This window comes from Electrophorus electricus, chromosome 15 (assembly GCF_041902795.1).
Source record: "Electrophorus electricus isolate QZ-2024a chromosome 15, ASM4190279v1, whole genome shotgun sequence".
Classification (NCBI taxonomy): domain Eukaryota; kingdom Metazoa; phylum Chordata; class Actinopteri; order Gymnotiformes; family Gymnotidae; genus Electrophorus; species Electrophorus electricus.
Window position 1 is genome coordinate 19,112,962 of NC_137511.1, and position 140,015 is coordinate 19,252,976.

Sequence of the window (140,015 nt, forward strand, 5' to 3'; positions counted from 1 at the left end):
CACAAAACAATGTGGGGTTTATAGATAAATGGACCACATTCAGGGGAAAGCCCGGCCTTTTAGGGCAGGATGGTATCCATCCTACTAGGGAGGGTGCTGCTCTCCTTTCCTGTAACATAAGCCATAGTCTTATGACAGACCTAGTTAACCTATGACAATCCAGAACAGAGGCCAGCAGACAAAGAGGCAGCAGACAAAGAGGCTAAACTAACTGTCTGCTGGTCGCTCAAGGTTCATCCTGTTGACACTGTGTCTGTTCCCTGGGCTAAGCAGAAATACAGAAAACAAAGAAAAATATGTCTTAATAACCTAATTAGTATTAAAGTAACTGATTCACAGGTCACTGCCTGCATCTTTTATCTAAAGATGTGTTTACTAGATCCCTAATATCTACAATGCTCATGATGAAATCCTAACAGATCATAGATTAATGTACTTTGTCTATTAGAAACCTGGATCAAGCCAAATAAGTATATAAATGAAGTGTGTCCTTCTGCCTACAGCTATGTACATCGTCCTCTTCTAACTGGCCGTGGAGGCGGCATTGCAGTTATTTAAACTGACACATTAGGCATAAACCAGAAAGCTGCTTATGATTTCACATCCTTTGAAATTATTTTTACTAGCATAAATGACATAGCCAGCGATAAGAAGGCCACCTAGCCTCTTCCTCTAATTGGCATCTACAGGCAACCAGGACCCTACTGTAACGATGAGCGTTAAAGAGGCGGACGCATTTGCGGAGAAGAGCAAGATTTATTAGGGTAGGGGCAAATCCAGATTCAGAGTCGTTAGGGTAGTCCAGGGTCATAGAGCCAACAAAGAAACAAAAGCACATGAAGGCAAATGGGGGAAGCAGCCTATAACAGAGATTAAGAAACACGTCTGTAACCATACAGACGAGGAGGCATGGAATACAAATGTACTGGTACGGGCTTTCAAACACATTCAGACAACCAAACAACGAACAGCCAAAACACAGGGCATCATACACGTCTTAAATACATGAACTTAACGAGGCTAGAAACGAGGAGGCTAGAAAATGAAAGTACGGAATGGAACCAAAGCACAAGACAGGGAAAACATGGAACATGGAAGATAGGAGGGACTAACTGTGATGCCTACTCAGAATTTATTAAGCAATTTGTAGATTTCCTCTCTAATCTAGTCGTTCTAGTAGAAAGAGCCATTATTGTTGGTGATTTCAATATTCACTTTGATAGTGCTCAAGTCCCTCTGAGATTGGCTTTTAGTTTTATATTAGAATCAACTGGTTTCACCCAATGTATAACAGAACCCATACACTCTGGTGGACATACGCTTGACTTAGTATTGACATATGGTGTAGACATAGAGAACATAGTTATACTATCCCAGTCAGATGCCATATCAGACCATTCCCTAATTTTATTTGAACTACGTATGAGCCACAATATAGTAACCTTGCCTCGTTATTATTCCGGATGAACGATGCACCTAGATTTATTGTGAATCTCCCAAAACTCATCATTTGTGACTAGGATACCCTCAAACCACATGGAACTTGATCAAATAACTAAATGCTTAGAATCAGTATTCCACTGCACACTCAATGATGTTGCTCCACTTAAGCATAAAAAACTTAGGAACAAAAAATTTGTACCTTGGTATAATGATCACAGTCACAATATAAAACAAAACACTTGAAAAATAGAATGGCACCACACTAAGTTTGTAGTCTTCCAGCTTGCACGGAAGGAGAGCCTTCTCAAGTATAGAAAAGCACATATTACCACTTAAACATCTTATTTCTCAACCCTAACAGAAAATAACAAAAATAATCCTAGAGTTATTTTTATTACAATTGCATATAATAAAATTGACACCAATGCTCATATTACAACATCAGACAGTAGTAATTAGTTCAGGAATTTCTTTCATGAGAAAATTAAGCACATTAGAGATAACATTAAGAGTACTAACATGAAATCGGGTAGCTACTTAGAGAGCAGAACAGCCTAGCCAAAAACAACTCTAGAATCCTTTACACCTATCCAAGAACCAGAATTTACATCTCTGATTTAGCAATCAAAATCCTCCACTTGCTTACTAGATTCACTGCCCACACACCTTTTAAGGAAATCCTACCTGAAGTAATTGAACCTTTACTACATTTAATAAACTCCTACTTGAACCTTGGCTATGTTCCTAAATCATTCAAATTGGCAGTATCAGACCACTTATCAAAAAATCTAACTTAATCCTGACAAAACAGGTGCTTTTATTAGGACCAGAGAAAGATAGGTCCTCACTCTCTAATTACTCAGTGAACCTCAATGGTTCATATAATCTAATAGTTAAAGATCTGGAAATTATTATGGATCCCTGTCTCTCATTCGAAGCTCATGTAAATAATATTTGTAGGACCACCTTTCTCCACCTTAGGAACATTTCAAAGATTAGGAACATGCTCTACTCACATGATGCAGAAAAGCTAGTCAATGCATTTATTACTTCAAGATTGGACTACTATAATGCCTTACTATCTGGCTGTACCATTAAGTGCCTAAACAAGCTCCAGCTAGTTCAAAATGCAACACAGACCTACAAAATTTGATCACATCATTCCTATCTTTACATTGGATCCCAGTAAAATTTTGTATTATAATTCAAATAACCTACAAAGCACTGAATGGTCTTGCCTCACAATACCTTACAGAACTATATCCATCACGTCTGCTTCGATCAAAAGGTGCAGTCTCTTTACTAGTACCAAGAATAAGAAAATCTACCATAGGGGGCAGAGCCTTTTCCTATAAAGCTCCCACACTATGGCATAACCCTTCTGTAAATATTCGAGACTCAGACACAGTCTCAATAATTAAGGCTAGGATGAAAACCTATCTGTACAGTCAGGCATTTTATTAACTACTTCCCATGTTAGGTAAAGGTCTAGATCTGGGGGTCTATGGGCATTGAGAGTTATGGTAAACTGGGATGTTATGATGCAGTCACTTCACCTCTCTTTTGTCACTCAAGTTTGTTGACTGAGAGCAGTGGAGTGCTGATGTTCCAGGGTGCCCTCATGCCTGTGTTTCCTTCTGACTCTTTCCTTTTAGCTGTGCTGCCATAGCTAGATCTGCTGGAGTCCATTTTTGCACATTATAGTTCCCTAATTTACACACCCTTGTATTGAGACATGGCCAATAATCTATTCTCTCTTTCTGCCGAGGTACACCTAACCCTGATGCCATGATGTTACTGAGCCTCCAACTATCTCAGCTGACATAATTACTCCCACCACCCCCTAATATTCCCTGCTGTAGCCCACCACACCTCCACCCCAGCCAGTACCTTCTCCGTTGTATTTAATGGATGTTCTCTTGCTGGATGGGTTTTGGACATGCGCACACCATCTGGACCAGACTAGGACCTCAAGAAAACCGGACTAGACATTATTTGCTTATTTTTTTCATTTTATAATTATTTACTGATTCTTCTCTTAAAATTGCTACTATTGTGGTGACTGTTGTTGGCCAAAGGAGGATGGGCCCCCTCTTTGAGTCTTTGTTCCTCTCAAGGTTTCTTCTTCATACTCTTGGGAGTTTTTCCTTGCCACTGTCACCTTGGCTTGCTCAGTCGGGGCTTGGACTTGGACATTTGTAAAGCTGTTTTGTGACAACATCTGTTGTAATAAGCGCCATATAAATACATTTGATTTGATTTGATTAGGTGTCTCGAAGTTGGTTAAGAGATCTCCAAGAAAAGCAATCATCAAAGTAAAGGGTGGCTACTTAGATATTTCTTTAAAAATTACAATATTTGTTTAACAGAACATTATATTTCATTGTTTTTAAATCTTTACTATTTTTGTAAAACTAAACAAAAAATAGGTGCATCCAAACTTTTAATTGGTACTGTAGGTTTATTTTCATATAATACATTGATGGAATTTGTTGGGGCCTCGGCCTGGCGCCGACACTTCCAACAGCAAAAGGCACTGACCACAGTAAGAGAACCATAACTCAGATAATGATAATGAGGCTAAAAAAAGACAGACAACATGAATCGGGAAACAAGAGTTGTAAATGCACGGGAAAAAGAACCAAAAACAAGACACAGCCGGACCTCATATAGAGGCACAGAACAGAAAGTAGAGGAGGTGACAGCCATGATGGGAGAAGAAAAGAGAGACAGAAACCAAGCAAAAACATATCACATGGTGAGATTTCCATGGAAACTAAGTAACACAGTTAGAATGGACCCGTGGGAACCTCAGGGTGGGGGTGGGGTGGGGGTGCATGACACACAATAAGCAGCTATTAAAGGTTTATTTTTCATAGTGATATTGCCAAAGTTCTGTCTCAGTTTACCTTTGTCATGCCTCTGTGATGTCTCTCTTATTGAAGGTAAAAGGAGAAAGAATCAGGGTAATATAATCGTAGATGTGCAAACAAAGCTAACTTAAACAAAAAAGGGCGTTCCATAGATTTTGAAAAATCACATGGACTTCACTGTAAAATAACTAGCCTAGCTCTGACTGACTGTGAGTTTTCACATACTGAATGCTACTATAGCTTGTTTTGGGTAAAGTTTACGTTACATAAGCTTTATGAAGCATTAGATTAGTGCCTCCCTCATTTACATTGGAAGGGGAGAAATTCTGGTGAAATAAAGTGGTTGTTAACTATACTTTGGAATAGAATTTACAGAATATATGTACACTCTGTTTCCAGTGTACTATATGTACACAGTATGTCCTAATTAAGCTAAATGGGGGGAAAAAAACTACCACAGTTCTACATTCCCTGGCACTTTACTAAAGTTATACATTTTCATAGTGGTTAATACATGTGTTTCACATGGACCTGGTTGCTAAGGGCAGAAAATGAGAAATGTGAAGATACAGCATTCTGAATTCACATCCAAACTACAGAGCACAGGGTCAGAATAAGCACTGCAGTAAGTTGTTTGGAGATGTCAAAAATGGAACGTTAAAGCCTTCAACCATTAAAGCCTCTCAACGTTAAAGCCTCTCAACCATTTCACTGTGAGTTATACTGTGTATGACTATGTATGCGACAGATAAACCAAACTTGAACTTGAAACTTGAACTTGAACTTCAATGCTAATGAAAGACCTTGCCACAAAAAACAAAACTCAGAACAGACCAACTACAGGGGACTATGAATAAATGAATGTCTTTACTTGTATTTTATATAAATGTAATTAATGTTGAAGAGGCAATAATAATGTTCATAGTTTATTCACCTGTCTGGTCTTACTTATTAGATATTAGTAGTCATAAAGTTTGGGTATCAGAGTATCGGGTTACAATTACTAATACTATGAACCCCATAGCCCTTCATCCCTATAGTTTTTCTAACAAGCTGTCCTCAGCTCTAGGGCAAGGAATGCTACAGAAGCTTCTACGTTTTATCACATTTTACTTAAACAAAAGTGGGCTGAAGTCAGATAATCCGTTCTCTGAAATAAGCAGTAAAGCCAACTGCACAACAGGGTTTGCCAAACATCTTAAATAAAGATGGGCAAACAGAGATATCTTTGAATCACAGGTTCATTGCAGTAATATGTGCATATTAGGCTTGTGACATTACAAGTTTCTTCTTCGTACTGTGGTATCATAAGGTTTGTTTTACAGGTTACCCACATGAGGGTGCACTATAAGAAAATCAGTGAGATGCAGGCATGACTCATTGTTACAACATGAAAGACCTGATTGGCCAATGGGACAATTAACATACCTGTGCCCCTTAAATACCTGTGTTGCTTATGTGATGGTGCCCCGCGGTGTCTTGGTCAGTAGTCCCCATGCCTGCCAGGGTAGACAATAACAATACATCATTGAAAACCCAGCAGAGAGTGTGTCTCTGTGTTTCTGTTTTATGTTGCATCCTTTTGGTCCTTAAACTGTAACATGTGCCTTCAACTGTAACATGCATGTCTATGACAAAACCAGCTGTCTGCCAGGTCTGTAGCAGCTGAACCTGCGATTCTATCTGAAGATTGATATAATAAAGAATTAGAAAGGAAAAGCTACACTGACCTACCAAGCCACATTATGTATATCTTTTCACTTGAACTGCAAACACTGACCCTGTGTTACATGTCAGTCCACAATCCTGAATGAACATAATTTCATTGCTTTATATGCTTGTGTATGGATGGGATGACAAAGATCTGGAGCTTGTTGCATTGTAAATATATATATAAAGATATATATCAAATCCCCCACTCAACCTTCAGGCGGTCTTTTTCCTACAGGCTCGGGTCCTCTACCAGAGACCTAGGAATCTTAGCTGTTCCCAGGACTGTAGTCTTCTGAACAGAGATCTCAGATGTTGTTCCTGGGATCTTTTGGAGCCATTCTCCCAGTTTGGGGCTTACATCACCTAGTGCTCAGATTACCACTCGAACCACTGTTGTCTTCACCCTCCACATCTTTACTAGCTTTTCCTTCAGCCCTTGGTATTTCTTGAGCTTCTCATGTTCCTTTTTCATGATATTCCTGATGTGTGTGTGTGTGTGTGTGTATACACAAAAAACAATGTCATTATGAACAAAGCCACTTATACAAAGTCCTTCATCTTCACAAAAGCTGCGAACATGACGTATTTGTTGTGATGGGTAACTAAGAGATTTACGAATTAATTTTAAATAGTACCACCACAATTACACCTTTGTCCAACATAAGCATAATTGTTTTCTCAGGTTTCCTGAAACACACCAAGGACAATGTTTTTAGCTACTACCACTTAGACTGTATGAGTCAGTCAGAGCCTGGGCCCTGGGAGGAATGCAACCACAAGTTCATTAAGGTAAACTGTAAGAATCTCAGTGGTCTGATACATCCACTGTTACTCATGACTTTATGCAGCATTAGTGCTGCTGGTAATTGTAATTGAGCTGCTCTTTAAACTCAGGGTCTTTCTCTAATGTGTCCTCAGTGGGATGGGGCTCCTGGTATGACCATGTGTCACTATGTTCATGGAGGAAAATCCCATGACAAGCTTCTGGATCTACTGGAAAATCAACCCTACAGACAACATGTATGTAGACCTACAAGTGAATTGCTTCTGCTGACAGAATACAAGTATTTGCAAGTATTTAATTCTTAAATAGTACCTACATCATAAGCAGGGAGAGTTGGAGGCAAACGTTTACAGCATAATCACAGATGAGGCCAACACCACACAAATGTTAGACGTGGACATTGCTTTTGACACGGGCAAAATGCACCAGTACTCATTCAAAGTCGTCAGATTGGCCTCTGCCAGTGAATTGCAGATGATACACTTTACAGGTTATTTGCCACTATTAGTTGGGGTTGAAACATAAATCAAATATTTATGAGTATTTTCCCAAGATGGTAAGGCTGTGAACATGACACCAGTGACACTTAGACCCCTCTACAAGTCTAGCATGGTAGTTGAATTGTAGTCTCATGCTGCTGCAAAATAGCTCTAAAAACCTTCATGGTGTGATTGACTAAAATCATCAAAAACAAACACATAGTGAAATGGGTCTGAATTTTCCCTCTCCATAAAGTCTTAGTCAAGAGAGTCACTCGGGGATGCTGAGAACAGGCTACAAGCCCATTAAAGTCAAGATTACAGTCAGAGAACAAAAAAAGAAGTGGTCCAAAAGTGATAAAACAACTAAAGAGAGAAACAGATGAGACAGTGGCTTAACTTGTGGGAAAGGGTAACATTTTGGCTAATGCTAACAGGGCTTGCACAAGTTTGCTTTAACTAAGAGTGAACTTCTTTAAAATGAGAAGACAGCAGAAAAAAAAGAAAAGACAAGCCAGGAGAGTGTACAAGTTTAACAAAAAATGTAACTTTAATACATTTATAATTAGCTTTAAGAATAAAATTATTTAGCAATCGAACACTAATTTGGAACCATTTATCTATATATTAATTTAATCGCGTTCCATAAACAGAGATGATGATGATGATGTTTTTTAACGTGTTTTCTTTCAGTCAGTTTTATAGATTTTTTTGGTGGTTTTTCTGATTTTCCTCCTCTTTGGATGATCTCATAAGAACTCCTCTGTGACTCAGTGTGATCCCACGCCTCTTCTCTCTCTCTTTTTTGCTCATCATTGTCTCTCCTTCTCTCACGTCTTTATCCATTGCCACTAGCTTTCACTGTTTACCTGAAAGGAGAGAAATAACAGCTTTCATTCTGTCTACAACAGCTGTTCATTCGTAATGTAAACGGACTACAGGATGATACCCAAAAAGCCTTAGATAGGTGAGCAGAGGTGGCTACAGTAGACTTTTTTACACAGTCATGTAAAATATTTCTACTTCAATAAAATAATGAACCATGAAGAGGCAGCCTACCAAAGAACAGCACGCGTAGGAATGGGGAAAAAAGTATCAGGTCAAAAAACTACTCAGGCACAAGTGGAATGTGATTACTTAGTATAGATAGCATCTATGAGCAGGAACGAAGTTATTGTGCTAGCTATTCTTATATTGTGGTGATAGTTTTGGTCTAAAATAAAATGCTAATCCACGTGTAATTGACTGAAGATGGAGTTGTCTGTGCAGCAAATGGCAAACAAAAACTTGAGTAGTTACACTGGACTATCAACATCTAACCACCACATTATCTCTCTCTCTCTCTCTCTCTCTCTCTCTCTCTCTCTCTCTCTCTCTCTCTCTCTATATATATATATATATATATATATATATATATATATATATATATATATATATATATATATATGAGACACATATTTACACACAGTGGTTGAATAAAATGGTTTTGGTGGGTACCTTGCTTTTGTTACTTGGTAACCATGGGAGGGAACTGGTTTAGGCTGGAAGTGAACAAAACAAGTTAGTGAAGGATGGAAGAAACATGTCAGTGGAATGAAGATGCTGAGTGAATGGGGTGTATAAGAAAGATAGATGGCCTTTAGACAATGAGCAAACAGAAAATGATTAGATAATATTAGTAAATTAATTTAAAAAATCCATTAGTTTAACAATCAACTTTCAGACAAAGGTTGTTTTTGTGTTTGTTTTTCCTGGACACACTGTTACAGCATTCTTGCTGGCCTTACCCTCCAAGTAGTTGCGGGCAACAAACTTCAGCACCTCGTCGAGGAGGATGACGGGGAAAGAGAGCTTCAGCACCATCAGCCACTGCTCCACGTTCAGGTGAGTTAGCTTGAAGACCATCTGCAGGGTGGAAGGTACATAGAGTATCACTGCATCGGAGGCTAAAGCTTTAGCAGTTGCAGGAGTAAGGAGCAAAGTAAGGAGGCGCGGCTTACAGGCAAGGGGTCCACATAGATGATCATGAAGTGCAGCGACATAGAGAGGGTCATGGCAGCCAGCAGCCAGCCGTTACTCCACGGGGGCATACGAATCAGAGACTGGTTCTCAGACAAACTGGAGAAGAGACCAACAAAGGCGTTCATTATGACAACGGTCAGCTCGGAGGAGCCACTGATGTTTCCTGATGTGAGGGCGCCTACTTCACCGAAATAACTTCGGTGGGATGCGCAGGGTAGTGCGAAACAGCAGCCAAATGGAATGGCTGGGCGGAAGAGCCGAGTGGCAGCCCGGAGGCCAGTGTGGGAGGGGTGCCTGACCTGTTGAGGGCATTGCACATCTCGATGGTGACCAGCACAGACAGGGCCATGGTCATAGGGGGTGCGGCCTCGAACACCTCACAGTCAACGCCAGCGAAGTCCTCGTTGTCGCCGTGGCACTGCATGAAGTGGGACTGTCGAGCGAGAAAGGAAAAGGCCGGTGAAGTGGGAAAACTCATGCCAGCTCCCAGTTGCTGGGATCGTTCACTGTGGCAGGGCGGCAGACAGGAGCACTCACCAGCTGGTAGTAGGTGACCCCGGGGCCTTCCTCGTCATACAGGAACCAGTAGGCGGCAGCACCCACAGTGGCGGCACCCACGTATCCTATCGGCAGAGCCAGAGGGAACAGCGAGGTTTCACAGGGGGAATACAAGCAGCCAAGTTTCTGCTGCATGCTGATGAACTTCTGTTTACCTGACCTAACAGAGACCACTCCAGCTGGCAGAAACTGAGAGAGAAACTGGGAGGGATCCTTCCCACTTATTATGGAGTTTATTCTGAGGGTTTAGTCTTGGGTTTATAATAGGGTTTCTAAGGACAGAACTCTGCACTTGGACCAGGCATGAGTACCTGAGTTAGCCACAGCCCTTCCTTGGTAGCAGCTGATTCATGCAACAAGTGACACTCACCACCAATGGCCAGGTATCTGAAGAAGAGCCAGCCGGAGATGAGGGGCTCCTTGGGGGAGCGGGGGGCCTTGCCCATGATGTCCAGGTCAGGGGGGTTAAAGCCCAGGGCTGTGGCGGGCAGGCCGTCTGTGACCAGGTTCACCCACAGCAGCTGCACTGGGATCAGAGCCTCAGGCAGACCAAGAGCGGCAGTCAGGAAGATACTGTAAGATCAGCCAAGAGAGGAAAGTGAAGCGACATGGGACACAGTGTTAGTCAACCGTGCATGTGAGAACTTTGCAGCCAACAGCGAGAAGCATGCGGGATTAAGGGTGTCGGTCCTCACCACACCACCTCGCCCACGTTGGAGGAGATGAGGTAGCGGATGAACTGCTTCATGTTGTTGTAGATGGCTCTGCCTTCCTCAACAGCTGCCACGATGGAGGAGAAGTTGTCGTCGGCCAGGACCATCTCCGAGGCTGACTTGGCAACAGCAGTGCCAGAGCCCATGGCGATGCCAATCTCCGCCTTCTTCAGGGCGGGGGCATCATTCACACCATCGCCAGTCTGATTGGAAGAGAGAGTAAGAGTGCTTAACATAAATATATAGTCTGTGTATGTGTGTGTATGTGTGTGTATGTGTGTGTATATATATATATATATATATATATATATATATATATATATATATATATATATATATACACACACAAACCTTCATTGAATGGCGCTATATAAATATAACTTCGTTCATTCATATATATCATAATAATATATAATTCTCTCTATATCTATATCTTCCATCACACTTGATTCAACCCATTAGCTAAATAACAAACTCTTTTTGAGTTTAAAATGTCAGAGCAGGACTTCTCTTGGACTGGGAATGACTGCTCTTTGTGTGTGTGCGAATGCGTATGTATGTACATGCATATGTATGTGTGCGCGCATGTGTGTGTACATAGGCTTGTGTGTGTCTCACCATGGCAGTGATCTCATCATAGCCCTGCAAATACTCCACAATCTTGGACTTGTGGGACGGCTCCACGCGAGCGTAGCAGCATGCCCGAGTCACGGCCTCGCTCTGCTCGGCGCGGGACAGATCGTCGAATTCGCGGCCAGTGAAGGCCCTGCCTGTCACATCCTCATCCTCGCCAAAGATGCCAATGCGGCGGCAGATAGCGACAGCAGTGCCCTTGTTGTCACCTGCGGTTGATAGGTTGAGGCTCTTAGTGGGTGGGGCTTATGATGCAGCTGAGGGTAATATCAGCGTTAGCAGCAGCACACAGAAGAGAGAGGAAGGGGAGGAATGTGTACCGGTGATCATGATCACACGGATGCCAGCTTCCTTGCAGAGCTGAATTGAGCCAGTGACCTCTTTACGAGGTGGGTCCAGCATACCCACACAGCCAACAAAGGTTAGGTCAGTCTGAGGCAGAAAAAAACATAATCTTTAAACGTATTAAACATATTTTTATAACCTGGAGAGGTGAACTGCACTAGTGCAACAGCGAACACTAGGGACTGGCTGCCAGACCTCATAGTCGGCAAACTTGGTAGAGTCATCAAGGTTCATCTCCTCCACTTTCAGTGGGGTGTCACGGGTGGCCAAGGCGAGGCAGCGGAGGGTGTCACGTCCGGTGCCCCACTCCTTAATGATGGCCATGATCTTCTCCTTAATGATACCACTCAGGGGCACACGAGTGGAGCCAACACGCACATAAGCGCACCTGTCAATCACACCCTCGGGGGCTCCCTATTGGTGAGAGCAGGGAAAGAGGCAGAGTCAGTTCAAGTGAGAAAAAAACAGTTTTGCAGATAAGTGCGGGTAAGCACTAAGACAGTAACTTTATGTGTGTCTCTGCTGGAGAATCATGACTTTATATGAGAAAATGAGGGAGAAAAGGGGAGAAGATGAGAGAAAAGAGTAGGTAAGTGGGAAAAAGAGAGAGAGAGAGAGAGAGAGAGAGAGAGAGCGAGAGAGATAGCTAGCTCACTTTCACAAACATCTTGCTGCCGCTGTCACCCTTGGTGGGGGTGCAGTACACAGACATGGACTTCCTGTCACGGGAGAACTCCAGGGTGAAGTTCTTCTTCATGAGCTGCTTCACCACCTGCGGGAGAAGAGCGGGGAGAGCAGCGTTCAGCAGCACCTCACCACCAGATCACCACCAGCTGCCACAGCCTGTCTAATTGTAGACACCCAAGAGTCTTTCTAAGCTAAAGGGAGGCAGGATGTTAAAGCAGAGGGCGGCGACTCACACTGCAGCAGGCGTTGGCTCTCTCAACGCAGCTTAGGTTCTTAACACTGGTCTTGAACACGTTCATCTTCTCAACCAGGCAGCACAGGGCAGTCTCAGTGGCCTCGCCCACCTTCTCATAGATTTTCTTAGACTGGGAGGTGCACAGGAGGAACAGGAAGGTCAAAAAATCATTAAAGTACTGTGTCGCTGGTGACCACATAGATTGTAGTGACAGTGGAAACTTTACTATAAAGTAAAGTTACTATAACAAAGGAAAATGTTTGTTTTACTATACTGGTATGGTAGAGTTCTCAAAAAACATTTTCTTTGAAAAGCTACTGGCAATAAACCAAAAATACCGATGGAGGTTGATGGATAAAGGATGACTTAAAAAGAAGATTGTGTGTATTGCCCTCACCTCATTGTAGTCCAGGGAAGAATCATTGCACAGGGCGCAAATAGTGGCCAGCTCAACCAGGCCGTCGTAATGGCTGCAGTCAACTTTAGCACCACCCCTCGTACTGAGAGAACAAAAAAACTTTCACTCTTGTGTAATTGTTGGTAAATGTGAGGTAAACCTCTTGGTTGGTCGGTCTGTGTGTTGGTTTGAGTATGAGCTGTCAGGTCTAGAATGTGTGTGTATCTTTATATGTGTATGTTTACATGTATGTGTGCATGCCTGTGTGTGCATGACTGTGTGTGCATGACTGTGTGTGTATGTGTGTGTGTGTGTGTATGTGTTTGTGTGTGTGTGTGTGTGTACATTTGTGGCATGCCTATGTGTGTGCGCAATTGCATGTGTAAGCACACGTTTGTATGCATGTGTGTGTGTGTGTGTGTGTGTGCGTGTGTGTGTGTGTGTATGTGTGTGTGTGTGTGTACGTACACTTCGCCCTCAGGGGTATACTTGGAGCCAGAGATATCAAAGCAGTCCAGGTGTACATTATCACCATCTACTTTGTCAATGATGAACATCTGTTGACATACCAAGAGTTAACCTAGTTACAGTTACATGCTTTACCATGACATAAACCACCAAAATTGAGTAGAATCACTGCAGTTTGCATACAATCACACTCATTTATAACAAGGAGCTATGCCTTTTTGATAAGTCGTTTTTGATCTATAGTTATTCTACCACTGTAAAATGTTAGCCTTTTCTAATCCTCTACCATTATTTATGCAAATATTAGTAAGTATTTTACTAATGGCATTTTATTAGTAGTATTATATTATTGCCATTTTATTAGTGGTATTTTATTAGTGGTATTGCATTAGTAGTACTGCATTAGTGGTATAGCATTAGTGGTGTTTTATTACTGGTATTTGTGGTATTTTATTACTGGTATTTCATTAGTGGTATTAGTGGTATTTTATTACTGGTATTTCATTAGTGATATTAGTGGTATTGTATTGTTGTCATTGTATTTGTGGTATTTTCTTAGTGGTATTGTATTAGTGGTATTTCATTATGGTATTAGTGGTATTGTATTGTTGGTATTTTCTTAGTGGTATTAGTGGCATTTTATTACTGGTATTTCGTTATGGCATTAGTGGTATTGTACTGTTATTTTATTAGTGGTATTAATGGTATTTCATTAGTGGTATTTGTCTTACTCACCTTGGTCACACACATCTGGTTGGTGGTGAGCGTGCCTGTCTTGTCAGAGCAGATGACGGAGGTGCAGCCCAGTGTCTCTACGGAGGGCAGAGAGCGCACGATGGCGTTCTTCTTGGCCATGCGGCGAGTACCGAGAGCCAGGCAGGTGGTGATGACAGCAGGGAGACCTGGGGGAAAAACACCACCCACCTGAGTCCACAGCGGGCATGGGCACTGCTATGCTACCCCTTATCCTGGCTAATTTCAGGACACTTTATTTCATAATAGGAAATGTACCTGATTTTCAAACAGTGCGCTAATTTTGTAAAACTACTTCTGATTTCTCAGTTTAGTTGTATGCAGATTGCAGTGTAGTGGTGAACTCCTCTTTTAAATAGGTCCGCCCAGACACCTCATCCAACATGGCATGAAGCTTAGTACTATGGTGTCTTACTCTAGTCCATACAGCACTTTCATCCTGCTCAGAAGAAGATAACAAGCATTTGTCATGTGACCATGCAGGTGCCCAATTGGCTACTGGTTGCTTAGGTGCTTATGGTTCCAATCGTAATCACAAACCACACCTGGAAGGGGAGTGGCTTAAAAAGTAGTCTTTCACAAATCAATTCCCATGCATTCTCACCCTCGGGGATGGCGGCCACAGCCAAAGCGACGGCGATCTTGAAGTAGTAGACGGCACCGCGGATCCAGGAGCCGCCGTGCACGGGGTCGTTGAAGTGGCCGATGTTGATCATCCACACGGCGACGCAGATGAGCGAGATGACCTTGGAGAGCTGCTCGCCGAACTCGTCCAGCTTCTGTTGCAGGGGCGTCTTCTCCTGCTCCGTCGCCACCATCTGGTCACGGATCTTGCCGATCTCCGTTGAGACGCCAGTGGCAATGCAAATGCCAACCGCCTTGCCGGCAGCAATGTTGGTACCCTAGACGCACAGAAGGAGGGAAGAGCTGGGATCAAGGAGTGCTAGGAAAACCCTGCGGGGATGCATGGAGTGGTCAGTAGAAAAACAGATGTGTGCATGGATGGATGGAAACTCACAGAGAATAGCATGTTTTTCTTGTCCTGGTTGACAGCTCTGGGGTCAGGGACAGGCTCAGTGTGCTTGATCACACTGACAGACTCACCTGCATGAGACCAAATGACAATCAGTTTCTGATTGAGAGTACACTGTGCGCAAAATTGGCTGCCGCTTCTCATCAGGTGTGTAAGTGTGTAAAAAAAAATGTATATATAAATAACTATATTTGTAAAGCGTCCTTGAGTTTGAGAAAGGCGCTATATAAACGCAACTAAGAAGAAGAAGAAGAAGAGGAAAACAAATCATTAATAATTATCAATCAACTCAAATGTTATAAATGATCAATAACTGATAATGGTTAAGAATAATCAATTGACTCATGCTAATTCAGTATTTTCTAAAGGTCATCAATCCGAATTCTCATCCAAATGTACATTTTAGCTATATGGTGGTCTCAAAAGTTGCTATGCATTATATATAAAGTTTGATAGTGTGTTTAAATTGATACCAACCAGTAAGGATAGACTGGTCAACACGCAGGGTGGTAGAACGGATACCAATAATCCTGATGTCAGCAGGAACCTTGTCACCAACTGGGGAGACACAACAAAAACAAAAGTATGACATTTTTTATTGTACAACATGAGAGTAAAGTTTATAATTACATATCCCACACTATATATGGAGTCATTGCACATAGCAACTCAATTTAAGAATCTGCCAGGTAATTGGGAGATAAAGTTAATGTTTTTAAGCAAATGGAAGTCTTATGGAGACAGCGGCAGAAGAACTAGGAAGCCCACATCAGAGGCGCACACAGTAGTAACAGGTGTCAGTGCTGCAGTCACACCCCGAATTTAGTTCCCCTTTTCTCAGCACGTTCTCACAACTCGCGTCGCCGCGCCTTTAAATAGCGAGACGGCACACGCTCTGTTAGCATGCTAACACGCTAACCTCATCACACGCTATGTTAGCATACTAACACGCTAGCCTCATCAAACGCTCTGTTAGCATGCTAACACGCTAGCCTCATCAAACGCTCTGTTAGCATGGTAACACGCTAGCCTCATCAAACGCTCTGTTAGCATGGTAACATGCTAGCCTCATCACACGCTGTTAGCATGCTAACACGATAGCCTCATCAAACGCTCTGTTAGCATGGTAACATGCTAGCCTTATCACACGCTGTTAGCATGCTAACACGCTAGCCTCATTACACGCTCTGTTAGCATGTTAACACGGTAGCCTCATAACACGCTCTGTTAGCATGCTAACACGGTAGCTTCAACAAACGCTCTGTTATCACGCTAGCTGCAGCAGAGCACAGATGTTTTTCAGAAACACTTTTTTTACTTTTCTGAGGAAAACATCTGCAATTTATATTTACATATGGTCATATACTAAAAGTAAATGTAATATACTTAATGGTCACCAAGTTAAGTGTTTGAAGTTTCCAGCGTGAATATTATGTTCTTATTTATTCTTCCAGGTGTTCTTGAAGGAATGGCCTTGCTAGCATGCAGGTCCTTAAAATTTAATAATGCTTTTTGGAAAAAAGGGTAATGATGTATTGAGTCAGTGGTATATTGTATCAATGGTAAACATTATGGTGAGGCAGGGAGAAAATGGATAAATAAGGAGCAGAGTAACAACACAAGGGGGCGGGGGGGGATGTGGAAGAGAAGGTGTCTCACCAGACACCTCCACGAGGTCTCCTGGCACGATCTCCCTGGCCTTGATCCTCTGCACGCTCTTTCTGTCAGATCGGTAGACTTTGCCCATCTCGGGTTCGTACTCCTTCAGAGCCTCGATGGCACTCTCAGCATTACGTTCCTGCAACCAAAATAGCGAGAGATGCTACACATAATACAAGCCCTGTTATGTGGGCCTTGGCATGCAGCGCATATACGGATGTGTGTCAAGCAAAACATGTCAGCTCGTGGATGTGATTTATCTACCATGAAGTGTCTCTCACCCCACTGATGTTAAATTGAGAGTTCATTTATTCAGGAGTGAAGAAAGATTTCCGTGTTTTGGAGTGGTAGAGATTGGTATGACCTGTGTGTCACTGGAGGGTGTACACAGCACACTACTGACCTGCCACACTCCTACAACAGCATTAGCGATGAGGATGAGGAGGATAACAAAGGGTTCAACAAAGGCAGTGACGGTTTCCTCGCCCTCCTCGAACCAGGCCAGCACCTGTGGAAAGAGATATCAGGGGTTATGGCCTAGGGAAATGTACACACTCACACTCCATTCCTTAAACCACTACTTATGAAAATGGTGTTTCTACATCAGTAAATGTGACTTCACTGGATTCAGTAAAGGTTATATCAATCATGATATCAATCAAGGTAAGTGAAGGTCAGTTTTGAGGCACTTTAAGATGCTTTAGAAGGTGAGAATGAATTTTGCTCAAACAGGAAGATGAGAATTATATTTACTAAGAAAAAAAGATACTTTTGTTACAGTGATCTCACTACTGGACAAAAGTTTACTAAATATTATCGAGAATCATTTATATCTATGACAAATACTTCATCATAAGAACTGTTGGTACCAGGAATTATATGAACACATTAGCCTAGACTATAGATTTTACTGGGTAGTCTTACTTTGAGCTCTAGCTTCATAACATTATTGCTTGCATGAATTATTAAAAGCTAGATGTATGAGGGTTCTAGAATGGTCCCAGTGGTAACAAGATTGTTGCCACACTACTATTGTGAAACAGACCTAAAGCAGGTGTAAATACACACTGAAAACATAATTTCACAACTTTGTTGCATAACACTGCTAGATTTTATGTCTCAGACAGCTTGTCCTCTACCCCTCGCTACCTCTCAGAAGCCACTCTATCCTGACTTCTCCCAATGCTGACCTTTGCTGGAAGATTAAGTTTCTCTGCAGCTTGAGTCTTTCTTAAAATAAAGCCCCCCCTCCCCTCTAGCCTCCTTGCCTCTAGCTCCTCAGTATTCTCCTTCTAAGGCCATTGCGGCAGTTGGCCAAAGCACAGGGAGTAGGGCAGAAGCAACGGATACCCCTTCATGTCTACCCCTAACCTCATAACCCCCAAGATCCCTCTACTCATATGTCCAACCAGAGCAGCCCTGTTCAAAACATTTTTTAAGAGTGGCACTAGAGGACTTGCAGGTCTCTGAAGATGACATCATAACAAGTTGACACTGAATAGCTCATAACGAAACTATTTCAGGTGCTGTCTGGTCATGGGGAGTACCTCTGCCATCTTGACTTTTGTACCGCATAGCACACAGCTGCACCTGTAGCTTCCTGCTTGTGTGGGCCAAGCTTATAGCAGCCATGCAATAGCAGCAGGCACACGACTCGCAATGCTCACTTGCCAAATTGGCAAGTGAAGCAAGCCCTCCGCGCCTTAGATGGTAACAACGTACATACAAGGTATGTTGGCATACATCCAAGGTATGTTGGCAACAGGAGCTCGGTAATCTACACCATGTCACCACAAACAAGTTATATGACACAAAGTTCAAAGGTTTGTTTCTAAAGAGCAACAAGGTTCAGCACCATGAGTCAAATGTATATTTTGACCATGATGCTTAATTAACACCACTAATCAAATGACCCTAATGATCCCACTTCACAAAGACTCGGTCATTTTCACTAATTGCTCTGCAGACCATGGACAGACTCTTCAATAAGAACAGGTGCAGGGTACTCTAGCCTCAGAAAAGGTATTCATTGAAAAGTTGTATGACTGACCATCTATGTGGAATTAAAACGTTTCTGAGCTGTAATTATTAAGGGATCCTGGAAAAAGAAGAAAGCTAATCAAGTGGTGAGAGAACTGCTGGGATTGTTTGGCTTGAGTTTTATGACTTTTACAACTTGCTTTTGCTATTTATAGTGTGTTTTTGAAAAGCTGCTTCACTTTAGTCAGATAAGCCACTGGTGATGTCATTGTTATGATTGTGAGGAGTAATTTGATCCATTTTGGGTGATCCTTAATTTCCAATGAACTGCAGGTTCTCTGGTTTGGGTTTTGATCTATACTGGCCAATCTCTCTGGCTTTTTGGTTTCAGTTTTGTGGATTCATGTTCTGCTGAACACCTCTTTTGTACTTTTCTGCACAGAACAGTTTGTTGTCATGTCTTATGTGGTTACTTACAAAACTGATGCAGGCAGCCAACAATAAGATCCTGACCAACAGGTCTTCAAACTGTTCAATAACAAGTTCCCAAAGGGACTTTCCTGGAAGAAATCACACAAGCCATCAGAGCCAATAAACAGACATGAGACATGTTCAATCTGTCATGAGGGATTGAACATTTGAACAGCATATGCCAAAACCACGTAATTTGGCCAGATCAACCAATGGACGAGATTTTAATGATTCAAATCAGACCTAAGAGATGTGAGGTTTTTTTCTTAGAAAAAACCCAAAACAATTCAGCAAGTCTTTACATTGGTTAAACTTTATAGTTAATTGCTAGTTCACAGAGGTGGACTGTTTAGTATGTAAAAATTATAATATGTAAACACGATCAGTCGGGCATACCTACCCTCTTCAGCTGGCAGCTCTGGGAGACATCATGAAGAAAACAGGGACAGAGATGAAGACAGACGAGGAGACAAAAGCAGGGTAGGTTAACAGGCATCATAATGTAGTGATGTATTTTCTTAGGTAAACAGCTCACTGATCAGTATGGTTCATTAGACCTGGATGAAGTTCTAGCTCATGTTCTGCAGGAAAAACCCTTCACAAGTACAGGTATCATGACGACTGCACCCCAGAAGTACAGGTGTAAAGAAAGTCTTAGGACAGTGTGACTAAAACACATAGTATGTATAAGTGTTTATAATTTGATTTCGTCACTGTACTGTTGGATGAATGAATGTTCATCTGAATGAACTGTACATACTTTGTTACAATTACAACAACTAGTATCATCCAACAAATCCATGGTACTGGAAAAAAAAAACTCTAACATGCTTTTAAACCAGGGGAACACATAATGCATTTTTCTGATTTTAAACCCATGAGCACTAATCACTGGACATCTTCTCCAGAGCCTTCTTCTTTGACTGCAGCGCAGTTTGCGATGCAATTTGCATTTCTGGCCATCCTATAAGAGACTCCTCCCCCTGGGCAGAATTGCCAGTCAGTCTCTCAGCCTTCTCAAATCACCACACAGGGCCCCTTCGCTCATACCAGCACCTGTCTCCCACTCCTTCTGCCCGGGAGCTATTTTAAAGAACTGCTTCTCAACTTCTGCCGCACAACCTGTTGATGTCATTTCAAGCTTCACCCGAGAAGTCGGGGCTCTAGGTCTTCGCGCCACATTAAGGTGTCACTGTGCACATCCTTCACATTCATCTAATCTAATTCAAATCACCATAAGATTACAAGAAGCTGCTGTCAGATTTCACAGCAGACAAGCCAAGGCAATGTGTCTTAACCCCATCTCCACCTCAACCTCGGTTTGTTTGCTAATGAGCTGTTTCTTGCACCTGTGACTTATCCATCCATCTCCATCCCATGGTGCACCCCTCTCCCGTTCACACCGTCATGCTCTGGGTCTCACCATTGTAGCCATACTTGGCCAGGCTCTTCTTGACCTGGTCAGGGGTAAGCCCGACGTTATCTTGGACCCCGAAGAAGGCTATGACTTCCTCGGAGGTCTTGGTGTGGGCGTCCTCCATCCTGTTAGGGCTGAAGGATCTTCAGGGCTGAAAAAGGTTTAGCGGAAGTTTCTATCCGTGTGTGTGTTTGGGTTCGATTGCTCTGGTCGCTCTCTGGGCCAAGAGGTCTGTCCCTCTTACTTGGACCCCCTCCTTTGTTGGAGTGCCGGACTGACAGAAAGAGCGAACAAACGCACACCGGGGCAGCGTTTTATACCACCGCAATCTGCCCTATTGGTCAGCCTGATGTAGGCACCACTCCCCAAGATTCCTGCATGTCGTGTATGGTTCTGAGGGGTGGGATCATGACAGGTTAGGTCAGGGGGTTGGGTCAGACTTGGACAGGAACCACAGTGGCTCTGGGTGGGGGGGTGGTGGTTTGCAGGGTGGGCCATGGCAGAAAGGCAGGGAAGAGCTGTTTTTGGAACATGCATGGTCAGTGGAATAAGGAGACAGGAGAAGGTGAGAGAGTGAGACAGAAGAAGGGTAAAGGGGGTGCATGAGTGATGGCTCAACAGGCTTCGGCCCAGGAGAACACGGGCCAGAGTGAGAATGCCCGAGCCTGTGCTAGAAAAGCTTCATTTAGCACACGTCTAGGACTAGGACAGCGTGGGGTCTGGGCGGAGAAGTGGGTGTCAACAGATTACACATTACACTGTGATATAACCCCTTATAATACGCTTTGGAAAGTGGAGCAGTGAAGCAGTGAGGTGGGACAAAGAAACAAAGTTGAGAAAATGAAGGGCAGGCAGCGGTGCATGGCTCTGCTGTTCTGGAACGACAGGACATGAGAATGAAGGGCTAAGTCCAGACATGGAGGGAGAAGGTGCTAAAATGAGAGAAAGACATGGTGACCGAGAGGTAATCTGCAACAGAGAGCAAGGGAGAGAAGGAAAAGCCAGTTAGCCAGGAATAAGACATGGCAATAGAGTGGAGAGAGAGAGAGAGAGAGAGAGAGAGAGAGAGAGAGAGCGAGCGAGAGCGAGAGAGAGAGACGGCACACACACACATTGAGCTGTCACTTGATATGGGTGCCTACATAAGGGAGAGTTGGATCAGGTTTTATTTCTTTTTCTCTTTTTTTTTTTTGTTGTAACCATGAGCAAGACCAGTGGAGTAAGAGATGACATGGTCAGGATTAGAGTTGAACCTAAAGCAGGAACTCACCGGCATGCACAGCCCTAGGGAGAGTGCTTACACATTCTCACACATATAGACATCTCCAAATGTAGCACTTCACAGACACAGACAGCGCTTCAATGCCGAGACACTCATTCTCCTTGAGTGATAAGGAGCTTGGTCAGTGCATACTGAATGATGAGTTACTGTACAAATGAATTCTTAATTCAACAAGATTCCAGTAATCTCATGCTATGGGACAAGTGAAAATATTAGTTTAATATCTGATACTTTGTTTCTTTTCTACATTCTTTTCTAAATGTTCAGATGTAGGTAGTGTACTGGGACAAATTTGGGGATGTGGAGGTGTGTGTTTAACATGAAAGGGATGTCTGGAGTTCTCTATCTACAAAAATCAACAATGTTTGAAACACTGTTCGTATAATTGTGATTGATTTACAGATATTCCAATGTGGATTTATAACAAAAATTCCATCAACATCCATTATAAATGATAATTCCCTCAAAATACATTGCACCTCACTATAGGATGCGTTAGAACTCTTTCTCTACAGCACATTTGACATGACAATTTCCCTTGATCAGTCAGTTAGGGCACACTCGTTAGATCAGTCAGTAAAGACGCACTCTTTAGATCAGTCAGTTAGGGCGCACTCGTTAGATCAGTCAGTAAAGACACACTCTTTAGATCGGTCAGTTAGGGCACATTGGTTAAATCAGTCAGTAAAGGCGCACTCATTAGATCAGTCACTTAGGGCACATTGGTTAAATCAGTCAGTAAAGGCGCACTCATTAGATCAGTCACTTAGGGCACATTTGTTAAATCAGTCAGAAAAGGCGCACTTATTAGATCAGTCGGTAAAGGCACACTCTTTAGATCAGTCAGTTAGGGCACACTAGTTAAATCAGTGAGAAAAGGCGCACTCATTAGATCAGTCGGTAAAGGCACACTCTTTAGATCAGTCAGTTAGGGCACACTAGTTAAATCAGTGAGAAAAGGCGCACTCATTAGATCAGTCGGTAAAGGCACACTCTTTAGATCAGTCAGTTGGTGTACTCTCCCTTTCAAACTGAGACACAGTGCAGTGGAATGTGGCAGCCCAAGAAGAAAAAAATGCAACAGCACATTTCAAATGCCTCTGAGAAAGCATGTGCCTACTCCACCCTCCCAGGCTGATGGTACTGTCAGAGGTTTTTACAGCGCAACCAGTTAAGGTACTGTAGCTTCAGTGCAGAGCTGAGCTCCACCAATGGGAATCCCAGTGAAAGTGCTTGCCAACTGTGGTCAGGCGCCAACAAGCACAATTCACCAAACCACACTCATGAAATGGAGAGTAATGTGTCAAATCACATAATATAGTGCCAAAAGAGTTTTGATTTTGGAAAAATATACAAAGAAATTAAAATCTTGGAAACTAGTTCAAATTAGAACTTTTGTAACTTTACACTGACAATCCTTGTACAAATATTTGGACAATTGGCGACATTTATTCAGTCATTCATTCATTCATTCAATGTTCAATGAATGCTCAATGTTCTCTGAAATGATTATATAGATGCAATAAACTGATTATTCAATATTCAGTGGTATCTTTATCCAGTTTGTGATAAGGCACAAATATTAGAATGATGAGAATTAACTGCACATTCTGCGATGACCTTTGCACCTTCCTCACACTGTCTCATTAGTTGTTGTCAAGATGACGCGCCATCTGTGATTTTGAGTCTGGAGGGGTCGGCCTGTCAGTGTTTCCCTCTGAGCACCCAAGTGACATTTAATTCAATATCCCAGAGGGATCAGGTATCCCTGATCCTCTTGCTGTGCACTTACTGCTCTGCTCAAGGCTTAAGTGTAACCCAGCTATCACTTTCTTCAGTTCCTAGGTATACATGCAACATGTGACCGTCCCCAAAATCAAAGAATTAACAATATTATCATTATAAAATGGCTGAGATTAATCTAGATAAAATGTATGATTAACTCTTTTATTAAATGTATAATAAACATAAAACATAAAATTTAAAAACGGAGTTCCACAAAGATCAGGCTTTGGTCTGATCTTTTTTTTCCCCCCTTATTATAAATTGTGTACTTGGACTTGGATCAAAGTGGGGATAGCAGGGGTATAAAATGACCAGTTGCAATGAAATTATTTTAATTAACATTAGCATATTAATTAAGTATTTCACTGAGTGAGATTGATATAGCAGCTCTATAGTTGATCTGCCATTCAGGCAGTGTATCGGTCTCACAGCTGATTAGTTTTATTGTTTTATTCTCCCTTATGCAACTCCATTCAGTTTCTTGTACTTGGCCTGCAGGTCTCAAGCACTGCGATAAGATTGGTACTCTTAATCATACTGTCCTAGCCACCCCCACACCCCAGGCTGCTGACCTGCACTGCAACCTAGCAGACCACTCAGAATGACACAGTTCACACAGCTGTTGCATAATAGCTATTTACTGATTCATTGACTGTTGAGAAAGGTAATAAACCTTTAAACCTGTTTGCTCTTCAAACATAAGTACAAACATTTAATGATTTACTGATTTTAACTTCCTTTAAAAAACAAACTGAATAAAGTCCGTTTTACCTCTGTTTAGCCCATTGTGTTTAACGAGCATATTTGCACACTGGCAGACAGGAGTATTATATATTTAATGGATGCTGTAGTATCACCAGAATAAGGATCAGGGAGTACCCTTCCAGACAGCCGCTGACAGTTGTGTCCGCAGCAAAGCTAAAAATATCCCAAGACATGCAGTGCAATGGAGAGTAGATTTCACACTTCCAATTCACACCACCTAATTATGGGAGACGTCCAAAATATGCTGCTCCAATACACAGTGTTCCAACATACCACTTCAAGACACTGCATTTGTTTGGCAGTCTCTCACTCGGGGACTTAATGACAGCAATTAAAAATGCGTAGTAAAAGAGACGATTTTCTGTTCTCTGTGTGGGTTTTACACTCTTCTAGTGGAATCACATTCTTTTTTAGTAAAGGTGTGCACATATGCACACATGCAATTCTCAGTTGGCCCAGTGTTCACCCCAGTTCTGCCTCTAAAGGCAGTGCTACAGGCTTAGGTTAAAGCCTTACAAGTTAAAGACCCAGCCAGGAGAAGCAGAGGTTATATGTGGGGACTGAGCAAACCTGATCACCTTATTAGCATATTGCAATATGTTTATCTTTTCAGTACATACAATAACAAATACATTGCCATGGTTTCAGCCCTAAGTATTATCTTATTCCAGTGGACAAATCGCATGATACCTTTAAATAAAAAGTAACTCAAAAAAGTCATTTGAATTCATTAGTATTACTTAATGGGACAGCAACAGCTGTGAGCGTTATAACAGACTAGAGTTTCTCTTATGCTTATGTCTTTAACTGTCAGGATGGTTATGAATGGATATCTTAAAAGCTCAGGATACTTGAGACATGGCCACCATTTTTCACACCATAAATCTTCACTTATAATCTTGAACAGCCCCAGATTAACAGGGGAGGGTATGTAAACAGTAAATAAATATCAACAGGAGAGGGTATGTGAACAGCTAATATGTGATGTATGAATAATTATTAATGGGAGGATATGTGAAGAGTGAAAAATTATTAACAGGGGAGTGTATGTGAACAGTGAATAATGTGTTGGATTTTCTTTTGCAAACAAACAAACTGGGTATTAACTACCCATGACGAGTTCAACGGGTTAATTTCACAAGAGTCTAAATTAAAACTGAAAACAAATTAAATCTGGCAAAAAATTATTCCTTGATGTCAAAGGCAACGCCTGCAAGGCAAGTTCCAGACCAGAGCACCTAGTTAAAGCATTACAGATAATAACCCTGGAATAAGCCTTTTATGAGCCTTTCATAAGCCAGGCACAGGGAAATGAGGTGCCCAACATCTAAGACAGCACAACTGAGACTCTTAATTCTTTTCTACAGCTATAACAGTCCAGTTAATAAGTGAAGCCTACAAGGACGCTTACGAGAACAAGGTGCTACGTGGACCAAAAAGGAAACCCTTAACACAGACCCTGCCACTCCTGCTGCCATGGCGCTCTGTAATGACATCTGGATGTTGGCAAATTGAAAAGAGTGACACGCCACTTGTGGAGCAAGCAGGTGGTCAATCCACACCCCCGCGCACTATGATCCTAGCTTTCTGATCGAGGCTGTGGATAATGATCCACGTGTCCAGGAATCGCCCAGGAATTCTGTGGTGAAGCACAGGCATCTTCGTTTCCTTTGCTTACTTTAGCCGGCATCCACACATGGATATGCCACCTTTTTAAAAAGGGGTTTTGATTGTCAAGAGTGAGTTTTAGAAGCAGGAATAGCAGTGTAATGACACACATCTCTTCACGACACTAGACTAATATGTTGCAACATTTAGCTCTTGGTTGTGATACTGATGGAGATGTTTTCCTCTGCATTATAAACGGTGGTGATTGGTGGTAGAAAACAACCATTCACCAGGTTCTGTATTCAGTGTATTCCAGCATGTGTAAGTTGCTTCAGCACATCATGACCATCTTCTTTATTTGGAATGAGTCCAAACACAATAAAAAAAAACACACCAGCATGTCTGATATTTCCTGCAAGACCAGCGTGGACGTGACTAGAGCCAGAAGTGGTTAGGCACTTCAACAGTTCCTGCAGGTGGCCAACAAAGACAGTAATTTATTGGTTGCTGACATGGACAACTGCATGTGAGTATGTTGATTATGCTCTGCGATGTCTCACACAGCAGAACAGAGCAGTACAGTGTTTTTCAACCCAGTCCTCCTGGCCCCAATCAGCTAGTTAAACATTCAAATAGAAAATAAAGATGCCGACTTCATAATTAGTTAAAGAGAATAGCTAGTCCCGTCCTTTATCGCAGGTTAATGTTAACGTGCATTATTGAGGCACGCTCCAGAGAATATCTAACAATCCCACAAAGAACCCACATTTTTATACATTTATCAGAAGTAATTCAGCCCACCTTTTATTGCATATTGGTGTTTGCATTCTCCACCATTATATCCAAACCATACATTAGTCAATATATGCAAACTGATATTCAATATCCACACCAGTTGGAACCCGGTTCCACTACATACCAAGAGAAGACTTCTCTTGACCTTATCGTAAAGACTGTTTTTCTATACAGTCCTGAGCCTGGTGGAGAGATGATATATCTACACTGATGTCTGCTGAAGCCTACCCACGACCCTTTGCAGAAGCCTGCAGAGGCCTCTGCCCTGTACACAAATCATTCTGAAAGGACAGAGTCTCTTTACTCCTTTATGTTTTGTTATTAATATGTCTAATTCAATGTTAACACTCTTTTTTATTACCTTAGCACCTATACAAGGTATTCCATGCTCTTCCATGGACAGAGCAAAACCACAAACACCAGGACAATGTTGCCCTGGTGTTCCGGCTATTTCCATCTTGGATGTGCTCGATCAGTCTAGCTTTCTAACTCACAGTACCCAATGTACTCTTGCAGTGCTGATTTGTGTCCAATTGGATTTAATTATTTGAGTGTGCATTCTGAAATATTTAACATCCTAACTATTTTACATGTCCATATGTGGTTCAGCTGCATCTTTCCCAGGCCCAGAATGAACCTGTCAACCCGTATCCCAATAAGAGCACAAAGATCATCCAACCTACATCCATGCCCATGCTCAGGGAAGTCTGTCTCCAGTATAGTGGCAGAATCTGTCTCCCGTGCTGGAGGGGCCAGAGCCCAACATAGTTTAGTGAGTTAAGCTTTAACATTTTTCCACAGCCAGCAGACCTCTGAGACAAGTAGATCATCTTCCAGCATTTCTCTATGTGTTCAATTGAACCAGCTCAGAGCCAAGTGATCATAACTCAGATCATAATGGCTAGTAATACAGAGGCACCAGTACTGTGGCAGAATCTGTCTCCCGTGCTGGAGGGGCCAGAGCCCAACATAGTTTGGTGAGTTAAGCTTTAACTTTCTTCCCCAGCCAGCAAACCTCTGAGACAAGTAGATCATCTTCCAGCATTTCTCTATGTGTATAGCATTTCTCAAAGCCTGGGTTCAGACAGCTGGTGTGCTGCTTGAGCACCTGCACACCTGAATACCCTCTGTTCAGTTCAGCTGCATGGAGAGCTAACCATGGCCATATCTCACCAGCCTCTCAGCTCAGGTTTCTCCATATAATATGCATAGCTGTGAGACAGGATGATCAATGAAACGTGTTCCCCAAACTCCATGCAGCTCCTGGTCTGGAAAATCCTCAGCCAGAAGAATACTAAAGTGTTTATCATTCTGTTAAACTCGTTCTTCCCTGATTATGTGAGTTTCAACTGCAGTTCAACAGTCCACTCACTATCTCCTTCCCTGCTACAACATGACACTAAGTAATCTCACATCAAGACCTACATAACCATATGGCCATGACGCATCAATCACTTTTACATCTTACAGTATTTCTACACTGCTGGCGTGTCTGACTAGGACAGCACGTGTCTGTGCTTGAAGACAGTGACAGATGACTTTGCCGTTGTCTCCTGGATGTTTTAGTACGAAACCTGAAAGGCAGTGATGACTCGACCTCCGAATTACTGGAGCAGAGCCTCATTGCTTTGTGCTAGGGCCAGAACATATACACACAGACTACAAGTACACAGGTGAGACAGGACCGTCAGATTTTGGTATACTGAAGCTGCATTGTAATTGTTATACGACAAAAGAAAGGACGACACACCTGCTTGTCTAGTTTAATACTATTCACTGCAATGGAAACACCATATATTTTTGAAACATCACAAATAGCCTCAAAATAACTAGCAATATTTTCATGGGAGAACACCTCTTGTATTTACATTTACAGCATTTAGCAGATGTTCTTGGCAAAAGCATCTTAAATATTTATAAGCGTGACAGTATGTGTGCTCCCTGGGAGTTAATCCCAGGGCCTTGGTGTTTACTAGCTCCATTCTTCCTGTTCTACCAGGTGAGTTTCAGGAGTAGTTTGGGAAATGTTTACTTCCATGGCTTTTTGGAATGGTATGGCTTTAAGCCAGCTCAGTGCAAAGCAATCATAACTCAGATCATGATGTCTGGTAACACAGAGGCACCAGTACAGTGGCAGAATCTCATTACACCTTTTTCTCTGTAAAACTCAAGACAGTGTTATAGTGCCATCTGCTGACCAAACGTTTCCTACAGTAAAAGTGAGCACATCAAAGAAATCACTGAAAACAGCCATTTCAATTGGGAAAAGAGTGGCTTGGTCATCTATGACCCTGCTTCCCAGAGAACCAAGCAGATGCCTTATCCAACTATAAAGAAACTGAAAGTACACAAGACATGTCAGTTTTGGATGGGAATTTTATTGGAGTTTCTGAAGGACTACCAAAAAAAAAAAGTTTCTTATTCAAGTAGTATGCTGTACAAACCTACCCCTCTGATGTCAAAGGAAAGAAAGATTTTCAACTATAGTTACACACTAAAGCCACTCACACCATCTGTGGGCAGGGAGGGGAGGATATTAAGATGAGAAAAACAACTGCAAGAACATTTGGTACTTTTGGACATGTGCTGGAGTGGCGGCAGCAACACACACACACACACACACACACACACACACACACACACACACGCGAGCACACACACGCACGCATCACACACGCGAAAGAAGGAAGTGGCTTAGGTAGGATAAATGCTAAGGCCTAAACTAGAGGAATGAGGACTGAAAACGCATTCACAGATACCCACCCATTAGACAGCGGCAGTGATAAAATAATTGTTTGACAGACATACAAACATGCACACACTCATCTACTCTGATTGCTTTAGGAGCTAAAGGTGTGTGCGTTCAGCTCTCCCCTGTCTGGGGAATAAACTCCTGGACCCTGAGGCTTGAGCTTGAAGAGAAATACTTCACTTAGGTCCAATAAAAAGATCCCTACTGTGGGATACACATGTATTAATCATACATCTATAACAAGGAAGTTAATCAGTTCAGTTATAGAAAGTGGTGATGGGATAATACAAAAAAAAAAAATCACCCCATGCCCTAAACCCAACAATTCACAATAAAGTGAGACTACACCAGTGTAGACACCCACAGACACACCGCTTCTGACTAGCACTCAATTGGTCAATTAAAACAAACAAAACCGAGGGGGGGGGGGGGGGGGGGTCACAGGCACTGCTAAGAGTTCCATGGTGAAGACAGGAGGACCAGAGGTAGCATGGTGAAGAGAAAGGGCGTGTGTGGTGGAGAGGCAGGGCTATTTCTTGGCTTTGGCCCCCTTGGCAGCATTCCGTGGTGGGGTGACAGGTCGCCCAGTTCCAAAACCCCCTGCACCCCCATACGTCATCAGCTTCTTATCAGCTGGTTTAAGGATCTGAGAAAAACACATACAATTAATAAACTGGTGAGCACAGAATAACAGCAAACGGGATTCATTCTCAGTGACAGGCAGAGGTGTTGGCATATAATGTCATCATAGTTAAGAATGGTAAGAGAGAAACAACAGAGAACAGAAAGCAACAGAGAAACATTAACTAAGGGAATAGCAGCTTTCTTTGGTGAATTTACTTTGCTGAAACCTGACTGCAAGAGGATTGAGGGGGCCTATGTGGACATTTCCCAAAGGTTTAATGTCCCCAAACTGTCTCTGCACGAACGCAATCAATGCAACCACCAGGAGACACCCCAAGATAGAGCAGGTGGGATGCGGCACCTGGAAGGAGCACATGAGCGTCTCGTCCACACTCATCATGGCCCCAGCGTTGTCAAACTCTCCGCAGTAGTTCGGCGCCGAGAACAGAGTGACAAGCTGACGTTTGGCAAAGAACTCGTAGCCGTCCTCCACCACCTGTGCGTGTGGACACACACACACACACACACACACACACACACACACACACAGTCAGAGAGGAAGCTGCTCTGTTTCAGTGCATTCACACCCCCCGCATGCACACACAAACAGGTTTTAGAACACAAATGCTGAATTTCTTGGCATTAATTAAATAATGCTTAACTGCACAGCTAAGACTAGCCTGTCATGCTAAGCTAATAGGCTGCCTTGATGGCTGAGCGCTGAGCACTGAACATCAGGTGATGGTGAGGGAGAAGGACGCCTAACAAAGATGAAAACACTTGTCCATGTTTTGACACGTGCCGTCTCTCCCTGTCATATAATTTACTGATAGGCAGTGCCATGCTAATATTTTCCAGATGCTGGAGCATTCCAAAATAACTGTTAAAAACAGGAATATTTTAAAGTTTAAATTTACATCCAAATTAGAAAGAAAATAGGACTTGTGCAGGTCATAAATGCAAAATGTTATATATACACACACCACATGATGATCCTGTTTAATGCATCTTAACTGCTATAGAACACACACAATTTATTGATTTTTCCAATTTTCCTGCATTCCATGAAAAAAGGCTGATGTGTTGGTCTGTGATGCAAGTTTCAGAGCTGTCAATTTGTTAGGATCTTAAAGGCTTAATGAAGCAAAATTTCAAACTGAGCAAGATTAAGAGGTTCTGCACACTTCACATACATGTTTGTAAAAATGTAGGTCACTGCAAATCACTAAATGTTTAAAAGCAGTTAAAGACAAGTGATTAAGGCTGGTCACATCTGAGAGGACATTTAAGAGAAAACTGAGGCAGACGTGTGAAGCAAATATTTGTCCGAGGTTACTGAGCACGGCTAAAATTTGGCTGCCTGATCTTACTTTGAATCATGGCTAAACTGTTTAAGTTCTCTCCACCTGGTGGGCCCTGCAGATGACTAAACGCTCACACAATGTATAAAACACACATATGTACACTTGTAGTGTGTGAAGAGCGCACACACCTGGTGTGCTCTACAGATGAGGTCCATGTCATGCTTGTGCAAGAACTTGGCCACCACATCTGAGCCGAAGGTGAAGGAGACGCCGCGGTCGTTTTCGCCCCAGCCCAGTACGTCCTTATCAGGGTCAGCCCACAGCAGGTCACACAGAAGGCCCTGGTCGGGTACGTCTGTGGGCCGCATCACACGACGCACCTGCTCCATGGACTGCAGGTCTGGAGAGAGGCCTGGGGAAACAGGCAACCATTTACAGAACACAAACACCACCACTACACTGACCATCCTAGAGGATTGCTACTACAGAAATAAATCCCCAAAGTGTAGAAACCAGTAGAGTGTCTCTCTCAATCATAGCACAGCCTAATACTCAGCTTCTATCAAAACTAGAGACATGGGCAGAAAGACATTAGCTGTAGCCCTTAAGATGAAGAGATGGTCATAAAATGGGTCAATGCTAAATAAAAGTGCTGGGTCAGACTCCTGATGCTTAAAGCGCCTAGTAAAGTGGGCTAGGCAACAGCGCAGGTCAAAAATATAAACTCAAGAAACTTTAAAAAACTGAGCATCATCTAACTAAAGAAAAAGCTTATTTAACTCACACAGCTTCTTATACTGCTGAGCCTTTCTACATACCCCCATGGCAACAGAAAATCTTCTCATCAACAATTGCTGCCACTGGTAAACAGTTGAAACAGTCTGTAAATGTTTTCCAGAGCTTGATGTTATACCGCCTCTTACCTGAAATCAGAAAGATGTTCAAATATAGCGGAGTTAAGACATTTAAGATGGTACAAAACCTGCATTTAACTAAACAGCTTAACATTACACTGACACCAAAGCTGAGCAAAAAGTGTACTTCTAATCAACCACAATGCTCCCAAGTGTTGCTCTAAGTGTTGTAATCAATTCAAATTACACACAAAAAACCTAGTTTTTTGTGAACATTTGTGAACATGCATTCTCTAGATACTTACACTCATCATAAAAACCATATATCCTGTTAATGGAGGCACACTCGTGGTTTCCTCTAAGAAGAAAAAAATTCTCTGGATATTTGATCTTGTAAGCCAAAAGAAGGCAAATAGTCTCTAAGGACTGCTTCCCCCTGTCCACATAGTCTCCCAAGAAAAGGTAGTTGCTTTCTGGTGGATAGCCTCCATACTCAAACAGCCTTAGCAGATCATAGTACTGACCATGCACGTCACCTAAAATAAAAAGGCAGAGGTGGTTTACTTTGTGGACAGGATAAAGTACGTTTTATACGCGTACCTCAATATTACAGCATCACCAAGTATTACTGCGTTAATGAAACTTACCACAAATCTTTAATGGAGCTTCCAGTTCAAGTAGAATTGGCTGACTAAGGAAAATCTCCCGGGATTTCAGGCAGAGGCCACGAATCTCATTCTCCGTTAGCTGAACATTTTTACCAGGTCTAGAGCCCTTGACTAAAAAATGACAGCTGGGTTATTTAAAACAACTAGCTAGCTAGCAATACCTGGCTACATAGTTACTATACATTCAGCTTTAACTGCTAATCATGATACATACTTTTACTCAAACACCTTGCTAAGTCTCTCTGAGTGAACCAATATACGATATTAGTAACAACCAAACTAGCCAGCTATTAAGCGACCTGCTATTTCTAAAACGATAGCACAATTATCAAGAACACATACAACACTTAAGAGAGAAGGGGGCGGTTATAGGAGAATCTAACATTAGATAACATAACTGAGCTATCTAGTTAATTATATACTATTTTGCAGCTTTATCTTGAATGGTGGCTTAGTTCCTACTCTTGCTAACTAGCTAGCAGGCCAGCAGGTCCGCGCGGAACATTAACTTTAACGGAGCCGGAGCGTGCCTGGCTAATCTAACTTCCTCATAGCTGTGGCAGATAGTTGGCTTGCTATTTAGCTAGCTAAACAGTTTACGACACCCGCTCCTTAGAAATAAACAAGTAAAGTTTTTTAATTAGCAAATGCCAATTAAAATGTTAATAAGGTAAGTATTAAAGGGCACGTTAAACGAATATATTTAAACACCAGGCTAGCCGACTATGGGCAGAGCAAGTTTAGCTAACGCTAGTCCTCATATATAGATAGCTAGCATGTTAGCTAACTAGCCAACATCCGCTAAACACAACTTACCTTCCAAAAGGCGCTGGATAATTGAATCAATGTTTAATCTGTCAGATTCCGTCATTTTAGTTAGCTTGTCGTCTTTGACGCGAGTAGATCCGTAACCCACCCACAAAGTGGTTTTATTGATACAAAAAAAACCCCCAAATGTATATTCAGTCACATTGCCCAGACTAATAGTCTGTTTCCCTGACAGTGCGCGCTCTGGGTCACGCGCGTACGCAAGCCAGTGCCGCGAGAGGAGAAAAGTCTGTAGGAGCTCGCGCTCAGTGTGGACGCCACATTCACTATTTAATTCCCAAAACCTTGCATGCTGTATCTGAATATATTGTCTTTGGACACGCCTGGAGGTCCGTCACGAAGCCGTAACTGGACACACGAGCGTCTGCTAACCCAGTGACATCACAGGTTTTTTTCGCACGGGAAACTAACCCTACGTTCAGACACAAATTAACTCTATATTCAGGACTCACGTAAACAAGCAAACACAAACAAACTAATCCTATATTCAGGACTCACGTAAACTAGCAAACACAAACAAACTAACAAACACAAACTAACCCTATATTCAGGACTCACGTAAACAAACAAACACAAACTAACCCTATATTCAGGACTCGTTTAAACAAACACAAACAAACACAGTTGTGCACAATAAAACCCGAGCTGCAGCTTTTTTTTTTGTTTGTTATCCTAAATGGCCTTCATGCTGTCCCTTTTGATTTATACGCATTTAACATTTTGTACTTAGCTCTTAAGTAATAGTGGCCCAAATTGAAAACTGCTGTCTTTTGTGTGTGTGCGCGGTTGTGTCTCACTGGGAGTACTCCATAGCCGTCAAGAATTACGAGAGAGAGAGAGAGAGAGAGAATATATATAATTATAAAAGTCAGAACCCAGGCAATGGTTTGACTTTTTATTTTTATTGGTTTATTTATTTTTATTAAAGTGTTCAAGGTGAAGTGAGCATTTTAAGACGAAGGTCGGGAAGACAGGGAGAGCCCACACACTACTTCTGATATACACCCACTGTCTGTAAAATCTATGGTTGAGAGGTGACGCACCTACTTCAAATTAGTCTACTAGTTAAATACCAGTTTTAGTAGGTGTGAGAGCAGGGAAATCCCAAAACTATGCGGCCATGTTAGTAGGACAGAGCCAGTTTGTTTGTTTTTTTATGTATGTGTGTAGTACGTCATAACTTTGCGTTCCTGACTAAAATTGTGACGTGATTTGCAGCATAATCGATTGAAACATAGATGAAACTGTCCTAAATCTTTCAACTGAGTAGCATGTAGGGTAATATAGGGTAAAACCTGCTTAAAACGCCTTCGTAACAGCTGTTTAATATCGGTATTAATTAATTGTTTCTAGACCAAGTAGCTCACTAGCTGTCAAGCTGAAATCAGGCATGAGAAATTTCGCCACCGCGAAAGTGTTTCTATAGTAACTTCGTTTAGCCAAATTCTCGCGTGTAACAAAATTCTCGCGAGAGTGGAGACCACAGGGTTATCGTTCAGCCATAACCCGATTCATTCTGGAGCGAGAGAATGACTGTTTGTCAACAAAAACGTTCGAGGAATAATAAATCAATGGATTAGTATACGCAGATATCACTGCATACGTTATTCTAGACTAATAGGTAAATTGGGTGACCATGAAGTTGCTTCATAAAGACATCGAAAAGGATAATGCCGGGTAAGCCTGAGCACATTGGCTAGCTTTGATAGCTATCTTAATGGCTCTGGCCACTGTCAACGTGGGCCAGTAATCCGAAACAGCTGGTCCGAAGCGCTGTCACCGCGATCTCCTGCTTTACGTTAACACAGGCGCTTTTAGTTTGTTTGTAACAGTAAGCTATAGCTACAGCGGCTGCAGGAGAGGGGCAAACTTATATAGGTCATTCCTTATTTTAATAGTTTAAAATTAGCCAGCGTGTGTGTAAGTATATTATTAGTTTCACGTCATAAAACTTTAGACGTATAGCGGGTGAAGGACCTCTGTCCGAAACGTCCTGCTTTTACGTAAACGTTTGTTAGATAATTTGGGGTCTGGATTAATGTGGATTCATTAGAAGATGCACAGAATACCCATAACACACACTCAACTGAAGTAATCGGGGATAGATCTGTGTGCTCAGAGTACATAATGAAAAATGAAATGAATAAACAAATGCCATTTGTAGTAGTGTTTGAGTGCTCATTTGCATATTTAATCATTCTAAAATATCAGTATTTTTAAGGCCTGTACTAACAGATATTAGTGTATGCTGCAATTCTAGTCAATCCATAACGACAGTTTGATATTCAGTCTATGACTGAGAATGTAGCTGAGCTGAGTGATCCGTGTTTTGCTCTTTTAGCCAGGTGACCCTGATACCCGAGGAGGCAGAGGATATGTGGCACACCTACAACTTGGTGCAGGTGGGCGACAGCCTTAGAGCCTCTACCATCAGGTAACTCACACCAGACATTCTGTCCCGCATGTTCCAGAGCAAATCTATTCTTTCCCATGTATTCCTAAACACCCCCTTCAAACAAATGAGAACTGTGATGACCTTACAAATGATTGTCAGACACGCCTAACAAACATTTTGAAGTAAAACAAAACAATTAATAATAATTAATAATTCTTCATTTTATAGTCACAGCTGTCTTCTGTAACATAATGTAGATGTGAGTGAGTAATGTCCTCATGTGGTCACCCATGTCGCTAACAGGAAGGTACAGACCGAGTCATCCACGGGCAGTGTGGGAAGCTCGCGTGTGCGCACCACGTTGACGGTGAGTGTCCAGGCCATTGACTTCGACTCTCAGGCCTGTCAGCTGAGAGTGAAGGGCACCAACATCGAGGAGAACCAATACGTTAAGGTATGTGCATGGCTGGACTTCTAAAGCATAGTGAGGAGGTGGGGAGTGAAGTTTATGTCTAGATTTTATGTCCAGATCTCAGAGTGTTGTGTTACTGAGTGGTTTCTGTATGAAATTGTGGCCGTTATTCGATGTAACTTGGTCTTAAAACTCGTTCAGCCAGCCACCAGCTGGAAGGTGGGATTGCTTGCTGTGTGTTGATGCTACAGCATCATTTCCTCTGTCAGATGGGGGCCTATCACACCATCGAGTTGGAGCTCAACAGGAAGTTCACTCTTGCCAAAAAAGTCTGGGATAGTGTGGTGCTGGACCGAATCGGTATGGACCATTCTGTAATAGTGACTTGAAAATTTCTTCATGTTGACTCTTGCCACAGTTTAGTTAATGGTTTTATTGGTTTCCTATAGTCAGATCGCTATATATTTACTTAATTGTTTAACATACATTATAATAATACCTTAATTGTTATTATTTTGAATGTAATTTTATGTATTTTTAATTTTTAATGTTTTTTAAAAAGCCACATTTCCAAATGCTAGTGAAGAACAACCATAACTTTGACCTCTAACCTGTCCTTGACCCACAGAGCAGGCGTGTGACCCCGGCCAGAAAGCAGACGTGGCTGCTGTGGTAATGCATGAGGGCCTCGCTAACTTAGTCCTGGTGACCCCTGCCATGACCTTGCTGCGAGCCAAAGTAGAGGTCACCATTCCACGCAAGAGGAGAGGCAGCTGTGCCCAGCACGAGAAGGTGACCTTTCCGACCGGGCATGACCTGTCACTGTACCCTATGACCTTTATCTGAAGGTCTTCGCAACTGCGGACTGGTGGAGAATCCTAGAGATTCAAGAATGAGCTGACCTAGAAATAGTTGTTGCATCTTCTAATCTTTGTAGTGAAGCCTACAGAAATGTTGGTTTCCCCATTTACTGTGAAAGATGGTGAGAGACAAAACCAGTGTGTACAGCCAAGATCAGAGTGGTTTCTCTCTCCATCAGGCGCTGGAGCGGTTCTACGAGGCCGTCATGCAGGGCATTCTACGACACTTTAATTTCGACGGTGAGAGTCTCCTCCTCGCACACCCGCCCCCTTTTCCTTTCAGTTGGTTAGCGAACAGGTGCCCACAATTGCGCTCTCTCTCTCTCTCTCTCTCTCTCTCTCTCTCTCTCTCTCTCTCTCTCTCTCTCTCTTCTTATCTCTCTCTCTCTCTCTCTCTGTCCGCGTGTCCCCCTCTCCCGCAGTGGTGAAGTGCATCCTGGTGGCTAGTCCGGGCTTTGTGAAGGACCAGTTCATCACGTACCTCTTTAAAGAGGCTGTGAGACAGGACTGCAAGGTGCTGCTGGAGAACAGGCCCAAATTCATGCTGGTTCACTCCTCTTCGGGGCACAAGTACTCGCTCAAAGGTGTAGTGGAGAAAGACCTCTCACCCTCTCATCCTCTTACCCTCTTGTTGTCGTACCCCCTCACCTCTCGTTGTCTCACCCCCTCACCCTCTCATTCTCTCGCCCTCTCGTTGTCTCACCCCCTCACCCTCTCATTCTCTCGCCCTCTCGTTGTCTCACCCCCTCACCCTCTCGTCCTCTCGCCCTCTCGTTGTCTCACCCCCTTGTCCTCTCGCCCTCTCGTTGTCTCACCCCCTCGTCCTCTCGCCCTCTCGTTGTCTCACCCCCTCGTCCTCTCGCCCTCTCGTTGTCTCACCCCCTCGTCCTCTCGCCCTCTCGTTGTCTCACCCCCTCGCCCTCTCGTTGTCTCACCCGCTCGTCCTCTCACCCTCTCGTTGTCTCACCCCCTCGCCCTCTCGTTGTCTCACCCGCTCGTCCTCTCGCCCTCTCGTTGTCTCACCCGCTCGTCCTCTCGCCCTCTCTCCCCATCTCTGTCTTCATCTCCCTTTCTTTTGTTTCATCAAAATGTTTTTTATCCTGTCATACCTAATGTAAAAAATGTAAAATTAATTAAAAGTAAAATTGAAATTAAATAAAAACGCTACTACACCTTACTGTGTATAGGGCCGTGATTCACGATCAACAAAACAACAAAGCCTGTTTTATTTCAATTTGAAGTTTTAAATGCTGGATATTGTCCCCACAGAGGTCCTGTCTGATCCAGCGGTTACCAATCGTCTGTCTGACACAAAGGTGACACAGCTGAACCTACACTACAAAATGTATCTTAATTAACACATTTACCTATTTGTGTGTGTGTGTGTGTGATCAGCACTCATAAACCCAGTACTGAGCTGTTTAGCATGTATCCATGTGACTACAGGCTGCAGGTGAGGTTAAGGCCTTAGAGGACTTTTATAAGATGCTACAGCATGAGCCTGACAAGGCCTTCTATGGGTGAGCCTGGAGTTTTATTATTTTATTATAACATTTCTTATTGTGGGTAAACGGGGACTTTAATTATTTGTGTCGTTTCCTTCCTTTGATCCTCCAGCTATAGGAGCTAGTTTGTCAGCCTCTGGGATTTTGGCTAGTTGTAAACTTTTATACTACCCATACAGTTATTGACGTGGTTAATGAACAGTGCCCCAAAACATGCAGAATGTTTGTGTTCCCCAGCTTGGCGCATGTGGAAAGAGCAAGCGAAGCTTTAGCCATCGACGTCCTCCTGATCAGTGACAAACTGTTCAGGTGAGTATTGGTTAAACTTAACTCTTAACCAATCAGCTTGGGTTGAACAAAATATATTTATGGAAAAAATTACTCTACCAAAACTGAATTACAAAAAAAAAAGATTCGTAGTGTTGTATGTGGCGATTGATTATTTTTTTTAAAAGTCCTTTACTGTTTTTTGTGTGTTAAGACATCAAGACATAGCGACCCGGAGCCGTTACGTCCGCTTGGTGGACAGCGTGCGGGACAACGGTGGGACTGTCAGGTGAGACCTCAGTCACTGTCACCTTTTTGCTTACAAAACTCAATGAAAGAAGGTGTGTGTGTGTGTGTGTGTGCGTGCGCATTCAGAGACTTTATATAGGAGTGTACTAGATAAAGTGTTAGCAGACTAGCAAACTCATTCTGTAGAGGCACTGAGCTGTTTATGAACACTGAATTGTTTTGTGTTTGTTTTCAAGGATATTCTCGAGCTTGCATGTGTCTGGAGAACGTAAGTATGCACAGAAGTAGACATTTTTCTTTTTTTCATGCTGTCCAGTTGACAGTGAGGCTCTGAACCTGCACAGTATAATTCTCTCCATTAATGCCCTTCACTCCTCCCTCCCACCCCCCAGAACTGACTCAGCTGAGCGGGGTGGCCGCCATCTTAAGATTCCCCATTGCTGACCCATCCGATGCAGAGGAAGAGGACAGTAGCTCTGATGAAGCCTGACCTTGGAATTCTGTTCAGCTGTGATCTTACCAACAGCATCATCTCACTGACAACAGCATGAAACGTCATCATCAGGACCCCACTACAGGGTTTATACACAACTATTTTCCAATTATGACTGAGTAACGTGCCTTTAATACCCACGGTGGTTAAAATATCAGCAAGGGTCTTAAACATCATTTCCCCGTATACCAGACATCGGTGTGATCCGTAGACAAGCGTCTGTAGCAGAGTCGCACTACTGCTGTCTGGTTCCACATATCATTAAGTCTTAAGTGGGGTGAATTTGACTCTGAATAACTGAACCACAGAAGAGCGGAATGTCCAAGTGTGGCTATTCACACCTGTGTCTTGTGACCCAGCCCACCATGTAGCTAAGAGCTATGGTGCCTTCAGCTGGGGGTAGTCTGTGGGGTGTAGCCATGGTTTGTGGGGAGGGGCTTTGCAACACACAAAATGAACAAGGAACAGCAACAGAAAAAAGCAACAAAGCTTTTCAGCATTTTTGTTTGACCAAGTTTCAGGTCCAGAGGGTGGGGTGAAATGTATTACTGTTTTCCATAACAGGTTAATCTCACCAACATATTTGGAACCTTAATAAACTTGTTAAAAAGAGGGTCGTCTGGTATCTGGGTGCCAAATATGGACTTTGCAAAAATGTAATTATATTCACCAAATTAATTTTTTTGTAGCACTTTTTCATTTTGAGTGTATATAAGCGTTACTTTGAATAAATTGGTTGCAGGTGATCTTGTTTTGACTGGTGTTTAAATATGTTGGTGTGTTATTTCTGTAATATTATTGTATAACATTGTGAGTTTGTATAGCGCTGTTTACCTAAGAACACAAAGAAAGAAACAATCCTTTCTTTATTGCCCAGTCAGTGAATTAAAAACAGCATGAATTTCAGACCAACCATGTTGTTAGGCTGATGCCACATGCGCTGGTGTTTTTCCAACCCATGTAAACATCCACCAGTCTGCATTTCTGAATTTCTGTTGCCATGTGAACATACACAAGTCTGCAGTTCTGAGTTCTTGTTGGCAGTACCGTAGTCAAGCTGAAGAAAACTTTTAATAACAGGAAGCAACCGTATTTCTGTCCAACATGCTGTAACCTGTTTAAACAATTAAAAAATTAAAAGATGTGTAGCCTTTCAATACTCGAAAAATTACACCAGAAAATAAAATCGTGACTGTAGCTTTAATAAAGATAAATGAACTATGACAACAGTATGTTCCAGACCTCTATATGCTGTATTGGTCTCTAAATTCTCGGCTCCACTAAGCACCATTGTATAAATAGCCACAAGTTTAAGCATTAGCAAGAGTGATGGCATTAATTTGGTCATTAACAACGGGTGTATTAAGTATTAAGAACGTGTGTTACCATTCGAATTGAGTATAGTATCACAAGACGGTTCAAATTCTTTCAGTGACTTCTCACACAGCTAAAATGTTCTGGGCATGTACAGACTGAGCAAGACAAACAGTTGGGCACCTTACTCCATTCATATGGCTGTTTTTACTGTCAACTAAAATTTGTATCACAGATACAAAAGGATACATTTTTAAAACAACTGTGCAGTCAATGCAGACAGTTTAATACATTCTTAGGTAATTATTCTGTTCTAAATTCTGCTAAATTTAGTAGTTTCAAACCTATTAGTCCTTGAAAACATCTTTTGTCATTGTTAATTCAGACAGTAATTTTTTTTCTTTAATACAAATACATAACACAGTAATTTGCCTTAAATACAAATACTTATACAAAGCCTGCAATGTGCACACTGAATGTGCGCTGTAAATTTGTGAATAGCATCAGTATTGACATGCTTCTATTGCAGCACCAAAAGCTATGAGATGCCCATCAGTGTTTGGGGCTCTAGTTCATTACTTAGATGCTGGGGGGAAAGACTGCACAGCACCAGAATAAGGCCAGAAGGCAATCGTTTCAGCTGCAACTCTTGTGGGTTGATGTTTACTCTAAAATACAAGCACAGCTTTGTAGACTGGCTCACTTGAGGCATAACATGGATGATAGAGTTGCTGTCGAGATCTTCAGCTGAAGCTGTAGAGAATAGCACCAAGTTAGTAAGGGTCATCTCACATGGAAGCTACTTTAGCAAAGCCATTTTTTTTTACTCTCTGGGACACTGGTAGACCCTCAACCAGGCCAAATCCTCCAGCATCCCCCAGTGCAGGTACAAAATGGACAGCGCCACAATCACATGCATTATCTGGTGGCTGTTGAGCCAGTAGTCAAAGCGACCGGGGCTGAACCGTTCTGGGACGCGGGAGATATTGACAAGTCCTCCCAGCAGCGCCAGCAAATCCATAGTCAGGTAGAGGTGCAGCGAGCCGGGACTTCCTGTCCCGCAGCCAATCCAACGCAGCAGGAAGAGGAAGGCACGGAAGAGGACCTGCCAGGTGAAGGAGCGCAGGCGGAGGCCACTGCTGCGGGCAGTCATGGCACTGTGTACGCCATGACAGGAGAACAGCAGGTAGGTGAGCATGGCAACCCGTCGCCGTGGCAGCGGCTGGCACAGCAGTGTGATGTGAACTATGGGCAGAGCACCTGCAGCAGGAGAAATTAACACAGAGCATCGCAAAGGAGTGTTATGAATGCACATGCAACCCCCTCCACTACTCTCAGCAATCAGAACTGCCTAATTGAAAAGTGTTGTACTGATGAAAGTATACAGCATGTTAGCAATAAGGGAAACCACACTGACTTCAATTTTCAAATGACAGTAAAAGATCATTTAAACATTTTTGAGATGTAGCGGGCCCCCCGGAAAAAAAAATCCACCTGAATCAGGAGAGGTTTTAATGCTAAACTGCTCTTTTTTTTAGTTGGAATTGTGCAGCTCTGATCTAGGATCAGTTCTGTGATCATTGGTATTGTAGTAGTAATTTTCAAGCAAGCAGTTTTCATATAAGCCATACCAAGTGTGTTGATGAGCCAGACACCTAACATGTCGCATGAGAGCAGGGCGTGGTAGACACGTGCACCCCCCTTATGGTTCATGAAGACGTGGTAGAGGACAGAACCAACGGTGGGCGAGAGACAGGCCAGGTAGTGCACCGTGCACATCCACCATGCATCCACTTCTGCCCAAGGAAGGTGCAGTGGTAGAAGCACCAGCAAGCACATGAACGTGATGCCTGGCAGAGAGGAGCAGTGACAATAAGCAAACGAGATAAAGCCAGGAAAACAGTGAGAACAGGGGGAGGAAGACTGACATGAAAGGAGTTGGCACAGGTAATAGGTGCATAGGTTAGAATGATGCATGAGAAGATATTTCATATGAGCACTTCTGGTTAAGCACAAAGAAGGGTAACGTCACCTCATAAGGACTCTAATCAGATTTAATCTTCTGTAAAACCAATGAGAGGAACAGGTGTGTGTGTGTGTGTGTGTGTGTGTGTGTGTGTGTGTGTGTATTACAAGCAACAGTCTAATTTATCTGCTGTACACACTGCGAGAACTGACCCAACTATCATTTTATATGATTGTCATATGGCACCTAGGTCATCTTGCATCCCGTTGTAGAACATGCGCAGCGCAGCGCATCGCGCTGAAGCTTAATGTCCTTAATCGCTATAATGTTCTTAAGGAAGACTAGAGCCCACGTATGTCCCCGTCACGCCAAGGCAGTCAGAGTGTAGATCTGGAGAATTCTAACGATTTATTCTTTAATGATCAAAGTTAAAGTTTGTAGGTAGTTTGTAGGTAGTTTAGCAACAGAAATCTTATTTGAATTTTCGTCTTTATTTTTTAATTCTTGTAAATTAAAAAGCGGACTGTATTAATGAATTATGAGTGGCGTCTTATTCAAATATGCATGCGTTCACCCTGCTTTGGAACAGTTTCATTATTATAGTACTTCCAGAATAAGGTTTCCTTACAGATTACCGCTAATCCAACCTAATACCATTTAAATACACTACACTAGCGGAATGTTTCCATGCGTTCCTTAGAGAAAGTAATTCTACACAACTCAAGAAAGTTAAAACTTTATTAGGCTTTCTCTCTATGAATTTACTGCCAGCTTCAAGTCCAAAGTAACCTCTTGGCTGATGCTTAAACTTGGACTTTCCCCAAACTCCAAGCCTCTGCAACAAATAGACAACATCGTGCCATGTACGTGCACAAACAAAAGTGTTAAGAAGAAAGGTTGTAGCTCACATAACATGTTCTCTCTTACCGTGCGTATAGATGTTCCCAAATTCGTTGTGCATGTAAAACAAACTTCGGAGACATTCCTTGCACGTGGATACCGGTCGGTATCCAGTCAAAACGTACTTGTTGAACTGAAGATGCGGCGGTGAACTTTTGAAATCTACAAGTTTAGTCTCGTTAAAAACAGTCATTATTCATCGAGTTATATCTGCAATACCGGCTTAACCTTGCAGAAGACGTAAAACATAGGACAATCACTTCAAACGTACTAACTGAGTAACGCAAAGAACATAAACCAACTTTGGACGACATATCTTGGCGTAACGTAAACTATAGTGTTGGCAACCATACTCCCATCGCACTGAGATTTCGTCCGGAACCATCCTACCTGTTGCCTTCTGAGTCGCAGGTGGCCCAAGTTACTGTACCTAACCTTCGTCCAATCAGCAAAAGATTAACGGCCTAAAATGGCGCGATTCTCAATACGTTTATTCATCCCAACATTTCGAGTGCCGTCCAAATCAAACGGTCACTTCAAAGTTAATGATCTATTTAACAGCCGGCCTAGTCATCAATGGACAAAAATTAGAAAAACGCAAAATAATCATAAATAGATGGAGATTTTAGTGTTACACTTTTTTTTATTACAAACTGAACAGTCTAAAAATTAAAAAGTTCCTTGCCACAGGAAGAAAAAAATCGAAATCAATTGCCCTAAATAAATTATTCTGCTCCGAGTTACAAAATAGTACACAAAAGTTAAACATGTAGACACAAACAGGAGAAAGTAAACAAACACGGTAATCTGAACAAACGTAACGAAAACAGAAGAAACGGAGATTCAGATGAAACGCCCAATATATTTAAAAAGCCTCGCGCTATTTATACCCTATGGTACATGCAATTATCTTGTTTCCGAATGAAAGTTAAATGGGCGGTTGTGAAAATGACTAAAGGGGATATTTTGCTTAAAAAAACAAAGAAACATTAAAAATGTGTCAACAGAATGATAAATACACAATAATTACTAAAAACATCAATAATGCACTATTAATGCACATCTTCCTCTTCAGCGTCATCCTGGGATAAAAAAAAAATGGAAGAAGGGAGTGATTTGGGAGTTTGAGAGATACAAATTAAGTTTAAAGATACAGTAGAATAAACTGAATAAATCAACACAGTATGACATCATCCCTACCTTGATATCCATTCCCAAAGAATCCCATCAGGTTATATTTACTCTCCTTTGAACCTAAAGAGCAAATATTTAATACATCAAAATGATAAAACAGTCACTAGCTACTACATGTAAAACACGCTCTGGTTTTTAGAGATTTTATTTAGTTCAACATCATGTTTCCTGTGTGTTTATTCTTATAGCCAATACCTTTCAAACTCATAAATGAGTGAAAGTACAAGATGAATGCAAGGTGAGAAATCAGACAACAGCAAATGCTGTGTGATGTCTGTTTCAAGCCCAGTGTGATTAGGTATGTCAGTGCTGGGAAATCATCACACTGTGCTGGACATGGACATGTCCAACTGCAGTGCACCACAGTCTTGCGTGCAGCCTGACATGTGTGGACATTTCAAGGAAATTGCAATGGCATGAGAAGCAAGCAAAAAGCCAGAACTGTATGAGGACTCATGAACTTAGTGTACAGTGTGAAGACACCTCCTGTCTCACTGCACTTCACCCAGACAGTTGGGCTTAATTAACAGTTAGAACCTGGTACCTGGTACCGATTACCCACTGTTGATTTTTTTATAAAAGCTCCCACTAACAATCCACTTTAACAGCTCTTGGTGATTACATAAAAGCTGTTAGTAAGGGAATTTTGGAAAAATAAGGAAAATATGGAAAAACTGATTTTTGAAAATGTAAGCTTAACTTTTAAGGACCCCTGTTCTCTCACCCTCATCCCTCCCTCCCCCTCCCCCTCTCGCATCCCTCCCTCTCCTCCTCCTTCTCTCCCTCCCCCTCCCGCATCCCTCCCTCTCCTCCTCCTCTCCCTCCCCCCTCCCCCTCTCGCATCCCTCCCTCTCCTCCTCCTCCTCTCCCTCCCCCCTCCCCCTCTCGCATCCCTCCCTCTCCTCCTCCTCTCCCTCCCCCCTCCCCCTCTCGCATCCCTCCCTCTCCTCCTCCTCCTCTCCCTCCCCCCTCCCCCTCTCGCATCCCTCCCTCTCCTCCTCCTCCTCCTCCTCTCCCTCTCGCATCCCTCCCTCTCCTCCTCCTTCTCTCCCTCCCCCCTCCCCCATCCCTCCCTCTCCTCCTCCTCCTCCTCTCCCTCCCCCCTCCCCCTCTCGCATCCCTCCCTCTCCTCCTCCTCTCCCTCCCCCCTCCCCCTCTCGCATCCCTCCCTCTCCTCCTCCTCCTCTCCCTCCCCCCTCCCCCTCTCGCATCCCTCCCTCTCCTCCTCCTCCTCCTCCTCTCCCTCTCGCATCCCTCCCTCTCCTCCTCCTTCTCTCCCTCCCCCCTCCCCCATCCCTCCCTCTCCTCCTCCTCCTCCTCTCCCTCCCCCCTCCCCCTCTCGCATCCCTTCCTCTCCTCCTCCTCCTCCTCTCCCTCCCCCCTCCCTCTCCCTCATCCCTCGGCTCTCATCTCTCTCCTGTGGTGGGGTACCTGTCCACGCTGTGCTCTGCGGGTGGGAGTGGACTTGGAAGGGCTGCAGTGTGTGGGTCTGCTCAGGGGCGGTGGGCTGAAACGTGACAGGAGGCGGCACTCCCGCCTGAGAAGGTGCCAGAGAGGAGGTCACCTCTGGGCCGGCCTCGGACGGGCCTGCCATGACCACAGGCACAGCAGTGGGCGGGAAGGAGAAGCCATCGAGAGAGAGGCCGTAGACAGCCGGAACCAATGAGGGAACAGCTGGGTCGATGGGAGCAGGGCCAGTGGGCGGAACAGCAGGAAAAGAGATGACTGAGGAGGAAAGGAAGGAAGGCACAGAAGGACAACAGTGAAAAGATAAAAAGAAGAGCGTGTGTGAAAGAAAGGGATTAATAGAGAAGTGAAGAGTGAGGTGTAGGAAAAGCATGAGAGAAAAGCAGAGAACAAACAGTATGGTTACAGATAATAAGCAAAGAAGCGTAAGCTCAGAAAAATGAGGCTGCTTAGCTGACAGAGGTGGAGTGTGCGCATGTGTGTATACCATTGCACTTTATGTATACATATTCCTGCATTCATAAGGTACATAATTGTTTATGTAAATATACACAATAAGAGAAATATGGTGTTTTTTTTGTTCATTTACCCTCTGCTTGTACTCCAATTGCTCCTGTTCCTGTAAGAAAGTACACAAGATTAGTTAACTACAGACACTGTTTAAAAATGCATTAACAATTGCTACATATTAGAACATTCAACCATGAAGAGAATTAAAGGTGCAATAATATTCTCATATGCACTTATAAAATGATTAAATTATTGCCTAGTTTACATGACTAATGACAGTACAGAAGCAGAAAGTAATGACACTCCAACCACCTTTAAACAGAAAGGGATTTTCCTTGCTAAAGGACTTAGATTTTTTAGATCAATTTGTTAATTACAAACATTTAAAAATATTTTCTATATAAATATAAGAGATATCTAAATGCCCTTTTCAATGGTAGATCTGCTTTAGACCAGAAGGGGCGCTCTATCACATAACATTCACTGTGCAGTACAAGTTAGTTCTCATAAAACTCTCCGGAAAATTGTGCTGGCCACACATTTAAGCAGGATACTGGTTATTTTCACAATAAGGAAGAGGCACAAGTCACAAATTGGTCATATCAGACAGCCATATCAGACATATCTAACAGCCAAATTAAACAGTCATGTCAGACACACTTTCACATGTTGAAAAATGGACTACAGGTACCAAGAGTGTGTAAGACCTTTTAAAATCAACAGAAAAAGCTTGAAAACAGTAGAAACAACTCTGATATTTCAAATAAAGAACTGTGACACAAACATTTGCACATCTGTGTACACTCACACACACAGTCCATACCGTATTTGTCCGTTTTGACATTCCGTTCTCCGAATCCATCTACAATTCCCATGTTATGCTGTGGAGGGATCTCCCGTTCTCCTGGATCACACACACACACACACACACACACACACACACACACACACACACACACACACACACACACACACACACCTCATGGTGTCTGATAGGAACTGCACAAAAATCATTACTGAATTCTCCCAACTGGTTCCACATGCAATGTCTACTTTAAAAGGTGCTATGTGCAACATGCAACAATTCAAATCCTATAAGAAGTTAATTAAATTATACATGTGTGATCTGGTCTAATATATTCAAAAGTGCCTTTATTCTCTCTTTTAGCTTTAAAAGTACAACAGTGAGGAATGCCTACTAACCGAACTGGTCTACAGATTTCACCCCGTCGATCTGAGGCCCAGGGGCCAGAGGTTCATATGGCAATGCTGCAAACACATCATGACATTAAAGTGAAGAATTATGGGACATCATGAACGCAGCCTTGATGAGGCTGAATAAACAATAGTGGGGAATAAGGAAACACACCAGGCTGATCAATGGACTTCCCATCCGTCACTGGACCAAGAGCATCAAAGGCCAGAGCCGGATTACCTGCCAAACAGAGGATTAAACAATGAGATGGCAAATTGTGGTCTCTGTTCATTTTAACAACCCACCAAAATTTCAGATCCAAATGTTTGATTTCCAAACATTGTGAAGGGATTTCAGTTGTAATGACTCTCATATCATTTTTATGACAAACTTGGGCATCTTCAAACGGGTTCTTACCATACTTCACACCTGATTTAGTATCACCACCAAGGCTCACAGACTCAGGACTATAAGGTACAGCAGGTGGGCCTATAATGTGAGAGAGGTACATCATACTGAGGTATATCATACTGAGGTATATCAGAAGCATGTCCCTTTGATGTTTAAAGGGTAACTGCATGCTATTTCCCAGTATTGCCAGAGTCTCACCATATTTCCCAGTATTCCCAGAGTCAGACCCTAGACTGGCACCATAGGGCAGTCCTCCTACTCCTGGACCACAGCCCAAGGAAGAGAGTTCACAGAGAGACCATTTTAGCACTCATGAACGAGACAAGAGAGTTGAAAAAAAGGCAGAATGACACAGGGAACATTGGTTTGGTCACCGTAAGTGCCAGAGGGTGTAGTATCACCACCATGGCCCCCATACTTTAATCCGCCAAGCCCTGAGGAGACACATACAGCGAACTTAAGAGAGTCAATTGTAAATTTCTTCTATTTTTATTTATTTACTGCATGGACATGTAATTTGAGTGAGACTCAAACAGAACTTGCTCATCAACATTATGTATACATTTATAAATGCTTATGTCAGTCACAGGCATAATACTACCTCCAATAATCTCTGCTGCCCACAAATTATGTACACGAGCATTCAGAAATGTCTAGATAATGACTGAAAAGCATATTATGCATGTGATATGAACATCTTGTGAAGTCCTCAAGTAGAAATTATGAAATCTCAATTTAAACTAAACCGTCGCTGTAATGTCTGGGTTAAGAATGTAACTGACATACCATATTTGCCAGCAGTTTGGGGAGGCAAGCTGAGCTCCTGAAGTTGTGACCCAAATGGGCCACCATAGCTTCCTGCTGGTTTAGACCCAAATGGGCTACCATAGTTTCCTGCTGGTTTTGACCCTAATGGGCCACCATAGTTTCCTCCTGGTTTAGATGCAAATGGATGAGCTCCATAGGGGTTGCCTGTGGTGAAATAAACAAGTATGACCACATATGACAGCCATAAAGCACACCCACCATACCACGGACACGCATGCAACATTGGTCTTCGTAAAAACACACAGATGGAAACGCAAGACAGAGGGTACCATATCTGCCGTATGGGTCAGGGCTGTATCCCACTGGAGAGCCAGCAAAAGGCAGACCACCGACGCCTGCTAAGAAACGAGAGAGACAGAAGTGTAACCCTGGGAGAACAACGCAGACCAATGCCTTTTACAGCAGGGTGTTCTGAGGGCAACCTTCTCACCATATTGGACCTGAGAACTCAATTCTGAGCCTATGCCATTTGGCTGAGCACCGTAAGGCACACCCATCAGAGTGGGAGACAGGTGTTCTGAATCAGCCAAGCAGCTATTAAAACACGGCCTTTTTTTTAATTTGCCCCATTATCGAACAAAGACAGCACAAGCCTCTCAGTAAAAAACAAAATGAGGGTGTGAATATTGGTAAACACAAACATTTAAAAATAATTCTCATAAAATATTTTAAAATATAATTGTAACATGCTGTGTGAACGTACCAAAAGCACCAACAGATTTTGCTCCAGGACCGAGTTCAGTGGTCTGGGGTTCGGTCTGACTGGTTCCTGTTTCAAAACAAGAGTCAGACTGTCATTCTGCAAAGAGCACACTAAGGCCCTTCACAAAGTGCTGCTACATGCAAACGTTACTGTCCAGGCTGGCAGCCATAACAAGTGCTCTGTTGTATGGTAGCAGACCTCTATGAAGATACACATGTAAGGCATCATATACCCCTCCAATATTAGGAAATCCAAAAAAAGCGTTTTCACAGAGATATGCCCAGGGGGAGATGATGGGATGAAGAATGAGAACCCAGCTGGACAGACAAGGTCATCAGCCCACACAAAGTTTTAAAGAACCTGAAAGTCCTAACAGCACGTCAGGCCAGGATGAAATGCATGAAGAAGGAGAGGTGCGTCATGCACAGGTTCCAAGCCTGGGAGGACACGGGTTCATCCTGGGCAGAAATCATCCCACAGAGTCCAGTCCCTCCATATACCACAACCTCCCAATGCCTGCATAATAGTCCAGTGCATAACATTGGCTCAAGTGGCCTCCAGCCAGCATCAAGGAAAAGTGGATGAAGTTTGATGATGTTTAGGACATCCATTGCTTATTACTTATTTTATTCTTTATTGTTTATATTGTTCCTGTTGTAGTGTCCGATGTCGACCAGAGGACGATGGGCCCCACCTTTGATTCTTAGTTCCTCTCAAGATGTCTTACTCTTGCTGTAAGGGAGCTTTTCCTTGCTACAGTTGCCTTATATAAATAAACCTGATTTTGACTTAAAAAGATGGACAAGACCAGGCTACCAGGGGGTTCGAGGTCTTAATATACACACACACTGCTTTTGTATGTGGTGCCCAAAAGAACAGCAGAATCTTTGGAAAATAAGGTCAGCAGCTATCTGCAGAGATGACTTGGTGTGCCCTGCAGTCTATTCAACTGTTGCCATACAAGGCAATGCAACAGCCTGCAGCTTCCACTCAGTTGCCTTGCTGAGGAGTTTATGGTGTTGCAAAATATGTATACTTCAGTATAGGGACTCCAGGGATGCCAACGAAGCATTAGCCAGGATTGAGGTGCAGACAGGCAGGAAACAGAGTTGAAGCACAAGCGGTGACTGAGCTTTCCTGGATTCAAGGTCAGCAATGAGCAAAGGGTAAATAGCCACTTGATCCAAGGTGAAGTGTGGGCAGGTGTGGAGGAGGTGCACACCAGAAGGATGGTAGAAATGGGACAGCAAGGAGCATATGGGCCAAATGGGAAAGTATACTGCATGAGAAGATTACCTGGGATAACACCTGGCAGGCAGACTTTCACCGCATCAGATTCTTCATCCAAGCTAAACAAATCCTGTAAAACGTCTTGTCTGAAGCAAGAGCAATACTTCCTCCTGCCCTCTATGTGCTGAAAGAGGATCCCTGGAACACTTTCTAAGGAGCCTTTGGAGATGGGAGTTTTGTTTTCACCAAAACCAGGTGCTCAAGGCAATTTCAAAGAGTGTAGCCACAACCATTAGCAGCAGTAAGAGTCAGCAACGGCAATAGACCAAATGTGTAAAAGCTGGTGAAAAGCCCAAGCCCAAAAGCCTCTGACTGGCAACTGAAGGTTGGTATCGACAATCAGTTAAAGTTCCCAGCACATACAGCAACACAGTTATGTCCTGATTTAATCCTCACCACAGAGTCTACTGAACAACTGGTCATTCTGGAACTGACTCTACCCTTGGAAGATGGAGATGGAGGAGGCCAATGAGAGGAAGCACATCAAGTATCAGGAGCTGGTGGAAGCGTGCAGAAGCTCACTTTTAGCCTGTGGAGGTGGGCTGTATAGGCTTTGCAAAGCTCTAATCCTACTTGGTTTCACCAGGAAGGCAAAGAGGAGGTCCACAAGATCCATGACTGAAGCTGCAGAAAGGGCCACTCGGTGACTTTGAAACAAGAGGGCAGATCCACGGGTGACTGAAGATGAGACAAGGCTGGATCAACTGAGTGAGGTTGTCTGATGTTGAAACACCCAAAACACCCAATGATCCTAGGTCACATCACTGATGATGCATCTCAGTGCACAAGAAAGATGAATTTAGCCCTGTAACTCAGAGACCTACCCACACCAGGCCAATATATATCCCCTATTTGGATAAAATACTCATTGAGTATTATTGTGTAACACACACACACACCTTTTTTAAACATTTGTGTCAATTAACACGTGTAGATATGCTTACCTTTGATCGCCTCTGCAACACCGGCTTGAACTAGAGGATTCAAAAACAATGGAAATTTAAGCAATTAAATATTGAAACCCATCGATGGATTGCTATTTACCATTTTAAAAATGTTAATACAAACCACACTGTCATAATGCCTTACCATTTCCATAGCCATAGCCAGTCCCTGGGAGAAGCCCTTCTCCATTAAAGCCTAAATACAAATATAGGACTGTTTATTGTAACAGTTCAGCTTGTAGCATACTTGGACCTAGCTGCAGTGTCTACCCTCACTACTCTTTCTTTACTGTAACTGACACTTCTGCTAAGTCATGACAGAAAACAGGAAAAATTATTTTACAGTGTTCCCTGCTAAAAGCTGACTCGGTTCTGTAGTACCCCACCCACCTTCAGAGTGACGAGGAGAAGAGCGGAGGGACAATTTTGAGACTGGGTCAAATTCTGTTTCTTTGTTATTTGTTTGTTAGCTCACGTGAGTATGGCTAGTACAATTAATAAAGAGTAATGTGAATGCCAGTTAGAAAAATAATTTACCCAGCTGTTTGGGTTTGGCTCCATATCCTCCAAAACCTGTTAAATGTGGACAATAGTAAATAAATGAAAACAACCATAGTATTACATTACACCCTGAGGTCCTATGACTGTACAGCATCCTCGTTAGAGGAACGTTCATTAGCATTAGAAGAATCCTCATCCAAACCATAGTAATGTGCCTAAACATACACAAATGCTAATGCTTCCAGGCAAGGTGACTTTTCATTCACCTAATTAGCATAGTTTAGCTTAGATAGCCTTGTGAAGATACTAAAATAGTAGAGGGTTGGTTGTCATCATGCAAATCTAACAGTAAATCCTACACTTTAGCCTACCTTGCCCTTTGTTCAGTGTTTTGCTATAAGAAGGATCTGCAAGGGGGCCAAACCCTGTGTAGAGACACATGTGACATCAGCCTCAGCAGAGTCTACCTCACCTTTGGCAATGCACAATCCTAGAAGTACATTTCTACAGCCTCTGAGACAAGAAAAGGTAATTAAGCATGTCATGTTGTGAGATGATACTTGGCTGTATATCAGGCCAGTGGTCATCAACCCTGTTCCTGGAGAGCTAGGATCTAGTTCTAGATTTCAAGATGGGGGTTGGACCCAAACTCTTCAGCATGGTAATTCTCCAGCAGCAGGTTTGGTGACCATGGTACTAGACCATTAGCCACTTTCTGTAGGTGTTGTGAATGACATGTCTAGGCTACTTTATGAAAAACACAGGATAGGCTACATATGGTCATACTTATAAATATACACATCTCACTCTGGATAAGAGCGCTTGCCAAATACTGTAAACGTAAAAGACTACCGAAGTAAAGCTGCCACAGTTTTCACATGCCACCGAACACCATAAAGCATCTCATTTACTGTATTTTGGCAGATGTTTATATCTGGAGCAACCCTGTAGGCCTTTATCTATGGTAGGTTCTGACCCTAACCCTTCATCAGCAGTAGGTTCCATCAGCATGGCAGCATTGTTGGCTGGATGTTTGGGGTGGTGAATAATTCACAGCCTAACAGTGACTGACACCAATACCCACTACCATGCTACTACCATGTCAGTATCGCTGACTGAGAAAGGTCCACCACCCAAGTAATATCCAGGCAACAGTTGTCATGTGGTGAGAAACTGACCAGTGAGAAACAGTGTAGAAAGACACTGCTGAACAGTGTCTGGAAAGGTCTTTACCTTCTCAATGACATGCATACATCATAGTGGGTGGGGTTTACCTGGTTTAGAGGCTTTGGCTCCTCCACTGTTTAGGTACCATGCTGCAGGACCATATCCTGTGAATCAAACACATAATTACTATTAAACACAGTTACTATTTAAAAAAAATAAAATAAAATAAAAAACAATGGAACATCAAAACAAGAAAATATAGCAAAAAAGTTTTGAAATTACAGCTACCAAAAGGCTCACACATAGAAACAATACAAATGACTAAACATTTCACTTCCCCTGTACCAAAATTATTTTTCACACAGTTTCACAAGTGAATAGTAACAAGTGATCCCTTAGTTAACATTCAAACCTTAACTGATAATTAGAAAATTTTGTACATCTTAAGGTTTCTGTACACTACTTCCTCAACTGGTTCCTCATGTGGAAATTTTGAAACACAAACTCAAGGAATCCATGCAAGTTCACTTAGTTTGCAATCATATAGTATCATTAAAAGAGGCAAACCCTTACACACAACACACATTTGCATGTTAATTCATCTTACCATGCCAAGTTAAAATGAACCATACACACAGGAACATGCTTTTTAAACGGAATTGTTATACTGAAACTCAGTTGTGGACAACAAAGATTAGAGGAATAAAACTTTTTTTTTACTTCTACTTTATGACCGTTACAAAAAGAGATGACCATAAAACGTCCATAGTAGACAGTAGAAGAAAACATAACAGTCAAAAAACAACATGCAAGTTTTAGTAGGGTTTACCAAGATAATGAGTAACGTGCAGCATTTACCAGCACTCGGAATCTTAGTCCATTGTCCAGACACTCCTCCAAGTGTACAATCTGCACAAAATTCATTTCGAGTCTTGTTACCAATGTGCATGCCTTTCTTTTCTGGCCATTTCTGTTTCTGTGTTAAAACTGGTTGCGAATTTGGTAGGTGAAATTTGGAATTACCAGTTTGTGCAGGCTTCGTGCCCTGCCTGTTAGGCTGCATTACACCTGCCAGCTCTGAAAAGGACAGAGAGAATAAATTATGATGAAACGACAATAAAAGTAAAGTCTATAGATGCAAAAACAGACGCGGCGACATGATCCTCAGTTTGCACCTATGAGACGTGAAGGTCAAACATGATCTATGAAGATCAGTCCAGCTAGCTGAGTAACAACGCTCCAAGTCACCACCCCCATATTAGCACATCATTCTTGTTTATCAGCAAAGAAGTTCATTCTAGGAGTTTGTCTGCAGTTGCATTAACTTTCAACATTTACCTGTCTCTTTGGATGATTCCGCATTTAGAAAGTCTTGTAATATATATTTTTTGTTTTGTTTTGTTTTATTTATTTAGAAAATGTCATATCATTACTTATTTTAGAAATAATCATTAGTATAAAGATGTATGAAGTGAAGGATTTATAAAATGTCAAAATTAAAAAAAATAATAATAATTTTAAATAAGATTTTTGCCAAAGTCCAACACAGAATGAAAACACAGCTTAGTCTATGCCCGTATTTAGGTCCTGATCTTTAAGGCAGAACACAAACAACTGAGGGAACCTGAAACTAGACAAGGATTAAACACATAAACCCACAGCATTCATTCACCCAACTAAAGAATGGATTTGGCCAACCACAGCAGAGATTACCCAACTCAAAATGGATCTGGCCAACCACAGCAGAGATCATCAAATTATTTCTTAACTGGTTCAGCAATTGGTAAGAAGCCTAAATAACTAGAATTACAAAGGAGCAAACATACCCCAAAAGGGAAGACAATGAGTGTAAAAAGTGTTAGCAAAATCTGACCCGCCCTGACTACCAAAATATACCAAAGCTGTCACTCCTTTATGCCTACAGCTAAAATTCTTTGTTATTGAACATATTGTATATTATGTTTCATTTAAAACACTGAATTCTGTCAAATACTAAATGAAGTATGTAATATTGAGTATACGTCTGTTGATTTTATACCCACAACCCCTTTTTAGTTAACACATTTCACTTGCGGAATTTTTTAACTGACATCTAAATAGTTACATTTACCAGGATTTGCCCCTTTCAGTCCATCCAGTTGAGCCATAGTCTGGGCTGGTCCCACTGGTACTAGAGGATACTGGGTCTGTGGTGGGACTGGTTCTGACACTATAGGCTTCAGGCCTTTGCTTGGTGCAGCTCCTGTGGACGGCATGGGCTCGGTGGGCCGGGGCAGCTCGGACTGGGGCAGCACTGCTGCTGGTGCAGGGGCGTATGGTTTTGGACCTTTTCCCTGCAGGAAAACTGGTGCCTGCTGGGCTTCGGCAGGTTGTAGGGGCTGGGAATTGGGCTTCTGTGCTTTCGCCTGGGGAACATATGGGAACGGAGCTGGTTGCACTGGCCTGGTGGGGATGAGGCCTGCAGTGTGGAATGGAACCTGTCCCTGTGAGATAGGCAGCACTGGAGCAACTGGTTTGGGAAGCTTGCTCTGGGGACGCACGCGTGCCAACCCTGGCACCGCCGGCCTGGCAGGCTTTTCCTGGGGGACACGCCCCGCAAGCTCTGGCACTTCACTGTGCAGAGTCAAAGGAGCCTCCCACGTCTGAGGCTTTGGACCCTTCTGATTGGTCAGGAGCGATGCGACTCCGGCAGTAGGCCAGGCGGTTAGAGGGACTCGGCCAGTAGGCTCAAGCTCAGCAGGTGCAGCAACTCCTTTGGTGTATGTGGTCACTGAGTGATGCCTCGGGGTTTCAGGGCCTAGACTCACTACTTTAGGTCCCTTGTTTCCAAAGCCTGAAAATCAATGGAGATGGCCAAAAATAAATTATTATTATTATTTTTTTTTTTTTAGCAGATACTGAAGTCCATAACACATTTGAAGAAATATATAAAGTACAAAGCATATGCAGAGAATACATATTGTTGCCATCCGTTTACATTTATTAAACTGAGTACTGGCAACTCAGACAATCGCAGTCTCAAAACTGCATTGCCCTTGACCTCTAACTGACACTCAGAAAACACTGGGATGGAGTGCTATGTTTGTTAGGATTGTTGATATATTACAGAGCTTGATCTGCCTGTGCGATGAGGATTTACCATTGGGCTTGATGCCTGCTCCTGTGTTTGCTCCAGTTCCAGCAGCAGCACTCATCCCTAGGCAGGAGATCACACATGAACCAATTCTTCTACACACAAGCTACGACGTTCATGCCATCTTCTCTGACAGACAGAGCTAGTGTGATCAGACTGAGCTGGTTTACCTGGTTTAAAGGCTTTAGTGCCTACACTGGGATAAGATCCATATCCTGTGAGACGCAGAGAAATACAGAATTAGATCCTGATCTTAGCTGGCTAAAGATTGCTTTATAAGTATCTAGCGAATTCCCTGAATACAGATTCAGTACCTAAATTTCTGCTCTTTTCTGTGATTATGCGTAGAACATATAAAGTAAAGCAGTGCATATTCACCATTGGGTCTGGGTCCATAATCAGTGGGCACACCGCCATATCCTAGGATAACAATGCATCCGACAGCATAAATGTGGAAAATGGTTTCAAGTATGTTTTATCTCAGAAATATTTTTGAATAGACCAGATTGAAACAGTGTACCTGCTTTTAGTCCTTTAACGCTTCCTGCATTAGCATACCCCCCATGTCCTGTTTAACACAACACATTCACTTTGAAGAGTGGGATGAATTTGACTAGACATTTAAAATACCTTTGTACATAAGAAGACTCTATTTAATAATAATGTAGTTGGATATATTTAACAATACAATGTTAATAATGTAATTTACCTGTCCATCATTAACTGTAATACATATGACTGGCCTTAACTGTGATTTACCTGGTTATGTATAGTTGTAAATTACCATCATTGACTGTTATTTGGACTTGAAGCTCAGAAAGGACAAGGAGCCAAACCCAAAATGATATTTTAGACAACATTGGAGATGGGAAGAGGGCTGTAACTAAATTACCTGGCTGTATGCAACTGTCAGTTAACTGGCTGTAATTAAGTGCAGTTTACCTGGTTGTAATTAAGTGTAATTTACCTGGCTTGGGCCCTTTGTTGGCTGCTGCAGACACTCCATACCCTGAAGAATGATGTTGAGTAATTATAGCACCTCGTTAAACAGAGTGAATGTGCAAATTACGAGAACGCAGAGTATAACTGGGAGTATAACTGGGCAAGGGAAGCTCAGCAGTTAAAAGGTACTGTACTGGTAATCTGGAGGTTGCCAGTTTAAGACCCACCACTGCCAAGGTACCACTGTTGCGTCCCTGAGCAAGGCCCTTAACCGTCAATTGCTCAAGTTGTACTTGGTACAACTAAGTTGCTTTGGATAAATGTGTGCGCTAAATGTCAGAAATGTAAATATTAAAACATCCTTACCTGTAGGTTTAGCTCCTTGTGAATTCAATGTACTAACTCCAGTACCATAGCCTAAAGAAAATCCACAGTACAGGAACACGGTTAAATATTCCTGTTACCATATATATATATATATATATATATATATATATATATATATATATATATATATATATATATATACACACACACACACACACATACACATACATATACACACACACACACACTGCAGATCAATTTCCTAAATGTCAAGGTCACTGTCTAGTCCTATGTAAATTTAACCTAACAGAAGTAAAAGAGCAATATTTTAAACTTATTTCATGAGTTGTATATATTCTAAAGCACAGTATAAAAAATTTAAATGAGAACTGAAAAAGAACACTGATCAAATTTAGAGAACACTTTCAGATACCTGCAAGTTATTGGTGTTAATCTGACACCTGGTTCTAATTTCCTTAATTATCTGACAAACCCTATTTAATTGGCAGCCTAACGTTCCAGTTTTCACTGATTTTGCAAGATGGTGAGCTGTTCCAAAGTGACTGAAACCCACTGGCAGTAGGTTGTCTAGAGGAAGACCAAAGGCGTGAACCGATCAGCCATAGCAAGGGAAGCTGGTTGTTCCAAATCTGTGATTTCTAGACTATTGCATTTTTACATCATCACAAACTTATTCAAGTCCCCCAAGAAGGCTGGTCATCCACAAAAGACAAATGCAAGCGAGGACAGGATAATGCAGAGAATCTCCATGGGTAATCGGTTCAATACTGCAGCTGGAATTGCTCACTGGTTCAGCATTGAACAGGGTAAGGAGCTGTCTCGTCATACAGTGTCTTGATGTTTAAGAGCATTTGGATTGAAAGCCCACTCTGCAGTGACCAAACCTCTCATAAGCAGAAAGAATCAAAAGACTAGACTAACCTTTGCTGAGGAACATGTTGTGTGGACAGAGAAGTGGTCCAGAGTTCACTTTAGTGATGAAAGCAAGTTTAATTTATTTGGGTCTGATGGGAAAAATTGTTTGTCGACAAACTGGGGAAAGACTGAACCCAAAGTATGTAAAGAAGTCAGTGAAGGGTAGAGGAAGTGTCATGGTTTGGGAAATGTTTTCGGCAGCAGGAATTGGACCTCTCGCACAGCTACATGGCAGAGTGAATGCAAGTGTGCATCAGATCCTTCTGCAACATGTGGTTCCTTCCTTGCGTTCATCACTCAAATCAACCAGCAATTTTCATGCAATACCCTCTGTCAAAACGGGTAAAGCAGTTCCTTGAAACTGAAAACCATGGAAACAATGAAATGGCCAGCCCAGTGTCCTGATCTAAACCCAATAGAAAACCTTTGGAAAATCCTTGGTCACAAAGTTATGGTCAAGAAACCAGCAGTCACTGAACTGTGGAAGAGACTGCATGAAAAGTGGACCAAAGTCACCCCATAGCAGTGTGAGAGGCTAATGATGTCCTGAACTCATTCAAAGCAATGGCCTGCAAACTTCCTACTGATTGGTGACTGTTACCTTCAGAAAAATGAGTTGTAATTTTTCTCTGTGCTACAGTCATTGCTGTTGTCTAATTTTGCTCATGGCGTTTTCTGCTAAATAAAGGTTTTGTTGAAATACTTTGGTTAATTTGCAAAACACTGTTCTAGTGGCATGGTATACCCCTAACAAAAAATCCTTCAAATGTTGACCAGTGAAGATTACATTATTTCTGAAAAAATCAAGTTCATAAATTGTTCTCCAATTTAGATCATGTATGTAGCATATTATGGACACATTCATATTCTAGAAATATTTAACAAAATGCCTATTGTCCTTTGCCCATCTCTAGTTTTGTCTAAAGTATAATTTACCTTTGGTTTTGGCTCCTTGTCCAGTCCCATAGCCTGGAAAAAATGTATCATTTTTAATGCTAAAATATAGGTGCTCTGTTCATTTTAAGGCAACATAAACATGTATCTAGTATATGAATACATAAAATTACAGGTGATGGAGTGATTCATTACCAGGTTTGGCAGGTTTTGCTCCATTTGCATATCTTCCACCTGTGGAGCAAAACAGCAGCTGAAAATGTGACAAACTGTGACAAGGTGCTGGGAACATTCTCTTAATGTCTGTGTAAGAGGTCGAAGGAGACTAAACTCACCCAAACCAGCACCAACAGGGGTGTGTGCAGCCTGTCTGCTTCTGTAGCCTTCAGACACAGTGAATAAACATAACTACACACAAAACATGGCAAGCCATAATATCAGACCCACTGCTGCAGTGAATCTGGATTACGAATTGTGCTAGTATGCATTATTATTAAACTTACTTCCAAAGGAGGGACTTCTGTAGCCAGATCCATTAGCAAAGCCTACAGTTAGGAAAGCAATGCTTTAATTGGTTGTCTGATGCTTAAACGTAATGTACCAGTCATTGATACTGAAGGTGCTATAGTATCTGCATTTATTTCATATAGAAATATACTGTTGCATTCACCTCCTTTTTGTTTGGTAGCTAGCTGGGGCACCATTCGAAAGCCTGTACCAATTCCACCTGAAACATCAGTTTTTTTTAAAAAAAAGACCACAATCGAAATGAGTGACTATGAAGTCAATTATTAGACTGATGTCAGTATGGTGTGTATGTATATAGATGTGTGTGTGTGTGTGTATATATATATATTAAAAAATGATAAACAGTAATTTTGGGTATTATGGGGGTGCAGATAATTCCTGATTTAAATTTTCCCCCATCATACCGTATGAAGGCCACCCTCCATATCCAGGCTTGTTGGGCTTTAATGCGGAGCCACCTGTAATACAAAGGGAAATATATGGATGATCTCCTTCAATCATACCACAGGGAAATGACCTAAATCAATTAATTAAATAATTGATTAATTAAAACATACCCACATTTTTTTTTAACACACTGGCTACTCAAAGTAGTCACCTGTGCAATTACTTTATTAATTAACAAACGGGTTTAACTGCATTTCCCTTAAGTGCAGGAGGTGCTGCCCTGTTACCTGTGAAGTAAACACATTCTCATGTAGCATGAAGCCCCAGATACAACTGGCACTAAGAGTTAATAGCTAAAACATCCTGTCCTCTGTTCGTGTGTGTGATGGAACTTCATATTAGAACTATTTTACACGTTATCATAATTGAATAGCGAATAGTTTAGGTAAAATGGTAAAGGCGCAGCACTGCGTGCAGATGTTTACAAACATGAAACTTTGCATTCACCGTTTGCTATGGCTCCATTTCCCAGGGCAGCAGGTGCTGTACCCAATCCTTTGGTTAACATTTTTCCAGAACCTGTTAAGTAGTTATTTTATTATTTAGACGCTAAGTAGCCATTTATTTTGTGTCAACAGCAATACATAAAACATTTGAAATTAATTACAAGTTACAATTGAATGTCACAGCCCATATGCTGCATTATATATTAATAAATAACTCATTATAACACAATATATGCCAATTAAAACCACATTATAATTAATAGTTCCCATTAGAAAAAATACAAACCAATATAGTCCTATAAAACCAAAACTTTATTTTATAAAGTATGGCTACAATTTTGATTTATCAAAAATTACTGGACACTCTTGAAATAATTTGAGTTTGCAGGAAACCCAGAAATACACAGTAGACACCCTGACTGTATAAGATTTACCACTGGGCTTGCCACCATTAGCGGCAGCTTGTGCACCATAACCTGCGAAACAAAGATTTAAGAGAAGTGGATTTATACTTTTCCACCTCACCATTACTGAAGGGCACAATTCTGAGTGTCTGTGGTTAAACACACCATTGGCTGCTGCACTGTTACCAGGCAGTTGGGAATGTGCAACTCCGTGACCTGGTTAAAAAAAAAAAAAAAGCAATCAGCAGAATTATATCATTATTTACCTCTAGTTAACTTGAATTTAGAACGTCTTTTTTCCAGTAGATTGCAAAGCCTGTTTCCTAAATGTTTTCAGTAAATGGCAACAGTTTAAAACAGAACAGACAGAATTATATGTAATTTTCTGTGTCGGAGGCTTTCAGCTCCAGTCCTTGAATCCAAAATCCAGTACAATCACTGGTAGCTGATTTATTTCATAGGATCCAAATCATAGCCATCTCAGTCCAGGTGCTGCATGTTCTCCAACTTTACCTGGGAGCCAGGTGGGAGCGCACATTTGGCCTACTGCTTGTATTAGCTGTTCAGTTACCTTCCAGTGATTACAAAAATGACCAGAAACTGGACTCTGGATCCAGAACTGGACAGGTCTGTTCAACATGCTCAAAGTTCTCATGAGAAAACACATGACGTGTTGTGCGTTTCATTGTACTTTGGCTCACCAAGTCCTTTGAACCTGGAAGGGTGAATGCTGGCTGCCTTTGACCACAAGCCATAACCTAAACAGCCAGTGTAACCACAGTTACTCTCTGGAATGTTCTTCACATATACATACACATGGTTCCAGGTTCAGAACTGAAGTAGAATAATGTTACCTTTTAATGGCATTGACTCTCTACCCGCAGCACCACCTAGAGGTTTATACCCTGAAATAAAAACAGGGAAATAATTTCACTGACAAATTAACCTAAGGATTAAAAATTATTAACAGGTTAAGGTACAGAAAAGAGAAGCATGAAAAGGTGTTTATCTTCAGTGTAAAACAAAACAAAGCAATTATTACATGTTACACAAGGAAAGCCATGGTCCTTTTAGTTTCTCTTAAAGCTCTAGTTAAATATTGTTTAATAATGTCATAATGGCAGCCCTAGGCAGACTGTTAAAACAGCACAGCATCTAACAGAACTGCTTTTTCGACAGCTGCCAACCGGAAAGGTCTAGGTAACGAACCTTCCAGAGAGTCTCGACTGGTCACTATGAAAACCTAAAACAGACAGTGCTCTGCGTCACTGTGCTAGTGGCCAAATGCCTCGCACATGTGGAATAGAAAAAAGAAGGAGGAGGTCCAGTGGGATCGAAGTGACCAAAGCAAGCGGCGCCATCAATGGCTGACTGTGCGGGGGGAATTAACACCTCACTCTCACAGCTGGACGTCACATTTAGATGGGCACCGTCACCAATGGCTGACCTGCTTTGATTTGGTAGCGAGAAGCCCCGAGTAAGGGGGGGAGGGGGGTTGGGGTGGAAGGAAGGCACTTGTTTCCCCAAACAAAAGTGCGGCTGTCAAAAGCTATGCACAGTTCATTTCGGATGTGTATAGATTTTGGTTTACTCCAGGCTAATCATTTAATCTGATTATGGCATTTACTGCAAACCTTGCTTATTTTTCCAGAAGCCCAACAAGACTAAAATCAAATACATTAAACAAATACCAGCCATATAAATAAACGTTAATACCTTTACACTGAAACATCAGTCAGTACAAGGGCAAATAATTCAAGGAACGATTCAAGTGAGTAGCACTCAAATAAAAGACTCAAGCTACTGAAGGGTTAAATACACCCTCAGACACCAGGGCTACCACCCTCGTGTACCTGTAAGACCACTGACAGACAGCACAATGTGACAATCAGATCAGCATCTTAAACCTGCTGCTTCCACTCTCACGGCCAACAGCATGGAACGGACACAAGACAATAAAATCCAGCAGTATAAAACAAAATACCACATCTGATTAAGCACCTCTTGAAAAGAATAATGCCATTTTCTTAATAACAATAGTATAAAAAACAAATATTTCTCCAGGATCATTATTGCAGCTCTTCCTTTAGGATTTGTGATCGTCCCGTTTGTACACAAAGTACTGAAGGATAAAATGATCATAACGTTTGCTAACGTGCCTCGGCTTGTAACAGGGCTCCATGCACGACGTCCGATGCACTTACCTGTGCCTCCCTGAAGCGTTAGCCTGGCCAGCCAGAGCAGCAGGACCGTCCTGAGAAGTGCCCGTCCCAGCATCGCAGACACCTGGGGCAGAAAACCAGCGAAGAGAGGCACGGGGCAATACAGGGGATGGATCACGGTGGCTCCAGAAGAAAATGCTTTCGACAACTTTATAAACCGTAAGCCAAGAGCACCTCCTCTTTGGGACACACCCCCCTGCGTGTGCGCACACAGAATGAAAATGGCCATCAACCCCTCACCCGCCCACTCAGTTCTGGGCTGTACACAAAACCCTCTTGCTAGCCTGTAGTGCTAGACACACAGAAGCTAAATAATTGGGCTCTTAAAGGGCATTAACACACACACACAGCTGGCAAGGAGGTGATGGGGCAGAACTGGAGGAGGTTTGGGATCATCATCATCATCATCATCACACCACATCCAAACAACACAAGCTGTGTAATGCTTTTTGAATTACAGTGGAGAATATACAAGGGCATGTGTGCTGGTTTAAGACATTACGAATCATTTTCTACATGAGCTTTGTTATTTTATTCAGTAATTTATAGATCTTATTATTAACTGGACACCAAAAGACTTCTAAAAGCTTTATTTAATAAAGTCTACCAAGTAGTTTTGGAACAACCAAAGCATGCGGGATTTGACTTCATGACATTATTCTCCAGGGTTCCGAGTTTTGAAACCATCATTCTATTTACATCAATCAAAAAAAAAAAAAAAATAAAAAAAAAAAAAAATATATATATATATATATATATATATATATATATATATATATATACACACACACACACACACACATTCCTACAAATTATTTGAAATGTATGAAGTTGTGTAGAAATCTTTTTTTAAAAGTTTTTAAAAAGATCTCATTAAAAACAACGATGCCAAAGTTCTACAGTAGTGTAATTCTATTTATTACTATTCCTATAGTTTCGACAAAGCATACCAGTGAAAGGGACATTGAACTGCAGGCATTTAATCACAAAAGAACCTTTACACACACACACACACCCCCCCCATATGCAAGACATTAACACAGTAACACATCGTAACAAACATTTGGAGTACAGATGATGGTTTTTTTTCTCAGCATGGGTTTCTGGGATCCTTTCACTCTGATGTTGCACAAGTTCAGACTGATGGAACTGAGGTATGTTATGATTACTTCCCTCCGGATGGAGGGCAAACAGGGAGAAGTCCACTCAGCTCCAGTATCCCAGCACTGGTCTCAGCAAGCTGAGGAAAACCCCCTCCGGAGTTCTGCTACCACTACTTGGCATGGCGCTCCAGTCTGCTTGAAGACAGGCTAGACATTTAAATCACATACCCAGTGAAGTCCTATAAAACCAACTCTCAGACAGACGCTAGGTAAACACAATCGTACATCACTCACGTGGTAATAGCGTTGACAAACAATACACAAACACGTGCCACTTTTCTCTCTCAAGATGTTAGCACTGCAAAGCGGTGAAGCTGGTCCAGAAATAACTGACATTTTATTGTGTAGGGGGAGAGAGAGAACTTTTCTTAAGCTATGCAATACTGAGAGAGAGAGCGTGAGAGAATGTTGAGTAGTCAGAGCTCTACTGATAAATTAAAGTTACATTTCTGTCCAAAATACTCACTGTAATAGCAGTTATTCACTGTAATGTCCTGTTATCATTTAGGATGTCGATAATGGAGTAACTTTTCTACACATGAACCTAAATGACTGAAATTAAGCGAAGTACAAAAAGCACGTAGTTGAAAATGCAAGTAGACAAACAAAAATCCTTTTATCCCAATGAGGTCGGCTTCAGAACGTTCTTTGGACCCATGTGGTCATCTTCCACAGCAAGTGGGGAGTTTCCATGACCTCACCTGCTATCCATGCACTAATGGGAGCTGTACGGAAGAGTGAGAAGAGCAGGACAGCCATCTCACCTCTGGCTGACATTCCACATCCTCCACCTAACCCCCACCCCCGGGTAGAGCACAAGGGTCAAGGAGAGTTTAAAGCTTGGACTTTAACCTCTGAACTTTCCCTCCGAAACCTCTTACATGCTCATCTTTCATACAGAACTCGCCGTCTCACAAAACACCCACACATCCACCAGTCAGACTCCTCCGATACATGCTCAGCTTTCATACACATCTCCCTGCCTCACAGAATTACCCACACATCTACCAGGCCGACACCCTCAGGTACACCCTACCAGGTAGACCCCTCAGGTAGTCTCCTCAAGAAAGACGAGACAGCAATTTGTACAGCATTTTTTATACAGTGGAAATTCAAACACAAAAATAACCAAATAAGATTTTAGAGTGCACCGAGGCACTAAATCATGAAAACAAGGGAGTGCATCACCAGAGAAGATCGAAGATGCAGACTGTACAAAGGAGCCTCTGAAATAATCCAGCACCTGTAGACATCTAATTGGCAGAGATCATCTACATGAACACATGCAAGGCTTATGCTCGACACCCCAAGCCCAAACAGGATGAACATCAAAGGGGTAGAGATACTCCAAGACCAAGACACATATACAAGTAGTTTAAATCACTGACACGGTGATGGATAATAGAAACAGCAGTGGTACTAGATATGGTCATCACAAGCGATGCAAAAACGCAACGGAAAAACACGAAAAAAAGAACAACAAATCAAGTACCGAAAGATGAGAGACAGAATGTGGAAAGTTAACAAGGTTGTCTCAGCGGCAACAGGGATACTTGTGGCTGTGATCCTCAAGTTGGAGGGAAGAACCCAACAGATCCAAAAAACAAGGACATCAGTCTCAGTCCCGAAACCACCCACTGGAAGGAAGAGGCGCAAATGTACACACACACATCCATTTTGCCACGTAGAGGATATGTTACACATGCCTACCTTCACGGCTCTTTAAAAAAAAGCTTCAAAAGCCTTCCATACATAACTATTATTAGCAGTCACACAGACACAGGAACATTAATATAAGCAGACATTTTATTGTATGTGTAGACCTTCCTCACCGACAGGTTCTCTGGGTCAGCACGCACACGTTTAGCGTATGGTAATATGCCAGGCATAGTAAAGAAAAATAATGTTAACCCTTTCATTTCTTACAGCTGCCAGTTGTGTTGGTCTCTCAGTGGCGGCAGATATTCTGATTCAGTCGCCCTTTCCCCTCAATATAGATACTCGTTTCAAAAATGCCAATTTTAGGAGGCTCAGGTTTCAGTAACATTTTATATGAAAGTTGTTTCAAAACTGAAAATTCAGCCATAAATTCCATTTAGGCATTTATGAATTAACAGGTAGTCGTCAATACTAGCTGTAAACAGATGCATTCAGAAATAATTTCATACAAACGGGAGCTATTTTGATAAACAAAATGGTAAAGGCCATACTGCAGTATGTACTCAAAACGGTGTTTTTACCAAAAAAAAAAAGCAGCAAAAACAATAAATAGAAGAATGAAAGAGAGACTAGCAGCAGTGGACATCCATCCCCATTCAGCAATGGGGAGTTTATGGGCCAGGGCCGAGTAGGTTGACAGGATGTTAACATCTGTTTAAACGCTCCATGTAGTGTACTGAAAACCGGCTGCGAGAAGAATAGTCAGTCTCAGACACGCATAGCTAAAATTTTATTATATAGATATATAAACAAAATCTATATCTATCTTTCTGAACATACGAGGCTGTTCCGTGACCCTGCCCATCCCTTTGTGCAGGAAATTCTAAACGCAGACTAAAATTAGATCACATCTTCGCAAGCTAGCAACTCTCCAAATTTCTCTCCCGAGTTACTCAGATAGCATCTGCACAATTAAGCATGTTCCCTATAAACTATACTCAAATGGACCTTTGCCCATTTAAGAGACAGCTGGCAAATTATATAACTATTCTTGCATTCCCCAGGGAATGACCGCATTTAACAAAAATAAAGTTTGAAAAATACTGAATATTTTAAAAGATAAAAGCAGTTGCTACTGTGCTTTGTATCAGATGAAGCAAAACTCAAACTGGTTCAAATATATAAAGGGGAAAAAAGAAAAACTGTAAGAAGCTATTTAAATTACAAAGTTGCCAAAGGCAAAAAGTCCTTATAAAAAGGGACAAATGCTCATTATAAAAGCACCCATAACCCTCTTCCTGAATTCAACGAAGGAATCTTGAGAACATCAGGAGAAGACAGTCAGCGCTTTCTTCCGTCATGTTTCACACTTTTGTGAAAGTCTTCCCTCCACGTCCCTGTTTGGTCCCTGCAAACAGGAGTTCCCCCAAAAATGGTCAAGCAGCCACCGCCAGTCTGCAGCTGAAATCACCACCACTACCATACCAACAGGCTTGTTCAGTGTTTTTTGAAAGAATCATCTTAAGTTCCATCTTTTACCATGAAGACAAGCATATGAAATTAGTCAAACTTGAAATAAAAGATCTGACCCAATACAATTCAACATTTCCCCCACAACACACACTAGGACTTTATGCTCACCACTGCATTTTACCTCCTGAACTTCCGGCTCCTAAAGTCAAACATTCCACACACCACCACCTCCTCCTCCTCTACCTTGCATGCTTGTTCCAGTGGCTCCCAGACAATGAGACAATATTGGCTTTGTCTCCCAATTGTATGACTCATCTACACTGTCTGAGGACATCGGAGAAGCACCCAGACATTCCCCCCCTGCCCCAAAAATATACAGACAGAGGACCATGAAAGACAGGAGAGAGAAAAAGGTAGATGTTTATAGATGATTACCTAGTAATGCTGATGGCCTGTTTCCATTAGGTGAAATGTCAAGACTGTATAAAGCTTGATGTGCTTTAGGATCGCATTTGAGAAATGTCGTAGTAGTTTAAAAAAAAACAAAAAAAAAAACACAACCAACCAGTCCTGTTACCTCTGCATTTACCACAAGGCTTTGAAACACTACCAGCTAAACATGGTTTAAGCCGGTAGGTTCAAACCAAGGACAGGGGCCCAGAGATTGTCTACATGAGCTATAGCATGATGTAAATGTTTAGACTACAGTAAAGGATTAGTCATCCACTAACAGAGGTCAGAAATTATGTACACCAGTAGGCTGATGTCAAACTACTGTCCTCTCACTAAATTCTCTTTGCCCAAGATAGATTAAATTTGGACCCTTCTGCTTTGTATCTTCATGTGCATGTGGGTTTAAAGTAGCAAAACGTTCACTTTCATCTGTGCAGATCAGTCACTTTAGACAGAGTGAAGTCAAGGTGTGTCCCAGAACCTCACCAAATGCAAATTTGACCCTGAAAAACACTTTTCCATACATTAAAAGTTCAAGTTAAATCAACTTGACCCAAAATAAAATAAAATTTAAAAAAAATCCTATTGTACATGAACAGCATGTGGTTACATAGTTGCCAGAAGCTACATAATTTCCTGAACCAGGTCTCCCCAGGAAGGCTAGACTGGGCATGTACTACACAGATTTAAAACCAAGATAAAAGCACCAGGGTGTTGGTTATAGAAAGCATGTGTACTAGGTTTGGGAGCTCTTAAAATTCAAAACAGAGTTTTACTGCCAATAGATACCTCTACTACTTCTGAACCATTTGCCTTGATTAATTGGAAGATGTTTATCCATGTCTGATCAAAAATCAGATTAAGAAAGGCATTTGATGCAATAAAGCTTAGCAAATTCCCACATAACTCATACAAGAAGCCCTTTATTCACCATTACCTGGTTTAACATACCATAAACCTAGATAAAAGCCAGTCAAATGACCTATTGTATGGTTACACACGTGGCAACAATTCCAGATGAACTTATGCCCCCACGCCCTTCAAAAATCAAGAAAAAGTCCTCATTGTATTTAAAACAAATTTATTAAAGTTCCTTAATATATGTATGCATGAAGTGTTTGACTGGATATGGCAAGGTAGAATTGTCAATGTCAGGGTCATTTGTACAGTCTCAGTAATTGAATCTTTAAACTTTAACAGAATCTTTAATTCTGTACTTGAAACTGTGCAGCTGAAGTAGAGATCCAGTGCATGACCCTCCAACAGGGTATTCACTACGGTACTTCCAAGTTGTTGCAGATGCAAGTACCAGGCAGACTTGAACATGGCAATGCTTAGGAAACAGATTTGATGTGGGTGCAGGTACATTTTTGGAAATGCATTTATTAATTTTTTCAGTTTTGCAAATGCTATACAGTAGTGCATTAAATAAATATTCATCATTAAGTGATTAGAGTAAATAAAATTTGTATACAGTGCTGGAAAACATTGCAAAATATACATTTTGAAATGAATTCTCTTCCAAACAGAAACTTAAGGATTTGCACTTATGAAACAACCCAAATTCCTTTAGTGAAAATCAGTCCCAATACTTCACTTTCATAACTGAATTCAGTTACTAAAACCCAAGTTCAGATCAGAATCCATTTTATCATCTATGAATAATGCAAGCGAGTTTGATTGTTCCTTTAACCCAGGTAGTTAGCGCCATCTGGGGGTGGCCATAAGTAATGTTAGCAATGCCAGCCTAGTCATTCCAAGCTAGCACTGCTAAGAGTGGGGTGGGTTACTGTACATATGGACTGATCAAATAAAACAAAGGGGAGAAAGAAAAACAACACACACACACACACACACACACAAAACTCCTTCATGATCCTACAGCCAGATAGCCTGTAGAAGATCTGCAGAAAACAAAGAAACAGTCTGGTTGATCCTGAAAGAATACCCGAACACCACCCACCACAGAACACCAGTGAGGATGAACCACAGGCAACGATCCGCCCAGTCTCTCGGTTAACAGGCCACTGCACACACAAACCACGAGGATGCAAACAAATCAGCAACTTACTCCATGTTGTTCCTCAGCTGCTGGACAGTGCGCTTGTCCAGGTAGCGGCAGAACAGCGTGAGCAGGTTAGAGGGCAGGAAGAGGGGTTCTGCCAGGGACGTGTGGGACAGTTGGCGTGCCACTTGGAAGACGGTGTCCGTCCTGGAGGGGCAGGCAGAGAAGGGAGCAGGGGTCAGAGAGGAACGGGTACTTGGAGCACGACAGAACAGCAGACATCCGTACCAGGTCTCGAAGTCGCCAAGACTGGGCTCCATGGGAAGGTCAGAGGTCAGGAGCCTCTCACCTTGCGAGAGCAAGGCATACAGCAAAGACAAACCAAACTAGAAAAGTTAGAGAGGAGTAGCAAGTCAGCAGCCCACAGACACATACAGTCATTAGTATTCTTATGCAAGCTTGATGTATTGATTTCCAGGTCAATCCTAAACCTCGACTAAAGTCAGGCTCAGCGAATGAGGGTAAGGAGGGCGTGATCCCAACATGGCACCTTGTTTTGGCAGGCTAACGTTAGACGAGAGTCTTTGGAGTCAGGCAGGGCTGCGGTGAACTCCTGCAGGACGGAAACTAGCTGGCTGAAGCTGAGGGAACCGATCACGGTGCGGAGAGGCGGGTACAGAACAGGAAGGCCCTGTAAGAGGGTGGGAGGTTGGTCAGTACAAATTCTTACACCCATAATCTGTGCTCAAGCAGAGCTCAACTCTGCTGGAGGCCAACAATGGGCTGTACTGACGTGATGGTGTTCGGCAAAAAGGGCAGGTATGACTGACCTCATCTGCATCTCTGCTCATCAGCACCGGAAGGTGCATCGTGATGGCCCGCAGGAGGTGGAGACCCAAGTCATGTGACAGGAAGGGGAGAAGTCTGGCCAGCAATTTTTTTCCTTTCAAGACGAGAAGACAGGGCAGAAACTCTTCCATGGACTCCCTAAAGAAAACACACAGCTTAGTGAAAGACAGACAGACAGACACACACATGCATGCATGCACACGGCATACATAGAGTTGAGGTTCCGTAGCTGGCTGTTGATCTCCTCCACCCCTCTCTGCATGGTCTTCATCAGTCTTCTGTTCTCTTCTTCGTCAGTCACAGTGGTCTTCATCCTCTCAGCTGCCTCCACACCCAACAAGGTCACATAGCACTGCAGGAAGCCAGGGAAGCAGAGGTAACAGCAGAACCACAGCTGCAAAAAAGCACCGTTAAGGTGAAATGAGTGAGACAGAAGCTTCCCCCACCTTCTCAATGGTGTTCAGTACCTCCAGCCTCTGCTGCCTGATGTCCTTCTGCTCCTGGTTGAACAAAGGTGTAAGAAAAAGGCCAACTCATAGAAGCGCGTTTGCCTGCAGGGCATCTCACCTCGGGAGTGTGCGCGTGGACAGCATCTATGGCACGACGCGGGGAGTGACACGTGGACACCGTGACCTGGCCCAGCGACCCTTCAATGTGGACCACTACAACAGCGCACACACACCGCCTGGGTCCACCATGGCCTTCGTCTGCAGCGGCACTGAAACATCTCAGCACCGGAGCCTATGAAACCATACCTGGGGTGTAGGACACCGTTTTGGTGACGTATGGTGTGGTGAGTTTGGGCGGCTCCCTTTTGGATCGGTCACCCATCATCTCTTCCTCTGCCAACTTCACTTCCATTCTTCGATAGTATTCCTGCAACACACAAAATATTACTCCAGGCCTGCTGCAGAAACTGTTACTGTAGGTGGCAAGTAGGGGGTGCTATTGAGCACCTGGTAGTAGTAGTCATCCTGAAGAGGGTTCTCACTCTGTAGCTGCATCATCTGTAGCTTGATGATCCACTCCTTCTCTCTGGCAGACATGAGCTCAGCGTAATGGTCCCAGCTCTTCAGTCTCCTGCAAACAGCAACAGCTTCAGCTCGGGGTCAGTCGCCAGAACCCCCCCACCCCCAGAAACCCTCAAAGACAGGACGCCCACCTTCGGGAGCCCGGAGGTCGCTGGCTCAGCAGCCGTTTGTGCTGCGGGTGGAGCTGGGTGGCCAAGACCGGAAGCCTAAAAGGTCAGGAGGGGGTCACCCAACACTCGTAAGACATAAAAGGAGAAGCAGCTCCAGGTTGCTGTGAGGCACCTTAGACAAGCACAGGTGTGAGGAGTGGGCTCACCTGAATCTATGCACGGGACTGGGGAATGGGCTGAAACAGGACCCCGGTCTAGGAGAGTTTGGCCCAAACCGCACCTGCATCATTTTGGGTGCGAGAGCCTGGAATCGGGGAGGGGAGGGCGAAAGGAAACCCCCCGACTAAAAACGAAGAAACCAGCCAGCAGAGACAGATACGGTTATACAATGGCTCCTCTGGCTGATTGACCATGTAGCTGACCATATAGGCAGGATAGTTAGTAATAATGCAATTCTCACACACACGGCATGCACATGTCTGAAGTCACCTGACCATAGTGCTGCTTCACAGAGAAGGAGCTTTTCAGGTGGAGTGGGCTACCAGCCACAACAGGACACACCGGCACCTGCCGATAAGTTTGAGAGTACGTGTCAGTCTCTGTTCAGAATGGCGCTACCCACCTCACCCTCTCAATACCACAAAGCGGTAGTACCTGAAGGGGGCGTCTCTCGCCCGGCAGCTGCAACGGCGATCGTATCCTGCCACGAGCCGATCGGTCTATCACCCCCACGATAGCCCGGTCCTGTCAGGGGGAGAAACCCAGCCAGACCGCACAAAGTGTAGATCAGAGCAGAACTATAGCAAACAGTCACCAAACTTCATCAGCAGATGAAGCCCCTCCCTCCAGAGACAGGCTTAGTTCTTTGCTTTCCCTTCCATATGCTAAACATTCAAGATGATCGACAGGTAGGGAGGACTGCCTTGTTTGCACAGACTCTTTCCCCCCCCGCCCCAATTAGTGAACAAGGTATACAGTTTAGCTGCTGATTGCAAAGCCCAAGCACTACAAATACTCCTTTTCCACTATAGGGCAAAACAGCCACCAAGGTTGTGTAAGGCCATTCCACGCTGCCAGACTGGTTATAAGTTCTTTATCCAGAAGGTTTTTCCCCCCAAAATTACTGTTGTCCTGGAAAATCCGGGCCAGCAAGCATGTGACGGAGATTGGTTCTCCTCATAGTTATGTAGCTAAACAACTGAAAAAATAAAGCCAAAGCCTCTTTCTTCAGAACCGCGGTTTGTGTGTTAACCGTACAGACAAGAACAGCTTGTCTGCGGCACTTGCATCTTATAGCAACACAGCTATGGCTGCTTTAATTGGCAGCGTTTCTGGTTGGTACATCAATGAAAAACACGTTGTCCTGCAGTTTCAGTAGCCCTACCTGAAGGATGGACCCTGGTGCGGGCCTGGCTGAGCCTAGTGACGGCATCATCCACTAGACAAGGGGGTAAAAACAGGCGTCAACGTGGCAGTCAACTGCAAGACGTTCACGTGAAGTAACCGCAATGCTACACACAGCAAGGAATGCAGCCACACATTCCTCACACCCTGTAGAGTTGGGAAGTGTTGGCCTGTGGCCGGAGAAGAGGGCTCTGCTCTGTCCCCCACTCATGCTCCTCTAGGGCACGGGAGCGGTAGCTCCCCTGCCACTTCCTTGTGAACATGATCGAGGGCGATCAGGACCACAGAGGTGGCCAAACCGTGCCCGTGCCTGGACTACCTCGCCCCGCTGACTCCTGACCGACTCACCGTGTTGGCATTCAGATCTCCCCAGCAGGAGCTGCGGCCACAGTCCACGATAGCGCTGTCCAAGCTCTGGAGGACCAGCAAGAAACGCATGGTTACGGCATACACACCAGCAGGCCAGGCAACACCAAGGAAGAGGAGCCAAACCTTCAGACTGGGCGGCCCCTCCACCGTCCTCATCACCGCTGGGTCGTCCAGCAGCTGCACTTGAGCGCCTCTCTCTCTGCTGCTCCTGGCTTCATGGCACAGGCCTGCTGCAGCCTGGGCCTGGATTTGAACTTTAGGCCTAGGAGGGGAAGCCTCATTTGGCGAAGGTGGAGGAGGAGAAGCTGGCGGTGCTGGAGACTGTTTGCCATCTACAAACAGAAGATCCACAGCATCTGCTTGAAGCTCCTCGGCACTTAGGTCTGCACCAAAATAAAGAGGCATGTGATTTAAGCCACCCAATAGGAAGTCTGCATCCCCCCCCCCCCCAGTTATTTCCTAAACTACATTTCACATCAGGTAACCAGAGCCCACAGGCCCTGGTTACCTAACTAACATGTTCTTGCAACTGGTCAGGCAGAGAGCTCGGCCTTGAATGAGTGGATTTGAGGGGCTGTTGCCTTTTTATTAACAAGTGGTCCCTTTTCAAGACAATATTAAAACAGAGCCATCATGACCGTATGCAGTCAACTTATGATAGGAATTATTCATTTTTAAAGTTTTGCGTGGCTTAGCAGTGAGCTACATCTCTGACAATCCGATCTCGTTCCACCTTAAGTGCGCCTAGGCGCTCCACACTCTCGGAAGAAGTTTAAAAGGTGACGAGGCCATTTCTGTTGCTACTCCCAAGACTACAGAATAAACTTCCACTTTTTATTAAATAATCCCTTACAATAGATGCTTTTAAGTCACACAAGCTCATTCTCTCAGGCATTCTCAGGCAAGTCTTTTAAAATACTCTGTATACTGTTTTATCCTGGTTGTTCTAGCCTTCTGTTGCTGATTACCATGGTTTAATTGGCTATATTGTGAGGAGGTTTCCTGTTGGTGTTGTGCAGCTTTAGTTGTTTGTAGTGGTTTATTTTGAACTGATATTGTGCAGCTCTTTGGCCAACACTCGTTGCCTTGTATATGTGCTATAGAAATAAAGGTGACTTGACGAATGATAAGCCTATACCAGCGCCATCACTGAATCTAGCCTGCTAATAAACAACCAGGGCCACTGGCCTAATCCAAAGGTCTCTTCATTGTACAGATCAATCTCCTCGTCCTCCTCCACCACATCCTGCAGGAGCTCGGATTCTTCCATCGTATTCTCCTCCCCGTCGCTCCACTGCTCCCCATTCTCAGGCCACTCAACACCAGGAGTGGAGTTCTCCCTTACCGCCTGGGGAAACAAAGACAAAAGCAAAAAAAAAAAAAGCCGCCACCACCACGACACAACGAACACCTTACTGAGGACGCAGCTCGCCACCTGGACAAAGCCATTTAAGGTCAACTTGTCAAATTGAAGGTGCATGACGGCAAGACACAATTCGCTATTACATAACGATCTCTAACAGACTTGCACGACACTCGCGCGGGAAAACCCACCAGCCCAAGAGTTTTGTCGCGCGGGTACCGACGGTATTATCGCAGACTACTTACTGGATGTTCGGCGTCACTCATTTAGCCTAAATATATTTCTTTGCGAAGGTGTCACGCCGGCAAATTCGACCGCCAGGATTGCCATCTGAAGGGTACAAACGCTCATTAACCTGTTTAAATGTCTACACGTGCGGGGGCGGATCTGGAAACGATCCCGGCGTGTCCGAGCGCGTGCCACGTGTGTGTACCACGTACAAGAAAAGGGCTCCGCATTAAACACGAGCTGCAAGTTACACTTGCAAGTATGAGTGGAGGTTGATGGAAGCTGTGATTAAGTTAATGATCGTAGGTAAATTAAAATGGCATTTCGTAAAAAATAAAATAAACAAATAAAGTCACACATTAGAAGAACAACAATTTGGATATGTGACGAAAGCGACATGGGCTATGAAGAGCCTATAACAATTATAATTAAAATGAACAACCATAACAATGAATAATAATTTAAAACAAAAGAACTGATCACATCTAGACAGTATAAATATTTCAGTGTTTTTCGAAGTGCAAAATATAATTTAACATCATAAAGATAATCTAAAAATATTCGATTACCGATTTGATATATTGTTAAACTGAATTGCTGTGTAAGAACAAAACGTCCAGTGTACATACAGGTACAGATGACGAAGTACCCGCATGATGGTCAGCGTCACTAACTTTATTAAAGTTTAAAAAAGGAGGTCAGATGATCCCTAATCAAGGTATATATCATAGCTTCTGAAAAGGCAAGGTTTGGAAAAATACCCATGGGCTTTTTCAATATTTTGTAGGAAACATGGGTACCTCGTGCAGCTATAAAGAACTTTAATATGTCAGCTCTGAAACACAAAACACATGCAATGCTTTCAAAAATGAAGAAACAAGCCCCACATGTTGCGTTTTAAATGTCATACAGATCTTAGATCAGCACATGTTTCACCTGCTATTCAACTTCATAGCTGAAAGGAAGAACACAGAGACGTGGCTCTACCGAGACAGAAGCGCTCTGTATGGCTGAACGCTGTATACAAGCCTGAGGTCACTATAGAGCCGTCTGCTCACATGATGGTACCTACCGTGAATGGCTTTATGAGGGTGCACAGAACATGCAATCAAAAAGATATAATTTTATGTGAGTGATATTAATGAACTTGTGAAACATGTATAGTAATAGAATGTTCCAGGGGTTACCATCCCTTTTTGCTGCAAAGCTGTCAAATACCAGCATTTGTCTAGGAGCAATGCGTAAGCTAAACACTTTCCAGCATCAGATTTTCCTTTGTGAAGTGCCCTCCACCCACATGTCCAGGCAGCCGGGGGACGCCCCCCCCCCCCCCAAAGTCAGTGTTCTGCTGCATGTTTACAGACCTTCATGCCTTCTCATCAGCACAGCTGCTGCCAAACCGGGTGTGTGTGAAATCCCCTCAGGAAAGGAGGTGTCAGTACTACCCACCGCACACCTGGAAGCCACTACACCGTGCGGGAAAGTTGTGCAGTCCTGACAGAGTTGATGGATCCCTTTATAAGGTGTGTGGAATGTTTGCAGAAACATAGTACAAACCCCCCGCTATACAGTAGTTTTGACCATACAGTAGGTTATACACTAGTAGGTTTCTCTTTCCAAAATGTTCAGTTATTTAATACTATGTTATGAATTTAAGTCTATGTGAGATTAAGTCTATGTGACTGATAAAATGGCAAATATACTGCTAAAAGAAGATGCTTTACAACCAGAAATATGCTGCATATTCTGAATGTCCAGAAAACCAAAGACCTGGATGATCACCAATATTGTTAAATTAATAATATGAACAAATTTATGTCACCTAGTAACTGAAGAAAATACAGTGTGCTTCCGTTTTTAAATCAAACTGAATTAATGTTGGAACTTGCACATTGTGGGTCCATTTTTTCAAGGATTTTATTTTTTAAACTGAAACCTATTAAACTTGCTTGGTGCTAGAATGACATCAAAAACATTTTATGATTGAGAGAGTGCTGGTACAAGACAGATGTTTCTAGTACAGTATCCGGTGTATATGTCATCCCTTTACTGAACTTCTAATGACCACACTGACCACAGTAAACCTGCAAAATTGAAGGCAATCAGTAACAGAGACGGCACAAATGGAAAGTTCGTTGAGGCAACATCACAGATTCCATTAAGATATTGTGTGGATTCATCAAGCACAGTCATCCAAAAAAAATGTTTATTGTTTCTTTCGCAGTGTAGTAACAATGTAGATGTATAAACACAGCTCATTGGAATGTGTGGCTTGTATAGCATGAAGCGTAAATATCTTAACACGTCTTTGGCAATACATCAGGAATCTCACTACGCAATGTGGAATGAAACAAACCAGATCAAATCAAAACATACTAATCCAAATCAAATAAAATCATAATACAACTATAAAACAGATGTGCATTAGCAATGACAATGATATGCCGCATAAAGCAAATATATTCAAATATATAAATATACTCAAATATATTCAATGGAACCATTTGTTGTTTCAGTCCTCTGTTACTAAAAACAAAAATCAATCTCACATTCTATTTCAACAAGATGTATCAAAAATTATTTCTGTAATGGAGGACTTCTTTCTGATATATGTCAAGCAGACAACCAGCGATTTTCATGATTGTCATAAAACAACCACCACTGACATGGAAACAAGTTCTGGCTGTTACTCACTTACACTTTTCTAAAAATATATGTGAACTCTTTGTATTTTAGTACAGCACACACAGGTTACAATGCGTCACTTCTGGTTTTAGGAATGTTCATTCTATTCAACAACATCTTTACTGTAGTCTTGTCTTCTGTGTGTGATTGAGGGTGTTTCTGTGTGTATTTGTGTGTGAGTTTGTGTATGTGTGTTTGGCAGTATGTATTTGTATGCATATGTATGTATGTATGTGTGTTTGCATGTGTATTTGTGTGTAGATGTGTGTATGTGTGTATATATGTGTGTTTGTATGTGTGTGTATGTGTTTGTGTGTTTTTGTATGTGTGTGTGTGTTTGTGTTTATGTGTGATTGTGTCTATGTATTTGTATATGTGTATGTGTTTAAATATGTATTTGTATATGTGTGTATGTGTGTGTATGTGTGTTTTTGTGTATGTATTTGTATGTGTGTATGTGTGTAAGTATGTATTTGTATATGTGTGTGTGTGTGTGTGTGTGTGTTTCTGTGTATGTATGTATGTGTGTAAGTGTGTATTTGTATGTGTGTATGTGTGTTTGTGTGTATGTATTTGTGTGTGTGTGTGTGTGTGTGTGTGTGTGGCGGGGGCAGTAATGCTTCAGCCTAAATGCTGACCAAGTTACATTTTTAATTGTTAACTTTCACCCTTGTCTGTACCATTTAAGTATATTTAATGACATATCAGTTTATTTTATGAACAAAAATATGAAAAGTGTTTTTGTTTTTCTTTGGCTTTTGAGTTATTCAAATACGACTGAAAATGAGCCAGTGAATATGAGTGGAGCGAGAGGCTTTACCCCACCTGTCCTTCCCAAAATGCACCTCTCCATGCTCTTGTACTGGATGTCCCAAACGTCAGCTCCATCAATAGTTTCATCTCATTTGATCAATAGTTCTTCTAATCACCACCCTCACCTCTTTTTCCTTACTTTCTTTCTTTTTCTTACTTTCTTTCTCACACACACACACACACACACACACACACACACACACACACTTCGGTAATTCCCATTCCCTCAGCCGAAGAGTTTAAGGAAGCAGGGATGGCAGTAGGGTTTGTTCTCCTGCTCTTTGAAGCAGCCCTTGTTCAGGGGTTTGAGGCAGAAGTGGCAGGCCAGGTGGTGCGGGTGGAACTTGGCACCCATGGCAGTCACGCATCGGCCCAGGATGGGCTGCTGGCACGCTTGGCACACGCTACCCCGCGACTGGTGGAAGTGCATTTCACACAGTGGCTGGCCCTCATGCTCGAAGAAGCTGCCATTCACGAATGGGCTGAAGCATTCCTGCAGAGCATGCACACGAGGTTAAACACACACACACACGCACAAATGCACAAACGCACATAAGCAAACACATATAGACACACGCACACAGAGAATTCAAATATTTGTAAGTATTTTGTTTAACCATAAATGAAGAACATTAACTTTCTCCAGCTGTTCGTGACAGTCAGAAGCCTTGTCATGGGTTTGCGAGGATTTGGATAATGGGCCCTTCAGAACCTTCTGCAGACTATTGATGTTACTATATTTAAAGTGATACAGTGCAAGATTTTAGTGTATTTGAAGTGCATGATTTCAGAGATAGTTACTGAGACATGACCCTATCCACAGATCTGCCCCAAGTACTTGAGCATATGTTCACCATGTTTATGTAGTTACATGCTAGCTGGTTAGTTTAACAGTAACATAATGGCTCCAATTCATCACCCTGATAACCACAGCAGCTGAGGACACAGCACTGTAAGCAATTAACTGAGAAAACCTTGTGGGCGACTCACCCTGCAGACGAAGCACTGAGGGTGCCAGAGGGCGTTGAGGGCAGAAATGTAGTTCTCCATGATTGGCTGAGAGCAGCCCTCACAACGGGATGCAAAAAGTGCCAAAAAGCACTGCTGGCAGTACTGCTGGCCTTCACGATCATGGAAGCCTGTAGCAGGACACTAGGTATGTCAGTGTGCTCACACAGAAATAACAGAGACATTTAACGCACTCTCTGGTTTTTATATGGTCTCCTCCTTACTTACATACAACTTTTTTTTGTATCTCACACATTAAAATAAAGCTGCTTGGTTTTTTTTTTTCATACCAGTAGTTTTTTTCACTGTTAAATATATATTATACCTCTCATAGGTGTTGCTTTAATGTTGCCAATAATTTTGAATATGTAGTAAATATAAAGGTACATGGTGTTAGCAACTCCAAGGTCATGGATCTGACTCCCAGTTAGAATTGCATACCATCACATTACCATTTATTTAAATGTATTCCATTTAGCTGATGCTTTTATCCAAAACAACTGAGTACAACTTGAGGGTTAAGGACCTTGCTCAGGGGACCAACAGTGGCAACTTAGGAGTGGTGGGGCTTGAACCAGCACCTTTCAGATTAGAAACCAACTACCTTAACCACTGAACTACCACTGCCCACATGCACTGTTGCACTGAGAAAGGTGTGAATTGCTCTGGACATCAGTAAATGTAAATGCTGAGGAGCAGAGATGGGAAAACGTCTCATTTGCCCTTTGCCATTTGCCTTTACCTCAAAACCTGGAGTAGCACTTGATTTGACTTGAAATCAAGTGCTACACCAGGTTTTGAGGTAAAGCCATCCGCAGGCATATGAGTGGATGATGCTGGTTCCAGTAAGAGCACAGCTGAAGGCTGAAGAGCTAAACTCCTAGTACCTTCATCTCCAAATGTCCGAGCACACTTCACACAGCAGAAGCACTCGGGGTGCCAGTTCTTATCCAGCGCTGTGACCATTTTCTACAGAGGAAACGCACGCGCACACACACACATACGCACACACAAAGCCAAGTGAGCCTGTTTACTTGCTGGGAGGTGCTGGCCAAATGCACTGGGAACGGATACTGGTTGTCCGTACCATGCCCAGTATGCCCCAGCATGTGTGGTGTGCATGTGCAGGGTGAAAGGGCTCTCTTACATTAAGTATGGGCTTACTGCACTGGGCGCAGTGGGGTGAGTACAGGCTGAAGTAGTCTGGCTCACAGTACGGTCGCCCATCCTTCTCGAAGAAGTTACGGTTGCCGAGCTCGCACTCGCACTCAGAGCAGACAAAGTGCTCAGGGTGCCACACCCGGCCCAGAGCTGTCACCACCTACAGGGAGTATGGGTAATGTAGGCTTAACTTGACAGCAACTTAGCAACATTAACATGACAGACAACATGAATTACTAGAAAATGTAAATTCTTGTCATACGCCAAGCTAACTTCAATTTTATAATGAATGATAGTTATAGTAAGAGCTACAATGTCATAAAAACCAAACCATACAAGCCAAGGTTATAATACAAAATGATTTGATAAGCTTATGTGCTTAGATAATAAAACATTTATTACACACAAAAAGATTCATGAAGCATTTATTGTACATATGTAAATCATATATAGGCAATCCTATATAGACATTAAGGAGGTAACTGTGGTGTAAATGACTGCTGAAGTTATTATCCCTTCAGCTACTTACAGTGCATTCATTCATAAGAGTCATATTATTGAGAATGTATACAGAAATTGAGAAAATTATACATGCGGGACAATCACGTTAGTAAATAAGGGTGATCTAAACCCACAGAACCTCACCTGTCCCACAACTGGCTTCTGACAAGCAGAGCAGTTTCCTTTGGATGAGGTGGGCACTCCTTGTCTGCTCAGATCTGATTGGAGGAGCCCCAACATACTATCCAATGAGCCCCCAGAAGAGTCCTGTGGAGGTGCAGCTGGTTGTTGTGGTGATGTAACCACAGGACTGATTGGAGCTGCTGGCTAATAACAGGAGAGAGTTCAATAAGTGACGTAAGAACATAACCATGACTACCAAGCGAAATGTATTACACAAAAATCTACATAGCCATTCAAGAAGCAGAGGGCCACCTTTAACATGTGGCCACTGAAACCAGCCTCTAGCAGTAGTCAGTGACAGTTTATAACTGCTGTTTGTGGATTATCTCAGTCTGAGCAGTAATTAGTGACAGTTTATAACAGCTGTGTGCTTAGCCTGAGAAGTTAGTTAGTAACTGTTTATAACAGCTGTGCATTCAGCCTGAGCAGTAATTAATAACAGTTTATAACAGCTGTGCATTCAGCCTGAGCACTAATTAATAACAATTTATAACAGCTGTGCGCTCAGACTGAGGTGTCATCCAGTGTCTTCACTCACTGTGCTCTGCACTTTGAAGTCAGAAAGAGATGCCATCAGCTTGTCCAATTCCAGTGTAGCAGATGTGGCAGAGGGCTTGGCTGAACTGCACATGCACACACACACACACACACACACACACACACACACACACACACACACACACACACACACATATACACCCACATATGCACAAAACCCATGCATACACCCATGCATGCACACACACAAACACACACACATACACACGTCATGGGTAGTGAATTGTAGACTAACATGACCAGGTGCCACTAGAATATATACACACACCAATGTTCATTTGCACAACTGCCGCTACATAGTAGCCCTGAAGAGAAGAACTGACTCATAACTGTGAAGCACCTCTGTTAAGATGTGTATAATTAATTAGTTTATGACCTACAATTCAACAATAATAAATGGCTATTTATGTTTCTGTAAATGCATCAGTTACAATTTGCCATCATAGCACAATATGTGCTTGAGACACATCAAGCTGCTCAAATCTATGATCATAAAGGGTTTGAAAGTGGGACCTGGAAGACGAGGAGGCAGAGTGGGACGGTTTATCCCGTTCGTCCTTCTTAGTGGTGGGGAACTGCGCTAGAATTTCATCTGGAAAACAGAAAATGCCAATGAGAGACATGAAACACATGCACACACATACACACACACACGCACACACATGTACACACACAGAGTCTCATTCACAGTCACACACAGGAAACATGTATTTATCATTCACTAGTATAAACACACACACACACACACCAGTGATGTTGAATTGGGTGGCGTTGAGCTCCTGTAGTAGGTGGTCCAGTTCACTGAGGCCTCCTCCTAGCACAGAGGATGAGGTGAAAGTAGAAGGAGTTTCTGGAGATCGTGGGGGGCGTGGCTTACACACCGTACTGAGAGAGGGAGAGGGGGAATGAGAGAGGGAGAGAGAGGGAGAGAGAGAGGGAAGCAGGGGAAACACAGTGGAGAAGGGATTGGGGGCAGTACGAGATAAACTAAAAATGTTTACACAAATTAATATTCCTTTTTGTATACCAACATGAACTATCATCCATCTGGCCAAAGAAATATTCAGCTAGAACAACCAGGCAGAAGCTTATTGAATTGTGGCAATAATTAAGTTTGGCAAATCAAATTATCATCCTACTGGGAAATTTAACATTGTGTTTTCTGCTATTTGCTTTATGAGGGATGGAGGTGTTTTTCTGCAGACTTTGAGGTTTACACTACCTACCTATACAGCTTGTCTGGGTTAGGGTTCATTTTGTCTGGGTTCTGTGAGCCGTTAGATTTCATAGCAGCAGATACAGTCTGTTAAAAAATATGCACATGAAAATACACATAAGTATGAACTTGTCAGTGCAGAGACGTGCTTGATTCAAAGGCAATAAAATTGTTGATGATGCCTAATTTGAACGGAGTGTTTGACTGTGTGCTAACTCTAAATATGTGAGTTTATATGCCAACTGTGTGTAACTTTGTGGTGTGTGTATGTGTGTGTGTGCGTGTGCATTGAGCTTAATCTATTGGGGTATTGAGATTAGGGTATTGGGGTATTGAGGTTAGGGTACTGAGGTATTGAGGTTAGGGTTTTGAGGTATTGAGGTTAAAGTATTGGGGTATTGAGGTTAAAGTATTGGGGTATTGAGGTTAAAGTACTGGGGTATTGAGGTTAGTGTATTGGGGTATTGAGGTTAAAGTACTGAGGTATTGAGGTTAGTGTATTGGGGTATTGATGTTAGGGTATTGAGTTATTGAGGTTAAAGTATTGGGGTATTGAGGTTAAAGTACTGGGGTATTGAGGTTAGTGTATTGGGGTATTGAGGTTAAAGTACTGAGGTATTGAGGTTAGTGTATTGGGGTATTGAGGTTAGTATATTGGGGTATTGACATTAGGGTATTGAGTTATTGAGGTTAAAGTATTGGGGTATTGAGGTTAGTGTATTGGGGTATTGAGGTTAGGGTATTGAGTTATTGAGGTTAAAGTATTGAGGTATTGAGGTTAGTGTATTGGGAGTATTGAGAATAGTGTATTGGGGTATTGAGGTTAGGGTATTGAGTTATTGAGGTTAAAGTATTGGGGTATTGAGGTTAGGGTATTGAGTTATTGAGGTTAGTGTATTGGGGTATTGAGGTTAGTGTATTGGGGTATTGAGGTTAGGGTATTGAGTTATTGAGTTTAAAGCATTGGGGTATTGAGGTTAAAGTACTGGGGTATTGAGGTTAGGGTTTCACTGCTCACTTGCTGGGGTGTGTAAGCTGGTGGGGGAGGTCGGGTCTGGGCAGAATCTTGGGTGCCGGTGGGTGAAGTGTCAGAGTTCACTGGAGGTTCAGAGCTCAGCAGGACAGGGACACGTGCCAAAGGACAGGTGGAGCTCTCAAGATCAGCCAGGAGAGCATCTACGAAAGAGACGGACAGAGAGACAGAGACAGAAAGAACATAAGAGAAAGACAAACAGAGACAGCATACACGAGATAGAGAGACAAGAGCCAGAGAGAACCAGAGAAATAGAAAGAAAAAGCGAGAGAGAGAGAGAGAGGGAGAGAGAGAGAAAGAAAGGGAGAGGGGGAGAGAGAGGGGGAGAGAGAGAGAGAGAGAAAGGGAGAGAGAGGGGGAGAGAGAGAGAGAGAGAGAGAGAGAGAGAGAGAGAGAGAGAGAGAAAGGGAGTTGAGAGAGGGAGTGGTAAGTGCAAGGAATAAACAAAACAAAGACAGACATTCAAAGATCTTTCATCCATCATTTCAGAGAGCCTTCAGAAACAAACCGTTTGAGCGACAGTAAATGATCCAAGTATGACACCACTGTAGGAGCTGCCGCTCTTTGACATGGCTTCTGTATATTTCAATTAATATTAACACACTTGAATGTCTCAGAGAGGGAGGTGTTTGTAGTTTAGTAGCAGTAGAACACGTTCCTCTGTGGTAAGATGAGAGGAGACATGCGGATGAGATGAACGGTGGCAGTAAGGTATACTGTTAACTCTGCATCAAAAGGATATTCCAGCTTTTTTGCATTAAACCTACTCGCCTGACATCTTGTATATAAGGCCAGTGAATGCTTTGCTCAGCAGAAAACCCAAAACACTCTACTGATCTCATTCTCAGCAGCGCTATCGGGGAAAAAATACATTCATTGGCTTAGAGCAACTGCGCCTCCTTCTGGACAAAAACATTAGTTACTTTGTTATATATTTCACCACCTTATTTCCAATCACTTCTAATCATTTGTGGGGAAACAATTTTGAGAGGCGCTACGTTTGATAAGTGAATGAATTTGTTCGTCTAAACTGGTGAGGACTGAAAACCCCTGAGAATTGTATTACTGTACGCATATTCCCCATTAAAACTATTTAGGTTGATTAAAACATAGTGGAATATCCCTTTAAGAGCAGGATGGAAACTAGAGCAGCATATATCCGTCCGGACGACCGCGCGTTTAGGAATAATGGATATAATTTAAGTTATGGCATGAAGTGATAATGTGGTTAACGCATATTAGCAACCGCTGCATGCGGGGAGATGGAGAGGATTAAAAGCACAAACAGGGAAATGCAGAAAGCGACCGACTGGGAGTGCAGTGTTGGTGAGTTACTGCAGGCGTGCAGTCACTGGGCAGACCCCTTTCATGAACGGTGTCTCGCCCTGAGCTTATTTCAGTCCGCCTGCTGCCGTGCACCACTGAAACGAGCACACGAGCCGAAAAATTGAAACACATGCTCTCTGTCCCTCGTTTCTTTCATTTTCAGTGTTCGTGTGGGTCCAGCAATGAACAACGGCAGGTGTTCATTCAACTTTGGGGATTTTCCTGTGTGGAACAAAATATCAATGTTTGAACGAAGTGGGTGCCCAGCGAGTAGTGTGGAGAGGCAGCGAAGAGACTGAGAGAAGGACACGGAGACAGGCGTACAGTTACGTACCAAACATTACAATACGAGGGCTGAGAGGGTAGTTAGACGGATCAGGCACTCCTACGAGGAGACAGACAGAAACAACCACATATATAGAAAAATCAGCCGCACAGCACAGATCGACCAACCGGCCAGTTTGTCGGTCACAGACAGGGCGGGTCAATTAAAGTTGCACCAATCAGAGCAAGAATCACGAAGGCATGGTAATGCACAAGGGACAGGGAGGGGGTCCTGAAACATTCCAGGGAGCTGGAGGGGGGGGGGGGGGGGGGGTCCTTGCCAGACAGGCCGGGCAGCGGAAAACGTTAAGGGTGCCACAAAACGGAAGCAGCAGCGTTTGGCAATTATTATCTACGAGCGAGTCGCAAAAAAAGGAAGCGTGTCGGCCCGGAGATAGCATGCTCCCTGTTAATCTGTAATACAGACGTAACATTTGAAACATTATTTTCAACTACATCAGTAGCACCAAAAGACTATGGTATTCCACAGAGTTCTTAAAGAAACGCAAAAATAGAATATTTTATTGATAAAAAAAACTGGTTCGTCTCCCAATTAGTGCATACACACACACACACACACACACACACACACACACACACACACACACACATACACACACACACAGACACAAAGATACTTACAAATATAAGTAAGCTATATGCTGTGGTAAATGTAATTTTTGTGTGTGTTTGAGGAAGGGAGTTCTGCTCTAAGTGCCATACACAATAATAACCAGAGAATCTTAGAGGATGTGAAATTATGAGCTGACAGGTTTGTTTGTAGCTTTACTGTGTTTTAACCTTGGCCAGAGAGCATGCAAACCTGGACTCAGTCTGAATGTAACAGGTGAAGCACCATCTCTGTGTTCAGAATGCTGATTTGAGTCCAAGCATGCCTCCAACCAGCCATTACTGTTTGCAACTCACATGAACAAGATGTTTTCGTTGGCCATTTAGCATCGATAAAGAAAACTATTCCTTTGTTTACTTGGGAGCATTTGGCAACCAGCCTTATGGTGATTCATAGTGCAATGTAGTGTCTCCAAGGCACTTAAAACCTCTCTCTCCATCTCTCTCTCTCTCTCTCCTTCACTCTCTCATACACTCACATAAGGCAGTGTTCTTATAAGGAGCTAAAATTCGCCTCAATAGGAATTCAGACCATATTTAGTGCTCGCCACTCCTCTGGCATGTTTTACTCTGTTTAACACACACTTCCACTCACCGCCACTTGCCCCGAATCCAGAGTATGTAATCTCATAGGCCAAAACATGGCGGACATGCACACACATGGACAGCAGAGGCACACACCAGTGCAAACTCACACATATATGCACACAATGTAAAGAAAGTCAGCATGAGCCATCCGGTGTTCCGATCCAATCCAGATGCATTGTAAGCATTTTTCTGTCATATGTCCACAGGAGCTGCGCTCATCTAGGAGCTTTTTATATTCAGCATCCAGTTTGGCTAATTTATTTTGGTTATGAGCTGTTTACTGAGTTTAACAAACTAAAATAATGATGTAGGTTTATCAAAATGTTGACAGTCATGGCCAAAGAGTTAGAGGATTTCATCACCCATCTCACACACACACACACACACACACACACACACACACACACACACACACACACACACACACACACACACACACACACACACACACAGAGAGTACATAAAGTCAGTCTCTCCTTCAGATCAAACAGACCTGCTTCTTTACAAATGGACATTAAAAACTATGATCGCTGTAAAAAACAAACAAACAAACAAACAAAAAAACGCCCATCGGGCAGCGTTTCAACGCTTAATCCCATTTTACCGTCACTGAGTGTTAGAACAGTAGTGGCAATTTTATATTGTCTTTGAAAGGGCTTCGTGCCCTCAATAGAGATGTGCCATCTTATTCTCTCTGCGCTGGAGGCTTCAATGCTTTCAAACGCTACCAGATGTGTCGCGGCGACCAGCGAGACAGGAATCGGTGTTCGCTCTCTGCTCCAATATGATGCGTCGGTAAAAAACCAAAAAAAACAAACCTTGGACTGTAATTGAGAGATTTTCATCCAGGACCAGTGAATCACTCGGCAGACGTGGAAATAACAAGTTTACGCTACATGCACGAATGTTGGACAAGACGTGCGTGCGTCCGGTTACAACGCGAGCGCACACTTGGGTTAGACTGCTCGTCGAGCTCATCTGACATAAAACAAGATTATACGGTTATATAAATAAACAGATCAAATATTGATGTTTTTCACAAGAAATTCTATTTCCTTTTCAGCAGGAAAAACTCTCTCTACTAGCTCTCTACCTTTTTTCAGAGCCATCTATATCTCCCGTGTTTCTCCCAGTTTTTATGCCATCCACTTTCGTGCTGTAAAGCGGATCAAAAGCACAAAAGCAAAAACTGCCTGATTAGCTGATCGCGGACAGTGGAAAAAAATCAGTACATACCCAAATCATCCATGGCAATTTGTTTGCTGTCCAGAGAGGATAGGATAGAAAGGGTCCAAAAATTAAGCACAGTTGAAAAGAGCTCCTTTACTCTTACTCGGGCGTGATTTCTCTGTTATCCTAGCAGATCTAATGCTCACTGATTGCAAAGAACTTTTCGGGGTGCACCGTTATTCCGGGACTGCATACGGCCGCAAAAGAAAAAAACAGACGGGCGTCCCGTTTTCTTTGCTCCTCCGCCCCTTTCCTGTGAAACGTCTCCAAACGCAGCGGCTCGCGAGAGGCGCAGGCGAATAACTGCGGTTGCAACCCCCTCCGCGCCCTTGCAAGTGACGTCACTCGGTGCATTCCTGGTCCATATTTGGGGCAGATCATTCACGAATACGAGGAACCACCCGTCGAATCCCTTTCGTGTAATTTTGACAAGGGCACCGATACTTTGTTAATCCACACTCAGTCTCCCGTCGTTTCCGTCGCGGACCTCTGTGTCGTGTCCCTCTTCAGAACATCTGCATCTACACGAGTCACTTCACGGTGAAACTAAAATGATTGGTAGATGTTCTCCACCCTGTAACTATGGCCGAGAGGAAAAGCTGTTCACCTCTCATCAAACTGCGACTACCACAACATTATCAAGGAAAAATAAAGTACTCAGGATGTTCAGACCACGCCGGTTGTGCTTTTTTTTCTTTAAAAAAAAATGCAGAGAAAAGGCAGGCGACGAAATACCTGTTTTGAATTCCGCTTCGGAGGGTGCTCCGATGTCGGCAGCCACAGCTGACCCCAGAGGTTGGACACTGGGCAGCTGTTCCAGGCATGCCCGTGCCACCTTAGACAACAAACAGCTCCGTTTCTGTTCAGTCTACTCTCCTTTGTCCATCACTCTGGTACAAATGAACCTACATCCGATATGTCCATGAGATTTAATCCCCACAATTCTACAGGCTTTTAATGTTCAATTTTCATAAGCTTTAACCGGTTGTTCTTTTACTAGTGGTGTGCGTTATTTACATTTACAATTACATTTACGGCATTTAGCAGACGCTCTTATTCAGAGCGACTTACAAAAGTGCTTTGTCATTTACTCATAGAATATATCCAAGTACAGTATAGTAGGTTAGAATTAAACATACCAATGAACTAGAATACTGTAGAATACAGGGATGAATGCTAATACCTAGAAGTGCAAAATACATAAGGTCTATCTTAAGCAATGATAAGTGCTATAAACAATAAGTGCTAGAGTTTGTTAAAAAGCATAAATAATGCCCTACAAAAAGTACTAAATTAGTCAGTCAATAAGGGAGCAGTGTCAGTTGTCCTTTAAATATTCTGCAAATAAATGGGTCTTCAGTCTGTGTTTGAAGACTGCAAGGGACTCTGCTGTCTGGACAGCATGTGGGAGTTCATTCCACCATCTTGGAGCCAGAACAGATGTCTCGATGCTTGTCGTCCATGAGACCTGAAGCAAGGTATTTTAAGCCGAGCCGTACTTGAGGTTCGAAGTACTTGAGTTACAGATCGGGCTTTGACCATTGACCTCATGTATGAAGGGGCTGGTCCATTTTTGGATTTGTAGGCAAGCATCAAGGTTTTAAATCTGATGCGTGCAGCTACTGGGAGCCAATGAATAGAGCGCAGCAGTCGAGTAATGTGTGAACTTTGGAAGATTGAAGACCAGTCGTGCTGCTGCATTCTGGACAAGTTGTAGAGGTTTGATGGCTCTTAGAGGAAGACCAGCAAGTAGTGAGTTGCAGTAGTCTAGCTTTGAGATCACAAGAGACTGCACAAGCACCTGGGTAGCTTCCTGCAAAAGAAAGGGTCGAAGGGTCTTGCAAAAAAAAGGAGGAATCTGCAAGACCGGGTTAGATTAGAAACTTGAGTTAAGAATGACAACTGGTTGTCCAAAAGTACGCCCAGGCTATGGGCAGCTTGGTGTGGTGATACCAGGAAGTTCTCAAAGGAAACAGTGAGGTCATGGTAAGGTTTGGGAGTACCTGGGATAAACAGAAGCTCAGTTTTACTGGGGTTGAGCTTCAAGTGGTGGGCTGTCATCCATGATGCAATGTCAGTCAAGCATGCTGAGATACATCTGGAGACCTGCGTGTCAGAGGGTGGAAAAGAAAGAAATAATTGAGTGTCATCTGCATAGCAGTGGTAGGAGAAACCATGAGAAGATATTACATCACCAAGAGAACGAGTATACAAAGAGAAGAGAAGGGGGCCCAATACTGAGCCTTGTGGAACACCAGTGGAGAGTCTATACGGTTTGGATGTGGATCCTCTCCATGTCACCTGATAGGACCATCCATCCAGATAGGACTGAAACCATCTCCAAGCAGAGCCAGTCACACCAAGCCTGGAAGGAACAGAGAGAAGAATATTGTGGTTCACTGTGTCAAAGGCTGCTGAAAGGTCTACAGTTTGGCAGCTGTTTGGCAGCTTTAGCAGCATGAGTCACCGCTATGAGAGCCGTTTCTGTAGAATTTGCCGGTTTGTAGCCAGACTGATTGGGATCATGTAGCTGGTTCTGGGTGAGAAAAAGAGACAATTGATTATAAACTGCTCGTTCAAGAGCTTTTGAGAGGAAAGAGAGAAGTGATACCGGTCTGTAGTTGGTAACGTTGGAGCTGTCAAAAGTGGCCTTCTTGAGGATTGGTACCACCCTGGTGGTTTTGAATGCAGTAGGCACATATCCAGAAGATAAGGAGATATTGATGATGACAGAGATGAAAGGAAGCAGATCTCTTGCGATTGTCTGGAACAGTGCAGAAGGAATTGGATCAGGCGGAAATGTAGTCGGATTGCTGGAAGTCAGGAGTTGAAGCATTTCATCTGTGAAGAGAGGAGAAAAAGAAGTCAGAGAGTTGGATGTTGGGGAATGCACATTAGTTGGAGGAGTGGGAACAGAGGAAAAGGACTGGTGGATTGCTGCAACCTTCTCCTCAAAGAAGGTTATAAAATCTTCCAGAGTAAGAGATGAGGAAGGAGGGGGAGAGGGAGGATTAAGGAGAGAAGAAAAAATAGTGAAGAGCTTGCGTGGATCAGATGATGATGATTCGAATTTCTCTCTGTAGTAGGATGACTTTGCAGATGTTACTTCCAATGAGAACTTGGAAAGGAGAGACTTGTATGAGCTAAGGTCTGAATCTACGTGAGATTTCCTCCACCACCTCTCTGCAGTCCTTAGTTCTCTCCTGTGGCAGCCAAGTGTTTCTATTAGCCAGGGGGCAGGTGGGGAGGACTTAGCGGGTCTAGAGGAGAGAGGGCACAGAAGATTCATTGATGAGGAGAGTGTAGAAATGAAAGTATTTGTAACTGTATCCAAAGAGAGAGAGGATAGAGAGTCATGATGAGGAAGGGTGGACAAAATAGTAGAAGTAAGGGAAGACGGAGTTATGGAGTGCAGATTGCGACAGAGGAAGGAGGAACATGTTGGAGAGGACTGTATGGAAAGAGCAGGAAAGGAGAGAGAGAAGGATAGAAAGTGATGGTCTGAGAGGTGGAGGGGGTGGCTGCGATGTCCGATGTTGTGGTGGCACGGGTGAAGATCAGGTCCAGAACATTGCCCGCTTTGTGAGTCAGAGGAGAGTGGTTGAGGGTGAGGTCAAATGCTGTCAACAGTGGAAGGATGCAGGAGGAATGCAGCTTGTCTGATGGAAGGTTGAAGTCACCAAGGAGAATGAGTGGATTTCCTTCAATGGGGAAATGACTCAGAAGGATTTCGAGCTCATCAATGAAGTGATCTAGGGAACCTGGAGGGCGGTAGATGACAATGATAAGAAGTTTGGTGGGGAAAGACACTGTAATGGCATGAAATTCAAAAGAGGAGATGGAAAGTATAGAGAAGGAAAGTGGAGTAAAACACCACTCTCGAGACATTAGTAAACCTGTGCCACCACCCCTGCCGAGACGCCTTGGAGAATGCGTGGATGAAAAAGCAGAGGACAGGGCAGCCGGAGTCGCCGCATTATGTAGTAAACACTAGTACCTTCTCCTCTTCGGTCGTCTCTGCCATATTGGGTAATGTTCTTCATGCTGCTAAAGTGTTTCTACATGACTGAAAGTATTCTTCAATAGTCCCCTCATGCAGTCTTGTGTAGTCCACCAGGTCTTTAGACGTTAACATTTTAGCAGCGTGTCCGATTTATTTTGTCTCATGGAAGCCTGCTCTGCAGGCAAGGACTCTATGTTTGTTCTAGTGCTCAGAGACATGCAGATGCAAATGTTTCATGTAGGTTCACCCACAGACCCTTCATAAGTTTGTCATAACTGAAGCAATCAAATGGCTGGCTAAGAAAGAAAAAAAAAGGTCAGTTGTCCAATTACAATGAGGAACTGAAATTGAAGGACCACAATGCCTATTCATTTCAACCAATATTGAAATGCAGTGTGCCATGGCAGATCCAATAAGGTACAATGGAGTCAAAACACAACCTCACTATCCCCTTAAACCTAGATGGTGTGGTAGCCTGGTGGCTAGGCCTTTGAACTCCCAGTTTGAAAGCTATGGGTTTGAAGCTCGGGTTTGCCATACAACCTGTTAGGTCTTTAATCCTCGTCTCCAGAGGTGCTGACTCCAGCTTCCAAAGATGCTGGGATATGTGGAAAAAGAATTTCATTGTGCTGTATATATTACCAAATAAAGGCATTTCATCTGGCCTAGCTTTAAACAAAAAAAAAAAAGACAAGTCTTACTTTCCTTTAGTTTCTCTGTTTCTTTAATGATTCACTTGGTGCATATGATGATTTGTGGAGGGGATTCACTGCCTTGAGCTCTTAGACGCATATCTGTCTACACTCTGTGCCTCATCTGTTGGGGCACCATTTTCAACCAATATTCTTCAGATACTACAGCAGTTTTACTTGGTCTCGCCATCCCTTTGCCACTTTCAAGATCTCTAAGACTTATTCTTCTCAAAAGAGTAAGAAAAAACAGAGTTGAAAGCCTATTATTGTGGTTATTTTGCTGGCACTTTTTCAAACTTCGTTGCCTGTGCTAACTTAAGTTTGGCTCTCAGATATTCATGAGTCACCTAGAACAAAAGTCTGGAACTAACACTTGTTCCATTGTGCTTCTACAGCAACCACAAATTACCACACTATTTGATGAGAAACTGCTTGTGTTAAGCAACAAAATGTGTTTGGTGTCCAGAAACAGGGTTGCACACAAATGATGATGGAATGTTTAGCTGGTTAACTAAACATATACACTGAATAGCCATTTTATTAGAGACACCCATCTAGTAGAGCATTGTACCTTCTTTGACCTTCAGATTCTAGACGGAATAGATTACTAGGTGTTGGAATCATTCGGCAGGAATCTAGGCTCATGTGGATAGGATAGAGGACCCAGGGTGTCCCAAGCAAACATTATCTACACCTCCACCAGCCTCAAATGTTAACACCTGACAGGGATTGATGCTGCTTGTGCTGAATCAGCATGGTGCAACAAAAATCTGGATTCATCTACCCAGCTAATTTCTACATTGCTCAATTATCTAGTTTTTGTGCTCCTGTGCCCACTGGAGTTTTGCCTTTTAGTTTCTTAGACAGCATTGGCACTTGAACTGGTCATCTGCTGTTACAGCCCAGCTGTGCTACCAGCATAGTATTTGGTTGCAATTTACTATGGTGTTCACCAGAACAATTCTTAACATCCGCACAAGATACCCTTTTGCTGGAGTTTTTCCTCGATCACACCATTCTCTGTATACTGTCGACCTGCTCCATGAGAAAGCTCCACAAGGTCGTCAGTCAATGATGTGTGCGGAAAAAGGGGCTCACTGAATACATATATGCATGTAAACCACAGCTTTTTTTTTTTTTAAAGTGTCATTTGTTAAATGAGGCTTTATTTAATATGAATCTACAAAAGTGAGTTCCCTCACAAGGCTTACAAGGAGAGGTTGACATGTAAGAGATGCATTTTAAGGAGAAAAAAAAATCTTTAAAACCTTAAATTTTAAGAGCAAAGTTTCATATAGTCATGCATGCTTAATTTGCATTCCTGTCTTAAGATCATGCATATTAACCTTCTTCCCCAAAATGTTTATCCACTTCTTTCCCATTCCAATGTTCAATGAAATTGTCATTTAATTTAGCTTCTTCTATAGTGCCCGAACGCTACTGCCCTGGGAGGAACTGTGGAGCCAGCTGCTGTATTGTTTGGGGGGGGGGGGGGGGGTTATGGGACTTGTAGCTGCATGTACGTTGTTCAGACAGCCCAGCAAGTCTGAGGAACATCCAGCACACTGTTCTGCATACAGAACAGTGACTCACCAACCAGAGCCTCACTTAGACACATCTGGACAGGGACTGTTGTGTGCTTGTTAATTAGAAAAAATGACCAAAAAAAAAAAATAACACGCCAACATCAGGCATCCGATACAGAAGCCAATATACAATTAGTATGCACGCTTCTCGAGATTTCCCAGCAAAGTTTCCAGTCACTATTAGTCATGAAAAAACTCTGCATTGGCACATCAGTTCACACTTGCATTCTTTCCCAATCCTTTTACCGTATAGGAAATAAGAGAAACCAACCAAACATGCTAATGTCTTAAAATGACTATAGGCTAGGAACCTCTAATGAGCATAAGATCAGTTGCAGCATGCTAATTGGTATTCATCTTTGTCCACTGACAGCTTGACTAAACTATTCCTTTAAAGTGGAACTTAGGCTTGGCAGTTCAGAAAACAGGGAAGATTGGAAGTTTTAAAGATTAGAATTAATGGGCCATTAATGCCACATCTAAACAAATGTTTATACTGACACACTGGGGACCATTATGGTTTATAATAATAATAATCAAAATCATAATAATAGTGATTAAAATCACAGTTAGATGAAAAACAACAAACATACTCTTTCTGGAAGTCTATAGTTTAAAATCATTATGAGGTACAGTCAACAGCTTTATCTAGGCACACCACTACAAAAAAAAACAAAAAAAACCAAAACACCCACAAATAATGTAAAATGATTTAATATAACTGTCTAAAATGGTTGTCTCCCAAACACTTAAATCCTAATAAAGATGAATGAAATAATCCAGTATTCTGGGTGAAAAAAAAAAAAACCAGACCAACAGACCAGCGCGAGTCTACATGGTGCACAAGCTTCCCACACGCTTCGTTCACGTGAAACAGCGTCCTGCCAAAACATCACAGCCAACTGCTCATTTGAGTGCCCCCCCCCCCCCCCGCACCCACCCACAATCCCCCAAAGAAAGGCTAATAACAGAAATAGTGGACTCTGAACATAGCTACAGGGTTACACTCAGAACAAGCTTGACAGACAAAGAAAACAAGCTCAGCAGTGAGTTCAGTATGAGGTCAGTCCTGGAGCAGGTGAACAGGACGTCAGCAGGATGCCGGCAGGATTGCGTCAGTGTAGATGGGCAGGGAAATGACACAGCCTGAAGGGGAACTGCACTGTGTTGGGTAGGTTTCTCTGGACATGCTGAGAAGTTGGAGTTCAGTTCAGCTGCAGGTGACCATGAGCTTGCCCATATTGGTTCCTTAAGCACCCAGTCCTGGTGTGTCCTTCACCCCCTCCTCCTCCTCCTCCTCCTCCTCCTCCTCGCACCAGAGCGCTCTACTCTCCTGCCCGCTGTTGTCCCACCTCAGCCAGCACTCGCCCCGCCCACACTTCGCCCACTCTTACTGCACAGACTGCTCATTGGCTGTGCTGCCAGAGTCCTGGGGCTTCATGACATCAGGGAGCTCTGGAGGGTTAGAGAAGGGCTCCACATGCAGCAGCTCGAATGCATCGTCTGGTTGGGGGGAAAGCGAAAGCAAGAGAAAGAAAATACAACAGGACATTACTTAAGGCAACGTTTTTTTATATTGTACTTTTATATATTGCACACTTTAAACTTTAATGTTTACATCCTGAAATATCACAATGAGCTAGAATTCTAATATTTGGGTGACAAACTTCTAACCCTTCTTCTAGTGTTTGCACTTTGGCACATTCTTGCAGGTGCTGGATCTGGGCAGGCTGGAGGCCAGAAGCACATCATCTGGGCGGAGACTTAAACATTTTGATCATTTATGTCTCAAGGCCTGTAAAAACTGCATTCAGGCGCAGCGATAAATACAGATAGACTGTGTAAACAAAACAGACAATAGACTCTATATTCTGACAAATATGCATAAAATGCATATACTGTAGTTTTTTGTGCTTGTTTTTTAACAATACTAGTGATATGAACGTATCCCGCTAGATCGCGTTGTACTTGGAGCTCTAGAGTTCAATTGAGAGTATTGGTTACACTAGTCACAAGGTGTCAGCAAACCACTGTAGAAAACCTTAAGTTACATTTTAATTTTAAAATTTTTCTAAGCTCTCAGTTATTGCCAGTTTGGTTTAAATTGCACACAACACACATGAATCTTCTAAAATCACAAGTAAAATAGAAACTGAGAAACCAACCAACCAAAATGGTTACCTACAGTATGATGTCACTGTAAACTGCAAGTAACAGCATACGGTAAACAAGACCCATGTAAGGCATAGTGAGAGTAGGAGTAGTGAGGAGGGCAAACACCCCTGATGGTGAGGGTAGGGGTACCAAGGAAGGCACATACCACTGAAGGTGAGGGTAAGAGTAGTGAGGAGGCCGCATAGCACTGATGGTGAGGGTAGGGGTAGTATGGAGGGCACATACCACTGATAATGAAGGTAGGGGTAGTGAGAAGGGGGTGTAGAATAGGGCACATACCACTGATGGTGAGGGTAGGATGGAGGGCACATACCACTGATAATGAAGGTAGGGGTAGTGAGAAGGGGGTGTAGAATAGGGCACATACCACTGATGGTGAGGGTAGTATGGAGGGCACATACCACTGATAATGAAGATAGGGGTAGTGAGAAGGGGGTGTAGAATAGGGCACATACCACTGATGCGCAAGGCAAGTCCTACAGTAGCAGGAGCCTGTGGTCTGGCTGTCTGGTTGGTAAAGCCACAGTCTCCCAGTGTTTTACTGTCTTCTAGCAGCTGGTCATCCTGAATACACATACACACACACGCACGCACACACACCCAATGAGAGTGACATGGCAGGCTTTGTCAAACATGCAGTAACTCTGGTCATTAGCACACACCTCTTTCTACAGGGTACAGAAGGCAGGTGCTGAGGTTCAGTGTGTTTACATGTTTCACACTAACTGGGCAGGACAGGTCATTTTTGCTCGTCACTGTATTCATGTGCAGTTTGGGAAGTGTCCAGGCCAGTGATGGCCAACTGCAGAGTGTAGCTCCACCCTCCATCTAACACACCTGCTACTGCTAATCATCAGGGCCTTCTCAAAACCCAGACTGGTCAAATGAGGTGTGAAATTCAGGCATGAACTAAACTCTACAGAAAAGAAAAGCTCCAGAGATGCCGACCACGGGTTTAGTCTGATAAAATAATTAGCATGGATTACAAAACCTTGAGTGTTGACCATCAAAAATGAACCAACCCACCAAAAAATCCATCAGCAGTTTAACTGTCATTTACAGGACCACTGTACTAATTTGACTAATAAATACTAACACCATGTTAACTGGTACCATTAACAAGCACACTGTTTAAACTTATTAGATGAATACACGTGAAATATTTTTGGTAATAAAACAGTCAAAATAGTTTAAAGGCTATAAGCAGTCTAAGGTATTCTTATCCTCCCATCTCCTAGTCTTAGGTGATGGAACTCCAGCCACCATGGCTAGTCTCAATCGGTTCTGTCTCACTCCAGTGCCCTGCAAAATTAATGTCCAGCTCAGAGGAAAACCCTGTTCCAGTAATACTGGGGTCTCACTGAAATGGACACCCTACTGTCCTCTGCATTGAAGGAAGTGCATTACACTCACATGAGTGTCAACAGTACAATGCTCACTTCTCCTTTATTTGGATTCCCAAGGACAGAGACCCAAGTGTTGTAGTTATCACAGATTTGAGATTCGTCATGTTTTCACAGATGTGACTGACACAAAAAAGCTATTTAGCAACAAATATGTGTCTGTGCCTAGGGTTGAAAAGCGGTTACTGAATACTGGGTGTGTCTTTCAACAACAACAAAAATGTCAAGGTAATTGTGTATGATAATTTGGTATCTAGGTGACCTGGCAGGGCAAGTATGTATGCAACGTACATGTGCTCTGTGCACTTATAGCATTGTGCACACCGCTGCACAGATAAACACGATAATGCACATATCATAGTCAAGGACAAATGCATCATGTACCAAGAGTGTCCTAGGACCAGCAGGCATGCCTTCTTTTACTACATCAAGGCCATGTTTTTTTTCAGGGGACAGTCATAATCAGGCTGGGCAGCACGTTGAACGTCTTCCGTTGGGATGGTGGACCATGTGGCTCCAACACTTTCCCCTCGTTGAGATAAATCTGCTGGTAGCACTACTCACGAGATCCTATGCTGTCACTAGTCACAGATGTGGATTGAGCTGGGTGCTGTGTGAAGCTGAATTCACTGAAACCCCCAACCAACCCATCAGAGTGAACAGGAAATACTTAGATCCTGAGGCTTGTGTTTTGTTGTGCTACAGCCCATTGCAAGAACAGAAAGAAGTTAAAGAAATTGCAAAAATCGCAGGGTGCCAGCTCCCAATCTGACCATGGTGATCAATTCTAGAGAATAGTTAGAATATGTTGGGTTGGAGGTGGCAGGGCGTACCTTATAAAGCCTCTGGTCTTCAGGAGGTCTCTTCAGAATTCCCTCAACAATGCGCTTCAACTCATACACACTGGTAGACTCTTTAGCGTCAGTGAAGATGGTCGTCTTGTGACGCCGAATCATTAAAAAGACATCCTGGAGACCAAGGACAACAAAAAATAAAACCACACCAACCAATCACCGACATTAACAGTAGCAGCCATTATGGCTCATGCAGGTGGAAGTAGAACATGACCCAATTTACAGTTGAAGACTGAGTTCAAACTCAGGAGCAGCCATGAACAGTCCTAAAGTATTTGACAAGGTAACCAGGATACTGTCACCACAACGTGATTGCAAAGTAACCTAAACACAACCCAGATAATTTCTCTATGCTGTAATGAGACACTGAAATGGGCAATGCAGATCAGTTTTTACTACTAGCATGCTCTGTTTTTAAAAACAACAAACCTCCCCGTTGACTTAACTTTGCATTATCATTATTATTTGCATATCTTTATTATCTGCAGAAGTTTAATGCAATATACGAATCCTAGATGCATGCAAATAAATGTTTTTTCTTTTACATAATGGTTGATTTCAGCCTAATAGTATTGACACATCAAATTAATTTGCTTCAAGAATCAAATTCTAACATTATTTCTTATAGCCATTGGTTGGACTTGTGTTAAGCTTATATTCCCCTTCATCCCTTTGCACTACAGGCTTCAAGGGAAAAGGTTAGGAGAAGCTATTTTCATCAGCACAGCTAGAACACGGAGCCAACAGCAACATTTATTTTAAGATTGTTACTAACTCGTTACGCAAAACACCATCCTGAGAACAAGTAGGTAGTCCTCCCGGTACGGGGTTTCATAGTATGAGTTATTAGAACTTTAAAAAAACAGTGTATTAATTAACTGATTTATGCTGAGACACGATCAATTCATTTATTCCATTCAAAATAGAAACTGACCTCAGGCCAGTGTGAACAGGCGACTTCCAGTAAAAGGAGCCCGTGTTAGATCACCGCATAGCTGACGCTAGCGTTAGAGAAAGTGCGTTACGGACTTTCTCAATATCGAAAGACACGACTACTTAAGGACAGGGACAGCTCCTTAAATGTCAAATCATAAGGTCAAATGTCAAATCAGAACCCTTGCAGCGTTTCAACGACATTTCTGCGTTAGCTAGCCGCTAACGTAACAGCCCCTCGTTATACCGAGCTCGATAGCTAACTAGTAGCTAGCCAGCAATGCTAGCTCGCTAACCGTCTTCAGCAACCGGCAAATTCACTTCCAGTCCACGATTTTGATTTTACTGATTAACAATTTGTGGGAAATGAAAACATGTAAATTACACACTCAACCTCGAAAATAACAGGATTACACTCGAACGACTACTTTGAAGCGGGTGAGCGCGCGTTCGCTTGAACAACGTTACCATGTCTGAAGCTCCGTTGCGCCATCCACCGCCTCGCGCCTCCGCAAGCCCACAATGCACCGAGGCGCACCCAGGCAGCCACGCGAGGACACGTAGTCGTCTGTTTTGGCGCGTGGCAGAGATTTTTGAAACCTTTTACGGCGCCAGCGCGGAGACGGCAAGGACGTTAAATATCTGTCCAGCCACATAGCTTTCATATGAAGACAGCTAGTAACTCGCTCGACAAATGTTTAATGCGTGTTTAGAATCTGAAGAGAAACATTTAGTTGTCACTGGAGTTATTTATGCTCGCTCTAAGCTCGCCTGACTGCCTTGTTGACGTTAGCCGTGCTGTCAGTGTTGCTAGTTATCTAGCTAACTTACTTTATATGTAAGGCGTTTATTTACAATACGTTCTGCACCGAAAGAGGTAGAAGCTGCTCAGTTTGGCTTGGCATTGTATTTTAAATAGGTATTATATTCCAGCTAAATATTCCAGTCTTCCGACTGTTTCCAGATTGTTTGCGTGAAATTGGGTAGTAACCACAGTAAATTTTAGACCTAAAGAATGGAAGTGTTGATTAAGATGCAGATTTGTAAATGTAATTAACGTCGTGGACATACATGGCTAATGTCCTGTCGAAAAGTGTTTTAATTATTATTATTTTTTTTAGATGTTGAAGGCGTGTGTTTATTCCCTTTTTACGCAGCAGGTCTTGGCATGGTAACGTCGAGGCTTAATAGACCCCGCTCTCAACCCCAGCTGTCAACTTCTCTTCTAGAGCTGGTAATTCATATTTTTCCAAAATTAATTTGTATGTTTAAAAACCGAGAAACATTTGACAACTTCAGATTTTTTTTGCTCTACCCCCCCTTCCCCATTCCCCATTCATAACATTTACTTTTTTCAGGTCTCAAGATTTGGGTAAGGAGCTGCACATCATCCTGGCCTTCATGTCTGTCGTCCAGGAGACCAGGACAGTCAGCACGCCCCGCCCCCTGCCTGCGCACTTCTCGCACGCTGAACAGTCCTTCTCGCTGAAGAAGCGCCGCCTGGCCTTCTCTTCCTCGACGTCGTCGCAGTCTGCTTCACCTTCGCGGCTGCTCTCCCAGTCCCTGCCTCCGCGGCCGCCGTCCAAGGGCTGCCCGCCCGTGAGCCGCGTGTTCCCACCGCGCCGTGCCCCCTGGATACCACTATCACGCCGCCTGCTCCAGAACCCACCCCCCTGCTCCCTCTACGACCCTGGGCGTCCACAGTCCTTCTTCAACCAGTGCTTCGTCAACCTGGGCCTCATCGGCAGAGGGTCCTTCGGGGAAGTGTACAAGGTGCAGTTTCCCTGCGGAGTCAGTTCATTTAGAATGTACCTATCTGGCTTGCCGGATGGTCCGCAGTTTTGTTTCACACCAGCTCCAAACAAGCCGGAATCTAGCCGATTAGGAACCCTGGCGCACGTGTACTAGGAGCTGGTTTGGAGGGAAAATGTAAGCTGTCTGCTGGACAAGAACACTGGGTTGAAAAACACTGGATCAGAGGCAGCAGTAACTATATTGTTTTGTCCTAAATCATTTTGCAATCTTTGTCATGAAATGCACATATTGTAGGAAGTGTGTGCGACGCTTTGCTTAACTGTACACCATGACTGTAACCAACAGTGTTTTTTTTTTTGTTTTTTTTCCCACCCCCACCTACAATCATGTTAGGTGCGCAGCCTGCTGGACGGCCAGTTGTACGCGGTGAAGCGTTCGGCGCAACGTTTCCGTGGTGAGGCAGAGCGGGGGCGGAGCATTAGGGAGGCCCGCAACCACGAGGGCCTGTGGCCCCACCCACACGTCCTGGGCTTCACTGCGGCCTGGGAGGAGGGCGATCGCCTCTACATCCAGACTGAGTTATGCTACACCAGCCTGCTGCTCCATTCAGAGACCCAGCCCTCTGGCACTGGTGAGTCACGACACACATACAAATACACAAATACAATTTTAGGGCATGTTGTTGGATCTTATAGTTGCTGCCTGCTTGATGTTGGGCCACCTTTTGTCTCTTATGTTCTCTGGCCTGTCCCACTGTTGATAGATAGGTGCAGAATGTTTGTAGGCCAATAATTGTGACACAGATCAGATAATTTACACTTACATTTATGGTAAAAAGACTTTCAATTATGACTGAATACAACTCGAGCAATTGAGGGTTAAGGGCCAAAAAGTGGCAACTTGGCAGGGGTGGGGCTTGTACTGGCAACCTTCTGATTACAAGTTGAGCACCTTAACCACTGAGCTACATTTACAGCATTTAGCTGACACTTTTATCCAAAGCAACTTACAGTTATGACTGAGTACAACTTGAGCAATTGAGGGTTAACGGTCTTGCTCAGGAGCTCAACAGTGGCATCTTAGCAGTGGTGGGGATTGAATCAGTAACCTTCCGATTACAAGTCCTTAACCACTGAGCTACCACTACCCCACACTGTCCATTGTTCTCTGTCCTTTTTTGCTCACCAATACTAATGGCACCACTGAGCTTTACTGTCGTGTGTAATGTCACTTTGCAATAGGCTCCTTTAGGGCTACTAAGATATCACATGGTTAGTAGCTTTCTCTAGAAATTACAGATACTTCTCTGGATTTGACACATTCCTGGATCTTATCTGAATGCTTCTAAAATTACTGAATTTTAAGTGTTCCAGTGGGACCTGTTGTTTTATGTACTTCCGGCATTTTATTCTTAAGATTTGTGTTTTTTTTTTTTTTTTTTAAGATTAGGAGTTTATTTGCAAATGGTTGTTGAAATTGGGTTCTAATTCTTCCTCTTGTTGGTGTTGGTGCTGCTTCAGGTGAGCCATATGCTTGGGATTCCCTTTGTGACCTGCTATCAGCTCTGAAACACCTCCACTCCCAGGGCTTCGCCCATCTCGATCTCAAGCCGGCTAACGTCTTCCTGACACGCTCCGGCCGCCTCAAACTGGGAGACTTTGGCCTGCTGTTCCAGCTTCCTGGAAGTGGTAGAGTGGGCGGGGCTGATGACGATAGAGGGGTGGAGCAAGATAGGATCGAGAAGGATGAAGCGCAGGAGGGTGACCCACGGTACATGGCTCCTGAACTGCTCCGAGGGGAATATGGTGCTGCTGCAGATATCTTCAGGTGGGTGGAGCTCCATTTGTATGGAGACTTTGTGAAGCACGTCATTTCCATAGTAAGTTTGAGACAGCGTCCCGACCTCGGGTTTTTTTTTTGTTGTTGTTTTTTTTCTTCTTCTCATTCATAGCTTGGGCGTGTCCATCCTGGAGTTGGCCTGCAATATGGAAGTGCCTAAAGGAGGAGAAGGCTGGCAGCAGCTCAGACAGGGTTACCTGCCATCCGAGTTCACTAATGGTACCCGGCTATCACAAGTGCTTCTCAATTGTTATCATATATCTATATTATTCATGTCTTGTACAAGTCAGCTAGAGATGGATGGGTTCCCCTTTTGGGTCTTAGTTCCTTTCGAGGTTTTTTCCTCATGCTCTGAGGTTTTTCCTTGCCAGTGTTGATTTTGATTTTCTCACTAGGAGCTTGGATGTAAGTGGCTGACCTGTTTCAGTCACGGTACGGTAGCTGTGGCTTCTCAGAGCATCAGGTCTTTACTTTGTTTGCAGTAGCACCTTGTGTCAGCAATCTGGGCTTGTCAACTAATGGCAAAAATGAATATATCTGTTTAAAATGCTAGAATTCTCAGACACTACGCAAAATAACTTGCCACTGTTATTATGAGGACATTTCTCCCATTGATACAAGAAGAATTTTAGCCCTCTATGTTGAGGCTGGCCATGTGTGGACAGGCATATGTGAGGTCTATGTAGACTTACATATGCACGCGTGGGCCGTGTTCCAGACCTGTCTCCAGAGCTGCAGTGTGTCCTGCGGCTAATGCTGGCTCCAGATCCCAGGGACCGAGCCACAGCGGAGCAGCTCCTGGCTCTGCCCTCCGTACGCAACCACAGGTGGAGACGCCGCCTCTCTCTCCAGCGCCGCGAGAGCTGGCTGTCTGTACTCACCTTCGTCCAGGTAAACTGCCTGCGTGTGAGTGGGAGTGTGTGTGTGTAATATACCAAATGTTATCATTCGCTCCCTGTTCTTTCTAGTGTGTCCTGGCTGCAGTCTGGAGCTTTTTGTGGTCCCTGAAGCTGCGCTTCCTGCCCCGCTACCCTCCACCAACTCCTTGCACACCCCCCAGGGAGAGTTGGGAGAGAGAGGGCGACGTCAGTGCCCTGCAGCACAGTGCCGAGCTCTCGGAAGAGGACAGCCCCATGGAGGCCCAGAGCCTCGAACACTCCCCCACTTTCTCACACAGGTACATTCGGCACACAGTACACATGGTCAGGGTCGTCACTGTAGTTGAAACTAGGTGTGTATCTGTGGTAATTTGCAGAATCATTTTTAAAATGTTAAATGTTACTACTTAAGGGGTTTTAAAGTATAAATAGTACTGTACAGGAAACTATATTGTGGAAATGTTTCATTTATAAGTTTCTTGAGGTCCTTGAGTGTACTGTGTGAAAGTCTTGTTATCTAAGGTAATGAAATGCTGTTTTGTTTTATGGTTTGTTTTTGTTTGTTTGTTTTTTAATTTTATTTAAATTATTATTTGTCTGTCTGCCTGTCTGTATAAACCAAACAGAATCCAGGCCAGTTTATCAGTGGGAAGCACCTCTACTCCTTTGCCCAACTCAAGTGCCCTGACAAACGCCAGCCCTACACAGCCGACCCATAGCCACCATGACAGCACCCACCCCTGCATCCTCTCGCAGTCCTGTACCAGTCTTTGCTACACCCAGCCTGGGTGCACGCCCTCGTCCTCACCCTCACACAGCCTCAGTCTGAGCCCCATACGCTGCAGCTCCTCGACTGGCTCCAGGCACTCGACTCACTCCCTGGACCTCCGGAACCTCTCAGACTCCCCGGCCTCCAGCCGGTGTAGCCGTGCGGCCCGCAGCTGGGTTGAGACAGAGTCTGAGCCTGTCCCAAGGAGCGGCTTTGAGCCAAAGAACCTGCTCAGTCTGTTTGATGAGACCACGACAGAAAGCGAGCCCTGAGGTCTGAAGGCTCTAGAGTGTAGCATGCTTATCACTTTATAGAGGAAACAGGAGTCCGGAGGAGGAGGTGTAAGGCTAGGATGCCTGCATTTAGTAATTGTATTTAGTTACTTTAAATATTCACTGAAAATTGTTATGAACATTTCTGCTTTTTGTCTGTGCCATGTTTGTATATAGCTACTTTATTTTAGGTTTTAGAAACATGTTTTGGTAGAAATAATTTTCTGTGAGATGTTTTTTTTAAGTATAATATTTGCCTGTCCTTGCAGTCCATCATATATGAGAATGACCACAGAACCTGCTGCTGTTTTTTTTTTTGTTTTTTTTTAAAGTTTGTACAAGTGAGTTTTTGTGATGTTATCTGTGTATGCAAATTGTGTGAAATGACTAAATATCGAATTTATGCCGGTTTGTGTTAAATTTTATTGTTAAGTCACATTTGGAAGTTGAGAAAATAGTGGCTCTCCATGTAGTGCACATCTGTTGCTGCAGTAGTAAGAGCATGTTTAAGCAATGCACATATTTATTAATGCAGACTTCTATAAGATAAATGCAACATTTGCATATACAAAAGTAATTTACGTTTACACTTAAGCCAGTTAGCAGATGCGCTTATCCAGAGCAACTTACAAAAGTTTTGTCATTTCATAGCATACCAGTACAGTAGGTTAGAGTCCAGAGGGATCAAAGCAGATGCCTAGAAGTGCAAAATACAATAAGTACTAGAGTTTGTTAGTCAACAAAGGAGCAGTCAACATCAGTGCAATAAACACCCTACAATAAGTACTAGTTTCAGTTAGTCAACATAGAAGTAGGGTCAGTGGTCATTTAAACTGGTTAATACTGGTTTAAAATGTTTGATTTTAGCTGTGAGGTGTGTGTATGTATGTGTGTGTGTGTGTGTGTGTATATATATATATATATATATATATACACAACGTTTAGAACTTAGGTTTCAGTACCTCACAGTGTATGACAAGGTTGAAGCTGACCATGAAAAAGTGAAAAGTCAATGTGAACAATTCTAGATTGCTGCCCTGAGTCACTAGTCAAAACGCGAAGTGAAATTTCAAGTTCAAATTTATTTATATAGTGCTTTTTACAGCAAGGGTTGTCACAAAGCAGCTTTACAGAAGTCCGAGTCCAAGTCCCCCCCCCACCCACCAAGTGAGCAAGCCAAGGCAGACGGTGGCGAGGAAAAATTTCTAGAGTATGAGGAAGTAACCTTGAGATGAACCAAGACCAAATGCAATCAAGCGTCCATCTACAGTGAAGACAAAAATAGCAAAAGCCTGATATTGTCTTGGTGGTGGTCGTAATAATCACAGTGAACCATGATCTTGATTTAATTATGTCAGGTGGGACATACTGTATGGTAAAATAATTTATTTTGCTTCAATTATTTTAAGATCTTTAGTTCTCAAAAATGTATCGGGTACTTTGTTTTTTTCTGCTTATGTTCAAAACAATCCAGGGTGCACAGTATCCTGTGGGTTTGTGAAGCACACACGCAAAGAGTTCTACAACTGTCGCAGATTATAGAATCACTACACTTAGAGGATACTCTCAGCTTTTTTTTTTTTTACTTCGTAGCAAATAAACCTCATATGATACAAAATAATGGTTTGTTTAATATCTTAAAATTCTTGCTTCGAGGAACATACCTCAAAACAAATTAAATAATGTTAATTTATGGAATAAGTTTTTCCAGAAACCGTGTATAGTCTGAGAAAGAACCAAATTGTGATATCTGGCAACCCAGGCTGGTAGGAAGTCAAAAAGGGTAGGATAGCAAGCTAACGCTACGTTTGTTGACGTTAGCCCGAGGGTACAGCCAGTTATCAGGAAAGCTCTGATACTACCAAACCTTGTCGACTCCGGCTTGCTAGCTAGCTATGTACTTAGCTAGCTAATTTGGCTACAAGTACACCTGTTAGAAGATAAAGATCACAAATTAAGGATAGCAAACCGTGTCGGAATGTTTCCTAAAAGGAAACTAGCAGATCTTGTTTTCTCAACCATATCTAGCGCAATACTGGCTAACCTGATATGAATTTGGTCCAATAACGTTAACGCTAGCTTTAGGTACCCCGACGCGTTAGCTAGCCTGCTAGTCGTGCTAACTACGTTGTTCAGAACACAGTTAACGTAAGCGATCGAGCGTGTCGAAACGGACTGTTCGTTAGCTGGAGAGCTAAGCTAGCTAGCGAGCTCTTTTTGAATTATCTTTAGCTATGTCGAAAGTGGAACGTCTGAACGCTCGCGTGACCAAGCTTCTAACGGTCGCCGTGCAAGAGGTACTGGAGGCGGTGAGGGAGACGGTCTCAGAATATCAGGAGAAAACCGCTCGGACACAGAGAGAAAATGAGAGACTTCGGAAGAGGTTACACGAGCTTCAGGAACAAATCAGCAAAAACGCTGGTGAGAACAGACACAGTAAGTCATCAGTTAAACCCTGGTAGACCTAACAGTAACCTAGGAGAGCTACTGTTATTCCAATCTAATTAAAGATGGCCACGGCAAAATGTTTAGCCCATGGTGTGTAAATATCTAACTGTTTTTTTTGTTTGTTTTTGTCATGTTGAATAGGAACAGACCAAGCTGTCGCTACAAGCCATAGTCTGACGAATATAACTGAACCTGAATATTTGTCACAAAGGGAGAAGAGCATCAGCGATGACAAAGGAGAGCCAATACTGGCAGCGGATAGATATCTCAGCGTTGAGTGTGTGAATCTTGTAGATGAACACAGTGAATCAAGCCTGAGTCCCACGTCCTGCAGTCTTCCCCACCACAGCCCACCTCTGTTTTGTCCATCTAGTTTGGTCCATGTTGAGCCAAAGGTCCAACGGTCAACATCAGGTTTTAAAGCTGAAACAGACCACCATGTCTCGGTACCTGAACGCTGCCAAACATCAGACTACCTTTCCCAGAAAGTTATGTCCCCCAAACAGACAGATGACCATATGACTGCAAATTTCGATTCTGAATCACAAGCTGTTAATGTTTTAACCATCAACCCAACCCGCTTGACTGTTAACGAGATCAAAACAGAAGCAGAACCTGATGAGTATGGCTTGTGTGTATCCCAAAGTTTAGCTTATGGCTCCAGAGCATTTAGGGCTGACGGTGCCCAGGCTGAACAGGTCTCAGAGCAGCAGCATCCATGTGGACTGCTCCAGTTCGACTTGAATGGGCCTCTGGAGAGGTTGACGGCCGAGGACATGAACCACATCAGTGCTGCTCTGGACGGAAGAGGCCCGGCATGCGAGGACCTGCCCAATGGACTGTCGTACAGACGTGGAGGCTACAGTGTGGGGCCTCCCCGGCTCCACCCCCGCCACCACCGCGTGGAGAAGCGCTTCTGCTGCGCCCTCTGTGGGCGTGGCTTCAGCCATGCCGGAGACTTCAAGAAGCACAAGCGTGTGCACACAGGAGAGAAGCCGTATTTGTGCACTGTGTGCGGGAAGCGGTTCAGTCAGTCCGGCTACCTGAAGATCCATCAGAGGTACCACACCGGTGAGAGGCCGTATGGCTGCAGTCTGTGTGGCAAACGCTTCAGTCACTCCAGCAACTTTAAAAAACATCAACAGACTCATATTGGACAGGGCTTTTAGGACCCCACAGCAACGATGGATTCTGTGCGTAACTATATAGCGACATAGGAACTAATTTTCCTCTTATATTTTAATGTCCTTTATTTTTCAGTTGATTTTTAATGTCACTGTAGCTCGTCAGACTGTTTTAATGAAATCGTGTACTTGTAAGAGGACTTTTGAGCTGTTTTATATGAGAAGGTTGTAATGGTTGTAAGAATACTGATGTAATAAATAATTGTACAGCCTAATTTATGTTTGTGTTTCTTACCTTGTCAGGGTGAAACAGACAATTGTGATATTTGAAAGCAGCAGTCTGATGAGGGTGACATTTAGGCTTTGTTAGTGAACAGTTTGTTTACACACACACACAGTTGCACAGCAAAACTGTATCAGTAACAGATCAATTTGGACATTTTGCTTGAAAATGGAAAACACATTTCTCATGACTGAGAATCACATTATTGTGGGAATAAACAATAGCACCTTAATGTTGAATTAACCATCATAATGGAGGAAAGTGTGATGTCATATCTAGCCAACACAGCGCCTTCTAGTGGCCCTAAACGGAATTCCCATAGTGCATTTCTTGAGCGATTCTTTCAGGAACGTACCATTTCATTGAATATGGGGGTTTAATATTGCTTGCGTTTCAACTGAACGATATTGCGGTTTTATGTAAAACAATGACATGCGACTGTTTCATAACCTCAAAATTATAACTGCGAGAAATCGTTTTAAACTTTTAAAATCGCTACAAAAGATGATTTCTAAGTAGCTGTTTGCGCGTCGGCGCTACGTGATGTGCACATCCCTTATAATGGTAGGTTCCAGCAGCCTTCCAGCTCCTTCCTTTCTCTCTAAGATCTGCAGCCATGAGGTAAGAACGTGATGCTTGCTTCTGTCGAAATAGTTAAGAATCGCTGTAAAGGACGATAATAACTCATAGGGTCTCCACAAACATAAAATCCACGCGTAGTGGAAGATTAAAAATATCCCCAAACGGTTCTCAATTTTGTTTGGAAATCTAATAATTCAAACGTTACCCATTCGTGCAGGCCTCAGTTACACACCGAAGCTCGAGTTGTGTGTTGGCCCACATTCCTGGTTTAGTGCGGTTACGTGGACGACACCGCGTGTGTGGATGTGTATTGCATTAGGCTCTCATATTTTCTAGACATATGCACAATTAATTATGTTTCATGTTGACGTTTGTTGAATATAGCTAGTTAGCTTAGCTAGGTGGCTATCGTCAGCAAGCTAACGCTCGCGTTAGTTTAACGTTAACTGCGTATGTCTTGCTGTTTTGACACTTGGCCAGCAAAAATAACGTTAACTATATTTATAGAAAATTTTACGGTTAGTGGAATACTTCAAACGTTTAGTCTAATTTCAACTATTGATTAGTTCGCAAATATTTACAGTAACGACTTACAAATTTGGTCGGAATCTGGCACGTAGCTGCTTTGAAAGATATTTGTGTGTGGTCTTCTTAGTATGCTCAGGCTCCAGAAGCGCTTGGCGTCCAGCGTCTTGCGCTGTGGCAAAAAGAAGGTCTGGCTGGACCCTAATGAAACCAATGAAATCGCCAACGCCAATTCTCGTAAGTTGTTTCGCCTCATTTATCTTGTTCCGAGTCCGGTTGTGACTTATGCTTGATATCAATGCTTAAGCATTTTGAGTTTAATTACAATTAAATGGAACGTTTGACCATTTGTCGCTACATATGTATCTATTTATGTCCTATTTTAGTTCTGCATCTACAAAGTTCGTTTGTTTTCTAGGCCAACAGATCCGCAAGCTGGTGAAGGATGGTCTGATCATTAAGAAGCCTGTCACTGTGCACTCTCGTGCCCGCTGTCGCAAAAACACATTGGCACGCCGCAAGGGTCGCCACATGGGCATTGGTGCGTATGCGTGGAGAATGTGAGCCGTCACATCTGAACCTGCTGGAGTTCATTTTCAACATGGCTGTAGGGGCAAATGCAGCCTGTAGAGCTTGCTAGGAAATTTGTTTACATTTTCAGCATGGTGTAATGTGTGTTCGTGAACCATAGTCTATGCACAGTCTTGGAGAAAATGCTTCTTGGTACCTTTGAAGTCTTTTCAGGTGCCACAAAGTTAAATTTGACAGTATGGTTCCTCCAACAGCCCGTCTGCCGTGATGGAATCTGAGTGTGTTTGTGGGTCATCGTGATGAGCTTTGGGGAGAGGGGCTGTTTGGTTTGTCACTGGTGGCTAACTTCTGCTCTGCTTTTGCAGGTAAGAGGAAGGGTACAGCTAACGCTCGCATGCCCGTGAAGTTGTGCTGGATGCGTCGTATGAGGATCCTGCGCCGCCTGCTGCGTCGCTACAGGGAGTCCAAGAAGATTGACAGGCACATGTAAGGCCCTGCCTCTCACCCGGTAGCTAGACACTCAGCCAAATGAACTTCCTGCCAAGCTACATTAACTCTTGCTCTTTTTCCCCCCTTATAAATGCAAATCTGAATAGTCCTAATGTGGCGGCAGGCCACGATCTTGTGATGGTGTAGTTGTGGTAGTATTTGTGTAATTGTAATGATCCTCTCCAGGTACCACAGTCTGTACCTCAGGGCTAAGGGTAATGTCTTCAAGAACAAGCGCATCCTGATGGAGCACATCCACAAGCTGAAGGCCGACCGTGCTCGCAAGAAGCTCCTCTCGTAAGTCCCACCCTCGTTTCTAGAGTAGCGTGTTATCCTTGTATAAGAGAACCTGCATTTTCTACACATTAGTATGTGCTCAACCAGTCTGAACAGATATTCATTTCTGATATGAGTAGGAAAGGTTGATTTTAGAGCATTTGGGCTCCAGGTCTTGTGAAATGCACAATCCCAGACTTTAGTTTTTCTCGATTATGTTTATAAATTATAATGGGACAATTTTAATTTATTTTTTGTATGTGATGCTCGACAGTGAGCTCTTTGCTATGTGGCAGGATGCTGATGGGTATTTTATGGCCTGGGGTTACTAAGGAGCTCTGTCCACTGACAGAAATGCTCAGCAGTAAGCTTATCTTGATCATCGCCACCGTCATGCTACTGGTGTCCCTGCGTTCGTGGTGTAAAGTGACCTCAGACAAGCGTGATGTTGGGGTTCAGTAACTAGAAGGCAGGCTGGTTGTCCTGTGAGTGAGAGACCTAACGGCACGTGTTCTGCTTATCCCTCAGTGACCAGGCTGAGGCCCGCCGTTCCAAGACCAGAGAGGCACGCAAGCGTCGTGAGGAGCGCCTGCAGGCCAAGAAGGAGGAGATCATCAAGACCCTGTCCAGGGAGGAGGAGACCAAGAAATGAGCTTTCACCTTCATCCCGCTCCTCTCTCAGTTCTAATAAAACGCACCCAAAAATAAACGCGTTTTGTCCTGCTTCCTGATTTTAATTAATTAAAAGGCGTTTTCACAGCTGGATTATCTTTGTGATTGAGCTACCCAGAATGTTCACAAGGGGAATTAAAAACTTCACTGAACCAGAGGGAAAATGAGGGCTGTAGTAGTGAAATGGATATTCTTTGAAGAGAATAAAATTTACAGCGTAGGTCAGGTAGCTTTATATTGCATACAACACAATTCAATGAGCATTACTAATTAAAGCATAAGACCATTTATATAAATGGGGCAGATTTAAAAAGATGTATTAAAAGATAAATTTAAGGATGAGGCGCAAAGATGATGGAATAAATTGAGGGATTAAGAAAATTTGAGCAAGATTTAAAAGTATGAGAAGTCTGAGGAACTTCTAAGCTCCAGAAATTGGTTCCAGTTGTTAGAAGCATAAAGACTTAACTGCTGCTTCACCAGTTTTGAGTTTTGGTCTTGGCTGTCTGGCCTCTGTCCATGGATCTAAGATCAACTGGGATTGTGTTCTAGAGATGTGTCCTGTGTCTAATCCACTCTGGTTTAAGGACTGGTAGCATGAAAGATTTTGGAACTGCATCAATGCGATTTGTTCTCCATGCTTAAAAGGGCAGTGTTCTGAATCAGCTGTAGCTGTTGAGTGGTGTTTTTGAGGAGTCCAGTTAGACCAGTACAGCAGACCATTTTTGTCCCGCTGGATGTAAACACATGAGTTTCTCTTCTTTTGGGGATTTTTAAGATGATTGAGTTGATGTCTAGTGAAGGCAATTTTACTGTTATTAATAGCACTATGGGTTTACAAATAAGTCTTGAATTACTGTGTTATAGAAAACGTATTATTATTATTATTTTATTATTATTATTGTTGCCTTAGTCAACAGATCGAAGTGAATACCGGTCAATCTTCATTTTAATCACGAGTAGTTAAGTACTACAAACACTAGGCGGCGTCGGAGTACGGCGCTGCATCTCGTCTCTGCTATAGTGGCGTTGATATGGGCGGTTAGGAAAATGTGAACTGCCAGAATACCTTAGGATGCGAATAGCAAGACATATGTTAAAAATATATTGACACTCAGTATGTTCCATCTCAGCTAAAGCATACTAAAGGTAGCTTTTGCCTCTATAGCTTTTCGGTATATCAGCGATCAGTTAATACATTTGTGTCAAACTACTAAATTTCAAGGCTATTTTGTAGTATTTGTGTTTGTATTTTCTGGAGAACGCAATCCTGGAAGCAAACTTGATACCATATTTGTTTTGTTCTCAACATATTTTAAAATCTATATTAATTTAAAATGTATTCATTCGGGTTTATTCCGATCTTCGCTTAATTCATGGTATTACAATCTGATGCTTTGCAGTTAAAAGTGTGACGTGATTGGCAGTGTTTGCGCTAAACCTTCCCCGACTGAAGCTTTAAGTCTGCTGTAATAAATCAGCAGGTCGCCGGTGCTCGTGGTCAGGCCTGCATAAAGCAGGGTCTGAGGCTGGGAGATAAGACTCCTCTCCTGTCTACAATGCCAGGATCTCATCGCTTCTCAAACACTCCCCCCCGCTACGCGTATATGGTCCGCACACCTATTGAGAAAGCGCATTCATTTCGGAGTGCGCGTTTCGTTCCACCGTGGAGGGCCCGAGTCTCCGCAGAAAGTGCTCACTCTTTCTCACTACCTCGTAAACAACGCCAGGATTTGAAACCCGGCGTCCGCGAGTATTAAGGTGTGCCTTGGGATTTATTGTAGCGGTGTACGTGTCCTAATTTGCAGACAGCAGTAATTACAGTAACGTTTGCACTGATGCAGGCCTGGACCGCATTAAAAGGCCTGAGATCGGAGTCTCAGTTGCGCGGAAATGATGTAATTCAGTGGGACGCTATTAAAAAAAAAATCTTTTAGGGACAAAGTGTTCCAAGATATCCCGTGTAATGCTGAATGTCCTTGACTTTTCAGAAAAGCCAAAGCAGGCCTTAAAAAGAAAATGCTCCTCTTTGAGACATGAGTCACCTTCCTTATGTAATCAAACGGGAGTGTGTGTGCGGAACACTGAGTTGTTAAAACCAAACATCTGACGTGAAATTGCTCAGGTGAAAATAGACAAACAGACGGCCCGCCCGGGCTGTAGCCGAGGACTGTGAAGGACAGCTCTGTTACCCGATGCATTGTGTTTTGTAAAAAAACAAAAAACAAACTCTTGGGGGTGTATGTGCCAGGAGACAGAGCAATGGCAAAGGGGTGTATGTAAGTGAGACCCAGGACTAATCGACTTACCTGCCTCCTTAGCTGACCAGCTGTCTCCTGGTCGTTGGCACGGTCACTCTTTGGTGTGTGTTCCAGGGAGAAGGAGAGGCTAACCTGCCACAAACTCAGAAATGCATCGTCCTGCACAGACGCAGGTGCGCAGAGCAGCATGTCACTGGGTTATAATTATACACAAATTATTCATAGCGCTTTGTTTTTGCGTGCAGCGTGATAGCGGAAAGTGCACCCCCCACCCCACTCCACAATCATAACAGGATTGTATGAGGAGGGTTTGTAAATTTCACACAGTTGTAGTGGTAGTTGTGAGAGAACCATTACCAGTGCATTGACTTGTGCGGATGGTGTTGGTGTTTTATGTCGTCGTTAGCAGATGCTCCACCCCTGTAGCTGACTAGGGACCAGAGACAGAGCTGGCATTAGAAATGTCGTGAGGGCAAAACGGTGGCTGTATTGAACCAGGAAATGACAGTGCACTGGAGTGAACTTGCTTGCTGCAGGGCAGGTTGTGCAAGGCAAAGTCCATGCAGCTAGAAATGATTGCTGGAGCAGTTCATAGGGTTCAGTCTTATACGGTAGTGCAGAATACTGCATGTGGAAAACATTAACATTCACATATTGTATCTTACATATTTGTAGCCTTTGCAACCATTATTTGCCAGGTATAAATAACTGTGAAATTTAAGCAACCACTCCACCCATGAGTTCTAGGACATGGCTGCCCCAGAGATAAATAATGTTCCTGGCTGAGCCGGCCTGTGTGAGTTACCCGTGTCTGTCTGTCTGTCTCTCTCTCTCTCTCTCTCTCTCTCTCTCTCTCTCTCCTTCCCTCTCCAAACCTGTCTGTCTCTCTTTCTCTCCCAACCTGTCTGTCTGTCGTGCTCCCGCTTCCAATCTGTCTCCTTCCCTCTACTGTCCTGTTTGTCCCACTCTCTCTCGTAATCTGTTTGTCTCTCTCGTTCTCCCTCTCTCCCAACCGGTCTGTCTGTCTCTCTCCCTCTTCCAAACTGTCTCTCTCTGTCTCTCTCTCTCTTTCTCCTTCCCTCTCCTGACCTGTCTGTCTCTCTCCCTCTTCCAAACTGTCTCTCTCTCTCTCTCTCTCTCTCTCTTTCTCCTTCCCTCTCCTGACCTGTCTGTCTCTCTCCCTCTTCCAAACTGTCTCTCTCTCTCTCTCTTTCTCCTTCCCTCTCCTGACCTGTCTGTCTCTCTCTACATTCCCAGAACTGTCTTCTGTCTTCACGTCCAGCTGTGTGTAGAGAGACTGACGGTTTCGGCAAGTCTCTGGGTAGTGTTTAGCCTTTTGTTCCCTCTCACTGATGTGCCATTGTTGAGTGTCAGCAGGCTTCCTCTGAAACGAGTGTGTGTGTGAAAGCTTGGGAGAAGCTGTGTAGTGCTCACATGTTTTTATGTTTCATCATGGGTAATGAGCTATTTATCTGTTTTTAAAATATCGAGTTTACCAAATCAAAAGCTTCCCAAGCATGAGTGTAAAAGCTGTCTGCATGTGCATTTGCTTGCATGTGTGTGACATCAGCAGTGAGCAGTGACATTGTGTCTTTGCTTACTGAATGAATCAGACAGCACTCTATATCTTGGCCCTCTGACCTGCTCCGTTAGGTCTAACACAAGCTAATAGGATTGGTTTAGTCAGAGACGTGTACAAGTGCGTACGTGACCTCACCTTCGTGTGCGTGTCGTATGTGTGTGTGCGTGTGCGTGCGCGTCCGATGTGTATGTGTCCCACTCACCCTCTCATTCTCTCTTGAGAGGTTCTCACACCCCTGCTGAGCCTCCTCTCCCTCATTTGAATCTCGTGAATCCTTTGATATGCAGACAGGAAGAGAATAAATGATAGCAAGAATAATAAGCAACGTAAACACAGTGAGACTGCAGGAGAGATGATTTCATCATCTCATCTGTTGCTCCGTCTTTGAAAAGATGAGGCAAGAGGATTACTCAGCTACACAGAAGTCATGAAGCAAAATGCCTTAGTGACTCAGACGAGGATTGTCACAGTTGGTCCCTCCTAGCATCCCTGTCTCCATGTCTCATGTTGTTGTATCATTTTCTCCATTGCCGTTCCAGTCTATGTGCTTCAGGTGCATGTGGTGTTGAATTTAAGTCCTTTCTTTGGGTCCACTGCAGTGACCCTCTTTAAGGATTCTCCCAGTACTGACTCAGGTGCAGTACTGACTCAGGCACAGTATTGACTCAGACCCAGTATTGACTCAGGTGCAGAACTGACTCAGGCCCAGTCCTGACTCAGGTGCAGTACTCACTCAGATGTATTTATAAACTGAATCAGTACTTCTGAATTCCATCCTGATGGTGTTTAAAACTGAATCCATACTTCTGAATTCCAGCCAGATGGCATTTAACATTGAATCAATACTTCTGAATTCCATTCCAGTGGCTGTTTGGTTTTTTTTTTAAAGACGTGCCTTTTTTTTCATTTAAAACTGTATGAGTACATGTCAGCATTATGGTAATTACAGCTTTTGGAGAGTTGGATTTCTAATGACCTCATTGTCAGCAGAATTATAAGCATTTTACATTAATTGCAGCTAACAGGCATCAGGAGAAACCACATAAGATGAAATGAATTAGACTGCACACCTACGTAAAATACTCATGTATCGTCACTGTAATTATTATCGCTAATGACACTGGTGATCAGAAAGCTGTGTGGATGGTAGAGCCTCGGCTCTGCTGCTTCACCAAACCGTGGTTATCTGCCGCTTTTTTGCTTCTCTGGATCTGTCTGCGCGGAGGTGGTTCTGAATGCCCACTGGCTGTACTGGGTGTTGTCTAACCTGGAGACCAGCAGGCAACCCCCGTTCTCTAAAAACCACCCCACCCTCCCTCCTCCTGTCTGCATGAGTCCGGCTCCCTCTGCGTTCTCATGGAATGGCATCTGTGGGCACCTGGCCTGGCGCGGAGAGGCTCTTGCTGTTCCAGTGCTGTTACCAAAATGAGGTGTCAGGTCTCAGGCAGGGAAGGGAGGAGTGCAGAGGCCAAGTTCAGTGACCTTAGTCACCGCTGTCAGCCCAGATACAATTCTGACCCCAGCTCTGACCCCACCCACAGTTCTTACCCCAGACATATTTCTGAACCCAGCCACAGTTCTGTCCCCAGTTTTGGACTGAGGTACTGCTGGACAGAGGCTTGTGATACTGCTGGACAGAGATGATGCTGGACAAAGGCTTGTGGTATTGCTGGACAGATGCTTTTGATACTGCTGGACAGAGGCTTGCACTGCTGGACAGTGGCTTGTGGTACTGCTGGACAGAGGCTTGTGCTGAGAAGTTCATACAGATTTGGTCTTCAAAATCCCTTCATTCTCTGTGAGCCTTACTGTCCGGAATGGAGAAAACACAGGCACCCACTTCCTTGAGGTTCTTTGTAATGGCACAGGAACTGGACAGACGGTTGCAATAAAATACTGAGATAGATTTAATAGAAGGGGCATTAAAAAAAAAACAAAAAAACATAAAAGAAATCCGTTCTAGGTTTGGATCTAAAAAAACCAAATACACGAGGAACAAATGGGCACGAATACAAAAACAATATACCATGAAAAGCGTCAAGAGAAGCAGTCTAGTCAGAATAGAATTGACTCACACTGGATAAATATCAAAACTTCGCATTGGTGTGAAAGAACAAACAGGTTTAAGAATAGATTTGACAACAGGTAGAAACAATAGTGCAGCAAACTAACGAGTGATAGTGATGTGTGACGTTATCTGAGTCTCCCGCAGGATTCTAGGGGGTTGTAGTGCGAGTGACTTTCGTTGTATCCTTCAGTTCCTTGAGAGGGTGCCCAGCTTTGGAGATCCGAAACCTAACCCTAGCTCTCGTCATTCCCTTTCTCCGGAGAACTGAGAAATATTCTTCATATAATCCATCCATGTCAGAGGATTTGAGATTACACATATTGCTTCATGGAATTCTTCAGAAACTCAGCTCTACTGATAATCAGCTTAAACACTAGGCAGTGAGAGCTCCTATCAGAGACATCACAATTGACAATTGAGCTTTCACTGGCCCGTAGAAAGACTCATACTCCTTAGCTATGTGTGCAGTAAGATGTCTGAGCCTTAAGAACAAGGCCAGACAAACATCCTGTGCTGTAAATCTTCTCTGAAGGTTGCTGTTTGACATCCCAAAACATGTCCACAGATGTTTGGAGCATTATGCCTCACCCAGACTCGGAAAATAAGGCGCCAGGGTATCCCAGTGCCCAAATATAATGTCAGAAGACAGCAGTAATGACACCAACACAACAGGATGCCAAAAAACACAGCAACCTACCAGTCCAAGATATTCATTGGTAGCTGAACGTCTACACACTGTCCTGAGGACAGCAGCGCAATGAACAGTGTGTAGCTGAATGTATACACACTGTCCCGAGGACAGCAGATTCAGAATAACTGTTTAGTTCCTCGGCATATTCACTGCTGTTCGAGAAGGTCTGTTTTCTGTACACATGGCTTGCTTGTTTGACATTGTTAAAACTAATATAGTACAAGACATTTTGTCCACCTGCTCAAGCCATGGAAAAGAAAGTGTAGTATTTGGAACATGGCTGTTTTTATTTTTGTCAAAACAGGACAAATGTGCATTTTCTGGGTCTTGTAGCTGGCTGAGCGCAAGGATCTGTGATTCTGGTCATTCCAGAATGCAGGGTCTAATTCACAGAGGGAAAGATGGAAGAGAAAATTATTTTCCAGACTGAAGTCCCTAATGGACACGAAGTGAGGGGTTGTGAGATTGCTGCTCTGACAGAAATGCGCATCTTATGCAAGTGTGTGGGTGAGAGAGAGTGCGCGCGTGCGAGAGAGAGAGAGGGCCATCAGATGTTTTTTCTAGGACTCTATAATGATGCCTTTTCCGGATTTTGAAAGATTTGTGACAGTATTCTTTTATTTCCATATACACCAACCCTTCCCATGCACCCTACACCAGCAAGGAAATGTTTCACATTAAGGAATAAGAAAAAAAGTTGTATTCCTTATCTGTAGTGTTATGGAATATCTGATGCAAGTCAGCAAGATAATGTGATGTCCAGCTCTGTGGAAGTCACCAGGACGGTGTCCTTCTGCTGTGACTGCTCCATGCTTTCTGAAGGTCACTGTGAACATCTGCTTCGCAACTTCTCTTTGGAGGCAAGTCAGGAATCAATCAGGTTTTGATTATAGAGCCTGTGTTATATGCAAAAAATGAATTGCTCAGAAGTGTAGATTGAATTTGGGGGCACGGGGGGGGGGACAAAATATCCCTGTTGCAGTGTTGGGTTGCGGCAGCAATGGAGCAAATTACATCCATGGCACGTTTACATCCATGGCACTTTTACATCCATGGCACGTTTACATCCATGGCACTTTTACACCCATGGCACATGGTAATTTTCCCCCTCTTGTAATATAAGGGGTAATATGGAATTTTAACACGTTATCGTGTTATTACTATATTATTACATGTTATTGTGTTATTCGTCCATCAGGGATTTGCCAGTTTGAAAGCTCCATATAGAATAAATCTGTTAACATTCTTACTCTCCATATAGAATAAGTCTGTTAACATTCTTACTCTCCATATAGAATAAGTCTGCTATGACTCCTAGTGATTTGAAACACCAGACAGTCATCAGTAGCTGGGTTTACATGGAACCTAATATTATAATCAGTTTAAAAGCTCAAACTGAATTAAGATGCTCCATATAAACACCTCAATCAGAATAAAAAGGCAGAATCCAATTGAAATTTCAATCAATTCCAGAAGGATTAAACCGTTCATAAACTTTTCAAACTCATCAAATTGTACCCATACAAACGACTTAATCTGGTTACTTCCTGCCTTTGTTCTTTCTGCACATGCCTTCTGGGGTTTCTCAAAATGGTGGCTTCTACGCTCAGCTTATCTTCTGCTGAGAGTTTGTTTAGAATTTAAACCCTTAGAGAACTCAACATTATTTACATCATATCCTAAGTTCCTCACGTCTTATTTGGCACCATTTAGCACACTACTGCCAGCTACAGTATACATTCATTCAGTTCAGTCCAGCTCTATGTGTACATCACACGCCGTTCTTGTTAAATGTGCCGGTGTAAACCTCAGACCATGTTAAATCACATCCCATGTATCAGCTGAGCTGAGTTCAGTTGATGTCAATCAGAGTGACGTGTGCATGTAAACCCAGCTACTGTATGCAAGGACATTTTGAAAAGGACTTGGAAAGAAACAAATGAATGACACCTGTATGTTTGACATTCAAAATGTTCAAAATGCATTTCCCAGGAGACAATACTTTGACTAACTTTGTAATGAATTTATCTATATAGCGATGACACTATGTTGTACTACTTTGTTCTGTGAGTCAAGTATTTAATGGCATTAAGTAAAGTTAAAACAGTCTTCCAGGAGCCTCTCTAGGTGAGAAGTTTTATTTGGTGGTATGGTGGTAGTAGCCATCATTTGGAAACAGTCCAATGACCCATGAATTTAAATCAGTGAAGGTCTCGTAGCCGTGAAAAGTCACCACTCTGTCTGCTATGCCCACTGCCCCCGTAAATCTCTGAGTCGTGGGGTTTCTTCACTCTCATCCACGTAACCCTCTGTAGAGTCCAAGGTTTCGCTCTGGAAGTAAAACAGCACTTCCAGCAATGAAGTTCATGACAGAATACTGTAATCTTCAGTGCCCTGACTTCAACAAACCCTTTTTTACACTGCAACCAAATGGAATGTTATAAACAGTACAGATTGCTGACGTTGGTGCGCTGACATATTGATGGAAAATGGATTGCGATGTAGACAGAAATGGGGATAGAGAGAAAAAATAGACATGGGGTGGGTAAAACTAGAGCCCGAGGCAGAAGTAAATCTGGAAGGGAATATGCTGGGATGCTCAAATCAAGCTTTATGTGGATTTAACCCCCCTCTCCCCAACCATCACTGACACTTCAATGCATTTCAACTCTGCTCTCAGGATTTTTATAACCACATTAAACTCTGATGGATTTACGGAAGAGCAGTTGTGGTTGGAAGAGCAGAGAGTCCTGAAATAGCCAACCTGTGGAGAGTAACCACCTCTGCAACAGTGGCACTGTCAGAATGCCACTATGACCTTGGAGCAGGTGGAGAGGTTAGACAGGGCTGGGGCAAGAGACACAGGGCTGGGGTAAGAGACACAGAGGTGGGGTAATATACCTTTTCACAGGGGGTTTTGACAGGGGTAAGAGATACATGGCTGGGGTAAGAGACACGGGGCTGGGATAAGACACAGAGCTGGGGTAAGATGACTTTTCACAGGGGGCGTTTACAGTGATAAGAGACACAGAGCTGTGGTAAGTGACATGGGGCTGGGGCAAGAGAACTGGGGTAAGATAACTATTGGCTAAAATTGTGAAGCACAATTCAAGATACAGTAAAAGATTCTTCTCACTAAATGTACCCAGAATCGACTGGCAGATGAACTGTTGTGGTATGTGTTCGGGGGCCTCTACAGGCTTAGAGATCCCTCTAAGGGGATCACTTTGTTCACAGACTACACTGTTATTTACAGAAACATAGTGTACACCTTATATAATATTAAAGTGTAATAGTATACCAAGGACACCAGTGTTGTGGTGTAGGTGCAGTACACCTTTATAGATTGTATCCCACAGAAATGGGACTGAGTAGACTTGGAGGGTGTGGTTTTACTGGTTTTAATTTGTTCATCACGCCACTGTTGCAGTCTCATTCCATTAGCACAGTTCTGTAGGGGCAGTGATAGGGAACTGGGATTATCATAACTGGGAGAAAGACAGAAATAATTAAACTACTGGACCTCAAGGCACTGGACCACTGAAGATGGATGCAGAGCTGCTGGGAGAGACCCTCCACTCACATCTACCAGGAGCATACTGAGCTTGTCCACACCATAATGTATAATTATATTGAACATGTTCACACCTTACTGTGTGATTCTACTGAGCTTGATCACACCTGTGATCACTAACCCTGAAAGAAGCCTGCAGTCATGGAATTAATGTGTTTGTTCATCTTCGGAATGCCTGAGAAACTTTCATGTTAATCCACCCAAAGAGACATCACACCAGTGGAATACTTTAGATTGCAGTTTTGGCATGGCATGTTTTTTAAATGTAGGCTTAGTTCATTGGTTCGTACAGATCAGGGGCTTCTGGCTAAAGCCTGTTATCACTATCTGAATTGCATCCAGGGCTGCAGAAATGAGAAAGAGTTTTCAGAGCCAAACAGTAAACAGGAGAGGCTGGCCATAGCTTTCCTGTGTCAGGGGAAAGGGAGGCTATAATCTTCCCTGTCTTTCTTCTCTCCTTCAGACTTCAAACCATCACCATCTCAAGCCCGCTTGTTGAGAGCGATGAATCGGTGAAATTTTAATCGCCTGTGGTTTTCACACCTGCAGAATTTTAAAAGCATATTTAATAATGCATACTAACAAAATGAGTTAATGGATGTCACAGAGCCCAGAGAACGATGCGGAGAAAGGAGAGTTAATTGCGTTAAGAGCGTATGAGAAGGGGGAAATAAGGACAAGATGCTGCAATTATGACTGGCTGTTACCAAAGACAGACCAACCACAAACTAATCATCAAGGAGAGACCATCCATGAACTAGTCACCAAGGAGATACCAGCCAGCAAGGAAAGACCATTCTCAAAGCTTGATCAGCATCACTTTAGTTTTGACTATCAGGCAACATGTCTAATCTTGCCCACTATGCTCTAAAGTGATTATTGAGTTAATTCATTAGATGCCACTGTTGTTTGGGTAGGAATGGTGCATTACTACTGTGCTGGCAATAGGGGCAGGTGTACTGGCAGTTGGGGCAGGTGTGCTGGCAATAGGGGCAGGTGTACTGGCAGTTGGGGCAGGTGTGCTGGCAGTTGGGGCAGGTGCCAGGGATTTGAAGGCTGGGATCAGGAGGGGGTTTCAGGGCATGGAGGGTCGAGACCCAGTTATGTTTGCTAGCTGGTGTTTCATCCACAGAAGCAAAAATCAGATGAACCAGAAAACTAAAACAAAGAAGCAAGTTTGGTGTTTAATAAGAAGCTATTCTAGCATAAGAGCTGTAAAGAGACTCATTTTAATTATTTATATACACTGCCTGGCTGAAAAAAGGTGATCACCTGGATATACTAAGCAAATAGGTAAGAGCCTCCCATTAGAAAATTACTGCATGAGTGATTATGTTTCAGCTGTCAACAAGTTATTTAACCCTAACTGATGCAGTGAGTAGCTTCTCATTTGTTGAACAACCATGTCGAAAGACACATTCTGTGGTCGTGGAAAAGATGTTAATCTGTTTCAGAGGGGTCAAATTATTGGCATGCATCAAGCAGAGAAAACATCTAAGGAGATTGCTGAAACTACTAAAATCGGGTTAAGAACCGTCCAACGCATTATTAAAAAGTGGAAGGACAGTGGGGAAACAGCATCTTCGAGGAAGGAATGTGGTCGGAAAAAAATCTTGAATGATCGTGATCAGTGATCACTTAAACATGTGATGAAATCAAATAATAGAAAAACAACAGTAGAACTCAGGGATATGTTTAATAGTGAAAGTAAGAGCATTTCCACATGCACAATGTGAAGGGAGCTCAAGGGATTGGGACTAAACAGCAGTGTAGCCTTAAGAAAACCACTTGTCAGTGAGCAGTGTCAGTAACCGGCAAAAACGGCTTCAATTTGCTAGGGAGCATAAAGATTGGACTCTGGAGCAATGGAGGAAGCTCATGTTGTCTGATGAGTCCATATTTATCCTGTTCCAGAGTGATGGGCGCATCAGGGTAAGAAGAGAGGCGGCTGAAGTGATGCACCCATCATGCCTAGTGCCTACCGTACAAGCCCGTGGGGGCAATGCTATGATCTGGGGTTGCTGCAGTTGGTCAGATCTAGGTTCAGCAACATTATGTGCTCAAAGAATGAGGTCAGCTGACTACCTGAATATACTGAACGACCAGGTTATTCCATCAATGGATTTTTTCTTCCCTGATGGCACGGGCATATTCCAAGATGACAATGCCAGGATTCATCGGGCTCAAATTGTGAAAGAGTGGTTCAGGGAGCAAGAGACATCATTTTCACATATGGATTGGCCACCACAGAGTCCAGACCTGAACTCCATTGAGAATCTTTGGGATGTGCTGGAGAAGACTTTACGCAGTGGTCCAAATCTCCCATCATCAATACAAAATCTTGGAGAAAAATTAATGCAACTCTGGACAGAAATAAATGTTGTGATATTGCAGAAGCTTGTGGAAATGATGCCACAGCGAATGAATGCCATAATCAAAGCTAAAGGTGGAGCGACCTTTTTTTTTGGCCAGGCAGTGTATGATGTCTTCCTTTTTTTTTTCTACACAGACACACACATACACACACACAACCACACAGTGACAGGACCAGGCTACACAAGCCAATATTCACGTGGTGCTGAAAAAGTGTGTATGTATGTGTGTGCATGTGTTTGTCTGTGTGTGTGTATGTGTGCGTGCCACAAGCATGTGTGTGTTTGTTTGTGTGAATATACGCCATACCTCCCAGTAGTCACATAATGTCTGCCTTGTTTTAGCGATTTCCATAAAACTGCACTAGATATATGTCATCTTGTGATTTCATTTGCATAATTTAGCCTCTAAAACTGTCAGAAATCCTCCATATTGACTACACTAGCGTAGCACCCTTAGGCCTGCCTGCCATGGTTTTATATGCTCTTAATTCGTTTTTGCTGGTTTTATATGCTCTTAATTCGTTATCTTCCACTCTTCATGCACAATAGCGCTTCCCTCATTACCCAACAACAGTATCACCAGTCCCAAAACAGAGTGCCCTGCATCAGTGCTTCTGCCAAAGCACATCAAATCTTCCAACATGACAAATCAACACTTGTTTCCAGAGGAAGCAAAACTTGTGCAAAAAGCAGTACTCATTTCCAGAGTCCACAATACTTATACAAAAACAAAAGTCCATGGGAGGCATTCGGCATAACTGGGACCCATATATCAAAAGCATGACCTGGAGCTTCTCATACCTACATGTTTTTTTTTTTGAGAGATTCGTTGTTGCACACTGAGTGATTCATATGCTCACCGCTGTGTCTTTGAGTGGGATATATGGATCCCTGCAGTGCCCGGTCCCCTGCCTAGAGATGGCTGCTTTGACCTCTGTCACTGCAGAATCTGTCATGTCCTCGCTACCAACAACCCCCCCCCCCCACACACACACAATCAGTCAGCAGGATGAAGGTGTACCGCGGAAAAGAAAAGCTTCTGAATGTCGGAAATGGCAAAAACGTCCATCGCTTCACAAACGCGAGCAGAGCGTTTGCACCTCCTGCTGCAACCTGAGCAGTAATTTACACTGACAGACTTTACTGATCCCAGTGCAATCATTTAGACTAACAGACTTTACTGATGCGGTGCAGTAGTTTAGACTGACAGACTTTACTGATCCCCATGCAGTAGTTTAGGCTGACAGGCTTTACTGATCCATGTGCAGTAATTTAGAATAACATACTTTACTGATCCCCGAGGAGAGACCTTGGTTACACAGCAATAAAACATTAAACACGCAAATAATATACAGGCATTATGAGTACTAACAAACAATTACACATATAGGCAGAGAACAGGATCACAGTGTAACACCTTAAGCATGTTTTCATACTGTTCCAGTGTTACCGCACCATTAATTGCAGTGTGGTACAGTATGTGCTACATTACGTGTTACATTAACATGTAACAACACATTGACATTGTCTCATAAGCTGCACCCAATGATTTTCTGTTTTACATTATGCAAGGATAGCGCATCCACCAGTTAAACAGTGTAATTACAAAATCATTAATGTAGTTACATGTGAGTAACAGTAACAGTGAGGCAATGTAACATGCTACCCATTACCCAGTGTCCAGAAAACCAGTGAAAACTCAGAATGGACGCAATACGACATTCAGTCTGAGTGCTATAAAATAATGCTATAATAGCATTATATAGTATAGTATCTTAAATGTTTCAATATGTCAAGAGCAGTACAGTCCTGTGGCATAAGCCACTGTTTTGCATATGCACTTGTCTGTCTGAATAAAGATCCTTGCCTTATTTGACTTGTCAAATAAGAGCTGTTTGTAAAGGTCAAATGTTAATTTCTAAAATCAAGGATATCCCCATTAAACTATTGTGTTGTGTCGAACATGTCATGCTTCCTTTGACAGCACGTTTGATTTGATTTTGTTTCCTCGGTATGAAATGACACCGAAGTGCTGGGACCCCGAAGTAGCTGTCGGGGTCGGGGGAAAGGATAGAGGAGACTAAGGATGTGGTACAGTCAGCGGGGGACGTACACCAGCCTTTCACATATCAGCTCTGATACTGTTTCATTTGACATTTGAACAGAAAGAACGAGGGAGCTCTTCCATATCTGACATTTTATGTTGAGGGGAGTCCAGATTCTCTAGAGACGAGTCATGTCTTGCAAAGTGCAAAGCAAGTTAATAAAAAGAACAGGAGAAAGAATTCCAGGCTTGTGCCCTCTGCGGAACACCCTGCACCAAGATAATGTTGTGACTGCGTTTGTTTCTGGGTATATGCTAAAGAGGCATGCAGAAGTCTCTTAGTTATCCATGGTCCATGCATTTGTTTGTGTGCAGTTATAGTGTTGGAACAGCATGCCTGCAAGCTCTCTGGAACTCTCTTCCCATCTACTCCGTAATCTTTCCCGATCTCTGCTGACACAGGAATGGAATTGACCTGATAACTAAAACTCATTTACATAGAAAACACAGCACATGTGCAGGCTCTCATTCGCACAAGAACGCAGAGAGCTAGAGAGAGAGACAGAGAAACAGAGAGAGAGAGAGCTGTGCAGGCACCTCCGGTCAGGCTTGCTCCCCACAGAAATGTACTATTCAGAGACACTGATTGTTCATGAAACAAGACACATGCAAGGCTGATAGAAGAGTAGGCGGTGCCAGGGCAAGGGCGGGGCCAGGGTGGAACAATCAGAGGAGGAGTCTCCCCACCAATAGTGAGCAATTTAGTAGTTGGATCTCAATCTGGGTTTTGTTGAGGTGAAAATGTTACCTCAGCCTCACTTTCACGGCAATAGCATGGTTTCCCACTATTTACCATGCTGTCCTGTGAAGTGACCCTTGAGTGCATGTGCAGAATGAAAACAATGAAGGAGATATAATGTACATTCCACAGGAAATGAATGGGCTGATGGGAAATCAAGGCCTGTTAATCAGGTTCTGTTCATGCCAATTACAGCCTTAATTTGACTAACACAACCTGATTACGGTGTTTAAATGACAGGTTCATGACAAATACGACAAATATTTACATGACAGATTCTGTTCGTTGGTTAAATTGAATACTAACTAAATTAGCATGCAATAAGTAATAAACTAATATAGGCACTGCACATTTGTAGCACAACCCAGAATGTTTCCTCAGGTTTAGCACATTCACAAGCTTTACCAGCATGATATGCTATGTAGCTACTTACATATCACCTTTCTCAGTACCCAAGGACATTTCACAATCAACAAGCTGCAAATTACACACGATGTACTATCTACCAGAAAGCACAGCCCTGGGGGTCTACATTGGGCCCAGGAAAGGGAGAGAGGATAACACCCAGGACAGAGCACCAACAGGCATGCAGACACACACACACACACACACACACCAAGACAATTTATTGGGTAGCTAATTTTTACCTAACCTCAATGTTTTGAGGCTGTGGAAGGAAAGCATGCAAACACAGGCCAACATGGAAACTCCACAAACCACTGTGCTGAGAGGTCATCATTCTAACCACCAAGCCACTGTGCTACCCATGGTCATCTCCGTCAGCAACTGTGCATATAGGTGGTAAACATCAGGAGAGGCTGGTGGCACAAAATTTGTTATTTGGCACAAAATGAACTTGACACTGTGCTCGGAAGGCTAAGGGGAAGGTTAAGGGGTCAGAGAGGTGCAATACCAGAAGGCTCCACTAGTCAGTGCAGGAGCAGCCAGAGAGATTAAGACCCTCTGGGCCAATGAAATGCATTCAAACAGAACTGCTGCCATAAAGCTTTCACCTGAGTGGTAATTTAAGTGGGTGAAGACTTTGCTAGTTTCATCCTGTTTTGCCCTTGACTACAATTCTGAAAGTAAAAGTGAATATGCATGCTCATTAATGCAGCAGATAAATATTCACAGACGGTTTATGAATATTTAATGATTATTTCACTCAAGAGACATCCCTTGTTTTGTTTTTTCTGTATTTTATATTCCATAGCCTTAATCAAGTCTTACATTTCAATCAAGTCTTAAGCTTCATTAGCGCAAATGTGACAAAACAGATGAAAAGTTTGCAAGCAACATGACTTAATACACACACTAAAAAGGCATAGAACCAATTATGAAACAGAATTAAATAATTCATTGACTATTGTTTTCTTACTAGATACTGTAATTAGTCAAACATGATGTGAACTTGACAGATGAGAAAATGACACCAAAAAATGAAATGCAAATCAGATGCAAATTATATGCAAAATTGTATTTCCAGTGTGTCAATCGGATGATTGCAAATTTTGGTGAATCACTGATCAGCGGAAAAGAAGTGTGTCCCTTTGCCTCGGAAAGGATCCTCAACTCCCTGCCCACCTCAGGCTCCTCCATGCCAATTATTCTCATTAACGTTTGATGGGTTAATTAAGGTTTGTTAAGGCGGAGCACACACACACACACACATGCTCCCCCACAGTTACATTAGTATTAGTACTGAAATGAGGGCAGGAAGTGGTAATTCACTTAATAAGGGAATAGATTGGCAAGATTCAAGATCTTCATGTACCTATAGACTAGGCTCTATAGGCGTCGAGAATGGCTGGCAGATCTGTGCAGGTCTCTACAGATGGGCCAGAGACTGTAACTGCACATCTAATAAATGCACCTGTAAGACAGGGGTACTTTAATAAAGTGGCAGGTGAGTATACACACCTGCTTTTTACTATGTGCTTTCTGCTTTAAATCAATCTTACACAAATATCCAGTTTTACAGTTTCAGGTCTAGTACAGTGTGTATAAAACTGCTGTCCAGCAGGTTCAGGATGTCCATTTGGCATTACATGTGTTTTCCTGCAGCCTTGCAATCCCTCCAAACAAGACAGCTCATCATCTGTGTGTCCTGAACTTCAGGACAGTCAGCCTCATTACCCCACCCAGCCCCTCAGGGTAAAAGCCTTTCAGAACTGTGCACAAGGCAGCAGGCAACCCACCAGAGTCTCACTCTCTGCAGGATGCACCTGTCACAGTGCCAACCTCCTCTTCCTCATCCTCCCCTGTCCTGCACCTCATACTTGGATGGCTCTCCTGGACTTGCCCTGAGACAAACCTGGAGAATTCATAGAAGTCAGATGGGTTTTATTTATTTATAACAGATTCAGTTAGTTTCTTTGGGGGTAGAAACAAATTTTTAAATTGCTTGTGTTCTGACCCAGGTGTTAAGGACAGCTTGATTAGTTGGCTCTAGACTGCACCACATAAGGTGAAGGTTTTTGCTAGAATGTTCTTTATTTGGTAACACAGTCTTTTCTGGGATTACAAATGACACAGAGATACTGCTTCATCACCAGAAACGCTGGTGTCTCTTTCATGTATGGGTGCATCCTGTCGACCGGTGACTAGGGTGAGGCACCTGGACTAACTCCTGTTATATATCTGGATCAAGGGCACAGCATCAGCGGGCCTGAAGCCCACAGGTCTGCTAGGCAACTGGAGATGGACCTGCAGTTCGACTAGCATTAGTCACAAGGCAGCCTTCATCTCCATCGAGCTAGCCACAGTGCTACTGGTGTGAGTTAGCTCTATGGAGCTAGCTACAGTGCTACTGGTGTGAGTTAGCTCTATGGAGCTAGCCACAGTGCTACTGGTGTGAGTCATCTCCATAGAGCTAGCCACAGTGCTACTGGTGTGAGTCATCTCCATAGAGCTAGCTACACTGCTACTGGTGTAAATCATCTCCATAGAGCTAGCCACAGAGCTACTGGTGTGAGTCATCTCCGTGGAGCTAGCTACAGTGCTACTGGTGTGAGTCATCTCCATGGAGCTAGCTACAGTGCTACTGGTGTGAGTGAGCTCTATGGAGCTAGCCACAGTGCTACTGGTGTGAGTCATCTCCATAGAGCTAGCCACAGTGGTACTGGTGTGAGTGAGCTCTATGGAGCTAGCCACAGAGCTACTGGTGTGAGTCATCTCCATAGAGCTAGCCACAGTGGTACTGGTGTGAGTGAGCTCTATGGAGCTAGCCACAGAGCTACTGGTGTGAGTCATCTCCATAGAGCTAGCCACAGTGCTAATGGTGTGAGTCATCTTTTGCTTCTCTGAGAAGTGCATGATTGTAGGAGTTGGTGGTTGATCATTTGAGCTCTGCCTAGTAACTCCCTAATGTGTGTGTGTGTGTGTGTGTGTGTGTGTGTGTGTGTGTGTGTGTGTGTGTGTATGTGTTGGGTGTTCACAGTGACTCAACACTGTGACAGTACATATGCTGGTTGAAATGTAAAACCCTCAAAACAGATGATTTGTCCTAACAGTGGCCTATCGACCAATGATCACAAAAGCAGCGAAGACACGACATCTAGTTTATTTCCTGCACGTTTATTGGAACGCTTTTGGGTGGGTTGCCATCCAGTGTTTACATGCACAAATGGAGGTGCACATGTACTTGCTGTCAGACATGTTCAGCTCTGGATTTTCCCACACACCCAATCCAGTGTGTTAAAGTATCAGTACAAGCAAACCTGAATCACCGGCCAAAGACGTGACAATCGCAAAAGCGAAGGATAGGCATGAAAAGAAAACCAGGAAGTCGCCTGGGTGATGTAGTCGGTCGACTGGTATCCATGCAGGCTGCCTTCTTGTCCTCTGTACCAGTCCACGTTTCTAAATCGGTTCAGAACTGAGAACATGTCACTCAGACCATAGCAGGGGCCACAGTGGCTGATCCACATGGAAACATTCAGTTAACACCCGAAAATTTGAACTGTTTCAAAGAGGTCCCATCCACTCTCACTGAAGTACTGGAACACATGCAGAACCATGCGCGTTAGAGAGGCAGGAAGTTGTGTCTCTTCCCCAGTGTTAGGTAAGGAGTGAAGTCATGCCCCCAGCAACTTCTACTCACGGCATCCTGCCGATTTCGCTTTTTAACAGAGTGATTTCTTTTGGCTGGTATGTGTAGCCAAAATTATTATTATTTTTAAACCATGACATTTTAAAATGATTGAGGTTCGGTACTTGCCAAGACTAAAAAGTGTTTGGATCATTCCATTAGAGTAAGAGTCTGCGGAACTCTCATGGACTGAGATGAGAACATTCTAGGTTTGATACACTTTTTGATACCTGGTACATGTTTTTAAACACATGAAGTGTAGTCACGTGAAGTCATGTGTACTGCAGACATGCTTGTGGCTTCTTTTACTGTCATGTTGCTTCATTTGAGGCTCATTAGTAGTAGTACTTTTGTTGAGCATGGATACTGAATACGTTCAAGAATGATGCTGTGAGTCTCACATGAGTTGCTGTGACCTAAGACAAAATGAGCCAGCAACGTGAGCCAGCAATGTCAGCCATGTGAAACTGCCATGTGAAAACCCAGTGTAATTTCTAAGCACATCCTTAGAAAGCAAGAAGGCAGAGGTGTAGTCTTAACACTGTATGGTTATGAGGAGTTGCCTTCTATTTTCTGTTATCTGATCCCAAAGTGTAATATTATTTTTGTTGGTTTTCCAGATCTAGTTTTCAGCAACCTAATCCTTTTATAGCAATTTTCTGTTTGTTTGTGTTCACAAGCATGCTCGTAAGCTGAATTTGAGATGTGGATGTATCAGAATCACTGCTGTGAGGCCCAGTCCCAGAGTGGAGCCCTCATCATTAACACTCATTTGATTTCTGCCTTCACTACTGTAGCTGGGGGCTCCTTGTGGAGACTTACAGAACTTGTGGTGTCGAGCTCGCAGTTAGGAGCTCGTGGTATGGAGCTCACGGCATGGAGTGTGTGGATTGGCTCACCCTTTATGGCTCCTAAAGGTGTTTGGTGCATTTCTCATGTTGCAAGAGTCTACTGCAATTTGTCTGGAATGTCTCCCCTTCAGATGTACAATGTTGTGTAAAGATTACATATGTTTAATTAGATTAGGCTTCACTGGCATTAACTGGCATTTTATTCTTGCCTTTTGTGCCATATTTTACAATTTATTTAACTGTGTCCCAAGGTCTCAGCTCTAGGATGGTCACGTAGTGTTCGGGTTTAGCCGATCTCTGAAATATGTAAACATATATTAGTGGACATCATAAGCTGGTGAGAATCTAAACGGCTGTTTGCATGCTAAACTCAATTTCTTATGTGAACTGTTCAATGCTAGAAAATAGCTTTTGATCACTCAAGCTCCAGCTGGCAAAGTGGTTGGTTGCTATAGTAGCCTGAACATTGTTTTCCAGCATATCAGAAATGATTGTTTTGGAGGTACTTTTATGATACCCATGTATTGTATATAATTAGATATGTTTGATCAGTGAAGTTGCCTTCTGAAGTCAGTGATTCTACTGGCGAAGGAAGGTTAAGAGAGAGAGCGAGAGAGAGAGCGAGAGAGAGAGAGAGCGAGACTAATGCAGTAGCACAGAAATATAGTGGTAACAGCGGTAACACAGCAGTAATACTGCATGGAGTGGGAATTCCATGTAATGCTTTAAAGGTGAAAGCCTCTTTAGTCAGAATTGCTCATAGACACAGGAGACTTGAGATGACATGTGATTATCATGACATGGTAAAAGTAGTTAGAAATGACTGTATGGATCATGTGAACTAAGGGTTAACCTCACATGGAAAAAGCTTTCTGACTGCTAGCCTACAAGAACAACTCCACGAGACAGTAAAATCATACAACTTTAGGGGAGGGTGAGATATAGTTGAATATACTCACATTAACCTCTATTGTTAATGCTCTTAGATGTTCTTCTCCCTAAAATGTTTCCCTAAAGTTGCTAATATTGAATGAAATTGTTATGCAAAGGAGATCACGCAAATCACTCTCCTTTAGAATAAATACCGAATAAAACAATGATGCAAATGAGATTGATTGTGTTAGTTAGAGGTCAGATGTCAGATCAGGCAGCTGGCCAATTGCTCAGTCTCGTGAAAGCCTCCTGAAAGTCGACTGACTCCAATGAGATACAGCAAGAAGCGACACTCTGACGCTCTGACACTGATGGCACAGGTGTGGTGGTACTGATGGTATAGCTGCGTTGGTACCAATGGCACAGGTGCCTAGGTGCATTGGTACTCGTTTGAGGCTTAGGTGCATCCTCTGCTCAGCAGCGTCCAGGTGTGTGTGTGTATGTGTGTGTGTGTGTGTGTGTGTGTACATGCATGTGTATATGTGTGTGCATATGTGTCCGCATGTGCAAGTGTGTCCCTGCCGTCTAGGTGTGAGAGGTGAGGATATGTAGGATCTCCCGATTCCCCTTGGTTGGTCAGGGGGCGTGGTTCACATCGACTGTCACTCGGCTGGCCAGGGGGTGTGGTTCACATCTCCTACTTCCCCTCAGCCATTCAGGGGGCGTGATTCACATCTCTTACTGCCCCTTGGCCAGTCAGGGGGAGTGGTTTATATCTCCAGGACACAGTGTGAGGGCACCAGGCCACGCTTCTTCCCGCTGCTGAGCTTCACAAAGCCGTTATCCTCCTCACCTTTACCGACACACACCTGAGACGACAGAAGAGGAGATACACTAGGAGCAAACAGCTGCGCTCACAACTAGAAGGAGACAGCTTTGAAAACAAACAAAATGAATATTAGTCAACGCCCACCGGTAAGTACAATTTTCCTGTGCTTTGTGAGTGTGGAGGTTGGTGTGTGTGCGTGTGTATGTGTATTTTTGTGTGTGTGTGTGTGTGTATGTGTATTTTTGTGTGTGTGTGTGTGTGTGTGTGTGTATTTTTGTGTGTGTGTGTGTGTATCTTAGCCTACCTGCAGCTCTTTCACCGTCATGTGGCCTTTCTCACGGTTGCCATGGAAGCCCTGTGTGACCCTCCACACTCGTTCTCCAGGACGCACTCTCTGTACGAAGTTTGCTGGGAAAAAACCAACTTTATTGCGACTCTTTCCCTAAAACACACACAAACACACACACACACACACACACACACACACACACACACACACACACACACACACACGCATACACAAGTTAGTTGCCATAGCAACCCAACCAAAAAATGTTTTTCTCTTAGGTTCTTTGATTTTTATGACTCAAAGCCACACTCAAATGAAACATGCATCAAAGGGGCATTGGTAGTTCACAAACTTCTCACATCACCTGATGACAGTGCAGTGTCATTCTTGCCTTTCACTTTTTGAGCTTTTATTCTTATGAGTGTCTTATGAGCACTGTTGATTGATGTCATCCCTTTGTGCTTCCCTGAGGCCTTCCAGCAGGTGCCCTCTGTTATCATATCTGTTCGTGGGTCCTCTATTAGTATGTTCTATGTTAGCATGTCCTCTGTTAGCGTGGCCCTTTGTTAGTGGGTCCTCTGTTAGCATGTCCTCTATTAGTATGTTCTATGTTAGCATGTCCTCTGTTAGCGTGGCCCTTTGTTAGTGGGTCCTCTGTTAGCATGTCCTCTATTAGTATGTTCTATGTTAGCATGTCCTCTGTTAGCGTGGCCCTTTGTTAGTGGGTTCTCTGCTAGCAAGTTTTTATTAGTGAGGTCTCCACTAGCATTTTTTTTTATTGGTGGGTTCTCTGCTAGTATTTTTTTTTATTGGCAGGTTCTTTGCAAGCATTTTTTTAGTGTCGTGTTCTCTTTAAGCAGGATCTTTTAAATTGGTGGATTCTCTGCTAGGCTAGTGGGATTATTTATTTTATGGGCTCTCTGCTAGCAGGTTTGTTCACAGACTGCAGCCGGAGAGCAAATATGACTCAGTGTCCCGAGAGAACAACAGTGTTGTAAAATGTTATCTCCTGACTGCAAATTTGTATAAAGTTGCAGGGAAGTTACACCAGCTTTTTGAGTTTTTTTGCTACTTAGTTTTCAGAAAATCCAACAAAATCACTTTAAAATTGCCTATGTTATTATAATGAAGGACAATTGTGCAGAAGGTCAGGTGATGCCTTTGGGATCAGGGTCAGTGTGGTCAGTGTGGTCAGTTTGACAGAAGGATCACCTTGCCACCTTTTTCTTTGGGTTTGTGAGAGAACAAGGCCAGTGGGTCTCTTTCATACCCACATGGTCCATCTCAGGTCAGCATGAATGCATTGTGGTGACCTATTAACTACACACATAATGTAGGTATCCATGTCTGTATACACATGGTATTGTACTGTAAGAAAATTTAACAAAATTATGTTTACTACATCATATTCCTCATAATTGTGCAACTATTTATACACCTATTTTTCCCTTTTATCTGTGTGTTAGCCAGTCTAAGAAAACTTGAAGAAGTGAGAAGACAGTGATTTTGCGTCAGTAGATGTTTAAGAGATTAAAAAAGGAAAATGCAACACATCTGTGTGCATGTGTGCATGCATATGTGTGTGTGCCTGTGTGTATCTGTGTGTGCATGTGTACAGTTGCAGTGGTCTTTACTCGCGGTGTGCTATGTGTGCTCTGCATTCTCCCGTGAGCCAGCATCTTCCCAAACGTCCGCTCACGGTTTCGCTTCCATCAGCGAAGCGGAAAGCTTATTAATTTTTCATCAAGCTCTGCTTCTCCACTGTCACAGCCCCATGACCCACACCATTAGACTCCCTCACTCCAGAGTGAGGCTATGAATAGCAGTGGCAGGCATTTCAGCTCCTGCAGGCGAACATGACAAACGGAGCTTTGTACCGGCTCATGCCTGCATTCTGCCAGAGCCTTTTAGCGGGGGAGGGAGGGGTGAAAATAGAGATACAAAAGGAAGGACAGATGCAGGAGGGAAGGAACAGTTTCCGTAAGTGAGGAGGCTGAAGCGAGAGGGAACAGTTTCCGCTAGTGAGCAGGCTGGAGCGAGAGGGAACAGTTTCCGTAAGTGAGCAGGCTGAAGCGAGAGGGAACAGTTTCCGCTAGTGAGCAGGCTGAAGCGAGAGGGAACAGTTTCCGTAAGTGAGGAGGCTGAAGCGAGAGGGATCAGTTTCCGTAAGTGAGCAGGCTGAAGCGAGAGGGAACAGTTTCCGTAAGTGAGGAGGCTGAAGCGAGAGGGATCAGTTTCCGTAAGTGAGGAGGCTGAAGCGAGAGGGATCAGTTTCCGTAAGTGAGCAGGCTGAAGCGAGAGGGAACAGTTTCCGTAAGTGAGCAGGCTGAAGCGAGAGGGAACAGTTTCCGTAAGTGAGGAGGCTGAAGCGAGAGGGATCAGTTTCAGTAAGTGAGCAGGCTGAAGCGAGAGGGAACAGTTTCCGTAAGTGAGGAGGCTGAAGCGAGAGGGAACAGTTTCCGTAAGTGAGGAGGCTGAAGCGAGAGGGAACAGTTTCCGTAAGTGAGCAGGCTGAAGCGAGAGGGAACAGTTTCCGTAAGTGAGGAGGCTGAAGCGAGAGGGAACAGTTTCAGTAAGTGAGCAGGCTGAAGCGAGAGGGAACAGTTTCTGTAAGTGAGCAGGTTGAAGTGAGAGGGAACAGTTTCCGTAAGTGAGCAGGCTGAAGCGAGAGGGAACAGTTTCTGTAAGTGAGCAGGCTGAAGCGAGAGGGAACAGTTTCAGTAAGTGAGCAGGCTGAAGCGAGAGGGAACAGTTTCTGTAAGTGAGCAGGTTGAAGTGAGAGGGAACAGTTTCCGTAAGTGAGGAGGCTGAAGCGAGAGGGAACAGTTTCCGTAAGTGAGGAGGCTGAAGCGAGAGGGATCAGTTTCCGTAAGTGAGCAGGCTGAAGCGAGAGGGAACAGTTTCCGTAAGTGAGGAGGCTGAAGCGAGAGGGATCAGTTTCCGTAAGTGAGGAGGCTGAAGCGAGAGGGATCAGTTTCCGTAAGTGAGCAGGCTGAAGCGAGAGGGAACAGTTTCCGTAAGTGAGCAGGCTGAAGCGAGAGGGAACAGTTTCCGTAAGTGAGGAGGCTGAAGCGAGAGGGATCAGTTTCAGTAAGTGAGCAGGCTGAAGCGAGAGGGAACAGTTTCCGTAAGTGAGGAGGCTGAAGCGAGAGGGAACAGTTTCCGTAAGTGAGGAGGCTGAAGCGAGAGGGAACAGTTTCCGTAAGTGAGCAGGCTGAAGCGAGAGGGAACAGTTTCCGTAAGTGAGGAGGCTGAAGCGAGAGGGAACAGTTTCAGTAAGTTAGCAGGCTGAAGCGAGAGGGAACAGTTTCTGTAAGTGAGCAGGTTGAAGTGAGAGGGAACAGTTTCCGTAAGTGAGCAGGCTGAAGCGAGAGGGAACAGTTTCTGTAAGTGAGCAGGCTGAAGCGAGAGGGAACAGTTTCAGTAAGTGAGCAGGCTGAAGCGAGAGGGAACAGTTTC

General features: G+C 43.2%; 12 protein-coding genes across 23 annotated transcripts in view; 4 read left to right on the forward strand and 8 right to left on the reverse strand.

Annotated features, from left to right (window-relative positions):
- Positions 1-7,819: 7,819 nt before the first annotated feature.
- On the reverse strand, positions 7,820-20,960 carry atp2a1l (ATPase sarcoplasmic/endoplasmic reticulum Ca2+ transporting 1, like). Of its 2 annotated transcripts, XM_027009182.3 has the most exons (24): positions 20,670-20,959; positions 19,647-19,664; positions 19,253-19,335; positions 17,199-17,303; positions 16,796-16,934; positions 15,614-15,694; positions 15,122-15,207; positions 14,708-15,005; positions 14,086-14,252; positions 13,351-13,439; positions 12,883-12,985; positions 12,484-12,615; positions 12,219-12,335; positions 11,759-11,977; positions 11,539-11,650; positions 11,204-11,427; positions 10,568-10,788; positions 10,243-10,445; positions 9,852-9,937; positions 9,614-9,747; positions 9,293-9,410; positions 9,080-9,197; positions 8,790-8,833; positions 7,820-8,161 (listed from the first exon to the last, which is right to left on the reverse strand). In XM_027009182.3, exons 1-23 carry the CDS (start codon positions 20,785-20,787, stop codon positions 8,829-8,831), a joined length of 2,976 nt encoding a protein of 991 aa, XP_026864983.1. In that variant the 5' UTR covers positions 20,788-20,959; the 3' UTR covers positions 7,820-8,161; positions 8,790-8,828. The 2 variants fall into 2 exon arrangements, with proteins under 2 accessions (XP_026864983.1, XP_026864982.1); XM_027009181.3 differs by lacking the exon at positions 8,790-8,833 and having other exon boundaries at positions 20,670-20,960.
- An 8,296-nt stretch (positions 20,961-29,256) lies between these two features.
- On the reverse strand, positions 29,257-34,256 carry ppp1cab (protein phosphatase 1, catalytic subunit, alpha isozyme b). Its single transcript, XM_027009227.3, has 7 exons — positions 33,917-34,256; positions 33,080-33,211; positions 32,738-32,968; positions 32,397-32,501; positions 31,767-31,990; positions 30,636-30,770; positions 29,257-30,296 (listed from the first exon to the last, which is right to left on the reverse strand). The coding sequence occupies exons 1-7, from the start codon at positions 33,969-33,971 to the stop codon at positions 30,180-30,182; spliced, it is 999 nt and encodes a 332-aa protein (XP_026865028.1). The 5' UTR covers positions 33,972-34,256; the 3' UTR covers positions 29,257-30,179.
- Positions 34,257-35,269: 1,013 nt separating this feature from the next.
- On the forward strand, positions 35,270-40,855 carry pelo (pelota mRNA surveillance and ribosome rescue factor). The gene is made up of 13 exons (XM_027009194.3): positions 35,270-35,605; positions 36,270-36,362; positions 36,627-36,777; positions 37,005-37,095; positions 37,364-37,527; positions 37,775-37,835; positions 38,018-38,179; positions 38,865-38,911; positions 39,042-39,115; positions 39,338-39,409; positions 39,582-39,656; positions 39,853-39,884; positions 40,009-40,855. Exons 1-13 carry the CDS (start codon positions 35,565-35,567, stop codon positions 40,104-40,106), a joined length of 1,161 nt encoding a protein of 386 aa, XP_026864995.1. The 5' UTR covers positions 35,270-35,564; the 3' UTR covers positions 40,107-40,855.
- A 215-nt stretch (positions 40,856-41,070) lies between these two features.
- Positions 41,071-44,686, reverse strand: paqr4b (progestin and adipoQ receptor family member IVb). The gene is made up of 3 exons (XM_027009236.3): positions 44,317-44,686; positions 43,055-43,273; positions 41,071-42,683 (listed from the first exon to the last, which is right to left on the reverse strand). The coding sequence occupies exons 1-3, from the start codon at positions 44,480-44,482 to the stop codon at positions 42,247-42,249; spliced, it is 822 nt and encodes a 273-aa protein (XP_026865037.2). The 5' UTR covers positions 44,483-44,686; the 3' UTR covers positions 41,071-42,246.
- Positions 44,687-44,931: 245 nt separating this feature from the next.
- On the reverse strand, positions 44,932-64,914 carry cmn (calymmin). 5 transcript variants are annotated; one of them, XM_081698414.1, is made up of 38 exons: positions 64,761-64,914; positions 63,411-63,461; positions 63,258-63,314; positions 62,722-62,772; positions 62,154-62,225; positions 61,664-61,717; positions 61,402-61,458; positions 61,235-61,276; positions 61,067-61,114; positions 60,927-60,965; positions 60,774-60,806; positions 58,941-58,991; positions 58,600-58,641; positions 58,153-58,200; positions 58,011-58,052; positions 57,803-57,847; positions 57,639-57,695; positions 56,610-57,332; positions 55,523-55,576; positions 55,358-55,408; positions 54,607-54,663; positions 53,704-53,757; positions 53,369-53,404; positions 52,977-53,027; positions 52,832-52,861; positions 50,598-50,663; positions 50,164-50,229; positions 49,853-50,038; positions 49,441-49,500; positions 49,265-49,327; positions 49,073-49,144; positions 48,830-48,895; positions 48,664-48,729; positions 48,284-48,364; positions 47,540-47,569; positions 46,915-47,208; positions 45,490-45,543; positions 44,932-45,371 (listed from the first exon to the last, which is right to left on the reverse strand). In XM_081698414.1, exons 1-38 carry the CDS (start codon positions 64,831-64,833, stop codon positions 45,367-45,369), a joined length of 3,027 nt encoding a protein of 1,008 aa, XP_081554540.1. In that variant the 5' UTR covers positions 64,834-64,914; the 3' UTR covers positions 44,932-45,366. The 5 variants fall into 5 exon arrangements, with proteins under 5 accessions (XP_081554540.1, XP_081554541.1, XP_081554539.1 ...); XM_081698415.1 differs by having other exon boundaries at positions 49,085-49,144; positions 50,164-50,232; XM_081698413.1 differs by having other exon boundaries at positions 50,164-50,232.
- A 6,396-nt stretch (positions 64,915-71,310) lies between these two features.
- On the reverse strand, positions 71,311-76,923 carry patl2 (PAT1 homolog 2). Its single transcript, XM_027009241.3, has 19 exons — positions 76,903-76,923; positions 76,483-76,642; positions 75,418-75,677; positions 75,274-75,339; positions 74,906-74,959; positions 74,176-74,265; positions 74,011-74,088; positions 73,728-73,864; positions 73,543-73,617; positions 73,337-73,460; positions 73,136-73,256; positions 72,948-73,042; positions 72,827-72,880; positions 72,590-72,732; positions 72,362-72,518; positions 72,082-72,222; positions 71,820-71,917; positions 71,598-71,738; positions 71,311-71,430 (listed from the first exon to the last, which is right to left on the reverse strand). The coding sequence occupies exons 1-19, from the start codon at positions 76,921-76,923 to the stop codon at positions 71,397-71,399; spliced, it is 2,049 nt and encodes a 682-aa protein (XP_026865042.2). The 3' UTR covers positions 71,311-71,396.
- A 2,154-nt stretch (positions 76,924-79,077) lies between these two features.
- LOC113576868 (transforming growth factor beta-1-induced transcript 1 protein) lies at positions 79,078-90,636 on the reverse strand. 4 transcript variants are annotated; one of them, XR_014117285.1, is made up of 13 exons: positions 90,148-90,614; positions 87,704-87,754; positions 86,029-86,186; positions 85,021-85,097; positions 84,543-84,679; positions 84,308-84,386; positions 83,775-83,859; positions 83,198-83,380; positions 82,539-82,712; positions 82,279-82,360; positions 81,374-81,522; positions 81,021-81,117; positions 80,745-80,876 (listed from the first exon to the last, which is right to left on the reverse strand). XR_014117285.1 is itself a non-coding variant. In XM_035533426.2 (12 exons), exons 1-12 carry the CDS (start codon positions 90,158-90,160, stop codon positions 80,610-80,612), a joined length of 1,455 nt encoding a protein of 484 aa, XP_035389319.1. In that variant the 5' UTR covers positions 90,161-90,589; the 3' UTR covers positions 79,078-80,609. The 4 variants fall into 4 exon arrangements, 3 of the variants coding, with proteins under 3 accessions (XP_035389319.1, XP_035389320.1, XP_081554228.1); XM_035533426.2 differs by lacking the exon at positions 81,021-81,117 and having other exon boundaries at positions 79,078-80,876; positions 90,148-90,589; XM_035533427.2 differs by lacking the exons at positions 81,021-81,117; positions 87,704-87,754 and having other exon boundaries at positions 79,078-80,876; positions 90,148-90,576.
- Positions 90,637-97,120: 6,484 nt separating this feature from the next.
- LOC113576879 (elongin-B-like) lies at positions 97,121-102,356 on the reverse strand. The gene is made up of 4 exons (XM_027009220.3): positions 102,256-102,356; positions 100,834-100,968; positions 99,053-99,161; positions 97,121-97,925 (listed from the first exon to the last, which is right to left on the reverse strand). The coding sequence occupies exons 1-4, from the start codon at positions 102,256-102,258 to the stop codon at positions 97,813-97,815; spliced, it is 360 nt and encodes a 119-aa protein (XP_026865021.1). The 5' UTR covers positions 102,259-102,356; the 3' UTR covers positions 97,121-97,812.
- A 25-nt stretch (positions 102,357-102,381) lies between these two features.
- Positions 102,382-107,705, forward strand: pkmyt1 (protein kinase, membrane associated tyrosine/threonine 1). Of its 3 annotated transcripts, none has more exons than XM_027009165.3 (9): positions 102,382-102,706; positions 102,945-103,021; positions 103,146-103,560; positions 103,936-104,173; positions 105,063-105,369; positions 105,494-105,600; positions 106,100-106,272; positions 106,350-106,558; positions 106,886-107,705. In XM_027009165.3, the coding sequence occupies exons 3-9, from the start codon at positions 103,189-103,191 to the stop codon at positions 107,298-107,300; spliced, it is 1,821 nt and encodes a 606-aa protein (XP_026864966.2). In that variant the 5' UTR covers positions 102,382-102,706; positions 102,945-103,021; positions 103,146-103,188; the 3' UTR covers positions 107,301-107,705. The 3 variants fall into 3 exon arrangements, with proteins under 3 accessions (XP_026864966.2, XP_026864967.2, XP_081553500.1); XM_027009166.3 differs by having other exon boundaries at positions 102,948-103,021; XM_081697374.1 differs by having other exon boundaries at positions 102,382-102,664.
- A 1,367-nt stretch (positions 107,706-109,072) lies between these two features.
- On the forward strand, positions 109,073-111,147 carry LOC113576864 (uncharacterized). 2 transcript variants are annotated; one of them, XM_027009201.3, is made up of 2 exons: positions 109,073-109,721; positions 109,890-111,147. In XM_027009201.3, the coding sequence occupies exons 1-2, from the start codon at positions 109,535-109,537 to the stop codon at positions 110,915-110,917; spliced, it is 1,215 nt and encodes a 404-aa protein (XP_026865002.1). In that variant the 5' UTR covers positions 109,073-109,534; the 3' UTR covers positions 110,918-111,147. The 2 variants fall into 2 exon arrangements, with proteins under 2 accessions (XP_026865002.1, XP_026865001.1); XM_027009200.3 differs by having other exon boundaries at positions 109,075-109,736.
- Positions 111,148-111,647: 500 nt separating this feature from the next.
- rpl19 (ribosomal protein L19) lies at positions 111,648-114,267 on the forward strand. Its single transcript, XM_027009238.3, has 6 exons — positions 111,648-111,776; positions 112,393-112,499; positions 112,681-112,803; positions 113,159-113,279; positions 113,469-113,579; positions 114,087-114,267. Exons 1-6 carry the CDS (start codon positions 111,772-111,774, stop codon positions 114,208-114,210), a joined length of 591 nt encoding a protein of 196 aa, XP_026865039.1. The 5' UTR covers positions 111,648-111,771; the 3' UTR covers positions 114,211-114,267.
- Positions 114,268-133,054: 18,787 nt separating this feature from the next.
- LOC113576851 (SH3 and cysteine-rich domain-containing protein 2) overlaps positions 133,055-140,015 on the reverse strand; it is a 30,619-nt gene continuing 23,658 nt past the window's right edge. Inside the window, exons 10-11 of the mRNA XM_035533432.2 lie at positions 136,572-136,709; positions 133,055-136,307 (exon numbers count right to left, since the gene is read on the reverse strand). Coding sequence (XP_035389325.1) covers positions 136,209-136,307; positions 136,572-136,709 — 237 coding nt within the window. The 3' untranslated portion in view covers positions 133,055-136,208. The remainder of the gene's footprint in view (positions 136,308-136,571; positions 136,710-140,015) is intronic.

Bases quoted from the DNA above. Each gene is read 5' to 3' on its own strand.
- LOC113576864 (XM_027009200.3), top strand. From the start codon at position 109,535: ATGTCGAAAGTGGAACGTCTGAACGCTCGCGTGACCAAGCTTCTAACG. The intron at 109,737-109,889 runs GTAAGTCATCAG...CATGTTGAATAG, and splicing joins CGCTGGTGAGAACAGACACA to GAACAGACCAAGCTGTCGCT.
- patl2 (XM_027009241.3), bottom strand. From the start codon at position 76,923: ATGAGTGACGCCGAACATCCA. The intron at 73,865-74,010 runs GTGACTTCAGAC...CTTCGTTTTTAG, and splicing joins TGAAGCAGCACTATGGTCAG to TCGGGGGGTTTCCTTTCGCC. The intron at 72,223-72,361 runs GTCAGTCATACC...ACCCTCTTACAG, and splicing joins TGAGCAGAGATGCAGATGAG to GGCCTTCCTGTTCTGTACCC.
- rpl19 (XM_027009238.3), top strand. The intron at 112,500-112,680 runs GTAAGTTGTTTC...TTTGTTTTCTAG, and splicing joins AATCGCCAACGCCAATTCTC to GCCAACAGATCCGCAAGCTG. The intron at 112,804-113,158 runs GTGCGTATGCGT...CTGCTTTTGCAG, and splicing joins GGGTCGCCACATGGGCATTG to GTAAGAGGAAGGGTACAGCT.
- LOC113576879 (XM_027009220.3), bottom strand. The intron at 99,162-100,833 runs GTACGCCCTGCC...ATGTGTATTCAG, and splicing joins AAGACCAGAGGCTTTATAAG to GATGACCAGCTGCTAGAAGA. The intron at 97,926-99,052 runs GTATGTGCCCTA...CCCCCCAACCAG, and splicing joins ACTTGCCTTGCGCATCAGTG to ACGATGCATTCGAGCTGCTG.
- cmn (XM_081698413.1), bottom strand. From the start codon at position 64,833: ATGCTGGGACGGGCACTTCTCAGGACGGTCCTGCTGCTCTGGCTGGCC. The intron at 61,459-61,663 runs GTATGATGGGGG...CTGATGTTTCAG, and splicing joins TGGAGGGTGGCCTTCATACG to GTGGAATTGGTACAGGCTTT. The intron at 57,333-57,638 runs GTAAATCCTCAT...ATTGATTTTCAG, and splicing joins AGCAGGCATCAAGCCCAATG to GCTTTGGAAACAAGGGACCT.
- atp2a1l (XM_027009181.3), bottom strand. From the start codon at position 20,787: ATGGAGGACGCCCACACCAAGACCTCCGAGGAAGTCATAGCCTTCTTC. The intron at 15,208-15,613 runs GTTGGTATCAAT...GGTCTCATGCAG, and splicing joins TGACCAGTCTATCCTTACTG to GTGAGTCTGTCAGTGTGATC. The intron at 9,748-9,851 runs GTGAGTGCTCCT...CTCGCTCGACAG, and splicing joins GGGTCACCTACTACCAGCTG to TCCCACTTCATGCAGTGCCA.
- ppp1cab (XM_027009227.3), bottom strand. From the start codon at position 33,971: ATGACGGAATCTGACAGATTAAACATTGATTCAATTATCCAGCGCCTT. The intron at 32,502-32,737 runs GTAAGTATCTAG...TTCTGATTTCAG, and splicing joins ATATGGTTTTTATGATGAGT to GTAAGAGGCGGTATAACATC. The intron at 30,771-31,766 runs GTGTGTGCGCTC...CCACACGCACAG, and splicing joins TCATCTGTAGAGCACACCAG to GTGGTGGAGGACGGCTACGA.
- pkmyt1 (XM_027009165.3), top strand. From the start codon at position 103,189: ATGTCTGTCGTCCAGGAGACCAGGACAGTCAGCACGCCCCGCCCCCTG. The intron at 104,174-105,062 runs GTGAGTCACGAC...GTGCTGCTTCAG, and splicing joins GACCCAGCCCTCTGGCACTG to GTGAGCCATATGCTTGGGAT. The intron at 106,273-106,349 runs GTAAACTGCCTG...TGTTCTTTCTAG, and splicing joins CTGTACTCACCTTCGTCCAG to TGTGTCCTGGCTGCAGTCTG.
- LOC113576868 (XM_035533426.2), bottom strand. The intron at 83,381-83,774 runs GTGAGTGAAGAC...TCCTGTTATTAG, and splicing joins ACTTCAAAGTGCAGAGCACA to CCAGCAGCTCCAATCAGTCC. The intron at 82,713-83,197 runs GTGAGGTTCTGT...TACTCCCTGTAG, and splicing joins AGAAGCCAGTTGTGGGACAG to GTGGTGACAGCTCTGGGCCG.
- pelo (XM_027009194.3), top strand. From the start codon at position 35,565: ATGAAGTTGCTTCATAAAGACATCGAAAAGGATAATGCCGG. The intron at 37,836-38,017 runs GTGAGAGTCTCC...CCTCTCCCGCAG, and splicing joins ACGACACTTTAATTTCGACG to TGGTGAAGTGCATCCTGGTG. The intron at 38,180-38,864 runs GTGTAGTGGAGA...TTGTCCCCACAG, and splicing joins GCACAAGTACTCGCTCAAAG to AGGTCCTGTCTGATCCAGCG.
- paqr4b (XM_027009236.3), bottom strand. From the start codon at position 44,482: ATGACTGTTTTTAACGAGACTAAACTTGTAGATTTCAAAAGTTCACCG. The intron at 43,274-44,316 runs GTAAGAGAGAAC...CCTCTCTGCCAG, and splicing joins TGGGAACATCTATACGCACG to GCATCACGTTCATGTGCTTG. The intron at 42,684-43,054 runs GTATGGCTTATA...CTCCTGCTGCAG, and splicing joins CTGGCTCATCAACACACTTG to GTGCTCTGCCCATAGTTCAC.